This window comes from Astatotilapia calliptera, chromosome 13, assembly GCF_964374335.1.
Source record: "Astatotilapia calliptera chromosome 13, fAstCal68.1, whole genome shotgun sequence".
In the NCBI taxonomy this organism is placed as follows: domain Eukaryota; kingdom Metazoa; phylum Chordata; class Actinopteri; order Cichliformes; family Cichlidae; genus Astatotilapia; species Astatotilapia calliptera.
This window is the reverse complement of record NC_137434.1, coordinates 12,255,132-12,398,130: the sequence shown is the minus strand read 5'-3', so window position 1 is coordinate 12,398,130 and position 142,999 is coordinate 12,255,132. Positions and strand designations below refer to the sequence as shown.

Below are 142,999 nucleotides of genomic sequence, written 5' to 3'. Positions count from 1 at the left end.
TCTTGTACATCTCCTTGTACGGCTCTTTGAACACCCCCAAGGCCCCGTTCAAAATTATAAGCCCCGGACACACGAGTCTGTTGCTGAGACCGACTTGATACTGCGGGTCGAGGCAATTTTTGGATCCCGACGCAGGGTCCTTGTATTCTCTAGGGACGGCGATAGCTTCCGTGGAATCCGTTCCCACGACTGAGTTTGCGGAGCGCCTGTTCCTCACGCTGGCACGGGATGCGGTGTCGCTCGACACCCCCGCCACAGCCTGTTGTCTGCGCCAGTCCCTAAGCCTGTGGACTGCGGACGTCACGCTCGATATAGCGGGGGTGTTAGCGCGCACCTTTCGCTTGAAATCCGAGTCCACGGGGGAGATCACAAATTGGTTGATACCAAACGCGACCGCTATCAATTCGGGGTACTGCTTGAGTGTTTCGAGGGACGTAGACGTGTACGTCGCGTTGACTAACGCGTTTCTGCCCCACATGGTCGTCGTCGATCCGGAGCAACATTTCGTGTTCATGTCTTCCTCGCATCTCAAAATGTTATTACTTTCCATGTCGGCCAATGTGAGTTCGGTCGTGGTTTTATTCGAGACGTCCGTCACGTTGTTGTTCTCCACGGGTGTAATCGTCAGCCCCCCGGTTAGCGACAACGTAGCTATCAGCTTGTTAGCCTTAACGCCACCGCGTAATACAGCCAGCACGTACGGCACGATGCCCTTGATCGAACCCCCTTTTTTCGTCCACATGTTCTGGCAGTCTTTGGGTTCGGTCATGTTAACGAACAGTCGGGGGGTGACAAAGGCCTCGAACGTTCCAAGGCTCGCAAAGTTCATGGTCTTCACACGTCTCACATCTCTCGGTAAACGAAGGAATAGCTTGGTTGCCCGTAGCTCAGTTATCGCCCGCGCCACGTCGCTCGCCACTTTGCTCACCTCGGAATCTGCGTTGACCCGAGAGCAAGCGGATGCGCCGCCCCACGCGCTGGCGTCCAGCATGATGGCGCTCGCGTACGTGGCAATCGCCGTTTTGTGCAGGGTCTTAGCTATGTTCTGCATCGTCGAGGCGTACCCACCGTCTGTGGAAGCCACGGGGACCACGCACCTGTCCAGCGGTATCCTGAGAATAACGTGCCCGAATTCGCTCAACGAGTGGAACCTGTCGATGTCCACGTCCAGGGACAGATGATCCGAGGCGTACGTCGCGTTGTCCGCCGATACTATGGTAGCGTCGCAGGACGAGGAGGCGATGAAGGCTTCGATTTCACCGGTAGTGGGTCGCGATAGCACATCTCTCCGCAGCAGCTCCGCGGCACTAGATATTTCGCACATAGCGATAGGGGCCGAGGCGTCTTCGTCGGCGTTGGTTATGCCCACGCTGTTGGTATCGGTTCGTCCTATGCAGAACGTGTTTCCGTTTGAGCGAAAACAGTTGTCGCCCAGTTGAGTGTAGCACAGGCCTATCGACTCGCTGTCGCCCAGGCCCACGTACGATAACACGCAAGCGTACGGAGAGTTTCTTATGCTCAGCACGTCGTCGGTGTCGGGCCAAGTCCTATTCCCTTCGGTTGCGTATAAGGTCCTTCTCAACAATTTGTAGGTTGCGCACTGGGGATCGGGGTCGCACTGCGCCGCGGGATCGTCGCCGAAGAAATACTCTCTGTTTCTCTCATTGGCGTGCAGCATTACGGATACCTTGTTGATGGGAATTGAAGATACCACGCGATCTGCGCACGGGAACTTTCCTGGTATTTCTACGCACGAGTCTCTGTCCAGCTTCAGCACGTACGCGCCTAGCATAACACCTTGACGTTCGTATCTACTCAGATCGCCACTAGCACTCCTGTCGGGTCTCCAGCTCGCGTAAATTTTCCCGGAGCAGTAATGTGTACACGTTTGGTCACTCGGATCCTCGCGCCCCGCGATGTCAACCGTCAAGGCGAAGCTTCCTTTGCTGTAACCTTGACACCAGCTGGTCCCCGCAGCGCATCTCAGAACCGATATCCAGACGTACGGAGCGTATCCGTACGGCTTGGCGATTCTGTTGTTTTTGTTGTTGTTGTTGTTGTTGTTGTTGTCGTACACCACGGGGCTGCACGCCGCGAAAGGCAACAACAAACCCACACACAGAGCGAATGCGGCGATCATGGTGTCACGACGAATGTGCCGCTTACAAGGTAAAGCTACGGAGGGCGCTCTGATAGCATCAGCTGCACAGCGTCATAGCAGAGGATGCGACCCTCCCTTGTCGTTTGAATCTACGGGCCGGTGTTTTAGTAGAGTTCGGCACATGGCCGTGAGTCCGATGAATTGTTTCACTGCGTCGTTGTGAATCTTGGCCACGTCCTGATCCGGTACCAGTATCGCCTTACCCATATGGGTAGTCACGCGGTTCATGATGTGTAGCGAAGTACGGTTCGCTAATGTGTACGAGCGGGCTATCAAGTCTATCGACATGTTCTGCAGTACGCCGATCGTGTTTTCGTCCGACGTTACGGTGTGACCCAGATGAACGTTGACCTCTTCGGTTGTAAACCTTTGTCCGCACGACACCAAAAACGACCTGACTTCGTGAGGTTTGAGTACCTTGATCGCATCCGCGGTGTTTTGGTCCAGTTCGCATAGACGACACTGCTTTTGGGGGCAGAGTTCGACGTCCACGATACCGGGCTGCTGGTCCGTGTTTAACTTGACGTATAACATCGGATATTGCTTCTGCATGAAGCGATCGACATCCCCGTTTTGCTGACACTCGAGAACGCCCTGGTCCGACGGCTCTGGAAACAAGCTGAACACGGGATCTGAAGCCATAGCGACGGAATACCCTGGATCTCGTGGTGCGGTTGCACGAGGCCTGTTTTCTTCCGTGGAACCTCGCTGCGTCGAGGAGTTAGATCTACTAATAGAGGGTCGGACGCCCGACGAAGAATGTTCCGCGGGGCGACTGGTCGTTGTTGTCGTCGCGGTTATAGAACGTGCTCGGTGAGCGCGGTCGGAGGAGGATGTCCAGTGTTCAGACCTCCTCGGCCGAGTTAGTGGCGGTGAATCGCCGTGCGGACGGTTGCTCATCTTCGCAAGTCGAGGAGTGCGGCGTGGTCGGGCGCATACAGTGTGACAGGCTCACGGTGTCGGGTGGATTGCTGTCGGTTTGTTGCGATCGCTTTCGGACCGGCGGCATCTGCTTACATCGAGATTCGGCCGGCGAGAACGTAATAGCTATAGTACATAGCGAACATTGTAAATGGTGCAAAACCGGTTCTGTTCGAGGCACGCGCGACAGACTCGGCGGCGGCCTTTACACCGGTGCGTATCTCGGACGGCTGTTTCAGATCAGAGTGTCGGAAGCCGCTAGATTAACGGAGTTGATCGCAGAGTTGACAAAGACGCAAGGAGCAACCCTCGACCACCGCGACGTCCCCGTAACAGGAACCCCTCCGTACTGTACGGTCGCTGACGTGCGACATATATCGAGCGTGGCTCTTACGATATTACTGGCCTTCGACGACGAATTTGTCTGGGGTGACAACGTGACGTTTAACACGAAGGCTCGCCTAGGTTGACTCCGACGTCGGTGCGCTTCGCCGCGATGGACGAGGCCGTGGCGGGAGCCATGGGATCGAGACTCGGTCCCGTATTTGCAACCAAGGACCGGCGGGCGTACATTAAGGTTCGCAAGGACGACAGCGTGCGCGCTGTCGTCGACTTATCGACGATGACCCTAGTGGACTACGCGACTCCGGAACAATACCCGGACGAACCCGTGCGGTGCGACCGATCTCTGTTCGTTCCTATCTTTTGCAAAGAATGCTACGGCACACACGACGCACAATACAACGGCGCGCTGCAGGCTATAAAGTCTTCTGGCGCGGACACGTTCATCGTGGGCATGTGCAGCGTGTACGGCGTGGCCTCGGGCGAGATATACCCGGATTCTAGGCTGGAATACATTGTGCCAAACGACTTGTCTTTCTCCGGAGCTTGTCACCCTCAACCGGGCAGGGCCTTGTTCATGCACAAGACCGAGAAGGAGATCGGCTCGGTCAAATGCTACTGGCACGTGCACAGCCGATCGACAAACAAAACCTTTCTGTATTGCTGCGTGGCGAGGGCCGATACGGAGTACGCGGCGGGCGTCGTGCAACCAGAAACCAGTACGGGTTTTAGCTTAGGTACAGTCGGGGATAACGCAAAGGGGCCCGTCACGGAAGAGTGCAGTTTGGTCTCTTGGCCCATGAGACCGGGTTGTTTTTGCGTGGTGGTGTCGGCAAAGGACTTGCCGTCGACGATGACTAGAATGGGGTTCTCCTGCTCGAAAGACGCCGCACTGGACGCTGGCGAAAAGCCCCTCGGCCTATCTACTACCCTCTGCGCCCCAGAGACTCTGACATCTGCAGAGCGAGTGGGCCAGCAAGACGCGGAGGCTCTGCGAAAGATGGTGGCGGATCAGACGGCCGAAATGCGCCTACTGAAAGACGCGTTAGAGGCCGTGAAGGTTCAGAATAACCTATTTACTCGTTTGCTAAGGGGACCGGACGAAGACGCCTTGTTCACTCTACGAGGGGCCAGGGAATTCAGTAGGCGAACAGGCACGGGAACCAAACTCTGCGCAGGTGACACTACTGACGAGAAACCCCTTGACCGAGAACCCGAACAGACGTCGGACGCTCGTAACGCCGGCGAGATGGCCGCGACGCAAAGTCAGGTGGACGAGATACTCAAGCTCCTGCAAAACCAACACCGGCAACAACAGCCTCCTCAACAACAGCAAGACATGCAACACGCTCAACTCTATGCCTTTCACAATCAAACGCAACCCAATCCAGTCTACCTTCCGTATCCTGCAGCTGTGCAGCCCCACAACCCAACCGCGTTCCACCGACGATACGGAGACGCTGGGCTGCCCGACGCAAACCCCAAGGCTGCGTTTCCCCGCTCCGAAAGCCCGATGGATTACGATAGTCTGACTCAGGAACAGAGACGGAAAATAGCCATGGCGTACAATCGAGAGGAAGCGGAAAAACAGGCCGTTGCGCAAAAGGAACAAGAAAGGATGTTGGAGTCCATCAAAGCCAGCATAAAAGACGCCCTGAAAGACCAGATGTCCAAATCCGCATCGACGGAGTCCCAGAGCGAACAATACGACACGCTCAGGATGTTAGCAAAGGATACGCCGTACAAGCGTGTCAACCACACTCCGAGGAGTTCCGAGTCGACCGACGACGACAACGACGTGGCGGGGATTTTGCGCGAACTCCGCGAACTGAGGGAACTGACTAAAGAGCTCTCCGCCAGACGTGCTGTAGTAGCCGATAAACCGAAAACGAACCTCGGCAATCCAAACACCGCCAATCAAAACCGCAGCCCTGACAATCAGACTGTCGCCATGGAAGCTGAAAACACTAGCCAAGCCGCACAGTCCGCGGTCGTTGGGGATCATTCTCTGGTGACCGCGAAGCAACAGGCCGGTTACGCCAGTGTCGCGCAAGCTAGCGCCGGGAGATCCACTGGAGACTCGGTTTCCGATTTCATATCTGCCGTTGTGTCAAAGCACTGAATGTGATGTGTTGTGATGTACACGTTGTAATGCTTGCAAGAAATAAAAAAAGGAATGATACACAGTGTTTGTACAGTTGTCAAACGTCTCTTTATTTTACATATCACACAGGCCAATGACACGACGTCTGTATTACTGTGACAAACCTGGTCGAGGCCACTCAGTATATAATCCAGTGTATTTACTATCAGCATTAACATTGGAAGAACCACATGCCGTGCATAGGAATCACCATGGACGCCGATTGCGAAGTCGTGGGTGTTACTACGTGTAGCACGATGGACGATTACGAAGGCGCGGGTGCTACAAGTAGCGCGGAGGACGAATGTGAAGTTGTCAGCGTTACAGCTGCAGATCCGTCGGAGGACGAATGTGAAGTTGTCAGCGTTACAGCTGCAGATCCGTTTGTTTTCCATCCCCTCCATCCATTTGCTAAGCAGTTTATGTGCGATAAGAAGCTTTGGATCACTAACGTGAAGAATGCCACGGTACCACAGGCCATCGACATACTACCCCTTGGCCAACCCTGCAAACGTATGGCCGTAACAAGCGACGGCAATTGTTTCTTTCGGGCCATCAGTCAAGTTCTTTCGGGCACCGAAGAAAACCACGAGACGATTAGAGCGGCGCTCGTGTCAGACATGCGACTGACAAACGCCGAGTATGTCCAAGAGAGCGGCATGGATCGCGTCGGCGTGTGGGCTACCGAGGTTGAGATAGAAGCATTGGCAGCCATGTTATCTACGAGAATATATACCTATTACCAAGGTCGGTGGCTAAGAACTTGCCACAAGGGAATGTGGAAGGGGGCTATTTATCTCAATAACGACGGCTGTCACTACGAACCGGTGTTATGCACAAAGTCGACGTGCGGTGCCGTTTGCGATAGGTGCGATCGCGGCGTACGCCCGACCATTTACGTGGACGTGTCACAACTACCGGAGCAACCAGGTTCACCGGAGCAACCAGGTTCACCTGTTGTGTGCTGCAGCGGCGAAAAGGAGCCCGGCTGTGCGCACCGAGAACAAGCGGAGGACGTGGTGTGTCGCGAACAAATTGTCCTCGAGTTTGTCGAGGAGGAGGAAGCCCCCATCGGTATCCCGGACTACCACGGACAGACGAACCGCTGCCAGGCACGCCCGTCCCTCGAGTTTGACGACGAAGCCCTCGGCGAGAGCTCAGCCTACCACGAACAGGCGCAGGCGGACTACAACAAATACTTGCCCGTCGACGGCGACGAGCGGCTCGACCCACAGCGCAACAGGACTGTGAGACCGTGGACATTGCTCGCTGAAACGTGGCATGCCTTCCTAGCATACGCCGACGAGGGCTGGTGGGGCGATGTCTGTGTGTCCACTGTCGCGTCCTGCATGGATTTCGGTGCGGACGGCGACATCGCTATCACGGCTGCGCTATCGAGCGACCCGGGGATTGTGTGCTCTGTGACCGTGCGAGCATTCCCTGCCATGGTCACCCATAACGTCGTTCTCTCCGGTTGCAGATTTCAATGTGACACAGTCCCTAATGAGACATTTTCATCTCTCATAACGTGCGTGCATCGCATTGTCTCGACCGTAACCCGCCCCGTTATACTGGCACGACCTAACGGCCTCGACGACGCCCGACCCTTGTCGCCGGTGTCGACTACACGCAGCCGAGCTGACCGTAAGTTGCCGGTCAGGTTGTTCGGGGCGCCGTGCCGCGAGACCTCCGACTGTTGGCTGGAGGACCTTCCGTATCGACCCGTCTCCCTGACAAGGATGATCGAAGACATGAGGAGCCTAACGGATTCGCCGATATGGTTTCGGCTGGCGTATGGAGAAGAGACAGATTGTGTTACGCCAGACTGCATCGTAGGCAACCTACGGCAAACCGATCCGCGAGCCGGGGCTGTTGTGTATAACCTAAGCAGGAACATACCCGGCTACCTATTTGACATAGTTACGGCGGAGAGAACATGGTTTGTGACATTTAGTCAACACCTGGGTTATGTGCTAACCAACGATGGGCCCAGCATGTTTTTTCGGGCCATGGACTCCCTTATGTCTTACGTGCAGAGATATCAACACGTATCGTTTGTGAGCGAGACCGAGCTGTTTCTAGACTGACAGTGACAAAATAAAGCAATGCGTTACAACGAAAGAACTAAAGAAAGAGAAAGAGAGACCACACTGTTCATTGACATGTGTATTTGTTTTATTTGATATATAAAACCTACTACACAACCGCTCTCATGTGACAATAAACATATGTGAACATAATAATAATAATAATGTGTAAACTGTGTGTGTGTGATTCGTTCAACATAAACAACACCAAAGTAAGTCCTCGGTTTCACTGACGATACAATGCAGAGGGTCGTCTGTAAAAGAAAGTCTTCCACGTGTGCAGGTCCATGTCACCACGCATGTCGAACGTCAAGGGCGCTCGTCTCAACAACACCTGGGGAATGAGCTGGGGAATGAGCGGGGCACCGTCGACTAGACCGTAATGTTGAGCTTCGTCTTCTGTCACGTCGGCCGACTGGTGCTGTGTCAACAGTCCGTTGTACACTTCGCGAACGGTGGAGCCGTATATCGTCGTAACGCCGATAGATCCGGACACCAGGCCGATGTTCGCACAGGGGCTCTCCAGTAGCACCTTGACGTTAGGCGTCACGCTGTCCACTATCGCGAAACTGTCCGCGTAGTCGCTCATGGCTTCGTACAGAGCCGTCAAGTATTTCATGAGCGAATGCGGAATCACAATTCTTCCTTGGTAGCGGTCCCTAGGTGGAAAGTCAGTCGAGAACGGACCGTCAGGCAGTCCGCAGTCCGATCTAGTTAGCTCCGTCAGAATGCTCAGATTGTCGGCGCAAGCGCATCGGATCAGGGTCATGATGTCGCACAAAGCTCGATACGTGCGATCCTGCACATTTCGAGCCGAGGGCATGCAAACGTATGTGTCTTCGCACTCCGGAAATGCAAACGACGATCCCGAGTCGTTTTGAGTGTACACTACGCTTCGGCGACCACATAAGTCACAATGCACGTTGAACTCGTTAGCAGCTGAGGCCATTAAGATGTCTAAAGCCCCCCGGGCTTTATCCGCGACCCAAAGACTCTCTGACATCATGAATCGTAATACGTTTAGAGCGGCCTGTTTATTCTCATCATCGTAGACAGATAGCGCACGACTGAACGGTTCGCGGTCGGTCCCGGCTATCTTGACGCAACGCCGACCGTCGGAGTGGTCCTTGTTTACGCCGGAGGCTTCTTGCGCACCGAGGTCTACGAGCCACTTAGACGAATGCCTGTTGGGATCGTACGTGATGACCCTTGTCTTGTTTCCGTTTAACACTGCAAATTTCACAGGCACCTTCTTCCAATCCCCTTGACTGTATGCCGTAACGGTCATCGAGTCGATCGTGAACAGAGCACTGTGACCGCCGAGCTGAATCAGGTCCGCCAGATCGACGGTGAAGACGGCCGGCTGGTTGGCATCGGTGCGGTTCTTCATAGTGTGGGAGAAAACGTAGTCGGTGTGGCTGAACGCCATGACGCCGATGTCTTTAAGGTCTCGCTGGCCCGAGAGGTATAATGTGACCGCGCGTGGCGGCGATACTGTATATATAATACAATCGGCTATGCTGACGTGGTGCGCTTGAGTCCACCGTGGCTCCGATCGATCACGGCGTGTCGCGCTTCTGCGTCAGAAGCCAAGGCTTTTCGTTCACACAGCGCCCGATCTTACGCGTCTTGTCCGGACCGTACACGTGAGCAAAGACCGCATGCACGGGCACGTCGTTGGCCAACAGGTCCCTGTAGAAATTTTTACAGCCCGTACAGTGGTACGAGACCTGTTTGGTCTCAAACGGCACACCCGGTCGTCTGTCGCTCCAGTCGAGGGTTTTCACAGTGAGCCACTGTGTCTTTTTGAATTCGTCGATCCACATCGCCATGGCCGTCTCGTCTGCCATGGAGTACGGCATGATGCAGAGAGTGTTCGATGGGCATAGTGTGTCAGTGGACCGCGTGAATGCACCGGGATTCAGTATCTGCAGCATGAGCGTGGTTTGGTAGAGAAGACCCGCTAGGTCGACCAGGGGTCTTTCGTGTAACTCGTTCCTCGACACGTGCAGTTCTCCTGTCTCAGACGCGATCCCCGCTTCGCGTAGCATGGCAACGGGTAGCGATATCGATATCTTCTCACCGGCGTGGGTTTGCGTGCGCGTAGTCGAAATCGCACCTTGTCTCATCAGCGTGGACAACGACTCTCCCAGCTTGCGGCACAAGTCGCCGTACACGGCCGCCGGACGGAGCGTCATGTCGCCGACCACGACGTTCACGCACGCCGTCAGTTTTTCACCCCGAAGCCGGCTCACGTGCTGCCGGTTTAACATGATCCTGTCCAGTTCGTGCTCTCCGCACGCCGGTATCATGTGCTCGGGGCACGTGTTCATGATACAGTTGAAGGCAGCGTTGGCCCTTTTCAGGCGGTCCTTGATACAGCAAATCGACAGAAGCAACCGGGTCTTGCAGTCTTCCGCCACCTGCTTTTCCGAGTTGTCGCTGTACATGTGTCTAGGTAGACAAAAGTCTATTATGCAGTGCGCAATCAGTTTCGCCGCCCGATTCACCAAAGACCGATCGGCCGAATGGGCCAGCATGACTTTTGAGTCGGCGTAGCATTTGTTACCCAGCTGGTAGGGATGGTCGATCAAGCAACTGTCGGCGCTAGACCCTGGATCCGTGCGCGGAGACGGGGAACCCGTTTGAGTGTCGTCGTCGTCGTCATCTCGTAGAGAAGACTCTGCGGCACCGGCGGCGCTTTCGCACAACAGGGAACCGCCAAACATGACTGTCAAACAGCCCGACATGGCCTGCAAAGCCACCGGGTATCTGTAAAACGTGGCTTCGCACGGGTTGCACTTGTGGAACTCGTAGCATTCTACCGGTTTCACAGCGAGGCCGGTGATGCGCTGCAGCCAGGTCCTAGTGAGCTCGACGTACGTCGTTTTGACGTTGGAGTTGCCGACTTTCAGGCGAGCCAGCGTGTGTTGGCTAAAGTGTTTGTTTTTAGCGCATTTGATCAGGGTGCTCCAGGGGAACAACCCTAAGCCCATTTTAGATGCGATCATTTCGGACGCCCTAGCAGCAAGCAGGTCTCTCAGGATACTTTCCTTTCTGGAAAACATGTGATTCATGCAGTAAACCCCGTCCTTGTACAAACTCAAACGGTACACGCTGCGTCTCGCGTCCTCGAGCTGCGCGTTCTCCAGCTTGACCAAGACCGCACTCTGACCCCCCGTCAACTGGAGCGTGTCGACAGATACGACTCTGTGTGGCGTCAGAAACGACGAGGCCTGACTGAGTTCGGCCCATCTGCTCGACTCGTCGTCAAACGTAGGCTCCTCTTTCGCGTACAGTATCACGTCTCCGGCTCGAAGCCGATGCCACGGTGCGGTTGAAAAACACGACACTCGATCGGTTTCCAATTTGACGCAGTCCCCTTTCATTACGCACGATATGAACGTATCCGTGACGGCAGAGTCGCAGGGGGATCGCATGCTTTTGAAGGCGGCCAGTCCCCTCACCTTAACCGAGATAGAGGAGAGTTGCTCACCCAAACAGTCCACCGTGTGCGTCAAGGCCAGATATGTCTTCTTTGCGACGTGACAATATATGGAGCAACTGTTTTCGTATTCTAGTTTCACCCGTCTGTCTTTCACAAACGCCTCGGTGACAGGAACGCGAGCGCCTGCACCGGGGACTCTTGCGAGATACACGGGGTAACCTTCGTCGGTGAGATTACCCTGCGGGTCGCGGTGGAGCTTTTCGTGCTTGTTGTCGCGGCCGATGACGTACATTCGCTTCAAAACATCTTCCACCAGCGCCACGTGTACGTACTGCAGGAAATCGGGCACTTGCTCTCCGACTCGCTTCAGCTTCGAACGTATGGCTTCCTGGGCCTTGTAGGCAAACTGTCGAAGCGAGGCCTTCTGTTGCTGAGAGTTCATTTCTCTGTCGCGCACGGCGTCCGGCACGTCGATCTCGACCGAGTCCCCGGGTCCGTAACCCACCGCTACCATCACGCTATCCGTGTCGCCGTACACCACGGGGCATTTGTGACGGTAGAACTCCGACACGCAGTTGTTTACGACCGCGATCTGTTGCCTTCCGTGGCCCGATATCAGAGGCCCGCAGGGGTACGGAGCGGTTCCGTAAAAGGAATTGGCCATAACCTTGCACTCTCCCTCTTGCAACTTGAAGTATATTCGCTCTGCATCGCCGACCGCGGGGTCCTTAAGTTTCGCTTTGAACGCCGAGCGTTGGTTCAGGTAATACTCCACCGACGAGGCGAACACCCCAGGCGCCCTGATGTACGAGCCGGTGCGCTCGTCGTACTTGAGAATCAGAGACGCGTACTCGTGCCCTTCGGCTTCCCAGCTGTAGCAAATCCAACCCGACAGATCGTGAGGGAAATCGACCGGGGGCCACGGTATGGTCGTTTCGGGCGATATGTTGAGCGCGCACATGATGGAAGGGTACATGCCCGCAAAGTCAAAGGACAACTCCAATCCCATACCCGGACCCGAGTAATGCAGGCCGGTGAGAGGTTCGCACACGGCGCCTCCTTTCCAGGTCTCGCAGTCTCCGTCGGGCACTTGCGATTTGGGGTCCCATCTCAGTCTCGCTTGGTGTTCGCCGCCGACCGGCCCCGCTTTCACTCTGAGAGTGTCGAGCGTGAACTTCAGTTGTGGCATTTGCACCGAGTGGATACTCTGTACGAAACCGCTAAACATGTCCCCTCTGCCGTGAACTACGACGTCTATGTTGAGCGTAGTCCTGCATCGATGGAACAGAGCGGACACCGGTTTGAGCACCTTGGCCAGTCTACAGCACAACTGCGAATCGACCAAGTTGTACACGAGCACCGCGAACAGGCTTTTGCCGCCCATGCTTATCATCTCGTCCATTTTGTCGTAGCTCACGTCTGCCACCTTGTACAGTTTTCTCGGGTCTTTGGCGGGTTTCTTGTGTATCTCTCTGACTTTGGCGACGACGTACGGCGCGACGTCGTTGAGTTTCATGCTGGTACACGCGTACTTGATATCCCTCGTGCCGGCCATTCTGTACAGGTCGATCACGTTCATGCCACAGCTGTTCATTTTGAAGTGGCCCAGTTTGGCTTTGTCTTTGTTGAACGTTTCCACGTGCGTCGCTATCTGTCTCAGCTTGTATTCGGTCAACGTGCCGCTGGAAAGCACGGAACCCACGTTTTTCAACATCTCCCTGTACATGTCCAGAAACCGCACGTTTTCAAACTGAAACACGGGCTCAGCGTCTGCGCTGAGAGCTCTCGTGACAAACAGGCCTGTCCACATTCGTTTCAGTTTCTCACATCGCTGTCTAGCGGTCGGCTCTAGCGTTTTCAGGTAACAGGGGTCCGCGTAGAAGTGCACGCGTTGGTTCAGCACGCGTATGTCGAACTCGGCGTTGTACACGTACAACAGTTCGATGCGGTGGGTTCGTAATATTGATATCGTTCTCTCCAACAGCGCTAGTTCCCCTCCGCAAGCGTGAAACTCCACGCGACGCACATCGTCTATACCGGCGGTTTTGGCTATGTCGAGGTCGAGTTCGGGGTGAGGACAGAGCGCGGCTTTCTCTTTGTTGTATGCCACCAGTAACTTTTTCCTGTGACCCCCGTACGCCTTGGGCATGTGTGAGTTCAGGACCACAATGGAAACGCACGTTATCTCGTGCTGTTGCCCCGGCATGTCCGAAGGCAGGCTGGGGATTGACACGCGTTTAACGTGTTTGGGAAACTGTTTTTGCTGTTCCTTCAGATTCGACACCATCCTATTGCGGCATGTAGTCATGTCGTCCACCGTACCCTCTGTGCAGTAAGGGAACCTGTACGCGAACGAGTTCGATCGGACCGCAGGATCCCGGTGAGCCCCGGCGAACACGGTTTCGATGTCCAGACACGCCGCTTTGTAGAAATGATTCACGTGAGAGGCGTCGAACGCTCTAGCCTCGATCTCCGAAGCTCGGTGGTCGTAGACGAGATCTCTCGGGGACACGGTGCGATTAAGTTTGCCGACCGGAATGTAATACATTCTTCCAAACATTACATCTGAGCAAAGCGCCGGCGTGTTGCCATCCCTGGCTAGGTAGTAGCCCTTGTCGGGACTGAAATCCCCAAACGTCAGCGCGCCTCGTACAAGTTTCATGTACGCAGATGCCCGCGCCACGGATTTCAAAGGAAAGACAGCGGCGTTCACTGTCCGCTTGATGTCTTCGTGCGAGACGCTGATGAAAATCGGCTCTGCTGCAAAATGCCTGGACCATGTAGCTTTCACAGCGTTCCAATTTTCGCCGTCATCCGCATCCATCTCCAGGTCGTAACCCACCACGGGTGCCATGTCGGTCACTTCCAAATTGACAGTGGTGTACAGTGGCACGGTTTCGCATTGTGACCGAATCACCAGTCCCCTGCACAGCAATGACTCTTTGTGATAAAATATCGACTTCAGTAGCACTCCGACTACTGTCGGTTCGCGATCGATGTCGACGCTTCTACGCTGGGGATATATGTCTGGAAAATAGTCGACGAACGGCAGCGGCTTGTCCATACTCTTCCTTGTTAACACTAACGCCTTGTACGTCTGTGATGCGTAACAGCCGAGCTGGATTGCAACCTTTGTAGTAGTACCACACCAAGCTTGTAGCCACCGACCCTGAAACGATTCAATTTAATAAAGACACCCCCTCACCAACCGTGACCCTTAACCCCCCACCCCCATGCTAAATAATACCGTGCTGTCCAAGCTATCGGTGTTGTGTGTTTTGAGCGTGGAATAAAATGACACGAATAACACAATAGAGATTTACACTTTTATTGTAGACACAACTCAGGTAATGTTTTATTCAGCAATAAACCAACCATGTGTACATACAAACTGTCTGCGTGCATTTCATTCAGATCAATCCAACGTTATATCAGAGGTTGTAACCGTCATAACATCTGTGTTTTCGCCATGACGCTCGATAGCCACATTGACCGGTCCCACCACGCACGCCTTGCTGCTGTCATGTATAAAGCGACGGTTCGCCGGTAAGTCTGTAGTCAGGGACCCCATGTCCACTAGGTTATAAGTGTATTTGTCCATGTTGTTTCCTCCGGCCATAATGTAATAATAACTTTTCACAAGATTGAGGCTTGGATCCAGGCCTGGGTTGCTGCTTTCGACCACTATTACATACATACCCTCGCTCATGTAATCCACACCGTATAGTTCGTAGATGCCACAGGGAGACCAGCATACCAGCACACCGACCTGGTATGTTTCTACCAGGGAAGCGAATTGTGCACAATGACACGATGCGGTTTGACTGGGAGTGTCACGGCGTTGGTCGTCAGGTGTCAGCATCTCGTAAAGTCGCGATAGCGGCGAGTCCGATCCCAAGTTCACAAGTATGACCCTAGTATACGAAGAACGCAACACCTTTCGTACTATGCAACTCGGTACACCGATGTACTTTTTCTTGAGTCGGCCACAGTTTTCCAGTGTGAAACCTGTACTCTTTCTCTCAGCTTTACAAAGGCTCCACGTAGTGGGATCGGATAATGTTGTTTCGGTCTTTAAATCAGACCCAACGTTTGTAAAGTCATAACTCGTCGATTCGGTCTTGAGCTTTAGTGGTTGGGGCGATGGTTCACGTTTCCTTTGCTTGTCGTGTTTTACGGTGACACAGGCCTTCTTCTTCTTACGCTTCAGTCGGGGCCTGCTACTCTCGCTGACATCCATGGGAGCTTGTTCCGTACCAAGCGACCGAATCGCTGCTGCTACCACACTCTCATATAAGTCAAACACTATGTCGGTGTCGGGTGTCTCATGCGCGATTTTGTCTCTTGCATCTTCGCGGGCGACACAAGTTTGCTTCAGCACATCTCCTAGCCGCAATGCCGACGCCTCGGTCTTGTCGCGGATCACAGGCAGTATGCCATCTGGCTGCATGCCTCGTAGGTCCACATCTAGTGCGGTAGACAACGCGCGGATCGACGCCGCCAATGTGTTCATTTCAGTTACTTTAGCTTCCATGTGGTCAACCTCGGCCTTTGCGCTCTCGAGTGCACTCTCGAGATTGGAAATGTGTTTGTCTTTCTCTGTTAGCTCTCTGTGCAGTGTGCCGTTCAGGTTTGTCAAAGCGACCAGGCTGGCCTGCAGTGACTCGCGTTCCTGAGAGAGGGTTTGGATTTCACTCTCGCTCTTCTGCAGTGACTGTTTGTTGTCGACTACAAGTTTCTCTAACTTGTGGCTGAGATCATCTATCGACGCCTTGTGACAAGCTTTATCTTGCTCACTGTCTTCTTGGAATAAAATGAACTCTTTTTTAGCGTCATGGGTCTCTTTTTTAGCTTTTTCTAATTCCTGCACAAGCCTCCGTCTATCGTCTTCGCGCGTACGCTTGTACCTTTCGTGTGTGGCCGTCAGCTTCTGAATCGTGCGTTTCTGTTCGTCGAGTTCCTCGGCCAGATCCCGGATTCGCCTAGCCGAGGTCAGGTTGTGCGCTTCGGCTTGCGACTGGCGCTCTTCCTCTTTTGCCGATAACGCGTTGTCTAGATTTGTTTTCTCGGCCCGTAGTTGTTCGCATGTCGCCGTTTTACGCGTGAGTTCGTCGGCAGTGTTTACGATGACAGCCGTGAGCTGGATTACCAACTCTACCAGCGCTTGAAAGCGCTCTGTCAACTTAACACTGGTGTCGGGCATAGTTTGCGACGGGACGGGTTTCAATCGCTGTACGATTGACAACAATTTCTCACTGAGATTGCCATCGTTCTCACGGACATGCTCGGTGATGGCGTTCAAATCCGCGGTCTCGACGGGTATATTTTCTGCACACAGTCTTGTGCAACAAGCTATTACGTTGTCCGCCAGCGGTATATCAGCTAAACTCTTCATGTGCCTACACTCCGAGAACAAGCCCGTTGTTACACAGCTCTCTAATCCGCGGATCGTCATGTCGTAACAACCGCATATTTCCATGGCCAAATCGAACCCTATAATCTCACGAGCATCGGTTGTTTCGAATGACTCTAACCATCTAGTCAACTCGGCAAAAGTCTCTGTCATTCCCCTAAGCGTACCCGTTATCGTGTTTGCCGGCGAAGGCTTTTGTGTGACACGGACAGTCTCCTCAGATGGCGAGGGGTCCGTCTGGGTGTCCAAATGGAAGAGTCTTGACATGATATCCAACAGATCGACACGAGAATCTTCGCCAGCACTGAACTGAGGTCGATTGTTCACTCGACTCTTGTGCGGCTTCCCAGCTTTCCCTGTACAGGTCCCAGACTCTGTGTTTTCGCGCACGGACGCCTCCTGTTCGTCCGTGCGCGTGGTCTCGGTGCCGTTTTTGCCACATCCACCAGCCCGGGTCGGGCTCGTTCTTTGGCGGCTTGTTCTGTCTTTTCTGTCTTTTCGCGCACGGGTACGTTTGCTCGTGGCCGTGGCACTCGCCTCGCTCGCTGTTCTGTGGCCCGCGTGTTGTTGACGTGTCGCCGCCGTGTCCACAGCGGAGGTCTGGATTGTCTTCTTGGTCCGACGTGAATTCGACTTGCTTTTGCGCCGTTGATGATCCTCTCTCTCCTGCTGCACTTCGGTGGCCGCGGTGCTCGTTTTCCCATTCCTCCTCGAGGCTCGTGGTGTAGGGGCGCTTGTGATTAAGGCATCGTCCCGGTCCTTGGGTTCTCGCGCACGCGTGTCCATTTTCGGAAGACGAGCGTGTCGGAAACACTCTGGCGCACAGAGACGTACACAGGTCGCCGAAGAGCACTTTGTCAATCTGCGTCACGGCCAAAACTCTCTTGGGTTCTGCGGGGCAGGCTATTGGCATATCGCGGTAGTCGTGCCCGCACCGTTGACAGAGCTCTTTAACGCGACCGTACTGTTTCGCGTCGACCTTAAGGCTACCCAACAGTTTTTCCGTCGCACTGCACCAACCGTCGAGCGCTCCGCAGCACAAGGCCGTGAGTATCACGGCCCAGTACGGAGCGTCTATGACCTCCCGGGTGACGGCTTGCGATACGCGCTTCGATATAGCTAGACCAGTACGTGTCAGTTCCACTTCCACCCAAGCTAGAGCGGATCGTTTAGCGGACTGTCTAGCTTCACGCATGGGCCGTAGGTCGTGTTGGTTAACAGTCGTACATGCCACGGGTGTTGTGTCGCTAGACAGTGTCCACAACACGGATGTGCCCCACAGGTCCCTGTCGGGCTCGATGAAAGAAGCACCGTCGGCGCCTCGCGACGTTTCGCGGCGCAGGTGCTCTAGGGTCAGTCTGCTTTGCTCGTACACGACTTTGAACGCCAAAGGAGCCGCCAGCCTAGACAGCGTATCTCTGACAAGTCCTGCTATGCACATGTCTTTGTCCTCGCCAGTTACGTGAAATAGCAAGTTCCGAAATTCCATATCCACGGCGGAGTATATCCTAGATACGATCGACTCCGGGCGATGACCGTCGATCGCGTCCCCGAAAAACGGATTTGCGATTACGTGTGACGGGACGTGCGGTTTCACCCACGCGAACGGTGCTCTTGCTAGGATGCTCACCGTCCTTACTTCGTGGCCCTTAGAGTTCGTGTACATGCCGGTGAGGTGTTTGGCCGTAACAAGACCGCGATCGTCCTGTTTGCTGCTCTCTGCGTACGCGACCCGAATAATTAGACAGTTGCCGACTCTGGACTGCGCCTTGGTCAGTGGGATACGATAGAGACCATCCTCACCCGGCTCTGTGAGAATAACCGCTGTTGGTATCACTTTCTCGATGTTGACCGTGTGCGACCAAAAATATTCTACGAGTTGCACGTTAGAGGTGTGTTGGGCCAAACGCACCGTCAAATGATACGCTCCGCTCCAGTCGCCCACTTGACTCGGATCCATGTTTGTTGCAACTACACAACGCTGACAATGCCATGTGTGAAGGAATAGCGTGGCGTGTTGTGCGTGATACACAAAGCATAAGTTGTACAATAATCACACGCGCTTGGTATCACACAAAAACAGTTTATTGTATGTACAGTGAAACAAAAGCAACACCAACAACGGGAGATATAATACCTGCAAATGGGATCACACACAGTCTATAACAAACACATGACAGTGATCATCATCGATCATAATCATCATCGATCATAATCATCATAATCATAATCATCATAATCATAATCATCGATCATCATCATCATCCATGACAGTCTTTGGTCCTTCTTCACTGACGATCTTTATGATACATGCGGGTGTCAGAGTCTCTAAGCCCTGTTCGGAAGCCTGCTCTGCGATAGATGCGGGTGTCAGAGTCTTTATGATACATGCGGGTGTCAGAGTCTCTAAGCCCTGTTCGGAAGCCTGCTCTGCGATAGATGCGGGTGTCAGAGTCTTTATGATACATGCGGGTGTCAGAGTCTCTAAGCCCTGTTCGGAAGCCTGCTCTGCGATAGATGCGGGTGTCAGAGTCTCTAAGCCCCGTTCGGCTGAGTCTGGGCATTCCTGCCCGGGAGAGTCCATCTCCTTGTCTTTTACAGATGGCTCGCTTGTCACATCTAACACATCCAGGGCCTCAGACGCTTTGGATTCTTCCTGTGTTGTATTATCAGACACCGCGGGGACATTGCTGTCGTCTCCGTCGTCCTCACCATCCTCGCGTTCGAGATCAAATACGCAGCTCCGTGTAGTGTTGCAGGCCAAACTCATCATGTACGTGGAATCGGATTCTAGGTCGTAGTCATCTACACACGCTATGGTGCACACTGTGCCAGCGGAGGAACCTAATCCTTCTTGTTGCTGTGATGCTACTTTCATCAGTTCGTTGATAAACTCGTCCTTGACACCCATGGTGTTTATAACGGTTAGGTACAACATCAAATTGTTTTGTGCACCTAAGCCCTGCAGAGTACAATCCATTTCCCAGGCCCTCACGTCGAACATGTCTGGGTAATGTCTCCCTATTGCGTCCAGAAGCTCGGTGTACAGCATGCCTGTGACGGCTTTCATTACGGCGTGGTTAGTTTCCATCGTTGTGGCCATGTCTTAGGCGCGCGAGCGAGTGTTTGGCAGCTTACGCACTGGGGGTACAGCGTTTCGATATCCACTAGTACTTCAGAAAAAATCGGTTGCGTACATTTGGGGCAGGCTATGTACATTTGTTTCATCTCGGTGAACGTGCACGTGTTGACGTCTCTGGTGCTAAGCGGCACATTGAACATTGGAGCCGCGCAACACGAGGACCCGAACGACATGCACTCAAAGTCGTATTCGACGTCTATATTCCTGGGATTGCCTTTCACTTCGGAGGAATGAAACGTTTGGTTTTTCAGACACTTGGAACACCTGAGATCGCCTTCGACTCTTGGCTGCACGGAAGGCGTGGGCGCTCCGGGGATGAGGAGTATCTGCTTGTGGTTGTGGTCGACCCAATTGATGTGGCAGTTTAACACGGCATACAGGAGCATCTGCGATTCCGGGGGCAGTTGCCTCAGCTGTTGAAATCGCTCGAGGTGAAAGGCCTCGACGCTTTCGCGCAGCTTGGGTATGCAGCCCGCTGCCGTTTCCAACGGGGTGTCCGTCGTGTACGCGAGCGCGAGTTTGTAATAACAACTCAGCTCCCACTCGGACGCTAACGTTAGCGTCGGATGCCCCAGAGTCTTAACTACCTGAAAGGCGTTTATCAACTTGGTGTGATAGGACTTTCTCGTCGCGGAGTACACGAGCTTGGACCATTTTATCAGGCTGGCTTCTTCTTTGCCGCGGTCCTCGTGCAATTCGTTGGTTCTTCGGTCTCGGTAGTCCGCCCCGCGGTAAACGGGCTCGGCTGTACGAAAGCTAATATCCTGCGCGTCACGGTGTCCCTTTGTGGCGTTTGCGCGTGGGGCTGTATTGCCCGCAGCCCGTTCCGGCTGCTCGATCGGAGGCGGCCGATGTAGTCCGGGAGGCGGAGTCCCGCACCATCCCCGGCTGGCCAGAAACTTTAAAGCCTCGACTGTCACGAGCCCGAGTTTGTGTTCGGCTCGTTCCTGATCGAAATATAACACTTGCTTTTGAAAACTGTAGAAATCGGCGAGCAGCGCTAAGCGTAGCACACCCTCGTACCCGGCCAGTTGCACCACCGCGGATTCGTCCGATAAGGAGGACTCGCCCGTACACTCGACCAGGCTGCGCGACAGAGTACGCCACAAAGACAGGCAAACGGTCTTGACTTCGTCCGCGAGAGGGACGTTAGATTTAGCGGACAAACATTTTACAAGCTCGGATCTTAACGTAGAGGGGGGACCTGTCTCCTTTTGCTTATAATGGCACGCCAAACTGAGACACTCGAGGTACGCCTGCAGCAGGATCCCTTTTGCATACCGACCGGACCACACGACGACGGGATCGGGTACCCTTGCAAGGTCAGTTCTTTTGCGCCGGTGATCCTCGATTCTCCCGTCGTCTTCCATCTGTACCTGCCGGTCCTGTTCCCCGATGAAGTGTTGAAGATACACGCCGAACACCTGGGACACTTCTTAGCTTTGCAGAGTATACCCAAAGTCAACGACGATCTGGAGAGCACGCTCTTCCACGGGCTGTGTCGACTGTTCACCAGCGAGAGGGTCCTTGAAGTGTACGCCCAGACCGTAGGGGATCCTCCCTGTGACCCGGAGGGTCTACCTTGCGGTCAACGACTGGAGGACTGTGAAAATGACGCCGGCGAACCCCCTCGCGTGTTTGCCTCTTTCACTAAAAGTACAGCAAAACAAAACGTTCTGGCTCTACTGCGAGGCCTTCTGTCTTTGTTCAACAAGACCGACCTCGTCGAAGAGATACCTCATACTCCCGGACACGAACCCGAACACATGCTATTCTTGTATCTCATCCAGCTCATGGTGGTGTTCGTGAGTAGCCAAATGCCTGAGACCGACCTGGCTACTATTATGAGCGTGGCATCGTCTGTGTTTCTCGAGACGAACCTCTGTCACCCCCTGTGCGCAGCTACGCTGTTGAAGCCCATGTTCGTCCCTTACTACCAGCAGCAATCCAGCAGGCCGAAGAAAAAGGCAGACGGCAAACCGCTCGCCGAGGGCGCACCCAGGGTTGCCTGTTACAGGTTGTTCACGGGGTACGTGTTGAACGACAAGGGCGAGGACGTGTCGACTTCCGGTGATCTGGAGTGGACGGAGCGCAGCATTCTGAACCGCGTGCAGGGCTGGAAGCTGCAAGAACGTGACAACAGGAAACTGTGGTTCGTGGCGCCTCAGATGGGCGACAGGGTTACAATGATCAAAACCGAGGCCTTGCAGTTGATGGGGGGGCAAATCGGCGAGAAGGCCGTCAAGATAGCAGAATGCCTGGTGTGCGACAATGTCATGGCCTACATGCAGTCGAGCGTCATCGGCACCTTGCGTAACATGTTACCTTGTCACGCCAACAGTGAGTTCGACGAACCTGTCATGGCCACGGTCAACTTTTCCATGACCAAGTTATCCGAGGCCATACGACATCAGAGCAGAAACCTGTGGTCCAAACTGCGTACGCGCACCAAGAGCTGTCTTTGCGTCACGGGCGTTGGGTTTGCGGGGCAAGACAGCGGAGCGGTCCTTCATTTCGGCCGAGTGTTCACCGGATCCGAAGAGAAGAGACTCCAGGGCCAGGGGTCCTACGGGACATTCACCTCCGTAGTCCTAGGAACGGGAGAGACCATGATGAGTAACATGCTGTTCGCTGCGTACAGTCTCCAACCGCCCCCCGCCAACAAAGGTGTTCGTGCTACGTTGGCCTCGCCGTACAAACCAGTGCCTCGCCGCGCCGACACCGTGACAGACGTGTACATGTACGCTAGATATCATCACAGGCTGAACTCGGGGGAATTCACCGAAGTTGCACATGTGAAACCCGCAAAGGATTCCCCCCAGGCCAATATGGTCATGGAGACGACTCTGACGCCAAACAGCAAGTACAAGGTCACCGCGGTGCACGGCGCCTTGCCCATGTGCGGGCTAACGCTGGCGCTTACCGTCAGACAGACGATGATAATGGTGACTGGCTTTCTGTGCGCGGAGATAGCGCGGTGCATCTACGGGACCAAGTCCGGCGACATGATGACCGTATGCAGGAGCATCACAGCGCTGAGCATGTCCTGTAAATTCAAGCTGCCTAAAAGCGACGACCAGGAAACACTCAACACGCTCAAAACCCCTTTCGGCGAACTCTTGAAGGTGACAGGTCCCATGTTCGGCAATTCCTCGAACAGAGCACGCCTCGATCTCAACGCGTTGGAGTGGCTTGACGCCAAAGACTACAGGCTGCCCGAATACTTGCGCACGTCGCTGAACATGTTGGGGGACACCAGGCAGCAAGTGGAACAGATCATGAGAGACAAGAACATGTCGTACAACAGGGTCGTGTTCCTCAGCGACAATAGTAGAATGAGCATGACGCAGTTGTACGAAAACGAAAAGGGTATGGTGAATGCCCCTCTGATGGCGATGTGTAACATGAGGTTGTTCACCAACAACACCAAGAGCTACGCCGCTTGTAAATTTTCCAACAAGGGCGGCTACTACCTGGTCAACGTGTTTAGCAATACTTGCATAAAGACACAGCTGTATCACCGAGACGACTCGTTGGAACTCCAGTGTTTGATGCGACCCACGCAAAGCACAGTGGACGAAGTGATGGAAAGCATCGCGAAGGAGGTATCTTTCACGGTGCCTCGCATAGACATCAACCGGGTACGAATGTTGGCGGTGGATTTGAGAGCGGAGGACTTTGAGTCTTTGATCTGCGCTATTGAGAAGAAAAACATCCAAGTGACCGGTCTGGTTTCGCTGCCCTCGGCTTCAGCCAAGAAGCCGAGCCCGTCGCCTGCGTCGCAGACATCGACACAGGCACGGGATGAGGCCGATCGAAACGACAACCGTCGGGCGGACTATTCCTTGAAGAGAAAGGACAGGGAAGAGGAAGAACCCGCCAACTCGCTCTCCGGCGGTAACAAGAGTAGCAAGATTGCACACGTTTCGGCTAGCAACGCGGCCCTCGATAGCTACGGTGAGACAGAACGTTCTGCACCTGCGGAATTGTCCGTGGTGGATGACAGCGACGCAGACTGCGGATACGACGACTCTGACTAACCGGAATACTCCTTCTTACTATGATAATGATGATAATGATAATGATGATAATGATAATGATGATAATGATAATGATGATAATGATAATGATAATGATGCCGATGATGTTTTTTTTTGTGATGCCACTGTCTAGTTTACATGATTTTTCATGTTCTCGTAAAAATAAAGACAACCTTAAACCATAACAGTTCCCGTACAGTGTCTGTGTTTATTCGAGACATATACACTCGTAGTGCTTACAGCGTGTCGCATGTAATATATTGCCAATACATTGCCAATCGTAATATTATGAACGCGTTGGGTGTCAATATAAAACCATCGCGTCGAAACGATGTGCCTCAGTCGGACACTCTCACTCTCAGTCGGAGACAGATGTACGTCAGTCGGTGAGATCGCATTGCCCGCAAGAGGAGAAAGTGAAAAACACCACACATTGCATTCCTCACAGTCCAAGGCCTCACAACACTTCTTTCCGTATAACACCCACGTCGGTCGCGCTACCCTTTGTGATTGTCGTCGTGTGCTGTCAACTGATTGGTCTTGCACGGTGACTTGCTAAAGGGTAAATCGGTGAGAGACTACGTGAAGGAAAGCAAAGAGCTACAAAGAGTGATAAACCAGTGTGGCGGAAGATACCACACGCTGAGCAACACTCAGAGAGTAAACCAAACCCAAGTGGATACTCTGTTGAGTAAAATAGAGGACATGGTAGAATTCAACGGAGGTGAGCACTACAGCAACGATATGTACAAGGCAGCGCAGAAGAAACTCGAAAGAGACAGGGAGCGGAAGAGGAAAGAGCAAGACCAAATGCGAAAAGAGCACGAAGACATTATTAAGACAAGGGGAATGGTGTAGATTCTTCGGTCTTACGTCTCTGGGATTATTTGGAGCAGGAGCATACTTGTCCTCTTACGTGCTAATGGGGATCGGTGGGGCGATTGGGTACTCTCAGTTTAATTGTTCTGTGGCCATGTTCAGTTAGGTAGGCTACCTATATTAGTTGGGTTACCATCACACACAAGATTGTTTTTGACAGAGCTGCTTATGAAGACAGTGTGCTGAGAATCGTTTTTCTTAACCGTGTGGATCTACAACATGTTGATGTTAGACAAATGCCTCTGTTTTCTGTCCTTGTGTTGTAAACCATGTGGCATCTGTGCAGCACAAATAAAAGCTGAGACATACTGTTATTGTGTGGTGTTTTACACTGTTTCATTTGCGTTGAAAACTCAATCATACACTGAGCTGGGTTTGATTCCTTTATACACCAAATGTCAAATGAAAACCCCCGTACAAGATCACAGTGTACGTTTGTTTATTCACGAATACATCAGCATGTTGAGGTTACATATACAATTTTATATCACAAGTAAAATAGACTTGTCGCGGTGGTGGCTTTTACAAAAATATACACACACTGCATAAAAAGAGCATGAAATATCCCCTAAATAAAGCAGAGTCCTATGAAAACAATGTGTTGTATACACAGATGTCATGGTTTACGGTCTACGCTATGTTCTAGAAAATAAAGTGCGGTAACAATCAATGGTGTCTGTTACCAACACCACCGTAAAACACACACATGTCGTCCGATGTTGTTAGCCATCCGAGATTCATTCGGTCCTCAGGACCCCCAACCGTTACGTTTTCCTCTGCTAATGTACAAGTTAGAAAAGAAACAAGCCGTGTTCAGTTGAAAACAAAGTTTATTTAATGTTGTGTCGTAACACACTCAAACAGAATAACTGATAGAACACTGAATCTGGGACACTTGCTGCCACACATACACCTAAAGACAACAGTAGAGGTTTTATTGAAACATAGATCATTTCTTGAGACATACACGCATACGAGGCACTATGTATCAAACTCCAGATGTCTCATCTCCTAGCCCGTGGTGTTGTGGGCAACGATCGGTTTGGTTTACAATGTGTCCAGTCCTCCGTTTTCGTACGATACACACCACCACCAGACACAAAGCTACAGTGCACAAACACAACACTGTTGACATTAAGGCCCACGGCAAAACAGCGTTCGGCCAGCCAAGTGCGCGAAGAGTTTGGCGATCCCCCGCTCGCCAGTGTTTGACAATGTGACACCCCGTGTCTTCCTCCGACACGTGGCAGGTGAAGTTCCCCGTGTCAGATGGTAAGATATCCACAGCGATGCGTCGTTGAAACATGTCGTCGTCGTTTGGGAGAGTGTCAAACACCTTAAGTCCGTCCTCAGTGTCGAGAACTCGGCCGTTTCTCATCAGCCTCATCGCAGCCGTGTTTGTGGAGAAACCAGAGGCCAGACAAATCAATGTGAGAGTAGTGCCGTTTGTCTTCAGCGTAAACACGTACACGTCAGGGGCGGTTGCCCTTTCTCTGGGTCCCCGTTTGCTGTATTCAACAAACCTAGTCAACCAGTCGATACACTCGCCGTGCAAGTAGCCGATGGTGTATTCTGTCAATAGGGTCACAGCGTTCCATTTGTCCACGATGGTTTTCGCCACTTCGGTTTCAGCCGACCACCTTCCTGTGACATAATCAACAGACATTAAATCGTCACCATCGTAAGCGTACTTATTCACCCCACTGACAAACCGCAGCCTCTCCTCGGAGGGGTTCGTTTTCCCGTAACATCCGTGCAACCACTGTAGAACATGTAGATCCCCATCGGACGCAGAGTGTCCCGTCAGAGTCATCACGACATCTAGGTTAACGCCAAACCATTGCTGCTTGCTGAGTCGACTCTGCGTGCCCTTAGCCCAGTAGTCACTAGTTAAGCGTTCTCGAGCCCAGTTTGTTGTGGGGGTTTTCCGTGGGTTGTCAGTGTCAAAACGGTCAAAGGGTTTACCGTCCACTAGACCTATTGCTGTAAACTTGTGCACACCCGGCAATCCAAGGTCTGCGGACAGCGCTGTATAAATGTAGATCAGCGAATGAGTTGCCGAATTCACTGTCAGCATACGAGTAACAAAGTACAAAAACACATACCACTCGTCCATCGTAAGAACTACCTCAAGTATGTACGGTGTGCAAATGCAAGTGAGTCCAACTCTCCCAGTGGTCGGGCAAATACACTCGCCAACGGTTCGGTCGTCTCACAACAAAGCTCGCTGTCCGACCGACAATCTCACCCCCCGGCTGTCGTGTTTTTTTGCATCGACCACATATATACCCAGCTAAGGCCTAGCCATCCCCACGTGTGTCGGTCTTTTGTAAGAAACGAACGCTGTAACTGAGAGGTCTGTCACTTACAGTTGTCCAATGTGTGTGATTTTATATACAAGCACAGCACGGTAAACGCAGAAGCGGGGTGTGCGTGTTTCACCGCAATGGCAAAAGTCAGTGTTTGCACTGTTAGAAGAGCAAGCGGACGGACTAGACTGAAATGAGAGGCCCACGCATAACAACAACATGTAACATTTCATGTAGGTTTATTATTACAAGCAGTGTGATAACAAGCCGATACAATACAATACAGTGAACACTTTGCCCCGTTCTACTATTCGGGGTACCACAGCCTAAGAGTTGCGGCCTTTCGCCTCGCATCCGTGTCATTGGTCTTGCACCACAGAAGACAATCGCTGCCGTTGGGTTCCGTCCGAAAGACCTCTCCCAGACGCGGCATGACGGCCATCCGCTCGTCGACCAGCCTTCCAAAGTCACCGCGTTCATCCTCGATTGTGACACACACAAGCTTGTCCTCCTCGGCTTCATATTCGCAGTCGTCGTACGCTGTCTCGCGGTTTCGCATGTCACCCCACAAGCCAGGCTGCTCGACGACCCATCTCGATCCGAAGTAATCCCTGTAAGCAAGCCACAGCTGTCGAGCAAGCGCTTCCGCGTCCGCCGCCGCCTTGCCGTCGTCTTCTAACAGCAGTGTTATACGTGATCCCACCTCGGCCACTCTGTCCACGTACACGTACCAACGAGCCCATCCGACCAGCAAAGCCTCGAGCTTGCAATCGAGCCAAAACTGCACCATGTGAAATCCGTCAAGGCACAGCACACTCAGGTCTTCTAGGTCCATAAAGTCTACGCAATCGGGCGCCGTTTCGCCCCATTCCTCCGGGTACTTGATCCTCTGTAACATCTTGCCAGACAACATGTGTATCTTCAGGATGTCGTCGGCCCAAGGGTTATACACTGTCCAAGGCTTTGTCATTTCTCCGTCGGGGAACACCAACCTCGGGTGTGTTAAACGTATGCTGTGCACTTGCGGCATCATGGCTTTGCTCTGCTGCTGCTGCTGCTGCGTTATACACCGACACTGTCACAGAGTGAGCTTCACTGTCTTGCAATCGCATCCATACAGCTTATATAGCATCCCACAGCTCGACACCTACCCAGGTCGGGGATAATGTACAACGTAGGTAGGATGCCGTCTCAGACGCGTCCGTCTTGTCGCACGGGGTGTCCAATGTAGCACTTTCGCTCTCCTTGGTTTCGGTGGGTATTGAATCGCCAAAGGCATCACGATCGCAGGTCTCTGGATGTCTGTATTTGATACAGAACGTAACCGCAGGCGGCGAAAGCGAGGAACGGCCCTGACAGTCTCAGAAGCAGTGAACTATACATACCCACACATAAGCAGTACCGGTCGAATGTCAGCTCTTATTGTACCTGCCCCCGTACCAAAATGAGCTTACGTTCAGATGACATAGAAAATGCGCTTGAATTTGTAGCCGATGTATGAGAGAACACAGAGACCAAACACAGAGGATCACACGCAGAACAACCAGAATGTAACATTCCATTTAGTTTATTACGGTCAGCAATGGTGATACAATGCACACAGTAACATTTGTGACAGCCCTCAGTCCACCGCAATCCTTTACGTGGCTTCCAAAAAAACATCAGGTCGTTTGTTATATTGCTATCAACATTGTGGTGCGATCAGAAAAAGACACACATCAGGTCAGGCAGGTTTTTATTACAGTCAGCATTTGGATACGATGAAAAAACACAACAGCAATACAATTAAGCGTAAAGCAGAGAGTGTGACACGACGATAGGCTGCCCGGCACACTAGCCGCGGTCTAATCTGTCGATTCTTCTACTGTTTGCGGGTACCACAGCCTAATCGTCGACGCCTTTCGCTTGTCATCAGCGTCGTTGGTGTGACACCACAGAAGACACTCTCCTTCGTGTCGTTCGGTCCGATAAACCTCGCCCATACGCGGCATCACGGTCATCCGATCGTCAACCACTCGCCCAAAGTCGCCTCGCTCGCCCTCGATGGAGACACACAGCAGTTTATCCCGTCGGTTTTCGTATTCGTGTTCCCCATACATGATGTCGGGTTTACGCGTATCCCCCGGCCGCCCAGGTTGCTTGACAACCCATTGCCATTTAAAGTATGTCTTGTAAGCAAGCCATAGCTTCCTCGAGAGGACCTCTGCGTCCGCCACCGTTTTGCCCTCGCCATCTAGCAGCAGGGTCATACTCCATCTCACACCAGTCACCCGATCCACGTGCACGTACCAACGAGCCCATCCGGCCATGAACGACTCGAGTTTACAATGAAACCAAAAGTCCACCATGTGAAAGCCGTCTAAGCACATGTCGCTCATGTCTTCCAGGTCCATGAGGGCTATGTGACGGGGTGCCATCGCAGCCAACTCTTCCGGGCATTTGATCCTGTCCAACGTGTTAGCAGATAACATGTGTGTTTTCATGATGTCTTCAGCCCAAGGGCGGCACAGGAACCACACGCGGCGTATCTCGCTGTCCGGGAGCCCCGTCCTTGGGTGCACCAAACGTACGCTGTAGACCTGCGACATGACAGTATCTGTGTCTCCGTTACACACGGCCGCTGTCAACCCTTCGTCTCAAAGCGTCTGATGGCAGTTGTGGATCTGTCCAGGTTATAATACCGTTCTCAGTAGGGGTGAAACATCGAAGAACAACCCAGGCGGCCACCGACCTGTATTATATGTGCTATGCGTGCTGTTGTACTGGCACCGTGTGTCGTGTAGACGTACGGCTGCGGTACAAAACGCGACACGCATCCCAGCTTTTCTAGCGCTATTCACAACGGTGATGGTATCGACAATGGCGAACCTGGTGTACGCAGTAAGCGATCCAGCCCGTTCCTAAGTTGTCGCGTCCGAGCGCTGGTTCTACAGCCATCATCGGGGCCACCTATCCGAAAGTAATCGTGGTCAAACAACGCTCAACCGCTCGATGTCTTGTAGTGAAAGAGAACGACCTTAGAGGAAAACTCATGTACTGACACAATGAAGACCAAGCGTCAAAGTCTGACTACTAGCCCCTTTTCCCCGTTCCGCACGACGACATACGTGGCTCACGATGGAGTCGTTCGATCGCAACGACAAGAAGAAGAAGAAGAAGAAGAAGAGGATTCGCCTCTCCCAAGCAAACCACGGTACGCTCGAAGAGCATGTACAGGAGGTGCGATCGACACCGGGAACAACAGAGCGCCTCGAACCAGTGCAGGGTTCACCCGAGAAGTATTGGGACAGATACAAAAGAAATGCAGCGGTTCAAACCGTGGCTCCGTTCGACAAGACGTGCACATGTGCCGCTTGTAATGCTGCAAACAGCGCCCGCTACGCTCCCGACGTAGCCCACGAAACCGCACGGCGCAGAACAAACACGGCGAGACTCGTATTCCAGCACTACGAATGGATTTTCGATCCACCGCAACCAAGTAACCACCATCACGATCAATGAACAGTCGCAGCTATCCCCAACAAAGCACTTCGCCAAGGCGGTGGAACGGGACAGCGGACGTCGAGTAATGTCTTATGTCAATCGAGAGTGCACCGTTGTCTGTGTCGTTATCTGTCTCGTACCATTTGCTACCTTCCAATAGAATGTAATGTGATGATGACGAGGAATAAAGAGCAGTGGATGCAAAGATATCGTTCTACCATGCGTTTGTTTTTTTTTGTCTGTCACACAAGTTAGTGTCTCTGTCGACCGAGCGCCGCATCGAGAAATGCACAGAAATGGTCGCACACAACGCACAACATCAGTGCGATTGACATGCTAGTAACCACGATCAAATCCCACTAGCGCCAAGCAGGTCCGTGGTCCAGATACCCCGGGTATCCCCGGGTATCCCCAGGTATCCCCAGGTATCCCCCGCGAGCCCCACCTTTCCGTCTGCGACCGCGATCCTCCTCACTGAAATAAGAGCGTTTTCGCGCAGGCTCTATGGCGCGCGGCCAACGGAGGCCGCTGTTAACCCTGATGCACCCGCCAGGGGGAGAGCGGCGGGGTCGGGGGATGCGGGTCCCCCGCGGAGGGAGGGAGGGAGGGAGGGAGGAGGTTGGGGTCGCGAGATCCCCCCCCCCCCCCCCCGATGGGATGGGGATGGGATGGGATGGCGGGGTCGGGGGATACGGGTCCCCCGCGGAGGGAGGGAGGAGGTTGGGGTCGCGAGATCCCCCCCGATGGGATGGGGATGGGATGGGATAGGATGGGATGGGATGGCGGGCTCGGGGGATGCGGGTCCCCCGCCGAGGGAGGGAGGGAGGGAGGGAGGGAGGGAGGAGGTTGGGGTCGCGAGATCCCCCCCCGATGGGATGGGGATGGGATGGGGATGGGATGGGATGGTATGGCGGGCTCGGGGGATGCGGGTCCCCCGCCGAGGGAGGGAGGGAGGGAGGAGGTTGGGGTCGCGAGATCCCCCCCCCCCCCGATGGGATGGGGATGGGATGGGATGGGGATTGGATGGGATTGGAGAGAGAGAGAGAGAGAGAGAGAGAGAGAGAGAGAGAGAGAGAGAGAGAGAGATATAAAGTCTTGTAAAAAGGTGGTCGAGAAACACCCCGGCGAAAGCAGAAGAAGACGAAGAAGAAGAAGAAGAAGATAATGTCACGCACTAGACCGTGGGAGCCAAAGAGCACTAAGGTCGGTACAGGCGGATCGCAATCGCCAGCGGTGTCCTCCTCCTCCTCCTCCTCCCGCTCACCATCACCGTCGCCATCGCCATCGCATTTGGCGTACGCTGCGTGGTCGGCTCCGGTGGCTCCGTTGTTGCGACCGGCCACGTTTCGCTATCGAGGGCTAGGGGTCGAGGAAGACCAAGAGCAGCGGCAGCAGCGGCAGCAGCAGCAGCAGCAGCAGCAGCAGCAGCAGCAGCAGCAGCAGCAGCAGCAGCTACAGGAGAACTTGGAGGAGGACGAGAGCAAGGAAGAGGAGCAAGAGGCCGAGGGGGACGACAACGACGACCCGACGGCCCGAACGCTCGCAGACGAGGAGGAGGAGGAGAGCCACTCGGAGGATCAGGAGGACGAAAACGATGGGGTGGGTAGTTGCGAGGAAGACGATCGCGGTTACGAAATGGCGTCGCAACTCTGCCAGGACGGCGGCTCGCAAGGCGAGTCGAACCGCCGAGAGGGAGAGGAAGAAGAAGCAGGCGCCGACCCACCGGGGCGGGGGACTCGGGAGATTTGGCAAGAGGACGACGCCGGCCGCGCTGCAGGTGGCGTTCATGATCCTGGGCGCGATCGCGGCCGCGGCGCTGTCGGTGAAACTCGCGACGCTGATGTAGCCGACGATTACGACTACGACGATGACGAAGAAGACAAAGACTATGAAGAAGAAGAAGAAGAGGAAGAAGAAGAAGAAGAAGAAGACGTCCTCGCCGATGATGATGATGATGAAGAAGAAGAAAAAGAAGAAGACAAAGACTATGAAGAAGAAGAAGAAGACATCCTCGCCAATGATGATGAAGAAGAAGACAAAGACAATGAAGAAGAAGAAGAAGAAGAAAAAGAAGACATCCTCGCCAATGATGATGAAGAAGAAGAAGAAGAAAAAGAAGAAGAAGAAGAAGACAAAGACAAAGACTATGAAGAAGAAAAAGAAGACATCCTCGCCAATGATGATGAAGAAGAAGAAGAAGAAGAAGAAGAAGACGTCCTCGCTGATGATTATAACGATGACGATGAAGAAGACAAAGACTATGAAGAAGAAGAAGAAGAAGAAGAAGAAGAATTAGAATTAGAAGAAGAAGACGACGACCTCGACCCGCCGGGACGAGGCCCCACCGAAGAGGCCGTGGCGGCGGCGCGAGACGAGGCCTCCGCGTTCATGGCCTACTTCCCGCCGGAGATAGAGGACTCGGTGATCGCCATGACCAACCTGGAAGCGGGCAGGCGCAGGCCCGCCATCGACGGATGGAAGCCCATGGGCCGCGTCGAGTTCCGAGCCTACCTGGGGCTGCTCGTGCTCGCCGGCGTGTACAGGTCCCGGGGAGAGGCCTGCGAGAGCCTGTGGGACGCCGAGAGCGGCAGGTCCGTGTTCAGAGCCACGATGCCGCTCAAGACCTTTCGAGCCTACTCGAGCGCGCTGCGCTTCGACGACAGGGAGACCAGAAGGGCCGGGCGAGGCGAAGGCGAGGGCGAGGGCGATAGCTGCTACGACAAACTGGCCCCCATCAGAGCCGTGTGGGACGAGTGGTGCGCGAGGTTGCCCGCCATGTACCGCCCGGGACCGGAGGTCACCGTCGACGAGAGACTGGTGCCGTTCAGAGGTACGTACGTACGTACTATGTGGTGTGTGTGTGTGTGTGTGTGTGTGTGTGTGTGTGTGTGTGTGTGTGTGTGTGTGTGACTGGGGGAAGAGAGGAGGAATAGGAGCGGGAATGACGAAAACGGGCTAGCTCGCTGCTCTGTTGCATACTCGTGTTGGGTTCCGCGTTTGTGCTGCTTTCGCATGACTCTTTATGTCTATGAAGCTATGAAGTCTATGACTCTTTATGTCTTTATGTCTATGAAGCTATGAAGTCTATGACTCTTTATGTCTTTGTATCATCTATGAAGCGCCTTGAGGCGACTTTTGTTGTGATTTGGCGCTATATAAATAAAATTGAATTGAATTGAATGTCTTCTCCTTGCGTTTCTGCCCCAATCTCCCCCCACACTTTCCCACATCTCTCTCTCTCTCTCTCTCTCTCTCTCTCTCTCTCTCTCTCTCTCTCTCTCTCTCTCTCTCTCTCTCTCTCTCTCTCTCTCTCTCTCTCCCTCTCCATCCATCCATCAGGACGGTGTCCGTTCAGACAGTACATGCCCAGCAAGCCGGCCAGGTACGGGATCAAGATATGGGTGGCGTGCGACGCGCGTTCCAGCTACGCGTGGAAGATGCAAGTCTACACCGGCAAGCCCGACAAGCGCGGCCCTCCCGAAAAGCACCTGGCCACTCGAGTGGTCGTGGACCTCACCGAGGGACTGACTCCGGGACGCAACGTCACGTGCGACAACTTTTTCACCTCGCGCGAGCTCGCCGATAGGCTCTATCGCGAGAGAGGCCACACCGTGCTGGGCACTCTGCGGTCGAACAGACCCGAGATCCCCAGAGAGCTGCGCTGCGTCAAGGGCAGGGCCGTGGGCTCCGTCGAATCCGTGGTACTCGGCGGCTCCGCGGGACGAGGGGGAGGAAGAGGAGGACGAGAAGGAGGAGGAGGAGGAGGAGGGCCCGACACGATCATCCTCTCCTACGTGGCCAAGAAGAACAAGAACGTGCTGCTCCTCACCACAGCTCCTCGTTATTACCACCATCGCTCCGGCCCCGAGCCCCGGCCTAGCCGCCGCATCAGCAACAGCAGCAGCAACAGCAGCAGCAACAGAAGCGGCGGCAGCAGCAACAGAAGCGGCGCGAAACCGCCCTTGGTGCTGCATTACAACCGCACCAAGGGAGGAGTGGACAACCTGGACAAGGTCGTGAGCACGTACAGCTGCAGGAGAAAGACCCGCAGGTGGCCCGTGGCCCTTTTCCACAACATGGTCGACGTGGCGGCCTACAACGCGTTCGTGCTGTGGAGGGAAATTCACCCCGACTGGATGCCGGGCAAGCTCAACAGACGACGGCTCTTCCTCGAGCGACTGGGCAAAGCGCTCGCGCGCCCCATGCTCGAAGCCAGGGCGGCTTTAGCGCGAGGACCGGGAGGAGGAGGAGGAGGAGGCAGAGTCGCGGCCCGAGGCGCTACCGCCGAGGCAGCCTCTAACAACAACGCTACGCCACGCGACTCCTCTCCGGTCAAGAGGCGCAGGTGCCGCGTGTGTCCCAGGAGCAAAGACGTCAAGACCAAGATCCTGTGCCGCGAGTGCCGAGCGCACGTGTGTACAAACTGCGCCGTCACGTACTGTCCCAACTGCGCCGCTTCTTCTTCTTCTTCCCGCGACGCCGCTCCCCGGACGCCACCGACGCCGTGATAACACAAGCGCCCCAACGGTGGTCCCCTAGCGACCCACCCCCACCCCAACCCACCCTATCGTCATCATCATCATCATCATCATCATCATCATCATCATCATCACACAATATATGCCCCCGGGGGGTCCTAGTGACCCCAAACCTATCATCATCATCATCATCATCATCATCATCATCACATATGCCCCCCCGGGGGGGTCCTAGTGACCCCAAACCTATCATCATCATCATCATCATCATCATCACATATGCCCCCCCCCCCCCCCGGGGGGTCCTAGTGACCCCAAACCTATCATCATCATCATCATCATCATCACATATGCCCGAGGGGGTCGCTAGGACCCCCACCCTAATCATCATAAAACACACATACCCCCCCAGGGGGGTTACCAAGACCCCCCATCGCCACCACCACCATCATCAGGATCATCATCATCATCATCACACACACACACACACACACACACACACACTCATCATCATCATACACACACACACACACACACACACACACACTCATCATCATCATCACACACACACACACACACACACACACACACACACACCTCGGGGGGTCACCACGACCCACGCCCCGAGAACAGGCGGGCGCACAAGGGTTAAATGTCTGAGCTTTGAAAGACAAGATGTTGGAAAGAGAACAACGATGGCGACGTTTTGAGGGTAAAATGATGGCTTTAACACTGTGGACACAGCAGCAGTTGAAAGAGAAGTGTTTAAGATGAATCTTGGCAGAGTGAGAGAGAGAGAGAGCTCGTTAAGCAGGCAGGTGTGAGCCTGGTTGCTATAGTGACTGCACCCAATGGCTCCATACACACGTACACAGACATGCGCCTCACTTTTGCTGCTTAAAATGAACAGAAAAGTCAGGCCGAAACAAATCGTTCCCAAATGAAAAGTAAAAGTCGTACTGACAAAATTCTTTCACCGTGAGCGACAGCAATGTCTAGTCTACCTAATTCTCAGTTTTCATGCCTGTGGAGTTTATTATATGGACGTGGTGACAGTGTAAAGACACCATGCTCTTCTGATTTTCAAACGAACCTTCTGAGCCATTTTAACATTAGAGTCTATGGAAGAGTTGGAGGGAGGAGGCTGTGCATTGGTGACATTTATGAAAGAACCGTAACACCTAGGACAATAGTAAACACATTGGATGAAAGAGGACAGCCATGGCTACGTTTTGAGGGTAAAATCATACCTGTAGAGCAAACGCTGTGGACACAGCAGCAGTTTTAAAAAAGATTTTAAGATTTATTTTTTTGCTCCTCTCACTCTAGCAGTTGAGCTGTCTCACTCTAGCCCCAACATTCCGTCCCATACACACCCATTATAAACTCTGAAACGGGTGAAAAAACATCATGAAACTTAAACTGGAACTGAAGAAAAAGTATAATAGATATTGAAAAGATAAATACAAGTTGAATAGTTGAATGTCTTGTCTTCGTTTTAAAGTTTGAATGGTGGCTCTATGTCAATGTATGTGGAAGTAGTAAGAGTTTAAAAATGAGTAAGTTGAATGAGGATTTGAAGGGTCTCCCCATTGAAATACATGGGAAATTTTGGGAAATTTTTGTTGAATAAAGTTGAATAAAATTAAAAATATAAATGTTAAAAATGAGAAAAATAGAAGCAGTCATGTCCAAAAGAAGAGGAATCTAATGGTGTTTGAATGGTTTTTCTAAGTTGAACGGTTTTGAAGGAGTAGGAGTACAAAAAACGTACGGAATACAGAATAAAATAGAATAAAGATTAGAAGAACAATACTGTGAATGCTTTTCAAGCATTCACACTAATAACTAGAAAGTGCATTTTCTGAAGAAACTGCAGTGTGAATGCTTGAATCTGAATGTATGCACTGAAATGAATTAATTGCTGAATTTTGAGTTAAAAATATTGAATGAGATAAAAAAAACAAAAAAAAAAACAACCGAATTTAACCTGAAAACAAAAGTGCTGAACTGCTAAAAGCTGAAGGTGACACAGAAGAAGAAGTTGGAAAAAAGCTGAAAATGTTTTAATTGTAAATTAGAAAACCCTAAGAAATGAGAAAAGAACATTTAGAGTCAGAAAACATCTGAATGAATATTAAAAGGTCATATTCTTTGAATCACTGAATGACTCAAATGTGATCCCTCCACTTTGATCCACACAGTTTAAAAAGTTTAAATGCCTGAGCTTTGAAAGACACGGTGTTGGAAAGAGAACAATAATGGCGACAATTTGAGGGTAAAATGATGGCTGTAACACTGTGGACACAGCAGCAGTTGAAAGAGAAGTGCTAAAGATGAATCTTGGTACAGTGGCAGGCAGAGCTCGTTAAGCAGGCAGGTGTGAGCCTGGTTGCTATAGTGACTGCACCCAATGGCTCCATACACACGTACACAGACATGCGCCTCACTTTTGCTGCTTAAAATGAACAGAAAAGTCAGGCCGAAACAAATCGCTCCCAAATGAAAAGTATAGGTCGTATTGACGAAATTCTTTCACCGTGAGCGGCAGCAATGTCTACTCTACCTATTTCTCAGTTTTCATGCCTGTGGAGTTTATTATATGGACGTGGTGACAGTGTAAAAACACCATGCTCTTCTGATTTTCAAACCAACCTTCTGAGCCGTTTTAACATTAGAGTCTATGGAAGAGTTGGAGGGAGGAGGCTGTGCATTGGTGACATTTATGAAAGAACCATAACACCTAGGACAATAGTAAACACATTGGATGAAAGAGGACAGCCATGGCTACGTTTTGAGGGTAAAATCATACCTGTAGAGCAAACGCTGCGGACACAGCAGCAGTTTTAAAAAAGATTTTAAGATTAATTTTTTTGCTCCTCTCACTCTAGCAGTTGAGCTCTCTCACTCTAGCCCCAACATTCCGTCCCATACACACCCATTATAAACTCTGAAACGGGTGAAAAAACATCATGAAACTTAAACTGGAACTGAAGAAAAAGTATAATAGATATTGAAAAGATAAATACAAGTTGAATAGTTGAATGTCTTGTCTTCGTTTTAAAGTTTGAATGGTGGCTCTATGTCAATGTATGTGGAAGTAGTAAGAGTTTAAAAATGAGTAAGTTGAATGAGGATTTGAAGGGTCTCCCCATTGAAATACATTATAAATTTTTGTTGAATAAAGTTGAATAAAATTAAAAATATAAATGTTAAAAATATGAAAAATAGAAGCAGTGTTGTCCAAAAGAATAGGAATCTAACGGTGTTTGAATGGTTTTTCTAAGTTGAACGGTTTTGAAGTTATAGGATTACAAAAAACGTACGGAATACAGAATAAAATATAATAATAATAATAACTAGAAAGTGCATTTTCTGAAGAAACTGCAGTGTGAATGCTTGAATCTGAATGTATGCACTGAAATGAATTAATTGCTGAATTTTGAGTTAAAAATATTGAATGAGATTAAATAAAAACAAAAAAAAAAACGAATTTAACCTGAAAACAAAGGTGCTGAACTGCTAAAAGCTGAAGGTTATACAGAAGGAGTTGGAAAAAAACTGAAAATGTTTTAAATGTAAATTAGAAAACCCTAAGAAATGAGAAAAGAACATTTAGAGTCAGAAAACATCTGAATGAATATTAAAAGGTCATATTCTTTGAATCACTGAATGACTCAAATGTGATCCCTCCACTTTGATCCACACAGTTTAAAAAGTTTAAATGCCTGAGCTTTGAAAGATACGGTGTTGGAAAGAGAACAATAATGGCGACGTTTTGAGGGTAAAATGATGGCTTTAACACTGTGGACACAGCAGCAGTTGAAAGAGAAGTGCTTAAGATGAATTTTGGCAGAGTGGCAGGCAGAGCTCGTTAAGCAGGCAGGTGTGAGCCTGGTTGCTATAGTGACCGCACCCAATGGCTCCATACACACGTACACAGACATGCACCTCACTTTTGCTGCTTAAAATGAACAGAAAAGTCAGGCCGAAACAAATCGTTCCCAAATGAAAAGTAAAAGTCGTATTGACAAAATTCTTTCACCGTGAGCGACAGCAATGTCTAGTCTACCTAATTCTCAGTTTTCATGCCTGTGGAGCTTATTATATGGACGTGGTGACAGTGGAAAGACACCATGCTCTTCTGATTTTCAAACGAACCTTCTGAGCCATTTTAACATTAGAGTCTATGGAAGAGTTGGAGGGAGGAGGCTGTGCATTGGTGACATTTACGAAAGAACCATAACACCTAGGACAATAGTAAACACATTGGATGAAAGAGGACAGCCATGGCTACGTTTTGAGGGTAAAATCATACCTGTAGAGCAAACGCTGCGGACACAGCAGCAGTTTTAAAAAAGATTTTAAGATTAATTTTTTTGCTCCTCTCACTCTAGCAGTTGAGCTGCCTCACTCTAGCCCCAACATTCCGTCCCATACACACCCATTATAAACTCTGAAACGGGTGAAAAAACATCATGAAACTTAAACTGGAACTGAAGAAAAAGTATAATAGATATTGAAAAGATAAATACAAGTTGAATAGTTGAATGTCTTGTCTTCGTTTTAAAGTTTGAATGGTGGCTCTATGTCAATGTATGTGGAAGTAGTAAGAGTTTAAAAATGAGTAAGTTGAATGAGAATTTGAAGGGTCTCCCCATTGAAATACATGGGAAATTTTTGTTGAATAAAGTTGAATAAAATTAAAAATATAAATGTTAAAAATGAGAAAAATAGAAGCAGTCATGTCCAAAATAATAGGAATCTAACGATGTTTGAATGGTTTTTCTAAGTTGAACGGTTTTGAAGGAGTAGGCTTTCAAAAAACGTACGGAAAAATAATAAAATATAACTAGAAAGTGCATTTTCTGAAGAAACTGCAGTGTGAATGCTTGAATCTGAATGTATGGACTGAAATGAATTAATTGCTGAATTTTGAGTTAAAAATTTTGAATGAGATAAAAAACAAAACAAAAAAAAAACCCGAATTTAACCTGAAAACAAAGGTGCTGAACTGCTAAAAGCTGAAGGTTACACAGAAGAAGAAGTTGGAAAAAAACTGAAAATGTTTTAAATGTAAATTAGAAAACCCTAAGAAATGAGAAAAGAACATTTAGAGTCAGAAAACATCTGAATGAATATTAAAAGGTCATATTCTTTGAATCACTGAATGACTAAAATGTGATCCCTCCACTTGGATCCACACAGTTTAAAAAGTTTAAATGCCTGAGCTTTCAAAGATACGGTGTTGGAAAGAGAACAATAATGGCGACAATTTGAGGGTAAAATGATGGCTGTAACACTGTGGACACAGCAGCAGTTGAAAGAGAAGTGCTTAAGATGAATCTTGGTACAGTGGCAGGCAGAGCTCGTTAAGCAGGCAGGTGTGAGCCTGGTTGCTATAGTGACCGCACCCAATGGCTCCATACACACGTACACAGACATGCGCCTCACTTTTGCTGCTTAAAATGAACAGAAAAGTCAGGCCGAAACAAATCGCTCCCAAATGAAAAGTAAAAGTCGTATTGACAAAATTCTTTCACCGTGAGCGACAGCAATGTCTAGTCTACCTAATTCTCAGTTTTCATGCCTGTGGAGCTTATTATATGGACGTGGTGACAGTGTAAAGACACCATGCTCTTCTGATTTTCAAACGAACCTTCTGAGCCATTTTAACATTAGAGTCTATGGAAGAGTTGGAGGGAGGAGGCTGTGCATTGGTGACATTTATGAAAGAACCATAACACCTAGGACAATAGTAAACACATTGGATGAAAGAGGACAGCCATGGCTACGTTTTGAGGGTAAAATCATACCTGTAGAGCAAACGCTGCGGACACAGCAGCAGTTTTAAAAAAGATTTTAAGATTAATTTTTTTGCTCCTCTCACTCTAGCAGTTGAGCTGCCTCACTCTAGCCCCAACATTCCGTCCCATACACACCCATTATAAACTCTGAAACGGGTGAAAAAACATCATGAAACTTAAACTGGAACTGAAGAAAAAGTATAATAGATATTGAAAAGATAAATACAAGTTGAATAGTTGAATGTCTTGTCTTCGTTTTAAAGTTTGAATGGTGGCTCTATGTCAATGTATGTGGAAGTAGTAAGAGTTTAAAAATGAGTAAGTTGAATGAGGATTTGAAGGGTCTCCCCATTGAAATACATTATAAATTTTTGTTGAATAAAGTTGAATAAAATTAAAAATATAAATGTTAAAAATATGAAAAATAGAAGCAGTGTTGTCCAAAAGAATAGGAATCTAACGGTGTTTGAATGGTTTTTCTAAGTTGAACGGTTTTGAAGGAGTAGGCTTTGAAAAAACGTACGGAAAAATAAAATATAATAATAATAATAATAATAATAAAGATTCGAATAACAATACTGTGAATGCTTTTCAAGCATTCACACTAATAATAATAATAAAGATTAGAAGAACAATACTGTGAATGCTTTTCAAGCATTCACACTAATAATAATAATAAAGATTCGAATAACAATACTGTGAATGCTTTTCAAGCATTCACACTAATTAGAATAACAATACTGTGAATGCTTTTCAAGCATTCACACTAATAATAAAGATTCGAATAACAATACTGTGAATGCTTTTCAAGCATTCACACTAATAAAGATTCGAATAACAATACTGTGAATGCTTTTCAAGCATTCACACTAATAAATGTGTCACAGGCTTTGAAGTGGTTTTCACAGAAAGAAGAGGGCTCATTAAACGCAGCACCACAGTACAGGTCAGTATATTTGGAGCATAATTAAAGAGACGTGACAATGTTTGAAAATCAAACAGCACGTTTGTTATCCTCAAACAATCATTGGAGGTCAAATAAAAGGTTTACTCTGCTTGTAAAGAATATTTTCACAAAGTGCAATACAACATAAATCCATGCTGTTTGACTCAGTAAACAGTATTTATAAGGAATGCTTTATGCAACTGGATGATATAAGTGACTTGTAGCATTGCTCTGATGATTATCTGGCACAGTAGTCACAAACTGCTCTGTGAGCCACATTACTACAACTAAGAATTTTAAATTCATTTTTAAATGATAGTTTCTCTTTCCCTGATCTGTTCAGGGGGACTAAGGTTCATTACCACTCTGCTTCCCCAACTGCTTTCGAAAACACGTAGTCCCTGCCGCCGTAGCACATCACTCCGTCCTTCAGGTGAAACTTCCAACGGTTCTTACTGCGGTGAATCTGCAAATGCAAAAGCAGTGAGTACAATATTCAGTTAAAATTCAGCAGTGGGCTTTGATGAGGTGAAAATAATGGCTAATAAAAAGACAGCAGTTCTTACTTTGTCATACTGGCAAACAATGACATTGTCAGTGTCAAAAAGGTCAGGGATGTCTTGCTCAATCACATCGTCACCTGAATTCAGAGGGTCCTAATCAACAGAGTGCGGAATGGAGGAAACAAATAGTCAAGTTATGCAATCAAGATATGCTCTTCGGAAAACCACCTGCAAAAATATAACTGAAAAATGTAATTTTAGGGAGAAATGCACGAATCTACTGGAGCTCTCCAAAGAAAGTTTTCTTTTAATGGAAAGAAATAAGCCATGACTCATGAAAATGCATTTCAAACTCACTCTCTCACCTCCTCCTCTATGTTAGCGAGTTCATCTGCACCTTCACCGTCGCTGCTGGAGGAGATGCTGTTGCCATCACTGCTTTCATTTCCTTCCTGCAGGGCCTTCATGGCCTCTGCATTGATTATACCCAGAAAGTCATTCTCTTCCAGGGGAACCTCCTCTTCCTCCTCGAGGTCAGAGTTGCCTGCAGGCCCATCGAGCTGAACGATGTCTGAGAACTGGCTGTAGCCCAGATCCAACTGAGAATGAATTGCAAGAAGAAACATCACAGTTGTGAATTCGGAGAAATCAAGCTTATAAAAGGGAGCAACTGTCCTAATAAAATGACTATTGCTTCAGTAATTTAATATCAGAAACATAAAATGTCTCAAATTGACAGCACAGCAATCTGTGTTGTACCGCTAATGAATTTAAGATACGAATGCAGACTACGTTGATGATTTAGAAGCTTTGGGGAGAGGCTGATGAACTTGATGCTACCTGAATCCAGATGTTAAAATACAAGGTAAACCATTATTTCAAATTAAGGAAAATGGCACTCCAAAATCTGTCTTTTAAAAGTTCAAAATATTGATCTACCAGAAAAACATTTTTTGAGTCTCTCTTGTGGGTCAAGCATCCTAAATACTACAACTGTTACAGCCCTCTCCAGCTTACAAATAGCTATATCTTAAACTTTTCACCACTTTATTAAATCACTTAAAGTGCTCCTAAGAGTCTGATATTTTGTACACATTCCCCCCTTTTTGATTTCATGTGGCAGTACTTTGTGCCAGCCCATTAAATGTTACATAAAAACAGCATAAAGCTGCAGCTGTAGTCAAGCCTATATGCCTTATCCAGCATACAGAGTGATGAGTGCATTTCCCAAAATGTAGAACTACTCTTTAGACAATACACATCCACACTTCAATGACCTGATCTTTTCTATGCCTTAAAGTGATATTTGCTATATTAGACTGAGAATTCTTTCCAAATTACCCCAAGAGTCGCTTCAGACTGGCTGTCAGACTCCACAGGAGCTAGCTTCCTTGCCCATTCTGCTTTTTCTCTCTCCTCCTCAATAACTTCTTTCAGGATGTCATCAATGTCTCTGCTCTGAGCCATCTGTGCCAGAGCCTCCTCTCTTCTGATCTGGTAGTCTAATAACTGAGTGCAAGGTGAGGCGGTCGTGCTGAGGTTGGGTTGTGGATTTGGCTCATTTTCTTCCTGTGGGAAATCTGGCTCTGTAGACTGCAGGGGAAGGCTGCCCTCCTTACTGGAGGGTAAAATGGTCTTTGGCTGTGTGACAGACTGAGCTGGAACAGAGGATGTTTCTACCTCGTGGGGAGCAATAGGATTTGGTGGGACTGCAGTGGGCTGGGGGGCAGAAGCCTCCCTCCATTCAGTGACTTTCTGCATGGCTTGGGTTGCAGGCTGCTGACCCACTGGGGCCTGCGTAACCACAACAGGAACATTGACCTTGTAAAGTTGACCTTAGTGAGGTGATACAAAAGAGTGAAATGTTATTTTGAGAAGCCTGGCCAGGCTGGAAATAAAAACTGATTTAAGCTGTAAAGTCATTCCATACCAGAGGCTGTTTGTAGAGTGACTCCTGCTGGTATCTGCACGGGGTAAGCCAATCCAGCAGGGAGGGAAAAGGTAGCAAGTGTCTCTGAATTGTTCTGAAATAAAACATTATGTTGTGAGGATAATACAAGACTAAGTATATTAAATAGCAGCTTTTGTACAATCACCTCCAAAATATAGACTTAATAATTATACACTGCGAGTCTTATCTCTTGAAGTAACTAACGAATACTGAGGTTTGCCTCATTATAAAACCACCTGCAGTTGTGGTCAAAAGTTTACCAACACTCATCATGGGCATAAATATAGTAATTCAGGGCTTTCAGTGATTTCTATGAACTGTTTTTTTTCCAGGTTAGATGATTGAACAGCAGGGTCACACACAGGGTCCAGCAAAACAGTCCCAGAGCATGATACCACCACCACGCTTGACAGCTCACATGGAGTTCTTCCTATCTGACTGTGACAGTTTGGGTCTTCTTTCAGGCCTTGGAAAAGTAGTGATGCATCCAGGTAACTTGTATTTGCGTACAGTTGTTTGAACTGATGATCTTGGAATCTGAGGTTGTTGAGAAACAGCTCCAGGAGACCTTCAGACTTTCCCCATCTTGTGTAAATCTACAGTTCTCTTTTTTTAGATCTTTACCGAGTTCCTTGGACTTTTCTGAGAATTTGTCAGTGAAGTGGAAATCATTTCAATACTCGAAAAGAGGAACTGTGATAACTAATGAGAAGGGTTTTTTTGGTTTTCAAATTTAGACATAAAAATCAAAGAATTCAGCTTAAGAAAAATAACAATTCAATCATTACAATTTAGATACATTACATTAATAGAACTTTACTATGAAACACCAAACATGTCATCCAAATGAGAAAACTATATTCAGAGGCTGTCAAACTAAAAATTTTTTAGGGTGTGTCTGCAGAATCATGTTATAAAAGGTGGAGATAGGCAGCGGAAGAACAAACTAAATATTGGTGCCAGTATGATTGCCTTCTTTCATGGTGCAAGATAAGACCTTGGAGGACTGCCTTTCTGAGTGCCTTTCAAGTCATGTGCATCCCTCATGCAAGTAATTATTACACGTTATGGAGGTGATGTAAATCTCAATCACACTTGCCTTGACCGGGAAGCTGCGGATATTTTGATTTCCAGGGATGACAACTGAGGCTGAAAGAAATATTACCAAAAAAGTGAGTAATTTTGGCTATTGTGTACATATTAGTACAAAAAGCCATTCAAATTAAGTTTATTGACCTTTGTCTTCATTTAAGATCCCCCCGTAATATTCAAGGCACAAAGCTTGCAGCTGTATTAATTACAAGAAGAGTTAAGGTGCTTCTTTTGTTGGTGAGCAATTTAAGCTTACCCGTGAGCTCTTGATCACTCTGAGTGTAGCTGGCAGGAAGCTGGAGCACAAAGTTGGATGGGTTGGCGTTTTTCCTTAAGCCTTCCATTGCTTTTGACTGCATCACTTTTGACTCCCAGAGCTGAACAGCAGAAGACACAGCAGTATGTCTTCCAGGTATGGTGCACACTCCCTCACTAGATGGATTAACTTTGCTGTCACTGACAACTTGAGTCAAGAGTGCATTATATTTATGCTTTTAGGAAAAATAGCAGTAGTAGTGTAGGGTTATTTAAACTCACATGTCTTAAATCATCCAGGACGCGGTCTTCAACTCCTTCATCCAAGAAGAGCTCTCTCACGCTGTCAATCACGTCATCGATTATGGACAAGTAGAGCTTGGCCTGAAGTTGTTTACGAAAGAGCAAGTCAGAAGGTGTCGGTGGCTAAAAATCCTTCACAGAAACTAGTTGTTATGAAAACATCCATAACAAGTCAAAAACGATTGTTTTCTGTGCCTCAGTGCTGGAAAATATAGACCCGAGGTGGTTTTCTAAGGATATCAACGCCACTCTTCAATCCGGGTGACATAAACAGGCGAGATAAATCTGCCATTTGCCATAACAAACGCACTATTGCACATCTTACTGAGCATCCCTGCAGATATAGTCAAGTAAAAATAAAATAAAATAGTAAAACAATATTATGAGCAGGCTTCTTATTGGACAAAAACCTAGCTGATCTTAACTGCCTTTTGTTTGTTGAGCGCATTAATCTAACTCACAGTTCGCGATCAGTTCGACCCGATTAACTAAAACGTTTCCGTTTCTTACCACTGGGCCTGTGTCGGTCAGCATCCTTGGAGAATGACTGGGGAACTTTCACACTAGACTTCTACCCATTTGGAAACATAATAGACAATTAACTGTGATTAAGTCGCATTGTTTTACACGAGGCATACACGCGCAGGTGACCGCAATCAGCATCAGGCGCGCAGACAGGTGCGTTAGCACGTGAGGTTTCTTTTTTGTTTTTCCCAGGAGGGGAAAGTGATTGATTTAAAATGTGATTTCAGGTTCTTGCTTCAAACAAGATGAAGGTTCAGGGCTTCCTAAGTGCACTTGTCATATTAGAGGTTTATTTCAGTGGAGGTTTGGGTTGAGGGGCTGGTGGCTGCTGGACCTCAAATAGCATGTTTTATGGCAACAACTCTAAAATCTGAGCACACAAGTCCTGTGATCTAAGATTAAATGGGAGAGGTGACTTAACTTGTCAGCAGTCCCTTAAATATCCCTGTCCAGCACTAATAACCTCTTCTTTCTCTAGTTTCCTGGTTACTTTCAGTAGAAAAGTTACACAGCTGGCACAGTGCTGGGAAATCAGTGCACTTTTCCTGATCCCAGGAGTGCACAATGCCAGTAGTTAAAAATATTCCACCCTTTACAAAACACTGTTTGAACTTGGTGTTCAATAGATTCAGAGCAGCAGCGGGAGCCGTGACCCCTGCTTCTTGCAAGTTGTCTGTTTTGGCGATGCTGGGACTCTTTCAACACTGTTGGTTGACAGCTCTGATGAGGATGAGAGCGATGCAGCTGAAAAGCAGCAACACGAGACACCCTTGTGGATACTGCAGTTGCTGGAAGTAAACAGGCGGTTTAGCTGTCACTTCACTACAAAGCTACTGTGGACTCGCATAGAGCCCTCACCTGAACTAGAAGAAAATAAAGGCCCTGTTTCCACATTGATATGAGGCAGTGCTGCATTAGCTCTCTGATGAGCTTTTTTTTTTTTTTTTTAACCTTAGACAAAGAAAGTATGGGGTAATTTAAACTTGAGACTGGATTTATTCAGTGGAAAACCTTTATTCAGGCAGGCCGTGTTGTGACGGTTAAACAATGCTCAGTTGGTACTAAGGGATCCAAAGTGTGCCAATGAAATAAAAACATACCATGACACCACAAACACCTCCTCTGCACCCATGCAGACTCCTCAGACCATGCAAAGTTTTTCCAATCTTCTGTTGAACCTGTGAAAATTGCACTCTCAACTTCCTGTCCTTAGCTGACAGGAGTAGTACCTGGAATGGTCTTCTGCGGTCATCCACTAATTGCAAGGAGCTTGGTAGTTTGATCTGTGGCTGATCCAGTGTGAGATACTTAAGCCCAAGTTGTTCTCCACATGTTCATCAGCATGTGAATGAGCTTAATAATATAAAGTGCTTTGAAGCACAGGCAAAGTAGAAAAGCACAGTTTAAGATCCAGTCCATTCACCATTCTTCTGCACATCTTGGTTGTAAATAGTCGTTAATTTAGATGCTGTTGCCTTCTTATCAAAGAATGGGGCAATTCTTCCTTGACCTGTGGTATCAACAAACCATATTGACCCAGGGAACTGCCACTCACTTTTTTAGACCATTTTCTATAAACTCCAGAGATGGTTTTATAGAAAAATCTCACTAGATCAGCGGTTTGTGAACTATTCAGAGCAGCTCGTCTGGCACCAACAACCGTACCACATTCAAAGTCACATAAATCACCTTGCTTAGTGTGAACATGCCTCAGCACACGGAGTTGCTGTCATGCGATTGGCTTAGACATTTGGATTAAGGAGTTGAACAATTGTACCTAACAAAGAGAGTGTATATTTTAAGACTATACTTAAGAGTTATGATTGTCAGTGACAAAATTTGTAAAAAAAAAAAAAATCATAACTGGACTTTAAGTGTTGCTGAAGGGCAGTAAAACTCATTTTACAGATTTAAGAAGAACACGTTTTCTTTTAAAGAGGGAGAGACTTAATAGATTGCATGTTGAGGCATTGGTTGAGAATGACTCATAAACACAGATGCCCTTATAAAACATACTGCATAATAAAACACCAGCAGTGTAGTGAAACAATACTGAAACTTACTGACTTCTCTGTCTGTACCGGCGTTCTGAGCAACTTCATGCAGCTGCCTGCAGCAGTTTATCATGGCCTACAAATCATACGTCTCAGCAAAAGCCTGCAGTGATGGGAAGCATTTAATTTTCACACTGTTTTGAATCTTAGTGAGGTGCAGGTTTATAACTGCTCTGCCCCCGTGTTGAGTAAATTACCAAGTGTGGAGAAAAAAACGAGTGCGAGATAACAGCTGTGAAAGAAGTACTACCATGACTCATTCTGGTTTAATTGCTTTTTCTTTTTTACTTTTGATGTATATAATATCCAGCTTAAGCCAGGTACTTCATACATAAAAGTTATCAATAAACACCTTTTTGTTCAGTATGGCCCTTCACCCCTTTTTTTATTATCATATATAAACCCGATTCACAACCCAGAGAGCAGAAAGATACAGAATTGATTTGTTTAAATAAAATTACAGTCCTCCAACACAACACAACCTCAGTATAAAGTCAAAGGGTCCGCTCAAGATAAACAATACTTTTGTTGCTTGAGACAAAAAGAAATCTCACTTTATATATTATCAGTACCCAATATATGTTGTGACGTTACCTAAACATCACCATTTTTTAAACACAACGATCCAACATTTTCGTGCCATTTCCACAAAGATTTTGTACAAATAAAAAAAAATTCAAAGTGTGCCAACTTTAAATATAGATGGACAACACAGTAGCACCACCCGTAGCATCGGTTGATATTTAACCTCTCTCTAAAGTAATGATCTCAAAAGGCCATTACTTAAGTTGCTTATATTAGACAATGTGTTTGGCGTGCATTTATTAATTGATGTTGATAATTCTGGAGGACAGTGCAGATATTGCAGATGAAAGCATAATCGTATAAGCTGTAAATCTCATACAATTTATAAATCTATTAAATGTAAAGTGCTAGGTATAAGGACTGTGTTAAATTGTTTATTAGGGCTAAACAAGTTCAGTCTCAGTTAAAGGATATAAAAATCATAGAACCTCCATCAGAAATGCTACCAAACTGCATGATTTTATGAATTCTAAAACCAGATATAAGCAGAAAGTCTCGCTTCACCCTGTTATTTTTAATATCCCTTCACCTTTAAGATTTTGAAAAACATTTTATAGGAATAACTTCCTCTACTAAGTGTCTTTAATCATCATTGCGTCATACAGCCAGACTGCCTCTGTGACTCTGTTTCAATCCATTTCTTTTCCACTTCCACCTAAGAAAAGAAAGAAAGAAAAAAGTTAGTTCCAATAAATTTAAAAAAAAAAAATCGATCCACAATTAAGCACAGATGAAGATATTTTTATTTTTCCGTTGAAGCATCTCACCTGACAGTGATAGCGCGTCCAACTGGTCACATGTTTCTGCGGCTGGATGTCATTCACAGTGCCCAAGGATTTAACCCTGGTCTGTGACACAACCGCGCCCACAATTTCACATTCCATCGTGACAAAAGGGTACCAGTCATTTGGGATCTCCTGATCAGATCCCAGCTCCAGTTTGCAGGAAAATGAGTGGGGATGATCCAAGGCTGCAAAGCAGGAAAGAAAGGTCACTTGCAGCTGTCGTCGTACATCACAGCACGACAAACATACTGTGCATAGGCAGAAGGAGGCAAGAGTAAAAAGCAGTATGAGAAAAGGATGTGTAAGGCTAAATGTTAAGGGGGACCTATCATGCTCCTCATTATTTCTGTCACTTATGTACTGTTACAGTAGTCTCAGATTAAACATGGCTACACTTTCAAATAATGAGGTCAATGTATGTGTAAAGCTTCAGACTGCACCAAATACTCTTTTTAACTGGTGTCCTGTCTCTTGTCTCACAGAGCCCTGGCTGTGGACATTAAAGTTAAAGCTGCTGTTCAAACCTTCTGTTTACAAGGAGCAGCCAATCATAAGAAAGCTAGCTAAAAAGGGTCGGAAACAGCATGTTTCAGACTTTGCACCAATGAAGTAGAGCTGGGCGATATATCGAGTTTTTAAAACATATCGATATATTTTTATACGAGATATAAGATGTGACAATATCCTTTATATCGATATAGTCTATGTTACGTTATAATTATAGTTGTGGAGCCGCAAGTTTGCCTCTCTTTCGTCCACTTTTGTCTCTACGCAACGTTACTCCGCCTCGCCTTCACTGAAGACAACTCCCCCTCCTACCCCATCGCTTCACGTGCAGGCAGCGACAAGACGGACACGGCAAATCTCCGTTAACGAGTTACTGCACATCGCCCCATGCGTGGGGCTGGACGGCGTCAACGTGCTAACGAGCTAAACATGCTAACGAGCTACCTGCGCTAACCGTGCTAACCCTAAAATCCTTTCATTCTCTCAAAAGTTGATAGCGCGCCTTATGTATGAATTCTGGTTGTGCTTGGTGGCCGCGAACCGATTTTATGTGGTACACGGCGTTCAGCAATCTATCAAAAATGTTTGAGTACGACTTTGGTAAGCTACGGATCTGCACCGCTTGATAGATTGTCGGCGCATTACGGCTACCGAGGAGCTTCGCGGAGTGATACGTACTGTGCATCAACGTAATATTACCGTATTGTGTGTGTATAAGGACCATAAATGGCACCTGTAAGAGACGTGGTTATGAAGCGGATTTCAAACTCCAGGCTATCAGTCACACAGTAAAACTTGGGAACAGAGCAGCTGTAAAATCTGTCTGTCTTTGTTATTACGCTCAGCGTCTTTTAGTTTACATTTTGACTGCACAATTGTGAGCTCTTTGTTTAGCACAAAAACAACCTTGTTTTCTTTTATTTATGGAGCATTATTATTTAATGAATGCTCATAATTTAATTTTGAGTAATTTTTCATGTACATCTGTGCTGTATGTTAATAAAAGGGCCTGTGTGACATCTGGGACACAGCTTTGACTAAGAACTCTTTTTGTTCTTACTTTATGGCTTAAAAAAAATATCGAGATATATATCTTATATCGCCATCCAGCTAAAAAATATCGAGATATGAATTTTGGGTCATATCGCCCAGCCCTACAATGAAGCATGTAATCACAGAAAACTATCCAAATTGACAGAGCTTAAAACTATATACAGCTGGAAAAGTACAACAGGTTCCTTTTTGACCTGTCATAAGCGTTACCCATATTCTTTGCAGGCAGTCTGTCGATCTTCCACACGATCGCCGAATATACATTCTCGTACTTGACGGTGCCAATCGACACTTGCATGACAGGCTGTGAATCTGCAGCGGTGACTGAGCCCAAGCAGGCATTTCTGTTCATGCGGGCCTTTAAAGACCTCTGTCGCAGTAAGGCCACCGTCTGTGTCACTTTGACCCAGTCGCCTGGCACCGGAACGCGGATCACAACATTCTCACACAGCGGGTAGTGAGTGTCAGACTCCCTCATGCAAGAAAGGAACGTGGTTGACATGTTGAGAAAGGCCTGGAGCTCCACGTAGGCACCTTGAACCGTTACCGTAGCTTTGATTGAGAAGGGAATTTCAGTGCAACCTAGGACCCTTGTTTTGTAGCGCATCAGCTCCACTCTGCATGCATCAGGAGGCAAAAACTTGATCAGTCGCGACTTCTGAAACTCCATCTCATTCACGCATTTGTGGAAATGGTAGCCTGCAATCTCCATCCAGAGTTCACTGCCCTCCTCTGAGCCATAGCTGGAGTCAAAGTGCAGCAACCCGAGGTCATTAAGGGCAAGAAAACAGTCTCCTAGTCCGTTCAGAAAAGCAAGACAGTGAATCTGGGTGAAGGCTGTTTGCTCCATTACGCCCCCACACTTATCTAGCTGTATCCAGATGTGATCGGTGATCTGCAGCGACAGCTCCTGTTCCTCGTAGTGCCGCCTCTGCTGGTGGGGGACACTCAGTTTGAAGATCTCCTCCTCCATGGAGACCACCAGGTCCTCGATCTCATCGTGCACTGTGGAGCCAAACTTGAGGAGCTGCTCTACCTCAGCTTCGTGACTAACCTCGAACTTTGGGTGAAAGCGCTTCTTTTCTGTGTAGGAGAAATGTTCCACTTTGACTGTGAGGACTTTGCGGGGCTCGCTGTAGCTTTCCAGTTTAAGATCCGAGAGCCTGCAGTGAGGGAGAAGCTGAAATTCTTTGAATGGCTTCTCAAGCCCTTTCTCATAGAACATCTGTAGCACACCTCCCGGCAACAAGCGGAGATAGATCGGTCCCCACTGACGCGAGGACATGCGGTTCTTTTTTTCAGGAATCCTGAGCATGATAGACCAACCGTCTCTCTTCTGACTACGAAACAAACCACGAGGTGCAAACTGAGATGTACCTTCACTTAACACCTCACTTTTGCAACTTAGCCGCCTCTGCCCTTCTTTGTCTGTCTCTGTCTGGCTGTCGGTTTTTGTATGTAGGCCTTCCAGTTTGTTGCAAACAACAGAGAAGGAAAGCTGGTCACGCTGAGGCTCACTGCCATCTTTGGTCCGTATAAAGAAACGTGGAAGGCTGTTGTCCGATTCAGAGTCTGAGGAGGAGCTACCCGCATCCGTATTTAGTCTAGGTCCATCCCAGAACGGGTTAAAGTGTCCTGAATTACCCTTGAAAGAAGGGAAAGGGCTTGGCCCTTCTGATGTTTGATTCAGGGCCTGTGGTGCAGGAGAGAAAACAGAGGTGGTAACTGGGCTGGAAAAACTCCTTGAGAAGTCCTTCTTGTCCCATGTTTTGGAGTAAAATGGTGACGCGCTGCTAGGAACCCCACCTTCAGGAGTGCTAAACGGTGTGCTACATGGTACACAGGAACTTCCGCTAAGACTTGAGTGACTTTGAGGCGATTCCAGGGAACTACTAAAGCTCCAGGAAGTATCTTTGATTGGAGGAAGCACTAATTTCAGGCCGTTGGGACGCGGCACTGATGCTTTGATAAGTCCTGGGGACTGCAGAGGCTTCTGAGGTGACGATAGCGGTGTGCTGTCATCTTCAAACGTGACCCAGTTTGAGTGATTTGTGGAGCACATGGCCAAAGAGGTCTGCAGACCGGTTCAAAACGACAGCTCCTCCTTTGTTGGATTAACTGTCCCCGAATTCAAAAGTCTTCTTCTCTGTTAGAAGAAAAAGAAAGAAGAATGAGACACTATTGACCCAAGTTCAAATGTAAAACTAATTTAGATCAAATCTCTAAAGTCAGCTCCCATCTCAAAGCACGAACAACTGAAACCTTTGCTATCGGTACAAGAGAGAGCCCTCGAGGACATAAATAAATCATGTCTTTAAAGTACTCCATTAAAGCTTAATCAACACCTGACCCGGAACAAGTTCATTTCTTTTTTCTCTATTACAATTACCTAAGGTTCGCTGACGTGACAGCTGAATAAGCATTCTGCAGCCCAGTGTTGGCGAAGAGGGAGTCGAGTTTCTCACACCACAGATTTATTTTTTTTATAGACATTTATTAACTGGAAACTCTCAGAAGTAATTCCATCATAGAACATGAAAACTCATTCCCGGAGTTTTATCTTTTAGCTATAAAGATGAGGGTTAAAGGAATGGTGACAGGAGACTGCAGGGAATTCTTGCACTGACAGATTCGTCTTTACACCGGTAATTGTAACAGGGATTTCATGCATGTTTATGCAACTTTAATAAACTCACTCACTCTCACACATAGACCACCTCCTTCATTTAGATCAGTTGTGCAAGCAATACAAGAAATGATACAGTCTTTATTCTTCTAACAATATCCCAATACAAAGTGTGAGCCTGAGAAATGGGTGAAGAAATCTGTTCTTCTTAGTCAAAATAGCAAGACTTTGGAAAGCTGTCGATGCAAACCAAACACTGCATCGCAGTTTCTCAAAGGATTTTTAGAATCTCTCTCTCTGTAGCTCAGAATTTTTTTAAATGCATAGAGGATAAAGCAAAAGACTTCAGAGATGTGGCAGTTCAAAGCTGCTGCAATGTAAAAAGGTGTATTTTAGACCTGCTGTGCTGTCTAAATATTTCAAAGCCAGCGTGCTCCAAATTGCGTGGGAGAAAAGTTAGCCATGGCAGAAAAAGTCCAGCCTCGTTAAAAAACCATGAGGTCAGATGAGAGAAGCAGGTACACTGGGGCTCATCTAGTTCCACACGAGGCTTCAAAAAGGGACAAAGTGTGCATGGCATCTTTATGGTGGATGGTATTTTAATATATGAATGAGATATTGAAAAAGTATGGCGATATTGCTAAACAGGAATGACGTTCAGGCTAATCTGCCAGTGGTTAGAGAGTAAACATGTTGTAATCTTTATGCGATCTCGCAGTTAATTTTCCAGCTACTCAATCACAATCTGCCTTTTGATGCGCTGGCAGTTCAGCTCTCAGTAATATCCGGCTCAGTGAAGCCCCCTTACAAAATACAGACGCTTCATCTTCCCATAAAAAAAGGGGGACAGAAAGCCTCAATTACAGGCTCCCTCTGCGCTCCAAGACGCAGCCATGACTTGCATGGAGGAGACATGGAGTGGAAAGTTCCTCTTGCTACAAATAAACATGGAAGTGTGTGTGTGAGTAAGGGAGGGTGTTCTGATTCAGAAGAGTGGACTGACAACTCCTCAGTCAAACAGTGAAGAACATCTTTCTAATGAGAGGATGTTTGCGAGGTTTTACGCAGATGTTTCCACGAGCTCATCCGTCTCTCCAACTTATAGAATCCATCTGCTTCGATTCACAGAGGAGGAGGAAATCTCCACAGGGGGTTACTGACAGTCTTTCAAACTCATTTCCAAGCCAGCCATCTCTTCCTGGGCTCTCCAGCAGGCAATGCAGAAATGAGACTCTGCTAAATCAACAGAGGACAAAAGAATACATTCCACACATTCCTCTGGGACAAGCCGCTTTGCACACAGGAAATAGCAGGCTGCTGTATTCGTGTGAACTGACAACAAATATTATCTTAATGTCAGTTTATCACACTTCAAAAATCCACCAGTTCTACAGGTCATAAATTTGGATTGGTCTGATTATTTATTACTGCCAAAGCGCAGCGAAAAGAGACTGGGGATTAAGAGAGCCTTATGAAACTAATTATGTACTTTAAAAACAAAAACAAGTCGGAACTACCATGAGGATTTTTACACTGACTTATTATTGTTTCGAGACTTAAGATGACCTCATCAGATTTCTACCAGCTAAAAACCAATGCAAAGTTAAGACCTGTAATTCTGCCGGGCAACGTCAGGCTCCCTGTACAGGTTGGTTTGCATTTAAATTACAGCCCTGCAGTTATGACAAACAGCCAACAAAGACCATCCGGCTTCTCAAGTTTATCATTACTGATCATTACTGTAGTTATTTAAATTGCTTGCTAAACCAAGGGTAGGCAAAAAAAAAAAAAAAAAAAATTGCACACCTCATGGACATTAACAAGGTCTAATGCTGCTTAACCACAGCTATTTGGCCTCGCTAGTTGCTGAAAATGTAAGCTTTAAAAGGCGCCAGTCGTGTAGAGCATTTTGATATTGGTTTTTTCAAAACTGCATGGGAGGATGAATACACGCGCTAACAGATCAGCTGGCAGATAGTGGAAAAATTAAGCATGGAGCATGAGAACATGCAATCCACAAAGGGGAACAGCCATGAAACAACTGAAAATAGTATTGCTTATATGGTTAATTACTGATAAATGATGACTGAGTGGAAAGTCTTGTGGTTCAACAAAACTGCTGAATTTGAAAAAACAAATACACACACACACACACACACACACACACACACACACACACACACACACACACACACACACACACACACACACACACACACACACACACACACACACACCAGGGCTTGAACTCAGCAGACAGATGCTTCCTGATTAAAGAAGACACTTTCCTGCTGGATTCTCTGGCCACTTCCTGTACATTCACACCACAGCCTGGAATATTTTTCCTTCGAAATAAAACTTGTATATATAAATAAACAAAATAAGACACTTTAAAATGAGAGGGCAGGTTGCTACCATTGTAACCACAATGAGAGCATGGACTAGTGCAGAGCTGAAAATGTGATGACCCATTTCCAGTGGCAGCAGTGGCATCGTGTGCAAAGTGAGCTCCCATTAACACAAAGCACAGGAGCGAGTGTGGGTGCCGCAGCTCTTTTTGTCTCCTCACACGTTGAATGAATCGGCGTTATGTTAGTTATACACTTTAATCCCGGGATTCCCTGCCGCATTTATTGTGGAAATTTGTTCCAGTTCAGACAAGCATGACTGGGAACAGAATGAGGAGGAATGAATGGGGGGGATGTTTGTGGATGTAGTTTACTCATTTAATTATGCTTTCCTTTCATCTGGAATGAAGGGATAAACTATTATAAACTTGTGCTTAAAGTATGAAAACAAATAATAGAATAAATTAAAATGTATAGATATTAGTTCTAGTACACAGGGGGTTTAAGCTGCAGTCTCTAGTACAGGGTTGACAAACATAAGCCCCACAGGCCAGAGTTGACCTGGAAAATACTCAAATCTATCCCACTGAACTGCTTTGGAAAATGTAAAAGACAGCATACATTTTGAACTTTTTTTTTAACTGCATTTTCATTGGTTTTACAGCTTTTCCTACGGATAATGACCCCCTCCATTACTCCTGAGTAATGAATAAACCACTCAATAAAGGAAACCCCCCCCACAATCTACTATAGAAATTTCACAGTGAGTCCACAAGGAAACAAATACTGTGAATTAACAAAAACTTTCTGAGCAAAAGCAACCAAAACCTTTTATTTAATTTTACACCTTCATTTCTTACACGTAAGCCCAAAAAGACATGCTAACAGATGCCTTTCATTACCTAGAGCAGCATTTTTTTTCCTCAATCTGGCATGTCCTGTTTAAACTGCTCTTCTTATTCTTACATTAAAATATCTCAGAGATTAAATGTATAGTTAAACAGTTTCTTTCCCCTTCAAATCAAAGTGGGCTGTATGTGGCTTACATTGTAAAATGAGTTGGAAATCCCTCTACCAAGTACATTTCACTTGTCCAAATGCATTTATTTTTATAAATTGTACTTATGTAACAAAATTAAACGGGAAGATTTACATGTAATCAAAATACTTGTAAAATGAGTTTAACATTCCTGCTGTAGCAGCTTTGATTGCTACTAGAGGATGTTATCTAATGTTAGTAGACTATGATTGGGCTACTTTACTGTCTTTATGACTCTCGCACTGGTCTCTTCACTGCTAAAGTGGCTACAGTCCAGCAAAAGTTACAAAATCTCACATTTAGCCATACTTATTAAAAGTTTACTGTATTAAAAAAAGGCTACACATTTCCTATTAATATCATCTACATGCGCAGATAAACTGTATGCCTCCTGTTAAATCACACTTATTTGATACACTGTTTCATTGTCACACCCAGCGCGCGGTCAGTTGGCTGCCAGACACAAACACTAGTTGCTGGAAAACAACATTTCTTTTCGTCCCATGGCAACTCAAGACTGGACACACAAAACAGTACCAAGCATGCTGTCATCCACAACAGAGGCAGCCCCGCGTCCCGGACAGAGAGGCCCAATCCTGGGATAAAGCTCCGCGCCTTTTGTTTTGACGCACGAGCTCGAAGGAGTAAAGTTGTCACCCTGAGTTTACTTTTATCGTGCTCTGGCTTTGCGCACTTTTAGGTGAGCACCACACGCGCCAGTCACTCTCGACCGAGCGACGACACGACAGCACACCTGGTCGACACTTACAAAAAAAAAAAAAAAAAGAGTACACTAAAACAGTTTATTTGGTTTTTACAACGTGACCTGAACTAAACACAGCTCCCTGAGTACAAGCGAAAAGGAAAACATACTCACAAACTTAGCAGCAGCAGTGACTAATTCAGGCCATGACTTTTTGTTGCTTTGTTTTTTTTTTGTTTGTTTTTTGATGGACACGTCTGAACTCCGACGTCGGCCCGGTCCTGATCAAAATGGCAGAGTGTAAATCCTGGGAGTTTGCACAGCCTAGCGCTTCCCCCTCCCGAGTTCAGACTGATGGTTGTCCTCCGACGGGACACTGTGGGACTGAACACAGCAGTGCTGCGTTCACTGCGGTGGGACACATCAGAATATTGGCTATTTCTGGACATACGTTAACTTACTAAGTTCATATTTCGACAAATTAATGTTCATATGCTCACTCAGTAACTATCAGAGTTCAGATACGGTTGACAATGTTTCAAAGCTAACCATAAACATAGCACCCAACTGCCACATTTATATAAAGTGTGTCATTACAACCTTTGGCCTTGTGATAGTTATTCAGTTTAGCAAAAGATTAAAAAAATAATTTTAAAAAAGAAGAAAAGACAAGTTGATCATTATTTCATCACACACAAAAAGAGAATCTCGTCCGCCCTTTCACCGCTGTTTACAAAACAAAAGCACGTAAAAACTTAAGTTGTATAAAACACACAACTTCAAGCAGGGTGTTTAAATCGCCTAACTTTACAGTAATATAAATGCCTTTGGTATTATGTATAGTAATTCTGCAGCCTATACAAACTTCTTATTAGAGCTACTGTACTCTTCAGTCATGTACCAAGAGTACTTGAAAGCATCGCGAATTTCTATAAAACGACGTTTTTCTTTTCAAAACAAGTGACGGCATCAGAAACTGCTCTTCTAGTCCCCACATGTCTGTGCCTCATTTCCCAGTAGTTTGGGTGTGTTAGCGGCTGCTTTTTCGCCTTTTTAAATTATACACAACTTACAATTCCCAGTCTCCCTCACCCCCCATAAACGCAGCAGGTAAAGTTAGGTCAATTTTAGGAGTGATTAATAACCAAGTGACTCTAAATACATGACACATTTATGTTTTGAGCAAGCTCTTTATTTTGCGTCACATATTTGATGTGTGCTTTTCAACAAGTTACAATGTGAGAATACAAGTTTCTTGCTTTTTTTTTTTTTTTTAATATGTTTAGAGGGCGTTGGCAAACCTGTCAGATCAAAGGTCTGCTGGTCTGCTGGCAGCTGTAGACTGGCAAACAAAACGATTTAAATGAACTGCTCACAATCACTTCTGGGCTTTTCTTCCTTTTACCTCATGTAAGTACAATTTTAGTGTAAACTTTAACTGCCCTCTGCCATGACTCAAAAGTTTTCTGAGCACCAGTTCCAGTGTGGGCCGATCCCTCTGCGATACATCTCTGTATTGTAGCCTTAGACGAGACACACACTAAACTAGCCACAGATGTCAGTTTGTAAAATTTGTGGAAAATAAAAGTTTTTTAACCTCTGAATAAATGCCTCTTGTATATAGGCCTATATCATTTTTTTTTACTCATTGTACAGTACAATTACATGATTTTAAATGAGGTTATATTCACATAAACCCTTTTTTATCCACACGTCGTACAACGTCGAGAGACTGCCGTTCCCCGCCAGGCTTCTGAGTGCACATCCGCACTTACTTTGGTGATAAAAATGACTTGTTACAGCATAATTTCACAGAGATAAATTGACATCATTTCACAAGCTCCAACTTGTCCGTCCCTTCCCATTAAAGTAAACACGGTTAATCAGTGCTTCGAGGCAGACATCTTTTCTTTCCTCCACTCCTAGACGACTGAAGATTTCTTAAAAATGAGGAATGAATTTAAGCATATCTTTGTTATGGTTGGGATTTTAAAGCCCTTCTTTTCAGAAGCTTGTGTTATATGCTAGTGTCAGAAGGGACGTGGGGGGATTATTATCTCAAATTTGATCTAAGAAACAAAAAAAAGGTAGTTGTAAAACATTACTTACGTTGTAAAGCCTGGTGCTACAGTCACACGAGGACACAACAGTCTAAGCGCGCACGCACACACACACACACACGTACTGTTACAGATAAGCAATAAAAATGCACAGTTCCACCGTCTCTCATACGCACATTAAGCTGGACGACTACACGCACTGATTAACAGGGTTTGGTCTTCAAGTCTTGACTTCAGTGAGTATTAAAAACTTCAGCTGCTGCAGCTGTTTATCTTCTTCTGCTCCTTCTGTTGGGAAAGCAGCGTGGTTTGACACAGAGGTCAAGCAGTAACTTCTGGTCCAGTTTTGGAAAGCTTTTGTTTTTTAGCAAATTGTTTTGTTTCATGTACTTCTGTGACGAGGAAAGGGGGGAAGGAAAAACAAAGCATTTTCAGTCAAATGTGTTTGAGCCTCCAAACAGTTTTGTACTGCCTTCAAGTGGAGGAACTGCAGGCTCAGGTGGTTATCCTGTGGTTTGGTGACAGTGTTGGTACCAAGACGCTGCAGGGAGGCTTCGAGGTTCAGGTTTTCTCCCAGGGTGCCTTTATAGTGGCGTCAAATGGAGCTTGAGTTTTGAGGAGCAGCACTAGCGGCCTTTGTTCTTTTTGGCATTTCCCTAAAGAAAAAACACACACACACACACACAAAAATGAGCTCAGTCCTCTAAACTCAAAGCAAGCCATATCCAGGGTTGGTGCAAAAGCTAACGCTCTGTGTTGCATTTCAGTGCAGTGACTAAGACAGACAAAATTCGTATTCCGTTTCAAAAACTGAAAAACATGCTGAGGCTGGTGTGCTGGCCTTCAAGAGAAAAATCGCCCCTTTAGATCACAAACATGCCGGGTCCTGAAACTTCCCAGCATGCAGCCATCCGTGTGCGCACAAGCAGGGGCATGCACGTTTTTTCTTCTTTTTAAAAAAAAAAAACAGCCCTCTCCTTTACTGCTCCTGTAGCTTAATGGCTTTTTCAGACGTCTGCGGCAGGTGCTTTTCCCATTAAACCTCGCAACAACCGCAACGCCACCGCTGACCTCCCACTTCACCTCATAACTGAGAAACTTTACAATGTCACACTTCACTAGCGGCTGATCCTTCACACTCCACGTGGCCGTATCGCTTCTCTTTCGAGATTTGGAGGGACAGGGTGGTGGTACGGTTTGGTCTGTAAATGTTCAACGAGGAATTACTGTCAGCTTTATTCACGTGCCAAACACATTTGCTTCGCTGACATGAACGCTCACTTTCGTAGAGATCAGGTGACGGATTTCCACTGCGGAATATTCCACTTGTTTACCTTAAAAAACTCCTGTATGTTTTGGGTCACTGTCCATGTGTAGCGTGAAGCACCATCCAATCAACCCTGCTTCATCTGTGTGAATCTGAGCAGAGAGTATAGCTCGATACACTCCGTAATTCACCCAGCTGTTTCTACCTTCTGTCACATCACCAATAAACCATAGTGACCCATCGTTACTGTAAGCCGAGCGTGACCACACCATCACACATTAATGCTTTGAATTATGAGCTGATCCCAGCCCGCCCCGTTACATTCTTCTCCCCTTAATTCTGCTACAAGTTGATTTTAGCTTCATCTGTCCAAAGAATATTGTTCCTGAGCTGGTCGGCCTTTTATAGATGTGTTTTGGCAGTCTAATCTGCACCTTCTACTGTTGTGGCTAATCACCGGTTTGCTCCTTGTGGTGAACCCTTTTACTCTCATTATGGCAGACTTTGAAAACGATACGCCTACCTCCTGGAAGAGTGTTTTTCACTCAGCAGGATGTTTAAAGGCTTTTTTCCTCTGCTTATGGAAATGATCCTGTGATCATCCACCATTTAACCTCTCAAAAATATATCGAACTGTTTATTCGGCTGGTGGATTTGTGTTGTTTTCTCATTGTAACGATGACCTTCTTCACTTGGACCAGCTGACGTTGACCACACATTTTAGTGTTCACAGAAAAGTGCAAATGCCAGCGTGAACTAGAATCAACTCCAGAACTTTAATCAGAATCAGAATCAGAATACTTTATTGATCCCTGGGGGAAATTATTTAACTTTAACTTGCTTAATTAATGCCAAATTGAATGTATATACGTAAGCAAAGTCTACACATTAATGTTGTTGCGTTGACATACGCATTCAAATGATATCACCGCCCAAACATTTCAGAAACCTAACTGGAGACTGGCAGCACCTCACAGCTGAGAGCAAACCCTGAGAGGGAACCAAAATTTTAAAAAGAAAATATTGCAAAAGAAGCTGGAATTCAAAAGGTTATACCTTGCTGCCCATTTTGAGCGTGTCGATTTCCTCTCGCTGCTTGCTCAAAGTCTCGTTCATGCTGCACAGATGGTCGCTCATCATGCTAAGCTGGTCTTCGTAGCTCCTCTTAGTCGTAGCCAACTCATCCTGCGTGTCAGGCCCAAACAGTTACAAAGTGAATGCTTTTTGACTTGAAAGGACGCTAATGTTTACGCTTTATGCTATAACTGGAAGCTCTTTGGCAGTGCATCATACCTGCAAGCGTGTGATATTCTGATTAGCCAGTTTGACCTCCTCACTGAAAGTCTCCCGCGACTTCTCTGCAATGGCTAATCTCTTAGCCAAAGCTCGACACTACAAAGGGAAAGAGAAAAGTAAACAACTTGCTGTGCCCTGATGATTTTAAAGCATGTCTGGCAGGCTTTACAGATCGGTTTCAAAAGCTGCAATAACAGGAAGGATTTCTTTGAAAAGTAGGTTTATTTAAGAAGAGTGTCAAAGTTGCAGGAAATCCACAATATTAGTCTCTGCTGTTAAACCGTCACGTCTAACTCGACATCAGGCGCATTTCTGTTGCTATAATGCCAAACTAAGGCAAGTGACAGTAACTTTAACAAGTCATTTACATCGAGGGTAAGACACAACATATTACTTAAAATATTTAGTGTCGGTTTTTCAGTGGAGATGGTAATAACCCCGACTCGAGAACCATTTTCAAAGCACAAAGAGAATATGTACTTGTAAGGCAAACTAACGGTCTTTCTTACGACACACAGTTACTTTGATAAACAACTTTCAGTAAGATCTTCACCTCAGAGTGAAAGTGCACAGCTTTGCTATCTGAAATCTGGAGTTGGGTGGTGAGCTCTCCTACTCTGGCCATGTAGTGGCTCTTTATCAGCTGCTCCCTAGACTCCTCGTCTCCCACCTGCAAAGTCAGACACAACATCAAGCTACACAAGATTTTGTTGTCCTTGGAGGGAGCATTATTAGATGGGTACAAATTCTGCACTTAAATATTTTAATAAGATGTACGGACACTCACATGCTCATCTGTAGGTGTTGTGCACAACATTCCAACCTGGTGACAAAAAAAAGAAACGAAAAGTAAGACAAATGTAAAATATATAAGAAAAACACAAAAACAGACATGCAGGATATAGCTACTAACTACAACACACGTGTTACAGCTACTTGAAACAAACATTATGAGAGCAATCTCAGCACTGAATAACAACAGCATTCTCCTACTCTGCCACATCAGCTCTTGGACGTCTGTGTTTTATTAACCGGCTTAGTGTGGAAGCCAGAAGAAAACAACAATAATACTCCCTTTGTTGAAACAAATCAGTGCCAAGGACACAAAATTTCCCCTGCAAAGTGAAAGCAAACAGCAGACCGAGCGGTCACGGAGAAGTACCAGGCTCGTGCACAGCGTCGGCTCTTTTTCTGCAGCTTTCAGTTCTGCCGCTGCTTCTTCGTGGCCCCGCGTGAGTGCGCCGGCTGCAGCCGTTTGCGAGTTCGGACTTCCCCCGAGAGCTGCTGCTAGCTGCGCTTCCAGTTCCGCAATGCGCTGGTTCTCCTTTTCCAGCCGCACCTTCCCTAACTGGGCCTCCAGCAGCCAGTGCTCCTTCTCCTGCTCCAGACGAGCAATCTTCTCTTGGCTCTGCTGCACCTGCAGGAGGCCAATGGGGAGAAGGAGAGAAGTGGACAGTGAGCTTGTGGATACGGAAACGAGCAAAGGTTAGGAGTTGTAAGAAGGAAACTATACAATAATCCTCACTGGGTTTTATTATATGGCTTCGCACTTTGATAAAGTGACACATTTATGTGAAACATTGGGCACTTTAAAAAGTAAAACATCAACAGCTTTGCTAGCTGTCCACACCTCAGATAATACATGACACGACTGTGTTAAGACAGGACAGTTTTTTCTCTACTTGTATCACCAATTTATCCGTATCTCTGTATTTTTACCTGCTGAGTGAGACCTTCTCTGCTCTCAGTGGAGCTGGTTAGTATGCGACGGTTTGACAGGGCTTCTCTGTACGGAACAGACTGGGGCTTGGCCTAAATGGGTGAATAAAACACTTATTTTAGTCATTTATCATTTTTAAAAATCCATGTAATATTTTTAAAGAATTTGAATTCTGCAGAAGCAGGCTTAAAATAACACTCAAATTGATTAAAAGTAAATGAAAAAATGGAATTATAAAATATAAAAACAACGTAAAAGCAGATCAAAACATTTATAAGATGTAAAATGTAGATATGAGACTCTCAGAGATGAAATACTTACAAAGACTTTCTTAATGCTTTTGAAAAGATATTACAAATCAGTGTTTTTAATCTCACTAAGCACACTGATCTAAAGTCTGTGAGCTGTAAGTTGAAAGGCTTCAGTGTTTCCTACTGATTCAAATCCTGTTTGTGGTTGGGAGACGTGTGTGTGCATATATGCGCTTCATTTCGTCCCCCCCCTCTGCATACATTTTATTTGCCAAGTACTCTGTGACAAGTAAATAACTCAGCAATATAATCAGCTGCTGCTCCGATGAGGGTTTCTCCTGCGAATCAACTCCACTGTTTCGGACTGCAGCTGGTGACGGTAGCCCTCGCTCTGCTCTGCAAGTCAGCGCAGAGGAGCGTGAACCAGTTCTCCACCTGCTGCAGGTGTCGATTAAAGCGGCCCTCCGACTCAGGGCGGTTCTCCAGGGCACGTGAGGGGGCGGGGACCACTGCTCCTGTGCTGCCAACTGCAGTACAAGACGGAGGAGCTGCACTCCGAACGCAAGTCAAGATCCCCTTTTGGGAAGCGGCTAAATGATATTAAGCACTTGCAACGATCCAACCAGTAGGAAAAACATGAAATATGAATTTAAAGGCATAATAAATACTAAAAGTAGTTGAAAGACAGAACCTCTCAGCCAGCCCAAGTAAAGTCTATTTAAGGGAAAAAGGAATAAAGTGGGAAATAGCATGCTACACACACTAACCTTTTTGACAGCTTGGATATAGGCTGTTGCCTTCTTTTTGTTGGCCAGCATACTCTCTGCTTGCACGGGGTTAAGAGCTGCCGTGCTGCCTCTCGGACTGTAGCCCGATGATGTGAAGAAGTCCAAGTTGTTGCTGAAGAAGGTGGCAATCTGCAGCAAGTTACAGCGACATCACGTGTCAGATCTCTCAAACAAAACGGATATCTCCTCAGCTGAAGAAACCCTGACACTCAGCGTTCTGTTTACCCTGAGATTAGCCGCTGTGTTTACAGCAGAGAGCCAATTCCACCACCAAGTATTGAGGAAGATAAATGTTGGAGCAATTAAGCCTCTGCCTGCTTGCAAAATGCAGCTCACTCCACATGTCGTGGGCTGTGCTGCAACCCAGTGGAGTGTCATCCAATCGGCACACACACACTTCAGCCGACAATTCGCTCGATTCACAAAAATCATTCATCCCTGTGCTCTTGCTGGGGAGCAGCTGTACAGACTGCAATTTGGACTGTGTCTTTCAACGTTTAACCGCTGCCCACCTGAGTCCCGCACTTCTGTGCTCTTCCATTTGTGGCAATTTACCAATGTGACCCAGTTGCAGAGACAACTCACTGCTACTTACAATTACGCCTTTATGTATTGAAGCTAAACATACACTACAGGAGATATAAACCTGGCTGCTGCCTGCCCCCTGTTGGCCATACCTTGCCGGTGCAGCTAGTTAAAGAACCCAGAGATCCCAGGAGGCACTCTGTGGTGGTACAGAGCTTTTGGGTGACGGTGGGGAGCTCCCGCTCAATGTCGGCCTTCTGGTTGTAATGCTTTGACATCTCTGGACACACAAGGAGCAAAAAAGAACAGCAGGATTTGCTTTATGTTCCAAATTTAGCTTAATAAACGTGGCTCAATCAGTGCCTCGCTCCCTGACCGGTGTTTTTTTTAACAATAACCAACAGATTTTCACAATATTCTCATACACTAAAACTGCAAGATTTGAGTGAACATTTAACTAAAATACCCAAACAAAGGCGCTTGTTACAGAAACCCATTCTCACAGCTAATTGCCTACAAAAGTGACTCTTCTCCAAAGAGCAAAAAATTATGCTTCCGTCTGCTGATTCATTTGAATAAACTTTACACTGAATCTTCTGGATATTTAGTCCTTAAAAAGCTGCTTTTGCTGTACTATTTATGAATGAAGTACATAAAGAAATCTGTGTACGAAAACAGATCCACCCACCTTTAATGGCATCATGTAGACTGTGCAGGCAGGCGGCCAGCTGGGTGAAGACGGCTGACGTGTTGCTGTGTGGCATGGCATCCTGCCGAACACCTGAGACACATCGCGCACATTCGTCAGACATGTCTGCTCGTCACTTCATAAACCCTCTGCTGTATTTACATACTACCAAATTCCTCTATTCCTTCAGGAAAAACAGCATTTAAATGAATATGTATGTATATAATTATTCTGGCACAGTACTGACTGAGAGCTTTTAGACAAAAAGAGTTCAAATGCTGTGTGATAACCTACTGGGTAAGGCCAAAAGGTTAATGTAGTTCTGCAGTTTCTCAAACACAGATGTCACTCGCTTGATGTCACTCTGCAGCTCCTGGTTTTTCGCACTAAGGGCAGCAGTACAAAGAGGTGCCTCGCACTCTTCTTCGAGGCTGAAAGCACAAGACACCCATCACAATAGCCTCCTCCACTCTATTTGTCTCTATCTCACACACGTGTACACACACACACACACACTGCTGACCTTTTTAACTGGTAGGGAAGAATCTTTTGGAGAAAGTGGGTGTATGACGAGAAGTTGTCAGAAAAAATTTTCAGCTTGACCACAGTTTCCTTTCATTCAAAACAGAAAATCACAATTAGTGTCAATTTGTTTTCTGTCTCTAAACAAACATATGACCTCCACACCCTCCATCCAAAACGTACCAGTACTGTGACAGTGTCCTCTGTGATGCTTTGGTATAACTGGAGAAAGCTGTCCTCCAGGGGGCGCACATAGGCTGCATTCTCATGCAGATACTGAGAAAACTGGGTTAAGAGAAGGAACATACATTAAACGAAATGCGCCTCCTTATCTGGCACCAATAAGGCTAGCATAGTTAACTACAACCAGATGTGAAAAGTCTTTGTTAGTCTGGTAAAAAATTATTGCGACTTCCTAGATGGATGTGTTTACTGGCACCTTGTATGTTTGCAAGACTGCTTTTTTATTGTAATACCTAGACTGATTTTCCTAAAATCTTGCCTCTGACATACACCCTCAATAAAATAATCATTAAAAAGTCATTAAAAAAAACAAACTAAACTCAACTAAAACTAAACATTTTCAATCAATGAGAACTAAACTGAAACAAAGGAACCCACTCGGGAAACCGACTGAATTAAAATAAAAAGTCAAAATGAAATAAAAAATAAGAGCTGATTAGAAAATGCAAAACTATAATGGCTTTGAACACCAGCATGCATTGTATTTGACAGAATGCCTGTACCTTCCCTGTATGGCTGCCTCACCTTCTGGTTCAGAGGGGAGATGGTCTCAATAGAGGAGTCCAGGGGGTAGATGTGTACTCTCTGCTCTGTGTAGGAGTGGACGTTCAACAGAGCAGCCACCAAATCCTGGATGAAACTCATGGCCTGGCCTGCTACATCCCGGGCCTTCAGCTGAAAGGCGGCACAGTGCACAGATCGCTACTTTACCACCCTTTCTACCTAAAGGCAACTCAGTGTGTTATCGCTACATTGCTGTACAGGTAATATTTTTAAAGGTGGTTACTTGAGATGTGAATCTGTACTTGCAATACACCCGAATGTGTTTGTTTTCTCACTTACCTGGTGCCTTCGATTGTGTGATGGCACGTTTAGGCTGTTGTAGTCACTAAATTCTGCAGAGATGGAGGAGAAAAAAAAGCAGCATGTAAACTAGAGCAGAACTTCAACCCCCGCAATGAACTTTTATTAACTTTGCAAACACAGTTTAATTGGTTGCGTCGGCGCAGCGTTACAGTCGTGTGTAGCGTTACAGTGCTTACTCCAGGGTAGCGTGTAGTTATAGTATCACTGACAAGGATGGAAATGTTCTCAAATAGTACCAGATACTCACTGGTGTCATTAAAGGGCACTTTCTCCTGGATAACACTGCTGCTTTGTTTCACCTGTCTGTTCAGCTCCGACTGGCACCGCCTCAGCTGCTGCTGGCTGCAGAGGGAGATCGAAGAAGTGTTGAGCTGCTCCCAACATGCATTTCAAGTTTGTGTAATTCAGTTTAAAAATGCAATGTGCAGAAATGTGTACTGCAAGATTTGCATCATGGCTCTACAAAATGTATTATGTACATATCTTGTATTTGTCAAAGTCAGTTCAACACTCACATGTAGGGATGGGTACCGGTGTCCGGTGCCATCGGTTCTGACATAAACGGTAGTAACCAGACCGAAAAGCAGCGCACATTTCGGTGCTTTATTTCGGTGCTTTTTTTTCCTGAGCTGTGATACACTTTAGATTCTAGCCAATCATTTTACGTTTCCGAGGATAGTAGGCGGGGCCAGGTACGTACGTTCTGTTAGAGCAGAGCTACAGATTAAAAATGTCCAAGGCGAAGCGGTCAAAAGTCTGGCTGTACTTCATAGCAAAATATGCAAACTCAGCAGCCTGCAACAAGTGCTTTAAGCTGATACTGTGATACTGTCAAAGGAGGTAACACCTCAAATCCGATGAAACACCTGGCGACGCATAGCGTTTTTTTTAAAAGCCCAGAAATGCGCCGTATTTGATAGCTTGCTGCGAGACCTCACACCGTGCACATCTACTGCGGGTGGGTTGCCTGTTATGCAACATCCCCCAAAAACACGAAGAGGAGAGTCCTGGCCCCTAGCCCTGCCAGTGTAGCAGAAATGATGACGGATGATGGTGGCAGCAGCCGTTCTTCTCTGCGTGAGTAGCTAATTTACGTTGAGTAGGCTAACCACGTTATTACATTAATGCATGTAAGGTGAACTAGCAAACATCATCATAGCTACATGCGGCTGTCCTCTTGTTTGATGGCAGATACTCCCTTCACCCTGGCTAAAAAGGCTAAAATGACCAAAGAAAAAGTGGAAAACAGTTAAACATGAGAGGTTTAGGACAAAGTTTGTGTTTTTTTTCCATTGATTAAGCACTGCTTCCAGCCAAGAGTGATACCATATATGCCCCATAGCTGCAGAAAAGGCTAACATTGTTATATTTTTACAAAAAACAGCTGAACATGAGAGGTTTTTGGACCAATTTTGTGTTCTCCATTCTTTAAGCACCGGTTTGAGCACCGTTTGAGCACCGGCACCGTTTCAAAAGTACCGATTTGGCACCGGTATCGGATAAAACCTAAACGATACCCATCCCTACTCACATGGTTACTTACAGTTACTATGCTGAACAATGTTATAGAAGAATTAAATCATTCAAACTACGAATAAAATGTATATTTACCAGTCTTCTGTTCGCATTCTGCACTCTTTTGCTTCTCGTTCCAGAGTTTGTGCTTTCACCTGTAAAAACAGGGGGAAAAAAATAATTTTTTAAAAATTAAATGTTATCAAAATTGGCAATTGTGTGAACAACTTCAATGTTTCTCCCACTGAGCCCTTACCTCTAAACGTGCTTTGTCACTCTGCAGCCGCTCGATCGTTTCTGCATACTTTGTGGTGAGCCCGTCCACGACGCCATGGTGCTGCTCTGCATCCTTCTCCAGCTTTTCTAGTCGCTCCCTCAGCTCAGCCTCCGTCTTCTTGTGCCGCTCGTCTGCTTCGTAAAACTGACAAAGACACAGCAGGAAGCACAGCTGTCACATACGTGACCTCCCCTCGTATCCTAGACTCACTGTAAAATTTGTATTTTAAACATGCACTCTAAGCTGTGGCTGCCTACTTGGATGTGAAGTCGCTCATTTTCTTCTATCTTTTTCTGCAGGTCCTCATCAAAAACACTCTGGGTTTGCAGGCCGTGCTGTGAAGGAGAGTCTCCTTTACTCTGGAGGAGATTGGGGGGCTATTAACTATCAACTTGTCAGACAAACATTACTGTGAAACTACCATAACTTTAAGACCACTACAAAAAAATAAATAAATATATGCTGCTGTGTAGCCACTCCCGCATTTCCCCCTTTCCCCTCATGTTCACCTTCCCCTTTTTGCCCTTAGCTTCACTAGCAGCCAGCTCCTCTTGTAGCAGCTCCACCCTCTTGGCCAGCTGCTGGTTCCTGAAACTGAGACTGTCCATCTCCTGCTCCTGCTTCCTCAGACTCTGGTCTCTCTGCTTCAGCTGCTCCTAATGGCAGAAAGAAAGTAATGACTTTGATGAATAACACATGCAAGCAAATCACAGCCTTTAAAACAACATGAAGTCATTCTGTTGTCATTGTGCGACAGCAACATAATTCATGGTAACACTGCAACAAGTACAGGTCAGACTTGGTGATCACATTTGGTTTGCAAATATGAAAAACAGAGTTGCTTACAATGTCATTTCAATGCTTGCTTTCTCAATACTTTGCTTTCTTTTTTAAATATAAATCATTGTACCTTTAGTGAGGCAGAGTTGGCCTGTTCATCCACAACCCCCTTCTTCAGCACTTGGTTCTGGGCACGTAGCTGTGAAGTACACACACACAGAGGAAAAAAACCATTCAGATGTAAAAAGTACAAACTGCTGTTTGAGATGCAAATGCAATTTTAAAATAAAGAGTACACGGCAAATCTCTGCTCAATAATTATGTGTAGTTTTGATTTTTTATTCAATTCTATGTAGACAAGATCAGAGCAGGTAATCAAATAATAGTCTCCGCTGCAATTTTGCCTCCTAATGACTCCAAAAACAAGAAAATTGAGATGAATCCATTAGTGTGTTTCAGTGTTGCTCTCATTTTGCCTTCTGTTATAAATCATGTGACTTTTACCGTTCTCTATAAGCCCAAAATATTACGTTTGAGATAAATATGAAGAAGAAACGTATTGTCTGTCAGACTGTGGCATGCTTGTGTCAGTTCTTTTTTTAATATACTTCAAGTTCAAGTCAAGAAAAGTTTGCTTACTGAGTGACTTTTCCACATTTATAAGTAATGAGTTATGAGTACTGACCATACAGGAGAAACCCGAACTCAGTGCTTTTTACTGTATGATCAGTAGCCTCTAAAGACATGCTTATTACAGCAAGAGTCTGTGCAACAATCACACAGTCAGCATTTCCTGAGGATCATACACTGTTTGGCTGCTGGTGGGGAGGAGCAGAGTGGAACAGGAAACAGCTATAACGCTCCCGGAGCTGTCAGCTGACACAGAAACAAAGGCCACACAGGCTTTACTGTCTCTAAACTGTTTAACCATTAAACAATAGTTTACATCCTTTGAACACCGCTTATTTCTAATGCAGCATGCAAGACATTTTCCCACGCAGCCTAAGGAAAATGCACCAAACAAAGCATTAAAGCTACACACAGGCTGATAATGACACCTGTGTGTGTAGCCTCGGCGGCTAGCCTACATCTGTGATAATCTACCTTATTCCAGGTGAACTGTATTAGCTTCTGCTATACCCAACAAAGTAGGTTCTATGGTCTAAGTTATGTGTATGTCTTTGACAAGCTGATCTGCTTCACTTCACTTCACTAATCATAAATATCTCAGGTGTTGTTTTCCATTGAGTTCAAGTTCACGCAAGGCACAAAACACCGGGTAGCTGACGCTGATAGCTCACTGACAGGTTCTGTGTAGTAGCCTTGTTAGCAATAACAGGTAACAGGTATCGTTAGCAGTAAACAGAGGCGGTGTTTTACCTTTGAATACTCCTGTGCCAGTTTGCTGTATTTTGTCTGCAGGTCTGTAACGTTAGCCATGGCGACGCTATCTAGTCGCCAACCGGTGATGCTAGGAAACGTTAATCCTCAGTAGCCGGACTGGCCAAAGGCTGTCCGGTTAGCTTAGTATGTAGTTCACGGTGTCAGTTACTTGCAAGGTTGACGTCGGAGACGGTGAGCTGTAACCTGGCTAACTCAGGTCGGTTACCCCACTGGTAAAATTTCTTAATCCAACAAGGCTTCTTCCGCTACCTGTGAGAACTGAACTCGGGTACATTATGACAGTAGGTCTGTCATCAGTCCCGGAAAATAAAACGGACAGTGGTCAACAGTTCATTTCCCAAAACACGTGTTTATTCCGATCTAACAGTAATGTCCCCTTTTTTTCCAAGTTAGCACCAGTAACGCCGACAGAGCCTGTTAGCTAAGCGAAGCGAAGAGGCTATGTAGCAAAACAAACCCCGACGAGGAGCGACACATGTATGTGGTTTTATCTGACAGGAGCCGGTGACCCGCGGCGTCCGCAAATCCTATTAGAGAGTAAAGGTAGCGGCTGCTCGGCTAGCAAAACAGCCCTAAATCCCCATTCATTTGAAGGAATACTTTCATTTTCTAGCTAACCCGCAAAATCCTCCTGAAGTCTGAGCCAACAAGAGAGGCGAGCACCGAGGTCAAAGTGCAGAAAACAGAGAAGAAGGGAGAAGGAGAAAGCAGGGCGCCACCTAGCGTTTGAAGAAATAGATAGATAGATAGATAGATAGATAGATAGATAGATAGATAGATAGATAGATAGATAGATAGATAGATAGATATCATTTACTTACTGTCATTTAAATTGTAGCACACTGTATTGTTATTTTTTCTTTTCTTTTTGTTATGAAGTATATATTTGAATGACTTTTAATTTGATTATAGCTCTTCAAAGATTTTCTCAGTCATTTCACACTCCATTGATTAAACTAGACTTCTATAGTGAAAAGTATTGATGACGAAGGAGCATGCAGGCAAATGAATTAGCTGTACTTCCTGACCTTACTTCCTGTCAGCTCGCAAAATGACTGTGAACCAGTTGACATCAACAATGCATCAGTATGTTTTTTTGGGTGTCTTAAAAAGTAATTAGCTGGTGCAGCAGCTTTTTAAATTATGTTTAGCAAGCAAAGTGAAAAAAAGTGGTGCTGGAAAGAGGAAGGAGACAGAGAACAGAATCAGCATACTGCCAGTTCTTTGGCTATCAGCAGCTGATCACATAACCCAAATGATGAAACTGTATTTGGCGTTTTTGTAAAGGACTAAAATATTGTTACTTCTCAAACATTGAAATTAGATACTCTTACTATAATACTGTGTGTGTGGCATGTCTGGAAGTTGGTCCTCTGAAAATGATGAGGAATTCTAGAAATGAGTCTCCCAATCCAATCAGTTTGTGAAGACCTGTGGCTAATGGGCTTGTCTTCTTTGTTCTGTGCTTATATACATCAGAGTTGTCGTTATGTTACTTTACCAAGCCGTTTAAATCTGATTGGGGTGTGTGGTAGTCTAGTTGAGAAAGATGGTGTGAGTTTATAGCAAAAATATCTGCCCTGGAGCTAGCACAGGGTTGTTACACCTATGTAGGTAGGTAGATGTAGTATGTTTAAACCACCTTTCTCTTCAATTCAATTCTGCTTATATAGTGCCAAACCACAGCAACAATTGTCTTAAAGCTCTTTATGTACAGAGAAATCCCCAACAATCAGACAAACCCATATGAAGAAGCAGTTGGTGACAGTGAGAACGAAAACTCCCTTGTAACAGGAAGAGACCTCGGTCAGAAACAGTAGAGGGGCAGCCATGTATAGCAACTGGCTGGGGTGATGGAAGGAAGACAGGACAAAAGACACGCTGTGGAAGAGAGCCAGAGTTTAATAATAACTAATGATTAAATTCAGAATGGTGTATAACTGTAAGCTTTCATTTATAAGGGTACAAATGTGTATTTAAGTGTATTTTCTTTTTAAATATCATTTATTTCAATAGGATACATTTCCTTTCTCCCTACAGTAGCCTACACACAGACACTTTCCATTATTAAGACATCCTTTCCTCTCCTCTTAGCTTTCCCATTAGGAGACCTAATGCCATTTACAATAAAAATGATGTGATAAATTATTTACTGCTCGGTTTCGCTTTGTTTTGGTTTTTTCCCAGCTCCGTGTGTGTCGCATTAACAGAAACAAGGTCAGAAATCACAAGCGGGTTGTAGCACTGTCAAGGATGTGATTTCCCCCCTTAAAACGCACATGACCTCATTTAGACTAGAAGTGAAATGACATGTTGCTAATGCACCCATCATTGCGCAAATCCTACACGATTAATTTCACCTAATCCATAATAATCTCTTTTAGATTTTCGGCCGCATACTATTTCTTTATTTTCCTCTGTCGTCGTCTCCACCATCAGCGATCTTAAATGTATGTATACGGCCACAAACACAAACTCTCTCACACGTACACCACACCACACCACAGCCAGTGGCTCCAGCATTGTCTGGTTGCCTGGCAACTGTCGGCGTGGCGTGGTTGCTAGGGGCGTGTGGGAGAGGGGAAGGGGAGGTGATGCTGCTCTGATTTCCAGCTGAATTGAGGCAGTCAGTAGGGAGAAGTCCCCCCTCCTTCCAATATCCCCATCCCCTCCCCTTCCCCATCGACACACAGGACTCTATTGAACAATAGAGCTGTGCCAGTGGGCCTGAGGCTAGTCAGACAAGCCCTTGTTCAGGGTCACACTGTGTTCATCCCACAGTCCTCCATGACTAATTAACTTACAGCAAAGAGTGTCGTTAGCACATCTGATGATGCATCCATCACTGGCGCAGCCCTGGAATTTACATTAATGCGAGGTGCACTTCTGGCAGCCGGCCATTTAAAAAAAGAAAAAAGAAAAAAAAACATGAAGGAGAAGACAGAAAGGGAAAGTGTCATGGTGCTGCCACACTTAGTGCTGAGCAAAGCCTGCGCAGTCAAAAGAAACTGCTGGACTTGGTGGGAAATATCTCCCAGCTGTAGCACTGTTATGTGAAAACTGAGAACCACAGAGTCAAGGATCGCTGATCTTGTGGCTTTCGCAGCAGGTGACAAGATCGATCCAAAAAATTCTTACAGACAAAAAAAGAAAGAAGGAAAAAAAGAAAAAAAAAATCAACCAAAAAAACCCACTCAAGTCAAGCCCCATTTTCCACAAAGAAACCAAAAGATGCACACGGCAATAAACAAGAACAGGTTTTTATTAATATTTTTGTAATACCATATATAATGCAATTGCATATCTTTGGCGAAAATAAATCTTATAAACATTTTATCAACAGAGGTTAGCATACAAAAACCAAAAAGGTGTGTCGGTCCAATGGACATGGCAGACAACTGACACAAACTCATACTGGGTTGGCAGCTTTGTCAAATGCAAGAAAAAAAAAATGCTCAGCACACCCATAAGAAATTAGGAAATGCAACAGAATCACATAATTAATATTTTATAACAGCTGTTGAGCAATAAGGGAACTGGGTTTGGAATTGTGCAAGTCCTGGGACCCAGAAATGTTTTGGTAGCTCACCCACAGATCGACTCGACTGGCTCGGTGTCACCTTGAGACAAACATTTCTTTTATTTCTCAAGTGCTACAGAAAGGATGAGGCTGATTTTTTTTAGCTTCTCCAAAACTTCTCTGCGGCTGTCCCGACACTCAAGAGTAGGTCTGAAAACTACACAGCAGCTGCTTGAAGACTGAGTAACTCAGATCCAGTTTTACAGTGATATTCAAAAACATTCAATAACAAAACCTGGAAGCATGAGTTATGGGGTGGCAGTACTTTTATAAAAGAGTCTTACAGCTAATCTCCAGTTTCTTTGACTACTTAAGTCATAATACCTAAACAAAACCATATGATTAAATGAGCCCAGAAGAACTTGGGGTGCGCATGGGGTGGTGTGTGTGTGTGTGTGTGTGGGGGGGGGGGGGGAATTGGGTGCATCAATCTTAAATTTATCTACACCCCAGCTGTACATCGATTTGGCAACAGAAAAAGGTTTCAGGATCAATGTTAATTAACTGTTTTCTATCCAACCTAACAAAAAGCAAAACAAAAACATCAAGAAAACCTGGCAGTCATGGTTAAATTGAAAACACACCCGCTCTAAAGACAACAGACATTGGCAAAATACTTAATCACTGTAACAAGACAGAAAAAAAAAAAGGGGGGGGGGGGGGGAGGAAGGTGTGTTGCTGAAAATAAACAAGGAGAAAAACAAAAATACTTATTAAAGGAAGTTCACAGAATGAAGGGAAAAAAATTACTGTGCCTAGTCATTTATTTTAAATAACCAGTGTCTGATGCGTTCGGGGGAAAAAGTCCCATAAATTAAAGTCATAAATAAGGTGATGATTAATGAACAACAATTTGTTCTTTTTTTTTTTTTTTCTCCACAGCTAAACAAGACCAGTGTATGCACTCGGTTATCAGCTGAGAACTGCGGCTTAGTCTGCAAAGAGCAGTTCCCACTCAATAGCGACAAATGTAAACCAAAAGATTGGTTATGTCACCGTACTGACCAGAGTCATCGCCCGTTTCCTGATTCAAAAACTCCAGATCACAATTACAGTGTGGCAGTAGGAGGGGTTTATAGATATTAACAAAAAAAAACAAAGCAGCCAGTTTGCAGTTTTGCATCAGTGGCACGACAAAATGTTTGGCACCGACCATGCACGCTATACTACCAGTCACACCATGTGATCCAGTACAGTGGGGGGGGAATACATTTTCCAGCTTGTTATCCTATCACTCATCTATGCTACTGTTGACTGTACGCTGCTTCTATTTGGGTTTTTTTGTTTGTTTGTTTTTTAAAAAACAGAAAACTGTGGCCTTCTATGCAAGTGGCTCGCAACTTCCCCTCAGAGAACCGCGTGCAATCAACTGACAATAAACACTCCATTTCACAGCTTGAGAAGAGAACGTGCACTTCCTTATTTTGTTCTAGGAGGAAGAGCAAGGACGAAAAACTAGCAGCCAGCCAAAACCGAGGGCACAGCACAGAGCACAAACAAGCGTCTTCAGCATCTCGCCTGCGAGCAACTGCGTGTACAGAGTTGACTTCTTTGTGACTATACTGTCCCCCTTCTTGTTATTTACATTTGGATGCTCTATGCTGTGGGTCTCAGAACAGAAAAAAACCCCAAAACAAAAAACACACACACACCTTCCTTCAAGATGTGAATTAACTTGGCCACAAGATCAGCCAACTCAAAATTACCTGTATAACTTAGTAATTATCTAAAGTACAAGGTATCATAAACAAGGCCAGAGATATAATCAAACTACAAATCCAAATATTGGCGTGAGACGTGGCGGTCATTTACCATCCGCTCCGTTTTCCCCCTCGCCTCACTATTAGCCAACTCTGCATTCAGAAAGCCCAAAAGCAAGCAGAGCACCGAGCAGCTCTTACAGTACAGCAGTAGCAGGGAGATGTGTCATTACGATAGTACATTATATTCATTGTATTTGTCAGTAGAAGGATTAAAAAAAATTTTAAACTCTTTCTCGTGACTGTCATCCAAGGGTCCAGCTGATGTCAGCATGCACTGTGATACGCACATGTGTATGTGCACACAAAAAAGAAAATTTATGGAGGATAACCTATGAACACGCAGCGAACACCTGGCAAAACAAGGCAGATGTACCCTTTGCATAGGTTGTCGCCAAACATGAGAAAAGATGTCCCATTAACAGTGGATTGGGAAGAAAACAAACGAACAAACACAAACCGAAAGAAAACAGCTGTGCTGCAATGGCCGCGCAAAATCAAGCAAAGTCCTAGCTAACTTTGCAACTCAATTTGGCAGTGGCAGAGTAATACTATATCCACATTTTGCTAATCCTGAAAACGAGACGCGGCTCGCGTGTAGTAAGTTTATCGCATAACAAGATCATAATACTACTCCGTTCATTCGCTTAATTGTAAAGTTTAACTAGCATACTTGACTGATATATGCCACCATGGAATAATGTCAGAAAGTTAAGGTTGAGGATTAATTATTGCATCTCTTTCTTTTTTCTTCTACAAGAGCAGGAACTCCTTTCCAAACAGTGGTAATTTATTTTTCCTTTAGCACAAAACCAACAAAAAAGGAAAAATAAAAGGAGAAAATGTCAACACCAGGAGGTTAGATTTCATCTGTTACAAACATGCACTCGTTCGCTTCATAAATAGATTCACTTGGAAGAGGATACGGGTTTGAAGAGGAAGCATGCAACGCTTTGAGTTATAAAACCAGCTTTCAGCTTTTTTTTTGTTTTATTTATTTTTTTCTTCTTGTGTCACTTTTTGTCTTTGAGAGGAAACTTCTTGAATCACAGTCCTCTAATCCAACAGAAAGCAGGCAGGTCGTTTTGGATAGGTATCTTGATGGTTCTCCATAAGCCCAAACACCCACCCTCAAAAGTTACCCCCGAGTTAATGTATATGGCTTTGTTCTCCTGTGTGAACGATACTATTGCCATTTGTTTTGTTGGACAGAGATACTCCCAAACAAACAAACCAAAAAAAAAAGGAAAAGAAAAAAGGCTCAAAATGGCCAGTGAACGATCAGATTAGGAGAAGGAGGCACACTGGGACACAGGGGGTCAGAGGTTAGGGTTTCACTGGGTCCAGGGTCTTATGGGGGTAAAAGAAAATTCATTTCCTGCTAAGTTTTGTGCTCTTGACAGTGCGTTTGGAGCCCTCCGTGCAGCTGCGTATACCGGCGAGGTGCAGCAAGGAGCCGGCGGCTTCCTTCAGCTCCTCGTCCAGCTCTGGCTTGACTTCACGTCGCGCCCTCTTGCTAAGGGGCCACTTGACGGCGAGCGGACGGCGAGAAGTCTGGTGAACGCCCCTCTCGTCCCAGAGGTCGGAGTCCTCGTCGCTGTGGAAACCCTCGCTGCCGGCGCGGCGAGACTGCCTACGTTCGCAGCCGCCTTCGTCCAGGGAGGAAAGAGAAGATGAGGAGGAGCGAGAGGAGCAGCGTTGCAGGGCTGCGCTGCTGTAGTTGTGGTCCTGTTTTGGATCGCTGCTCACCAAGACAGAGTCGGGCCGAGAGAGGTCCAGAGGGCTGTCAGAATTGCCTGAGGAGAGGATGAAAGCCTGATAAGTGACCGTTCAGTGCATGAGGATGTCTTGTTACAGAGAGATAAATGACTGGTTTGAAATAAGATTTCTGAAAGAAAAAAAAAAAAAAAGTGACACCATCATTAAGACACTCGGGGGCTTTAACTTGTTTTGTTTACAAGTTTAAAGCAGAACTAAGATTTGTCTAGGACCAGCAGTGAAAACGTAGTTTTAAAATAGCTTGCTGCATGAATGTGAAAGCAGAATTAAAACTCGTGGGGGGGGACGTAAAAGACGTAGAAACTTAGAAAAAGTAAACATTTAATGATTCTGTGGGAACCTTTGCAAGAGGAAATATAAACTTTGCATCGAGAAAATAAATCAAAATCTAAACGAGAGATTTTAAAATTAACTGTGATTTCAATAAATACACCTTAACAAATACATGAAATTATTTGTTATGGTATTTTTTGCCCTGTTGAAAGATCAAGCACTAAAATCACTTCCTAAAGCTGTCTTGCTATACATTTTAAAGAAAAAAAAAAAGCCTGAGCTAGAGGTTCAGTTGAGTTTGCTCATTGTTTGTTATAGACAAACAATGAACTAATAACACAAACAGTTGTATGTTGAAGTCTGTAATGTCCAGGTTTCACTCCTATTTATTAAACAGATCCTTTTTCTGTTGTAATGGAAGAATTCTCATCCTCAGCCCACCTCCCCTGGGTCTGTTCTTGATCCTTTTTTATTCCCCATCTACATGCTTCCATTGGGTCAGGTAATCCATAAATAAAGCGTTTTCCCCGTCATGTATGTAGATAATACACAGTTGTTTGTTCTACTAAGTATCAACATAAATACAATCTCAAATCTTAAGAAGTCTCTCTGACGTTAAATCATAGATGTCACAATACAGGAACTATGTTCCCTGTCATTACCTGTAAAATCCAGAATTTAATTTAAAAGCCTTCTACTCACATCTAAAATCTTGAATAATCAGACCTGATTATATCTTAATGACGTCTTAGTACCTTATGATCCTAACAGAGCACTTTGCTCTCAGACTGCTGACTTGCTTGCGTTTGCTATAGTTTCTAAAGAGCCTATGACAGTTTGGGAGACAGACACCATCTCTACTTTTAGGATCAGGCTTGAAACTTTCTCTTTTTTTTAAAAAACTTATAGTTCGGGTTGGATCAGGTGACCCTAGCCCACCTATAGTTATGCTGCAATAGAACCGGGCAGCTGGGGGCTTCCCATGATTCCCATGTGTTTCTTCTTCACTTCCCATTTGTACACCACTATTGCATTTAATCATTCGGAATTATTCAACACTGGCCCTCTTTCTTAGTGCCCTCTGCTCTCTTAATATTGCAGGATCTTTACCTTATAATATAAAGAGCCTTGAAATGACCATTGTGATTTGGTGCTATTTAAATATAAAGTTTGAATTAAAGCGACTTAAATCTGCCCTACAACTTCAAGAATTCCACTCAAAACCTGGTTCTAATGCAAGTTTTCTTTTGACTCACAAATCACCAAAATCCTGCTTTCTACAATTAAGAAACTTTACAAAAGTTTACACATTTTTTTGTTTCCATCTCAAGCGGCCTTTGAAAAAGTCATCCATGCCACCATCTCATCATGTTTAGACTACTGTAATTCCCTCAACTCGGGTCTCAGCCAAAGGTTCATCTCCCGCCCCCAGCTTGTTCAAAATTCAGCTGCCAGATTCTTAACAAAATCAAAGAGACCAGACTACATCACTCCTATCCTGGCTACACTGCACTGGCTTCCTGTTAGATACTGAATTGATTTTAAAAACTTATTCATTACTTTTAAAGCCTTACCCAGGCTTGCTCCTACCTACATCAGATTTCAACAGACTTTATGAACCAAGCTGCTGGTTATGCTCTTCAGGTCAGAGCCTCCTAACCCGCCCTATAGCCTGCGTCATTTTCTGATTTCCTCTCAGAGTGTTGAACTATTTACCAGAGGAACTTACCAAAATCAGTATATCCAATTTTAAATCACTTCTCAGAACTTATTTTTACAGAAAGCCCTTTTAAAATTTAACAAAAACCCTTATTCTTCATCTACCTTTTCTTTATATACAAATGTTTTTACCTTTTGATTCCTAACTTTAGCCCATCTAAAACACACTGACATGACCTAAAGAGGGCCCTTCAATCAAGACATCTTGGAGATACGGATGAATCCATTTTGCTTCATTGCTAATTTTTCATTACTAAGTGTGTAAAGTGTGAACTACAACTATTTGTGTGGTTTTAGTTTGGTGAGATTTTGTCTGTCTATTACTGCAGCTTAGATGAAGATAAAAAAAAAACCACATTGTCTATCATTAGACAAAGCAGATATTCTGATGATTCAAAGACATTCAAACTTCTTCTTGCAGCTGTGTACATCAGAATTGAACACACACAACATCAAAGAAAATTTAAGCAATGACGGGTGGTATGTCAGGGGTTGGACACAAAGCTAAAAGAAGAGGTGAAAGTATGGCTACTTGTAGGTTGTCTTACATGGGTCAACGTGGTGCCCAGGGGCAGAGTTTAAGAGCATCATGGCAGTGGCAGCATCAATGTCAGACTCTGGAAGAGGAGAGAACATGCACGATGGTCAGTCCTACGGTGTGAAAGCATGGTAGCATGACATCCCTACTAGGACTGGCTTGACCGACTGGGCTCCATTATTTTTAAGCTATACACTCGGCGATCCAATCAGTGCTTACAGAACGCACGGGATATGCAGAGGACTCGCAAAAACAAATCAGAGTAAATATAAGCCCATGATTTTCAGAATGCATCTGATCTCATGAGATCTGACAAAGTGTCTGAAAGCCTCACAGCTCACTTCTAGGGCTCTAAATTATTAATGATTACAGTGAGACTGAGTGCTCGATACTGAGCACCAGCAGAACCTCTGCTTGTCGTCAAGGTTACAAATCCAAGAGGCAAGGGGAGGGGGGGGGGGGGGGGGGAAGAGACATCGACGGGAGCTGTCAACATTATGGTCAACATGAGGCATCAATGACTTGAAAGCAACAAATCAAACCAAGAGCTGAGCATAAAAGCACAGTGATGCTGAATGTTCTGGGACTGAAATGTGCAAAGGCAACATAATCAAAACAGTGCACAAACACACGCTAACAAAACTGCACTACACATCTGCACATTGCTGGGCAAACAGCTTACAAATACGAAAACTTTGATCAATTTGCTTTTCTCTCACCTTTAAATGAGCAACCTTGTAGAAAGAGATGACGAGGGGGTGAGGAGGCACTGCAGAAAGTAAACAAAGGACACCAAGAGTCAGATGATACGTTTGAAGAGCCAAATTCTGCCCTTTCAAAACTGTGTTTTTATTAAGAATTAGTTATCAAATAATTACAAATGACTACAAACCTGTTAAGATAAAATATTTCCTCAGCTTAAAAAAAAGGGATTTTAAAGTCAGGAGAAAGAAATCAAGGCTGCTCCTTATGGTATACCTCCACCTCCATGTTTCACAATAAAAGCAGAAGATATGGGTTCTGTCTACTAAAATGCTATGGTGGTGTATATGAAACTGTTACATGAAGTGTTTGTACTGTAGCTTCCCAGAAGCGTGAGTATTGGGGAAGTTCTGGGTTTGCAGAAGCTTCTGGGCATTATCATGTTTCTGTCTAAATGAATTGTTCTCAGTTTTTCCCCATTATGTTTACGGTTCAATTGCTCGTCTTATGTGTTAGTTACATTTAGCAAAGCTGTGGCATTGTGACCATAGGGAGGAGCTGGTTTGATATACATACGAGTGTGAGGAGAATAATGCTCTTCTTGTTGTTAAACTAACAACAGAGAGTTTCAAACTGTTGTGCTCCTACCTGTCACGGGTGAGTCATCACTCACCATGGTACACTAAGTGTATTGCTGTAAGTCTAAAGGAGCTAATGGAAGCATATTGGAGTTGGTATGTGACCAAGTTCACTTTTTTTAATCATACTGAAAGCCAATCGCTAATACAAGCCTGCTCTAAATAAAGTTCAGGTATTTCCTTTTATGTCCAAAACAAATCCCTGCAAAATATATTTGAGACATAATAATTCCCTTGACCATCATAAGCAACAAATTGAATTGAATGATTAAAGTGATGACCGCTCACCTGGGTGGGGAGGCGGGTGGTGTGCAGAAGGCATGTGCGGCTGGGAAGTGCTGCTTCTTAAGAGCTTGAATTAGGTTGGGGCGGTACTCAGGGTCAACACACCAGAGCGACCCTTTTCCATTGGCCTGTAGGACAAAGCAGGGACAGTCAAATCTCTAAACCCCTGTTACAAAGTAATGAAGCTGCCAGAAAGTCCACATAAGAAACTGTGAGCAGAGGTCAGGGGGGAGGTGATCTGTTGATGTTAAACAATAAAAACCCTGTCATATGATCTTCTTTTCAGAGGATTTAACGATGGCGTCTTATCCTGTTGCCCAAACATTCCCAGTCCCCATGAACTAAGCAAAAGCTGTTACGTCATTTATTTGGTTCAACGCAAGAGAACAAAACTGACAAAAGAAAAGCAGCAGGCAGAACATTATCCTGAAAGAAACACCAAAAATACAGTATGTTCGGTCTGGCTTTCAGAAAAAAAATCCAAATAAATAAATAAAAATCAGAGCGAAAACATGCTATAAACGTTTGTGAGTTAGGTCTTTAGTAAAAATAACATGCTTTGTCACTTTGTACGATTAAATATTTGATCACATGAGTTCAATTAAAACTGTAAGTAATGAACACAATTTTAATTTTGAATCACTGAAGCCTTACAAACAATTTGCATGCAATTCCCACCTCAGCAAATTTTACATAATCATTATTTTAATGGAAGCTTTGTTCATATTTCTGTTTGGTAGCTCACAATCCTTTTCACCGCTTTGCTGCAGAACAGTGTGGCCATGTATCCCACATGTGGCTGGTATGTGTATCCTCATGCAAGATGTAAACAAAACAGGGCCCGCAACTAGTGGAGATAATAATCCACAGGGTACCTTTAAAGACTTAATGAGGACTTGAAAATCAATTTGGGTGATCTGTACAGCTGAGTAATTGCACAAAACTACAAATGACAAGATCATCATTTATCAGGGAAAAAAGTCAAGTGTGACTCAAACCTTTTAGAGATTAGTCACTGTGGAAATGCACTTCATTTCCAAATCACTTTTCAATTATAAGCTTCACAGCACCTTTTAGACACAACACGCTCAAATGGCAATATTGAAAAAATGATGAGAATTCCTGAAATGTTTCGCTGTCAGAGCTGGTGGGACTATAGTGACCGCAGCAATGATTCAAATTTCATTACAGTCCCACAGTGAAAAATAGCAAATACCAAACTTTGCAATATAAACGCTTTTACAATGAGAGGAAATTTTTACTCAACAGCTCCCTGTGAAGAATAATTGTATCTGCTGGTGATGTGTGTGTCACTTTATCTGATGGTGGCGTATTCTTGCCCAGTCTGGGAGAATACAGCGAGGAGAATAACCTTGACTCAGATTACCAACCAGCTCTGATGCAGGAAGAAGGAAATGTCTCCATAGCAACGGAAACCACCAGCCAGTGTCATGTGAAACTGGTGCTAGTGTCTCAGCAGACGGAGGGCTCATGCTATGCACCTGCATGCTAAGCGGACTATACTGCATTGTATTGCTACACGCTGAGTGCAAACTGCCATTCCCACCCTAGATGGGCAAATATCAGGTTTTAGCCAGATACAGCCATGACATGGGGCTTCAAACCACATCCTCTCACAATATTAAAATCTCATGATACACAGACTTCTTGGGTGTTTAGAGGGTATTGTGCCACCGCCACTGTTTACCGTTACACAGAAGAATCCAGGAATCTACTTCTCCACACTTTTTACACACACACACACACACACACACACACACACACACACACACACACACACACACACACACACACACACACACACACACACACACACACACCCTTTCAGACTAAACCGTAATAACAGCCGTTAGTGAGTAAATTCACAGCTTTACTAACTTTTCAAATTCACAGACATGTGTGCACACTATATGCAGTATGTGTTCTTCCCTTTGTTACAAGCATGTGAACATGAGTAGGCCAGCTTCTCTTTTTTCCCCTTGTTATTTGTCGCCACTACTTGTAGAAACACAAGCTACCATAAATGATGTGTATGTCTGCCAGGATCAGGTAGACAAAGATTGTTCTTTGTGCACTTTCAGGACTTAAGGTCGCGTTTGCTTCCTTTGTGCAGTGTGGGTTCAGATTGTGGGAGGCTTCTCTCTAGCTGCACTACCTTGACGTGTTTCTAAAGATATTGTCCTATCTCGGTGTGCGGTGTTTGCATATCCTCTGGCGGAGGAGGATCTTTGACCTTGACTGGATTCCACCCTTATCATAGCCGAGTCAGAGTTCTGTGCAGCTGTGTGTCACATGAGCCATGTGGCAGCTTCACACTCTAGCACACTGTTTGCTAACAGTGCTAAACAAAGCCACTGTAACTGTAAATGTCACATCATCAAACAGATGCATGCTGACAACTACAGAAGGATAACTGTAAATCTAAGTGACGTGCATAAAAGTTTGAAGTCACTTTGAGACCTACCTTTCCCAAGCTCCTTTCGACCTTGCGGAAGCATTTGTTCAGGGACAAGTTGTGACGAACTGAGTTCTTCCAGCCAGTGGGAGCGTTGGAGAAATACGGGAAGTGCTCGAGTATCCAGCCGTAGATTTCTTTGACAGGCAACGACTTGCTGGGAGACTGCTCGATGGCCATGTAGATGAGCAGGGAAAATGAGAAAGGTGGTTTCGACTTCATCGAATCCCTCTCCCTGCCTCTGTTGTGTGACGAAGATGAGGAGGACGACGGGCCCTGGTTCGACCCGTAGTCTCCTTCTATGTCAAAGAGGGGGCTGCCGCTTGTCTGAGCTTCGGGGCCCCCGAGAGTAAAGTTCTGAAGCAGGTTCTCGTGGAGCCAGTTGAGGTTAGTGAGCTCCTCATCCTCGGTGCCTCCGGTACGATCCACGCTAGTTGCCAGCGGACTGGACGCGCACTCCGCCTCGGGCAGCGTTCCTACACCGCAGACACCTCTGAGCCCTGCCCGCTCCTCTTGCATACCCGGAATTTCCGTTTTCTTATCTGGTGACATCCCAATAATTGGACCCATTAAATCAAAGAGGTCTGGAGAGAAAGAAAAAAGAAGGTTGTTAATATCAAGCAGCAAAGACAAGACCAAAAAAGGTACATTTTTAAAAAAAATTACCATCAAAAAAGGAAGATTTCAAAGTAATTTAAAAGCAAAGTTTGCAGTATGAAATAACTCAAAGTGACATTTTGGAAGGATGTGCTCTTCCAAGCGTTGGCCTTGTTTTCTTAAGTTTCCCTGGGGGCACACCCCCTGTTGCTGTCGGCCTCTATTGCAATTCATGGCCCTCTCACTGCCTCTCTCCTCCATCCCTGCCGAGGACCAAGAGGCTCTCAGCCCCCCTCCTCCTCCTCCTCTCGACTCCACGTGAGGACCTTCGAGGACATCCTCTCAAGTAAGTGAACTGACTTAAGGCTCCACTCCTCAACGCCTACCTCGTTTCAGACAAGACCCAGCTGCTCGTTATGTGTAAATGAGCATGAAACCAGCCAGCGACTGCAGGAATAAGTGCAAGGACTCCATCTTACAGATTGGATAGCTCTTACGGACCGAAATACATTCAGCCAGGATCAAGTCTGCATTTGTCGCATGGCATATTAAGTTGTGTAAAGAGGCTACAAGCCTAAGAGTTGTCAGTCATTTAGGAGCACGGGGAAATGCCAGAGCACTTTATCATTAACAAAATGAACCTGAGTACACTTATCAATACTTTTTAACATGAGCTCTGAAGAGGCCTTTTATCTTAAACACCAGAGTTCCTGTCGCAGTTTAAGTTGAAGCTCGAGTGAGAAATGATCTGGGCTACAGACAAACCTACATTACTGGAAATTTAAACTAAGCATCACATTATCTGAAAATAAATTTTGTCCCCATAAAATACAAGCAGCAGTTTGTGTGCAGTACTTATTGTGATTTGTTATTATGTGAATAATGTTGAATCGAACTGCTTGTTGAGGCCAAGAGCACAAAGAGATCACTCCGCGTGTCAGCTCACAACAAGCTTTATGTCCTGGGTGTCACCATGACAACCCTGCCATCCCTTCAATTAAGAGCAGAAATCCCACAAGCAAGAATCCATAAGAAAAATAATTAACCCACCCTGAGCTGACTCTGGCACATTCAAATCACTGAAAAGAAAGCCTCTGAAAAGAAATGCTTCTACTGAGGTCTATAGCATGTCCCGATTCTGGGAAGGTCTAGGATGTTCTGGATCTGGACTTTGATGGGAATTAGACTGGACGGTCAGAGAGGTAAAGTCGCAGCGTGGTGGTGGATGGGCATGCCTTTTCATTTCTGTGATAAGAACTGGGTCAAACTCATGTGTTTGCACAGTGGCAAAGACAGGAGTGAGAGTGTGAGCGCACACAAACATACACACAAATCAGTTTGTCAAACCCAGTCAGTGTGGACAGGAGGGGGGGAAAGAGGCATTAGTGCATTTACAAAATGACCTTTAAACTCTCAATAAGCGGATAAACCTACAGCAGATGGATACTATTCTGGTTATGGCCCCAATTCTCTCCTTTTGGCCATGACTGTGACCCTCTCTTTTGGGGCTCAAAAGAAGAAAAGTCTAGCCTTCCAAGTGGACATTTGGGGGGGGGGGGGGGGGGGGAAATGACACAAGGAGAGCAGGGCTAGGTGTTCGAGCCAAGGAGAGGAGCTAGGCCTAGACGTCTGTGATTTCTTACACAATAAAAGTGTGCATTTCAGTGTATGTGTATATACTCCTGTTATAACAGCACATTGTCTTAGATTTATCATGCATTCTGGATTTCAGTTCTTTCCCCGGGTAGTGGATATTCCAGCGCAGCTGAATTGCTCTAGTGCATCACATAAACATCTGCGATTTAATTTACAGATAAAAAAGAAGCAAGTCAATAAGTTTTCCAGGCCAAAGGCAAAGTGTCAGGCAGCATCAACCCAGAAAGAGATAACAATAGGGAGAAGACTTTTCTGAAAGGACCGAGCGTGACAGAAGGTTTGACAGAGAGACCTAGACCTGTGAGAAAGACAGAGAGAGAGGCAAGTGAGGCTTAGAGGTAGTAAGGTAGGCTGTGCAAGGCATCGTCAATCTAGGCTGAATCACAGCTCTCAGCAAAGCAAAGTTATTAAATATGTCAACAAGCAAGAAAGAAATGAAGAAGCAGAGAGACAAGTGCACATGTTCAGAAGAAAATATTATTCATGCTTCCTAAAAGCATTACAGACTATGTTTATACTGACTTTATTCTCTCAGGATAAGCTCTTTGGGACATATCATCTTAAAATACATTTAGCCATGTTTGGGCCAAATATCTAGTTCATTTAGACAAATTAGGTGAACGGCAACAATTTGGGGCAGATTTTTTAGCAGATTCTCAATATTTATGTATGTTCTTATGCAGGAGTGATAGAAAGGACACTTGGGGATTTCATGACAAGAAACCCAGTCTTTTTAAAATGTAGTTAAATGGAAAACAGCCTGCTGACCAACAACTAAGCCCTTTTTTGTGAGTATAAATATATAGGTCACAGGAGGGAAGAAGTCAGCAAAGGTGTGGCAAAAAAAAAAAAAAAAGATACGTCAGCTCGTTTGACTAAAAGGTGTGGCCACTTATATGCCACAGTTGGTTGTAAACCCTTGATAGCCCGATTCTGTTTTATGTCAGAGAGACATGAAGAAGATGTAATATAGCTAAAGTATCAGATCAGGGATTAACATTAAAGCACAACAGAGCTTCACCTCAGTTCTTCTTCCCAAACTTGACCTCTCAGCTGGGCCTCTGGGTGCCAAAGAGAGCTTATCCTCTTTTAAATAGCTCCTCCTGATGACTTGCCATTTGAATATCAACAGAGGCACAGTGGACGGATGAGAGGGCTGTCGTGCATCCAGCCAAACACAGGAAGTGTTTTACCATGACTGCAGCTGGTCAATTACCACTGCTGCTGCAATGATTGCAGTTATCATTGCTCTTATGAAAAGGCATCAAAGAGAGGCGGCTGGGAATCCACTGAATAATGGGATAGTAGTATGTAAAGAGCAGAGAGGGGAGAGGGAGCTAATAAGCCAGACTGGCCTGTTGACTGCTACTCATCCTTGAAAATACACCAAAGCTGCAATGGCGCTGACCTGATGGCTCATCTGCAAGTTAAAATAGCCGTGCGATCCGCCAGCCTCATCATATTCATGTGCAAACAGGCAGGCTAACAGCAGGTGCCAAGGCACATTTTTCTCCCCTTTCAAATTGCTCTTTTATCCTGTTAAGCACTTAGCCCATTCAAAAATACACAAAGACATATGGAGATAGCTTTAAGTGGGAAATCAAACCGTTGAGATGTCAGATATGTACAGGGGAATTTAAAGGAGATGATAGTGGCATTAAAATACAGAGATACTGCTTTGAGATGTTTTCTGGGAGCGAATCTCACAATTAGGACTCAGTTGCCACGGCAGCCAATGCTGTAAGGGAAGCAATTGTGCTCATGTCTGTGCATGAAGAGAGGGCTAATGTGGGGGAGATCAATACAGGCGGAAAATGCTGAGAGCAGCAGTCTGCTGCTGTTCTCCACAAACCTGTCTGACAAAGAGCGGCGAGAAAGGCCACTGCCAACCTGGATGTCACGGCACTACTGACTAAGCTATTAAGGCCTACTTCATATAACACAGAAATTATGCTCCCAAAAAATCTGTTTTTAAGCAAACTGCTTTCATACGATTCTCCTCTGCAAAACAAAAAGAAAAAGGAAAAACAACCTCTGTATAGATAACAGCCTCGAGTTCATACGCTGACACCACACCCTATTCCAAAGAAACAAACCAGTTGACACAAACCAGTTACACCTCTACAACAGATACACAAAGGTGTGCCGCAAAGCCCCATTGTGATGGCTGTTATTCGAAACCCTAACTGATATTTAGGCAACTACCCAGTCTGGCTGGAGCTCTAAAAATGTGAATGAAACAAAAGGAGGGGGGACTGAGTTAGAGTGGGAGAAGCAGGCAGAGAGAGAGAGGCTGTTCCAGAGCGGGTTAGCCAAGTGGCCTGCTCTTTTATTTTACAAGGGTGGGGGTTAAACCGTGTCATAATAAATAAAGAATCTATTACTTTGAAAGGTAAATTAGGCTACTATTAAAGCACGCCCTAACGATACATTTCTGACTAAAACTTGTCAAAGACTTTAACGGATCTCCTCAGCGTCCGAGGTGAAAGCAAATGAAAAAGCTTGCACAAAGCATTACAACTGGCCCCACACTCTGCTCGCACAAAGGAGCAGTTGTTTTTGCTCTAGTCATGTTTCCGAAGTGCTCAGTATTCACCTCGCACTTTCAAACAGAGGACCGGGAGGGAAGGAAACACCTCCTGCCTGTTGAGGAAGTTCATTTTCAGACAACAAATTCAGACTTCACACAGAGACAGTTAGGCCCGCTATACGACAAAAACAGTGAAATCGAGCAGCACGAGGCTACAAGGTAGCGTCTATTGAAGCAACAGTATTTACTCGGCCAATCTAGGAGTTCCATCTTCGTGTAGCTTACAGATAGCTGGCAAACACCCTGGCTGGACCTAATGTATCAACTAATGAAATCACTCAGGGAAAAACAAGCGATCAAAAGGCCGGGCAATGGCTCGGTTCATGTTCGTCAGTGACACTAACCTCCTCCAACAACTTCAGAGTCAAACGCTCAAGACTGCACTTTGACTGTCAACAGAGGTGAGGCCTTCCAAAGTACATGCCAGTCCCTAGCCAACACTGAAACCTTATCTTTCCAGTCATGTGCCTGTAAGTTCAGCATACCGACACACACAACAACCTCAGTTCCTCTCAAATATTAAAAAAACAACAAAAAAACAACAACAACAACAAAAAACAACTTCATGCTGTATGCTTGCAAACACAGCTCCACGGTCTTGTAGGAAACGGCTGAAATTAGAACGTTTCTATAATTGTCAAGGGTCAGTCCTTGAGTATGAGAAAACTTTCTATGTGCAGTAAAATACAACAGTGTTTGCAAATGAAACGCAGAAAACACCAAAAAAAGCCCCACAGGGAACTCAAATGAGGAAAGACTTCTTTCCTGATTTTACAAAATAAATAAATAAAACATTATTGGGCTCTGACAAAACCATGATAGATATCCATGTCAACCACGAAGCTCCAGCAGAATGAAAATATTTACTGAATCTCCCCATTTGACTTAATCGACCAAAGCACACACACGTGGCAAACAAATATAAGCACACAGCTACTGAGCTCTGCCCGCTCCATATATAAGAAGTTTTGAACCCTTCACTTAAAAAGCTGACCTCTTGCTTTATACATTACAGACTTTACAAATTCTGCTTTCCATGTGTTGCTGTTTAACATCAAATTATAAATATGAACCATATGGTAACAGCAACAATAGTCACCAAGAGTTGTTTACTATCGACTCAGTATTGTTATTAGGCAGTATTATAATAACTGCATCTTAATTAGTGCTGAACAACCTCGTTATTCTGCCAATCATCACTTATTCAACCTTTTCCATTAGAGCACTGAATACCAACTACTTAAAATGGTCAGTGAAAAGTCACAAAATACTTGCTTTTTTCAGCAGCAGAGAAACTACCGAGTGTAATCATTTACCGTTTATTATAAACAATGAATATACATTCTTGATGGTGAAAGGGCATAGTAGAAATCTAGTTATTCCAATGCCGTTTACTTTTTGAGATGCAGCTTTTTGAAAGAGCAAAGATTTGGTCTAGTAATACAAGCTCATCAATTATTCTATGATTGAGTCATTTAAAGTACACGGCCCAGTATAAAATTCTTATTTAAAGGCGGTCAGTCTGTTTGACATTTACATTTGACTTTGTCCAAACACCTAAGCTACAGTTGTAGAAATTCTGAGACACTTAAACTGACACTGATATATGATACTTAGTGAGGATTTACAGACAAGCTGGTAAGCCTGTGTTGTTGTTGTCGTATCAATTAAATAAATCTTTTTATTTCTGCCTAAGCAAATGAGACAAAGAGCCACTGTGACAGAGGACACGGCCGTCCTTACCCCTTCCTTTCTCTCAATCAAGGAAACAGCCACATCAGTTGTTGCTTTCAGTGAGGCGGGCCCTAATGGGCTGTGTCTCGAGTCCACACAGTCAGAAATGAGACAGGCAAAGGAGCAGTCAGGGGGTGGGGGGCTGTAGAGGGAGGCGACTCACCATAGAGTCAATCAAGAGATGTAAAACAATAAGTAGAGTAAACAGAGGGGCACCGCGAGAAGGAGATAACCGCTGCCAGTATGCGACGTCTAAACAGACGCTTAAAGAGGGAAAAACTGATTTTCAGATCACGCAGAATCAACCTGTTTTGTCTTTTTGCCAGCTTGTGACATTAATTACAACACTGACGCCAGTTTGTAAAACAGCTGTGCCAAGCTCAGGGCATAAAAATAGATGCCATTTAGCTGCACGGTGAACTCTCAAGAGAGACTAAATAATGCGAAACATCGCAAAGAGCAGACAAGCTGATCACCCAAATAGGACAGAAAAAATAAATAATGACCAGGAAGGCCACAGGAGCGAGTGGGCGTGTGAGTGGAAACATGTCTTTTCAGGTGTTGACATTTACAACTCACTTCAGAGCTAGCCCCCTATGTTTGATTAGAAGAATGTGACAGACCCAAAACAACAACAACACACAGCATACTCCTGGGGATGCCCCTCCTTTATGACTAATCAGGGGCTCTGGTTAAGTGATCACTCAAGCTATCCATTACAAAACTGCATGAAGCATAAAGTCAGGCAGGCCACTGTCAACAGCCAGAACTCAAGGTCACTGATTAGTGGCTAATCTCAAGTAATTATTTGTTTAATTGAACAAGTTAAAGTTGAAAAAAAAAAAATGGTCCAAAGAAGTAATTTGAAACTACTGGAGACTTACTTTAGGCTTTAAATCAATCAACAACAACAAAAAATGCAGAACACCTGCTAAAATTTAGATATTCTATTTTCAAATGTGATTAAACTTTGCAATATGCACACAACAGCAGCATCGTGGTAACACAGTCACTTCAAGAAACCAAACTTCCTTATTCTGCCAGTTATCAGTTGTTCAGCTTTTTCCAATACAGCACCCGAGCACCAACTATTTAAAATGTTCAGTAAAAAGTCAAAGTACTTGGTAATGACAGGGATTGCAGAGAACAGTAGGTCACAAATCTCTGAGCACAAATCTATTAAGCCAATCCGTGAGAAACCAGCTTTACTCTGCGTTAAGCAATCCCCCCAAAAAAGTTGCTGCCGCGTGGGTCAGCTTTCGTAATGAATTCAAAAACCACAGCCGCTCGCATATCTATAGAGAACATGGTGGATTTTTCAGAGGACACAATCTTTCATCAGCTCCAGGTCAAAGTACACAACTCTGTGATAAGACCGATTACATGGCAGCAGCAGCACTTTTAAACTGAGCGTGTTGTGTCACTCGTTTGGATAAAAGGTAACAGCCACATGACACAACAGGCCCAAGCCATCTCCTTATTACTACATTTAATCGGTCATACTTAACACATTGGGATAATGGATGTAAGATTTTATTTGGCCGTGCGAAACTCGGTCAACAAAAAAATGTGCTGCGGTGGTCTTTTCAGTGACGTTGCTTCATTGTTATACATCCTCTGACGAGTGCTTTCCTGTTCTCCCATCAGTACAGTAGACTCGAGCGACATTTACACCACTGTGGTTACCAAGTTGTGAAAATGAAGTGTGGAATTCTTGAGCGTATGCGTGGAGCTTGAGATACATTTGACACCCCTGCGTCTACTATTGTGCTCAGCTGGTGTAAAACAGCACCCAAAAAAGTGAATAAAACTGCTATTAGTGTAATCAAAAGATGGACCTGATACCTTAACTATGTGACTATGTGGGCATCAATTAGACTATCTTTTCGTTTGTTACTATTTCATTAAATGACTCTTTCATAGGCTGTCAAAACACCCACAGAGTTTACCGTCAGGAAGTTCAAGCAAAAGATTCCAAACAATGTCATGAACGAGTCGTCGTGCAGTCAAGTTGTAAATTTCAGTTTCATATTGTCATCTCACGGCGATCTCACTCGTAAGTCTACCAGTTACCTTTTCAAACACAGCGTACTGTTAGCAGACCCATTCAAAAAGAGCAGAAATAAGACTAAGTAGTCTCCTTCCCATTTCCCCTGTCTTTTGCCTCTTACAAAGCCTGTCTATAGTGTCAATTCCAACATCTCAAATAACCTTGTGATGGTGCATATATAAAGATAATTCAAAAGGTACTGACAGTGTTTTCGATCCCTGAAGACATGTAGCCATTTCACATTGCAATAACCACATCAGTGGGTTACAGCAGGTCTTATTTATAGTAATGAATGTCTATTCTCGGATCCAAAAGTGCTTACCCTTCAGAGGCTTCTGCACAAATACATACATGAGTGGATACATGTCAGTTTTACAAAGACACCAGATGGTTTGACCCCACAATATGACCACAAAGATTCTGGCATTAAAATAATGGCAGACTGACAACATCTGTTTCTTTTTTGTCTTCTTCTGTCCCTTAAGCTCCTGGTGTCTTTGTCTTCTATTTATCACCAGGGCTTTAACAACTGTCAGGCAAAGTGAAAGGAACAATGTCAGTCTACTTGTCTCTCCATCACATTTCCCCCCCCTTCAAATATACGAATAAAACCTCAGTGCACATAATGAATTTTAGATGAGGTTTGTCCAGTCCAGTAAATGCAATGCTAACAGGCAGCAAGGTAGGAAACATCACACACAAACACCAGAAACAACACATGAAAGTATATAAAGGTCTATTCAACAGCAAAATATAAATTATAGCCAACTGCAGTAGGCAGAGATATTTTTCCTACAGTCTGACATTGTTTGTAGAGCACTCTGTATCTGGGACAATCTTGTGATAATCCATTACATCATGTGGCTAGCCAGTGTAGCCTCCAAACCTCTGGTGCCGTCGATATATATATATATATATATATAATGAAATATTCAACTATTTATAGCTATCAGGGAAGATGTGTCTGAACAGTATCAGGAGTAATAAGTCGCTCAATTTTTCTACCTACTACAGACTGACAAAACAGGCGAAAGACGTTCAAAGACACAATGAGACTCAAAATCGGTGGAAAGGATACGCTGAAAGTGCTGTTAGCACAGAAAACTGATATGCTCCGGAGCTACTAACAGGCACACAGCACTTAAAACACTTCACACTCACACACATACAAGCAACCACAAGTCAGACGCACAACGAGGAATACAAAGTTACGAGCAATTACGCGGAGTATTGCACAACATTTCCCGACACACGGGGTTTGTTACGAAGGAACTTGTCTCCGTTTTAATTAGCCGTATTTTCACTAAGTTCACTAAATGTTACTAGCTTTAACTCACCGAGAAACAACCGTCAGGCAGAGCAGCGTTAGCAGCCGCTCGACAGGTCAGGGGAAGGCACATATACCGCCTAGCATTAGCATTACATTTTAACTGGAAGAGCAGAAAGGGATCTGTTTGAATGTTTCAAAACACTCTTTGGTGTTATAAGTAATATCCCTTTATGCTCTCCAAGACATAAGCCCGGAGAAGAGAGAAGTAACGTTAACATTAGCTAGCTGGCCACATGCTGTCGCTTGATTTGCCATGCTGGCTGGCTGCTCTAAGCAAAGTCACTTGACCACATTTACTTTTAGCTTGTTCGAAACACAGCCCGGATCCTGCCGAACACTTATTTAATTACAACCCACTTAAAAACAATCGGCTACTCACAATCATGCACGGCGTGCCTCGGTGCGGTGCGTTTAAAGACACGTCTGCGCGCAGTTTATTCAGATGTCTTGTCTGTCTCACACACAATGTCAGAGATCAGATCAGCAGCTGCTTCCTCCATACACGCAGCGCGCAGATCACACAGCGCACGGCAACGCTACCAAACCCCTCGCCGTCGTCATGGCAACAGGTCCACTTCAGCCAATCAAAACTCCTCCCCTCCTATCTCCCCTGGCAACTGCCGCAGCGCTGGAACTCCGCGAACGCGCACGCCATCCAATTTTTTTTTTCTATCGTGCAATGTGCTTTCACTTCTATCACCAGCTGCACGTAATCTATAGGAAGTATTTTTAAAATATATTTATATATCTATGTAGTTTTCAAAACCAGATTTATTGAATTAAAATGTGCCATTAACAGTGAAGCAGCAATGGGATTAATAATTAATTTGTTAAAGTGTGGGAGCGAAATGAAACCGGACGGGTCCCGCACAAGCACTGCCGCGTTATTCAGGCTGCACAAACACCTCGGGGCGGAGAGAGAGGATGTGTCACCACACCCAGCTTCATGACGATAGCGGACCCTCAATGGGGCCCCTCCTAGAGTAAACGATGATACAAGGAGCTAATGTGACCCGTGGATACACAACACACACATGCTGGGTAATGCTTGAGTATACAGACAAAGCAAAGCAAAGAATTTGGAAGAAGAAGAAAAAAGATAAGCATTTTATGTGCTTCTCTCCAGTGCAGAATCAAAGTGTTCCTCTGTGCATGTGTTAAAAGTCCATATTTGCACGAAGCTGCTGTGCTTATGTACATGCCTGTGCTTATGTACTTTAGCAGCCAAAAGTGTGCTTCAGGAAGCCCGGCAGCTCGGTTTTGTATCTCTGGCTATCTGGTGAGTGCAGCTTTACTGGCCAACTGACTTCACACCAAGCTGTAACTTTCACATAACGGTGATACCTTTACTCATTCCAGCCACTCTGTTTCATAAGCATACATGAGTAGCTCTCTGTGGAATGATCTAATAGCCTCTCTATTTTTATTTATTTATTTTAATGTGCATAAAGCCAACCTGCCATGCAGGAGAGCTGTCAGTATGCACTGCTTTCACCTAACAAGCACAAGATCACTTGTTTGATCCCGGAGGAGACCACAGATCCCTTTCAGGTTGCAACAGGAAAGGCAAATCAATTGTTTTAAAAAAATATCTGCCAAATCAAACATGCAGAGCTACCTGCTGTGGAAACCCCTTCTGAATAAGGGAGCAACCGAAAGTAGCTTGCACTCTCTTTTCTTCCTCTTCTTTAAACTGGACAAACAGGCTTGGTGGTGGCGTAACAGTGTTTTTGTGTCAAAATGAATACTTGTCTGACAGTAATGTGAGTCTTAATGTTTTTCAGTGTGTCGTTAATATATGGCATACACACACACACACACACACACACACACACACACACACACACATATATATATATATGTGTATGCACACACACACACACACACACACACACACACACACACACACACACACACACACACACACACACACACAAAAGCTGGAGAACAGCATTTAATGCAAAAATTTCATTCATCCAGCAACAACAAAGGTGAAGTGATTTATCTGAATGTGATTATATTTATTCATTCATTCATTCATGCTTTGGAGTTTCTGCTCAGGTTACTGTGGCTTTGTTTTCTTGCGCACTGAGCTATTCTTAGGGCCGGTGAGCAGCATAGACTCTGCCCCATTTTTTTTCCCTTCCAGTACGACTCCTAGGGATGATGAAGTTGCAAAGCTAGCAAATGAGAGAGACGAGAACAAGATGCATTAATCACCACGGAAACAGCTGATTGAGGATGCCTTGAAAATACAGACCCATTAGTCTGTGTGCCTGCAATGGTGCTAATCTGATTGTATAACTGTTAGACTAAAACAACACGCTAGCCCGGACCACCGTCAGAGATTTCCATAACTGTACTGGACCATTTTCTGGACTATATAACAAGCGACTCAAGGAATTATCCTTTTTGTGAAAGGAAAGAATAACGCGCAAAAGTGGGAGAAAGAATTGGGAAAACGGTGGTAAGAGCAGGTGAGAATGGTGACAGTAAACAATTCATTTTGCATCAAAAGGAACAGCAGGATTACAGACTATGAGAGGAGTTCATGTGAGGCAGTAAAAGTGGTGCTGATGAAGGGATGAACAATGAGGAAGCAGCCTGTGATGAAGAGTGGTGGCCAAGCATGAATGAGGGTGCAGTGTGTCTTAGCAGCCAGCCCCATAGTGGCATAGTGGTCAGGAGGCCTGCTGCTTTAATGGTCCATAAATCTGTGTGGACTGGCTGGTCTGATGCCGCCCCTGTGAGACCTTCTCATGCGGAAAATGAATCACACCATTTTTAGGGATCGCAAGTGTGGAAGCTCTCACCCTCCCCTGCCCTACTGCCAGCGAGCCGATAAGAGCTGCTGCACACGCACAACACTCCATTTCAGCAGGTCTGGAGCTCATAAAACTCTATTAGTGACAACCTTTGTTTGTATGCCGCTCTTCATTCAATCTGCCGTCCTGCCTTTGTTGTTTTCTCCCTGTTTCCCTTTTTTTTTTTCTCATTACACCTAGTGTTGGTTTCTGGAGTGGGAACACAGATGCTGACACTTTAGCACACAGCCAGAAACGAGGTGTAAACTGTGAGGAGAAATCACATTCCAGAAGAAACTGCTTCCCTGTTACGAATGTCATCTCGATTTGCAATAATCCCTCCTTTTCAGCGCTTGTCTCGCTGTCCTATAAAAATAATAAAGTTTGCATATGCATTCAAAGTATTCAGGTTTCTGTGTTGTTCCTTTTTTTTTTCTATCAGCAGTGTGTCCTCACGTACATTTTCAGAATAGATGCTGCCATTTAATGTAAAAAAAAAAAAAAGGATTCTGGGTTTCTTTGTGACATAAGGGACTGTGGTATTTCCAGAATATGCACCATTATGTGCAATTTGGTAGATTGTGCCTTGGACAGCTGAGCACATTGCAGAGTGAACAATGTAAAGTCTCTGTTCCTGCTCTTTCTAGAGGATTTAAAGCTACACTAACAGACACCCAGCTCCCTTTGCTAATTAGTTTGGACCTCGTTTGAAATGTGAAGTGAAAGGGTCATCAAGAGAATTATGATGCACATTAAAGCGAATGAGACGTGCAGATGCATGTGTACACACATGCGCAGAGGCGTGGCAGCATTTAATTTCCCTAGATAAGTATGGTCAAAGTGGTAACCGGTTAAACAGGTAGTATTTGCATACTTTCCAGGACAAGAAGGGAACTGCAACCGTCTGTGAAGCCCCAGAGGCCAGCAGCGGTGTGGGACCACGCAGCAGAAATCCTACCAGTCCAGACCTCATTGCTCTAAATGGAGCCAACCAATCTTAATGAAGTAGACTGCACAAAGCAAGCACCACAGATAGTGTTGTTGTTTTTTTAAATCTTTTAGCATCACTCAATAAATATTCAGTGATTAAATTTAAGTGTTTGCAGCTCAAATTGTGTAAATTTAATTTGCAGACGGCTTCTGACTGTCAGCAGAGCAATCAGACGTGGTCAACTTGTTCCAAATGCAACACTTTCTTTGTTCTTCAGGTTTGTTTCCCTAGGGGTTCTCGCAGCTATTGCCTGCAGTTATCCTCAACTGAAGAGTGTGTTTGCCTACACAAGCCTTTGTTTGACAATCCTTTCTCCTAACCGGGTCTTATGAATTGTGTCAGCAGTGTGCTGATTGTCCGTTATCTGTCAGCTGATAAGTGCCTCTTTTAATGCACAAGGCAATAAAATTCAACACGCGGGGCAGAGGAATGATCGTTTCAACAGTCAAACACATATGCTGTAAAACTGTATTGAATCAGTCTATTTGTTCAGGTAAGACTGGGCAAATGCTTGTATGGACAGTCACAAATGTCCTAAATTTGTTCCAGTGGAGGATTAAGCATGCCAGCATGAACAAAGGACAGTAGATGAAATTTTATAACAGCTTAATGAAAAAAAAAAATAGATTCAGGTCTTTAGTGAGACACGTCAGTGTAGATAGCTCCTGATTAAATGATTATAACTTGTTTTACTTGTTGATTTTAACAATCTATCCTTAGTAAACATAGTGTTGTGTATTTGTAATAAAGGCAAGTCTCTCAACTTCTAATCAGGATCATACACACACAATTCTAGGGTTTGTTACAGTGGATCATCTGCCTCCATCCCACCCTACCCCTGTCACACCAAACCTCTGCATGTCCTCCTTCACTACCCCCCACCCCTTATAAAACAGACTCCTAAACGTATGCACATAATTTCAGCAAAAAGTCTCTCTGCTCGTCTGAAATGGTTGCTTAAAGAATCAACCACACCCACAAAATCTGATAAACATCCTATACATTATAATTGGGTTGGGAACTAATGGCTTGCTTACAATGTCGCTCCAATCTTGCACGAAACAATATAGCACATTGTTACAGTTGGTGAAAAGATGGTCAGATAAAGCCATGTGTGCACTCTATAAAGACTGGCGGTGATTTTGCCATGACAACTTTTTTTTAAAATTCGGGGGAGCTCAGGGAGTTTGTGATGAGAGCTAGGCTTTTTTTTTTTTTTTAAAGAAATTGTAGTAGTTTCAAAGTAATACAAGTCAAAACAGATTGTCAGTAAAGTCAGTAGTTTAAATTTGTCACTCTAATATAAAGCGATTGCATTCTTCTGTTTCAGTTATCCATCACATGATTATAGCTTTAGGCAGACAATCAGTCATTTGTAAGTCATTACACGGGATAGAGTGACAGCTCTTTCTCGAGCTTGACTGTGACAATATCATTTGTATATAACTGGCAGCTTAGTTGTCACCAAACACACAGTACTGAACTTTGGTCTTTCCCTTATTTCATTGCCTCCTTGCTATCTCTTTGCACTTTTAAGCACAGTAAAACGGCATGACTCCCTTATAAAGCTCTGCAAATTGCCCTGCTACAATACACCACATGCGAGGGCAATTAAATTAACCCATTGATCTCTGGCTGCTCTATTGCGGAGCTAAATTTTGTTATTCAGCCCTAATGACTGCTCCTCGAAGGCAAATGAACACTTGTAGTCAATTAACTGTGAAGCAAGAGGAGGATAAAGGGAAGACGGCCCACTCCTGACATGTCGTGTCCTACCAACAGTTTAAAATGGACTTGTGACGTCTGTAAAAACATTCAGCTACCGTAAACAACGGCACAACACAAAAAGCGTTGTTGTTTGACACTCCCTTATCTTTTCACTGCATCTGGTCCTCCCCGCCTTGCTTTGGTCACAAGTGCACTTTATCTTGTGGGACAATAGTGGTCTTGTGCCCAGCAGTGCTGTCTGGCACTGCCAGCTCCATAGTGGGCTATGACACGTATGAGGGATCACTCATGTCCTTCCAGCAGTGTGTGTTGTGTTTTCTCATGTATACAAGCTACAAGAAGCAATTCCACCTGCTGCTTAGCAACATGAATCAGACCCTGTTAAAAATCACATTTGTGTTCACACTCAGTTTCAAAACTTACCCAATAAAACAAAACAACAAGAAATATGAAGTCTGAACTTCTATGAAACCACCTTTGGGTCTAAATAGATATTACACTTCCAGTTCTCAAGAGAGCTGGTACGCTACAAGCTGCAAGCTAACATATGCTACAGTAACATAGCTCTATAGCTTAAATAAATGGATCAAAAGTCTGGGCAAAAGTGTCGAGCGATCCCCTCATTTCTTTATATTTTGTTCCCAAGGAGCCAGACTTACTTATAATTTGTAAAGTCTTCCAGGCTTTCTGAAGCTTTTTCAGTTATACAAAGAAGTCCAAAGCTTTGAATGTGTCAGCATGACAGTAATTCAGGGAAAGGAGGAATAGCAAGTTACACAAGAACTGGACTAAAAATCTGTGTCAACAGGTCTTATTTAGAATCCAAATTTGTAAGTTTTGATTCACATTGTTGTCAGTATGTAGAGAATGTACAACAGTGGGTGTTTAAAGCCATCTATGAAGCATGGTGGAGGCTCTGTCATGGTTTGGACCTACATGATGTACAAATCTGACATAGAAAGTGATAGACAGAAAAAAACAACTAAATGTAAACCTCATATATGATGAAGAGATGAACATTTTGCCAGCAGTACAAATAAACAACAAATGTGGCCAAATTGACTTAACCACTGACATGCACTATCACATCCACTTTTATAAAGTGTTTGAAACCAGTTCAGACGAGCACATTTTGAATATTTGAGTTTATCTGTCGACTGAAAAGAAAGTTGGAAGCCACTGATTGTGTCCTTCCACTCTTGCCTCTGCAGTATACATTAAGAGAGAGTGTGACCTGATGCCTGAGGTGCAGCATATACCCCGCCTGGTCTTTGGGTAAGCCTGGTTGGGAGGCTGCGAGCGGGCGCACGGCTGTAGTGCAGAGAAAGTGGTGCAGTGGCTCTCTGTGCCTGGCTGAGCACTGGGTAATGAAGCGTGGCAGAGGAGAGAGGAAAGGAGCGTGTCTGGAGGCTAGGCATGGCCCTCGTGTTCCTATGCAACCAGGGCGGATGGCTAGGTGATGCAGGACCGCCTCTGTTCTGCTTACTTGTCATGCTGCTGCCACGCTTTCCTTCGTGCAATCTGGATAGTTGTGCTTTTCTCCCTCTTTTCCCCATCCTCCTTCTTTTCCGAGAAGGAGGATGTCAAGCATCCTTCCCCAATTCCCCGTGGACGATGTGCAAAATGGCTCACATCTAATGAAATAACATTAATTGTAGCAGATTCAAGTATCACCCTGCGATTTCAAGTCAAATATTAGTGAAACAACATTTCTATTCAATATTCAAGTGTTATATGAAATTATTTTATTTGTTCAAATTAGACTCTTGTCAGTTTCTCCTCTTCCCTGTTTGCAAGACAGCCAGCTGCACTTGCCCTTTCAATCAAAGGTCTTGTGAGAACAGATGTGTTATTGTTTCAGAGGTGGTGTCTTTGCTGAGATACTCCCCAGAGGAAATGTCTTCTCTCACCCCACCCTCCTCAGCCTTTATATATATAAGTTCATATTGTGCATCGATGATTCTGTGTCAGCTCTGTAACTGACTGGCTGTTCAGACTTTAGCCGCGCTATTCCCCAGTGTTGGCTGGCATAAGCTCCAGCCCCCTCACAGGGTGAACAGGTATAGTAAGGATGAATGGATTAACTTGCCCGTTCCTTAGAACACAACCAATGCCTTATTAAAACCTAGTTCATACATCATTAGCTTGACCTCCACTCAGCACCAAAGGGTTTGCCCAGAATGGGATTTGAGTACTTCTAACTAGTACAGAAAAGAAGGGAAGACTTTTGCCAAGCAGGCCCTGTAGATTTGTAAGATATAGGCTTAGGTAATTCAATATATATATTTCCCATCAGACTTCAGCTTTTACTGACCAGTGTATAAATGGTTGTGTGAGTGGTTGGGAATGAAATGAAAGAAAATGTCAGTTTTACCACTTCTCCCTATGCTCCACTAGAAGTGTGAAGCAGTATTTTCATTTCCTGCACACCATCCTTTCATGGTGGGACACCTTTCAGAAAGGATAATATTGATGAACTGGAAAGAGAGGACTGCTCTTCTACAAGACATTGGGTTGGATGACTCTTAACCTGTTAGACTTAGAGAGAGCAGACGAGTTATAAAAGTCTGGGATGGAGTAAGGACTTGCAGCTGGAACTGAGTGTTAACAAATCATTTTGTAAGTGCTTTACATACTTTTTGTTCAGTGGTTAAAAAGTCAAATTAAAAAAAATTAAAAAACAGGAAGCAGATAAGCACAAAACGGCAAGTGAATTGCTACAATGAATGAGCTTCATTGAAAAAAAACCCCAAAACAACAAAAAAAATTACAAAACTACAAATCTAATATGTTACCATCTATTGTGCAGTCACGTTTCCTGTGGGCAACAAGTGTGGATCTATTCTTAGCTGACGGCCCGGGCTTTAGCTCTTTCCGCTCCTGATTCTCATAGGTTGGACGGGACGAGATGTGATTCAGTCATGCCAGGTCTGACTGTGTCAGCGTAGCCTGTGTCCAGCTGTAGAGACGGTGGGGCCCATCGACCATCTGTCCCCAACCAGCAGATAGAAGGCTCGGTCCCCAGAGCAGGGAGGAGGGGGCGGGGGGGTGCGTGCAGGATGAGGTCGGATGGGGGAATCAGCTTTGTGTTGCCATAAAGCTGTTTTTCCTCTCTCCTAGCAACGGGCTTCCATTTCCTTAGTTTTGGGCGGCGTGGTCCTGTTAGTTGGTGTGCACGGCCCCCTTGCTCACTCTCTCTCTCTGTCCTATTTATGGTAATGAGCCATCTGCCCTCTCTGTAACAGCCGCCCAAATAGATGGGAGGCTGGGGGGGAAAGGGAGGTGTGTGAGGGGTGGGTGGGGATCTCTGACAGACAGGAGTCTGAGACAAAGACGCTTATCCTGTTGTGTCTGCCTCTGCGCCTGCAGATGCCTTCAGACGTGGAGTGAGAATCAAGACAACATGTTCGGCGTGTTTTCAAGAGAGGCTGTGATGTGAAGAAGAGAGGTTATTTGAAACAAGGACTTAAACATAGACTAAGCAAGTGCACCTTATTGAGAAAATTACATAGTGAGACAGAGAGAGTGCTACCACCTGCAGGCTGGTTAAGTTGTTCAACAAAAAGAGCATTTGTAAAACCAGCACAGGGAGGACCTATATCTGATCACACATGCACACAACGTTGGCCCACGAGGTGAACATTGCACTAACCTACCTTCGCTGCAGGGCCCTATATGAATATGCCTCCACAACTTGGTGACACAGGAGAGTGGTGGGCACACCAGCTAATGTAGAGCTGCCCAGCATTCAATAGACCTCTGTTGCCACTGGATACTAGATTGGTTACCAAGCCAACACATGTGCCTCACTGTCCTATCTCCAGCAGATTAGTGTCAAAGAAGAACCAAAATCTTGACAGTTAGGCTATCCATGACTCCGGCTTAGGTGAAGTCATCTTTTTGTCTACATTTTCTTAAAGGACTGCTGATCCCGTATGAAAAATGGAAGTACAAAAATGCACTAAATGAAGATTATGTAAGACAGAGAGAAAAATGTTCCTTCTGGCCATAGCAACACAGAGTCCAAGCATCGTATCAACAGAAAACAACAGCAACTGCATAGTGAACACACAGGTAAACAGTTTGTCCTTTCAGACAAACTAATCAACTTAACTAAGCCTTCAAGTTGCAGATAGCTGCAGATTTATCAATAAATTACACAATTATTTTTTTTTACCACAGTAAGAACTTTCAGTAAATGGCACAACAGTTCCAATGTTCAAAAAACAAGAATCTCAGAGAGACTCCGTTCATGCGGTCGATCACCAGTAAACTCATCAGACAGATGATAAACATGCAGAGAAGTCAGAGAGCACAGCAGCAAGCCTTCACAAGTGGTCCTGGTGCTAAGTCAACACGAAACCAGACAGATGCACAAACAAGAAATACAGATACTGTAAATGCAGGCATTCTGAGGATGCTGCCACCTCCAGTTGTAGGGCAGACCCAGTTTTGCAGCTCAGTGTGACTCATTTTCTGTAGGTAGTTGATTAATCAGTGGAGAGGTATTCATTTAGAACAGCAGAAAAAATATGCTAATTAGAATGTTGTCACCTCAGGCACATATTGACATCCTACAAGCAAATGTTTACATAATCAACCCATTGAGCAGTGTGAAAAGACTATCAGAGAACACAATTCTTCTATATGACACAAACAACACCGTAGGCATGGTAGTGCTCTGAGGTAAAGTGCCTGAAAAGTAAATATATATACACATTTTCACAAACACCTGGGAAGTTTGTGGAAAAAGAAGAAGAAAAAAAATGTTAACAAGCAAAGCAGTGACAAAAAATGGAGACAAAAAGTAAGCGGACCATGGAGGCTTCCTGTGAGGCTAAATAGTGAATTCTCAAAGGTAGAGAAAATGAGACATCTAGTGGACAATCGAGCTACTGTGCAAGTTCGTTCGCTACACTCACAACCAAGGTTATGATAGTTAACTAAAATCAAAATTTAAAAAACATTTTAGTTAACGTATAATATATAAACTTTTGGAAGAGAAAAAAAAACAGAAAAACAAAACGAACCTATAAAATATTTTGTGAAAATAGAATTAAAATAGAAAATAAAAAGCCTCAGTTCTAGTATCTGTTAGTTTGGTAAAAATTGTATTACAGTCTGCCTGATGAGGCATTGATGAACGTGTTTATTTAGACTCCTGATGTCTACAACAGAAGGAGAGTCAACTGCTTTCAAAAATACATGTACTGATTTTTCTAAATATTAACTTTCTTAACTGATACTAAACTGAATTTTAAAAAAAAAATCTATATGAAAAAACAACAGAAATTAAAAAGAGCAAACTCCACCTTCATTCACAGAATGCATTCTGTCATATCATAAGATTTCACATGTACAACCTATAACTCTGGATTTTAGACAGCTATCAGTAAATTAAGATTATTCTCCTCTATCCATAATCTTATACTACGCATTTGGGCAACCACACATGTCACCATCTCTCGTAAATGTTAGAACTATAGGATTCAGAGTTTAGCAATTCCATAATCCCTGATTCCTGTGTTTCAAGGCTTCTTGCTGGATTTTCCTGTGGGTATAGGATCATAATTCACTACAGCTTTTTGGACAGATGGTCTCGCAATTCATGACTCACTGACCCTCAGGTAGCAAAGCGCAGCCACTCTATAGCTACTCTAGCCAACCATGGCTAAGCACCATGTGGACACCTGCATTTTGACAGCTTCATGTACAGCCTGGGGTTAATTTTTAGAGATCTTAAATGAATGTGCTAGATAAACACATGTATTGTTTTTGTGTCTTCAAACTGTCTGCCAAATTTACATTTCATTTTACATTTTAATTAGAGGCAGATTTTATGTCAACTAAAAGGTGAAAGATAAAAAAGGAGCAGAGTGCAAAATCCATTAATTGCAAATCTTACACTTTGATTTTTGAGCGATTTAAATGGAAAAAAACATTCAATCCATTGCTTTGTCAACTGTGTTATGTCTCCTCTGACAAATGTTGTGTCAGAGGAGACATTAATGAGATACTGCACATTTGAAAATAAAAAAGGTTCTTCAAAGGTTTTAGTTTATTCACCAAAAACATGACGTTTGAGCGTGATAGTGGATTTTCAGGCCAGGGAAGTCCAGTATTACAGTTCAACAAACATTTAAAAGGTCCACACGTAACACAGCTGAGAGGAGCTGCGCTAAGCTGCACAACTGACAGGCTCAATAACAGAGAAAAGGAAACCTTTATTTTGAATAAAAACATTTTATTTTCTCTCCGTATTGCTACAAATATGAAGCCCTTCTCTGGGGATCAGCATCAAACCAAGTCCTGTACTAGCAAACATAAAACACTCTTTAAGAATAGCATGTGAAAGACTGAATGACTTAAAGGAGCATGTTGCAGCCTTACTTGATATGAATCAAATTACACAAATCCCAGCAGAAACCCATATTTTAAAACCACTGAATCAAATCAAAAATGATCGTTGCTTTGTTAATATGACCGTTGGTGAGAAAATTGATGTTGAAAAATTATGGATTGCTCCTCTAATGAGCGCACATTAAAATATTTATTCACTATAATGTATACTGTACTTAGAAAATGTAATAGTGTTTAGATCAGTTACGTTAATCCCTTCTAAATCTGAATCCCATGCATTTATGTAATTGTGATGTAATTGCACTTTTTCATATTTCACTATGTAACTGCAGAACAATAATAATAATTTAATGATTATTGATAATAATTGTTTTGCCAGTGAGCTATGCATATGACAAAGATTTCTTGGACACACACACAAAATGAAAAATTTATCTGTATGTTAATGAGTCAATTTAGTTTATCTGAAGACAAAAACGTGATCTTTAGCAATTTGTACAGCACAAAAAAAGTGTAAATGTAAAATTAATCACTGACTGAACCTGTGAACATGCCCTTGACTGAAATCTGGAGATTCTTCTAAATACACCATAAGACTCAATCATTGAGAAAGTTGTTTTTTGACCTTGACAATATGAGATCAAACACTTCACAACGGAAAAGAATTAGGAGCCTAATCTGAAAAACTTTTACCTTTGTCATACAAGCGAATACAAGGTTGTATTTTGCATTGTTTATTTTATGTATACATTTATTAATAGGAAACGTTTGTGTTTTGTCGTCCAAATGTGTTGCAAACGTGACACATTTAAACACATATTTTTTAAACACAAGTCATAGCAGCCCTCTGGTATTGCTGAATAGCACCACCAACAGACAAATAGCCAGGTTTTAATTTGGCATGGTATGTCAGTTTATTTGTACCTGCAGTGGCAAAACATGCAAAACTTCAAATGTAGAAAAAAATGTCCATAGTTCTGATTCTGTATTACTATTATACAACATAGATTATGTTGCTGCTAAAGGCTACTATTGTCTTATTTAACCTAGTCTTTCCTCAGACCAATTATAAAGTGTAAGTCAAGCTTCCTGTTACAATAAAATAAAATATGGATTACACAAAGTGTGAAAGGTTTATCTGACAAGTGAGTAACTGACTTCTGAGGTAACAAGATTTATTAATCCTGGTAAACTCAACAAACACTCTGTAAAGGCTTCACTTTGTCCTCTCCTTTGTTTACAGAAGACCTCATTAGCAGAAGTCCAACTTTCATTATTTAGTTTACAAATAAAAATCAACAGATGTTGATAAGCTGAGGAACACTGGTTTCAGGACCGGTTCAAAAGATGTGGGCTACCGATGTTTACAATCTGAATCCCTGCAGGAGTTTGTGCTTTTAATGTTAAGCTCAGTTTATTCATGAGGTAAATAAATAATAATGATGAGAGGCTTTATTAATCCACGTGCAGAAATTATCTTCTTACTTGAGCAATTATATTCGTTGCCTTTTATGTAGTCTATGTCAGGTGGTCAACTCTATCATAATATAACCAGTGCTATGATCTGCCTTATTGGGTATTGTATATAGTATATTATTTTATTCTATTCTGTACAGCTGTGTACTGTATTTATTCTTATTGTATTCTAATTTTTGCGTCATAACTTTTGCACTGTCCACTTCCTGCTGTGACAAAACAAATTTCCCACGTGTGGGACTAATAAAGGTTATCTTATCTTATCTTATTTTGAGTAAATGATACTTGTAATTCAAATCAAATCAAAATCAAATCAAATCAATTTTATTGTCACATCACATGTGCAGGTACATTGGTACAGCACATGCGAGTGAAATTAATTATTGTATTTAGTACAATATGTCGCAAATGTAGACTTTAACTACACTACCCACATCAAGAGGTTGGCTGTTTCTCACAACAGACTCTCACATGATAGACGCTCCAAAGGCTGGGCTCTAAAGGGCTAAAGTAACACTGTTAAATAGACCGCCTTGAACGAGGAAGGCGACGTGATGGCGAGAGGTCCTCCCATGTGATGTGACTGAGGCCTGACGGACTGTACCCGTCTGTTATGGCTCCTCCTGCTACAGTAGAACGGGGCTAGACGTAATACCAGTGCGGGGAAACGGGAGTTAACACACCGCGATACGTTTCTCGGAAGCCTCGGCTAAAGATGGCAGATTGTGCAATGCTGACGAAAAAGACATAAACGGTGTCCTCGGCGTTGCCTCTTCTGCTGTGAAGGCTTCGATATTTCCTCAAGATTACCAACACCCCAAATGAACTCCGTCAGAGCAAGTAACGTTAGCAGAAGACCTAGGCGAGTATCGAGGCCGCGCCCGGTGCAGCCGGAGAGGAACCACCAGGAAAGAGGTAACGCTAGCTCAGCGAGTGTTAGCATTACTGGAGTGAATTATAGCAGGTTTTGAGGTTGAATTGCGTGTTTTGTTTTTTGGGCAGTTAGGCCTGTCGTTTGTTTGTTGTTTATATGCGCGCACATTAAGGTAAAGTTGGTTGCTGTGAATGTAAGAGCGATCACCAAGGGTCGCTATGCAGCCAGGAAACACCGATGCTTTTGTGTTAGTAGTTAGCATTCAGGCCGCGCTTTGTTTTGCTAGATTTTTTTTTCTCCGAGTCGGCCTTTCTTTTGCTTTTCTCACCTCGCGCTGGTGTTTAGCTGTGTTTTGTGTTATGTGAGATTCGATTAATATAGAAAATGACATGTGATAAACATCGGTTTGCTGGTTCTATGGGTAACAAACGCAGGGGAGGAGACATAAAGTGGTTTTGCCAGTTGTCGTAGCATGCTAATTTAACCTAGCCTGTGCTAGTTTAGCTGTTATTATTAGCCTGTTTGGCTAGCTGTCTGCGTCCTGTCGTTCTAAAAACTTCATGTCCATTATAACAGTAACATGGCATTGCGAGATAGGTTAGTAGTTAATACTATTTCGTTTATTTGGCCTAGTCACATTATGTTTTAGTTGTTACAGTAGCACTGTCTAACAGACGGTGTAACACCAGCGATTTTTTTTTCCAAAATAAACATTTCCTTGCAAAGGATGCTATTTAATCACAATTGCTATGCCTGAAAGAGCTATAGTAAAGACCCGGTCGGTCTTGAGGGACACCAATAAGCCACATTAATGGTTTGTTTTTTAATCTGATTTACAGTTGGACTAATCTCATATTGTGATGTTTGAGCTCACAGCATCAATTGGCAGTTAACCTAAGATGTGCTGGATGTGTTAATGTTTACAAAATAGAGCATCATAAACTAAACCGTCATGTTCATCTTAATAAAAATAACTTATTAGATTACTTGACTTCATCTCTATTTCTCAGTTAATTTATTCATGGCCACAATTGCAGTGTAGCTCAGTTGTGATTTCATGGCAGTAGATGAATTGGGCAAGGCATAGTAGATAACAGATACCCAACAGCCGCTTTGCCTATTCCACATGATAGTGTCTGTTATGTTTTAGTTAAACGAGTCAGCAGAACCTATGCTTTTTGTCAGTTTTGCAGCTTTATATGAGAGCATGCTTTTTCTGCTGCAGGGTCTAACAGACTGTTTGTAGTGGTTACAGGCCTAGTAGCCAGTGAGAGTTATCCTTGAAACCAGAGCAACAAGCAGTGATTTGGGGTAGCTATCAACTCATCATACCTTGGTGAATAGGCTTATAAACATACTGTGTGTCTCGTTTAGCTGAGGGTTCATATTCTGATTAGTTCAATTTTCCAATTATTTGAATCTCCTGTTGATAGGATTTGTAATCACCTTGTTCTTCACACACCAGGTAATAGTCAAACAACCTTTTTTACTGGCTTTTGTCCTGTGAGGTAAATGCTGTAAAGGAAGCTGAATCTGTGCTGTTGTTCTTTTTTTAAACAATGAATTAAAGTTGTGAAGTCATGCCTGTTGTTCAACCAAATGTTCAACACATGCATGCAAATTAATGTCTGTATTTACAGATAAAGACACATGCTTCAGGGGTTTAAAGCAGAGAAAGCTACACCACATAGTAGAGCTGGGCGATATGAGATTTTTTCATATCACGATATGTTTTTTTCATTTCAGGCGATAACGATATCTATCACGATATAAGCCAAATAACTATATTTGTAAGATTTAAATGTGCCGTTGCTCACAAGTAAAATGTGAAATAATCAGCAGCTTGTTTTTATTTAAATATTTATTTCCCATAATAAGTTCAACAGGGTAGATGTACTTAAGGAACATGAGACTTTTTCAGATAAATAAAGGCAAATATTGCAAACTACACAAAAGGCAGCCGCTAAAGCGTTTAAGTTTCAAAATAAGACAAACGAAACAGACTACTAAATTGTCAATTCCACTTAGAAACAAAATATTAATTCTAAAAATAAATCTTAGTTTGTTTTACAGAAGAACAGACAAAACTGACTAACTTTTGTCAATATCAAATAAACTGAGAACTAAAAGGAAATTCTCAATCTCTCCTTGTTGTATAGCTGAGCTTTTCAAACAGTTTTAACAGTTACTTTAGTCTGACAAAAGCCGAATGACGAATTAGCGCTTCCAGTCAGAGACTGAGGCTACGTCCACACGTACACGGGTATTTTTGAAAACGGAGATTTTCCGTTTTCGTTTTAAAAAATAATCCCGTCCACACATAAAGGCAGAAATGAAGGAAAACGCTGCTATGAACATGCCAAAGCAGCAGGTGGCGCTAGATTCCTAACCGTGCAGAAATGTTGGCCAATCAGAAGTCTAGAAGCCTCGGTGGGAAAAAGTAAACAAAGCTGGGGCATAGAAGCAGAACCGAGTCGTAAGTGTGGAGGGACAGTAACTGTGTGTATATGTAAGCATTTAAACACTGCAGAGAGTAGAATTAACAGTATTGTAGAAATTCATTTCACCGAAACAATAACGTGGCGCACAGTGTGACGCATGCACCAGTTTATTGTATTTCCAGACTTGCTTTCGGCACAATTTACAGTGCACGCTACTCTGTTTTTTGTCAGACTTGAAATAGCCGAAATACCTTCACACTACGGAACTTCTATGGCTCTTCCGTTCGACAATCTCTCCGGCATTGGAACCATCATCTGTTTTCTCTTCGGTCACGCTCGGTTGATTTTTCTAGTCGGCACACTCATTTCCTCCATTACGCGCTGGCTCCATTACCCGCTGGCTGCTTCCCAAACAAACACACGTGCGGCTTGGCACTTGTGCTGTACGTAACAAGTCACGCGACGTGACGCTGCGGCTGTGATTGGTTCGGCTCTGCGCTACTTAATTTGGATTGGCTGACCTTTTTTTTTTTTTTTTTTTTTTTGAGGACAAGAGCGGCGAGGTCTATCGCGATAGCTTAATTTCTCTATCGAGTAAAAGTTATATCGCGATACATATCGTTATCGTTCTATCGCCCAGCTCTACCACATAGGTTAATTAAATGCATGCAGAGTGAAAAGGAAAAAGATTATGCTGTTCTTTGGTTTCTTTTGGTCTTTGGTTTCTTTTGGTCTTTGGTTTCTTTGGACAGTCAGTTTAAACTAGTTTTCCTAATGAGCATACTAAAATGTTACACCGAAAAATCTGTTGAAAACACATCAACACAGGTTTCTGTTGTATTGGTTTAATATGTTGAGCTGTAAATAATCATTGGTTTTATCTTCCACCTTTTCCAGATGAGGACGTTCCTGCAGATATGGTTGCAGAAGAATCCGGTCCTGGAGCCCAGAATAGTCCATACCAACTTAGAAGAAAGTCTCTACCCAAGAGAACAGTGTGTCCGACAAAGCCAAGCATGGAGGTACGTCTGTTAGGAATTTTGGAGATGGATAACTGCCTAAAGGATGTTAATTTAATTTTGAGGCACATAACATTTCTAAATATTTTCTACGACTTTTTAAATACAGGGTGCTTCCACTTCAACCACAGAAAACTTTGGACACCGACCTAAGCGTCCCAGAGTTTCTGGAAAGTGTCAAGATTTACCAGGTAAGTAAGAAGACATTTTTTGACTTGCATGTTCAAAATTTTGTTCCCTGCAGCTTGTGAGGGTTAATTGTGCAAGCAGTTGGAGATAGCAATGAGAAGAACAAGTTATAACTCATTTAGTCTGTTAGTCTGTCTTGTTGGGTAGTAGTGTGCAGTTGTATGTCATACAGAGTGTCATATTTCTTTTTACTAAATCTTTTATGTTATGATTATATCTTTTCTTGGGGGTTTGAAACGTTATGAGTACCAGAGGCCTATGTGGTACACAGACTTGTTATGGCATAGTTATATGGGTCTTATGTCATCTCTAGCTTAATTTAAAAATAATATATGACAAGAAACTATGGTATAAACTTTAGTGAACCGATGGCAGTTACTCATGTTTTGGTGGATTTAACATGACAGTTTTATTCTTCAGTCCATCCTAGCTATTCTTATGATTGGCAATTTTGGGGGAAATGACTGTGTTATAGTATAAAGATGTTTTAGAGTAATCTCTCTAAAAATGTCTTTGCTAAAATTGTGAAGCAACTCCATAAATTTGTCATTTGGAAAGTATAAAGTCTGTTATTTGTGGTGTATGGTGTCTTTTTTATATAATGTTGCTCCAGCCAAAGCATCCCAAATAAATGCTTGCCTTGTTAGATGGCATTTGGTTCTGCCTTTACAATTGTCAGAATGTCTTTATGTTGTGCATACTGTTGTTCTACATGATCTGTGTTTAAAACTAAACGTACTTCTAGGTCATCGACAGTCTCCGAACAACGGTGACTGCTACTGAGCAGATCATCTTAGAGGCTGAGCTGATACCTTTTTAAAAAAATGGATTATTTATGTGTACAATTGACAGAGAAGTAAAATGACAAAAAGATCAAATTTCTAAGCTGGCAAAAAGCTCAACATTGTTTTTATTATGAGAAAGCCATGGCCCATTATCTTTTGTTTCATGAAAAAAAAATATTGTTATGCAGATGAATATGCTGTGTCTGTATGAGTTAAACTATAGCCCAAAAACTGAGGATTGACTTTATGTGTGGAATTGGAAAATCATTACATGCATGTCTAATTCAGTGATCGTCTTTCTCCCAGCAGCTCCAGCAGAGCAATATTTGCAAGAGAAGCTTCCAGATGAGGTGGTGCTAAAGATCTTCTCATACCTGTTGGAGCAGGACCTGTGCCGTGCAGCATGTGTGTGCAAACGCTTCAGTGAGCTGGCCAATGACCCTATCCTCTGGTGAGACATGACAAAATGACAAAACATCCTATTGTGCCCCCCCCCCCCCCCCCTTTTTTTTTTTTTTTTTACGGTTATTTTAATATGGTAAAATACCCTTTTTCTATAGCCATTAGCCTTTACTAACTTTAAATTAGAGTTTGTTAATGTGGTTAATCTAAATTTGAATTGTTGATTACATGTTAAGAATACAACAGAAACCAGATATTATTGTTGATTTAACAGCAACAGAAATCTCATTTTATGTTGTGAGCAAGCCATCTTTAATAATTAGATGTGTGGGTGTGTGTCACTGCTTTACTTTTCTTTAGAACAAATGTAATTCAGACTTAGTCGATTTGTTGCGGTACATACACTGTTGAGCTTGAAGTCATTGGGATGAGCACTTTAGCTTAATATTGTCCTCCCACGCGTCATTGGAACAATTTATTTTTTAATCGATACAGCGTCGTTTCATTTCATGATGCCACGTGAACCATTCACCTTTGAGTGGATGGATTCAGAAGTGTGGACACGATTTACCAAAAAATCTGGATTGCAGTTTGCGGCCTGTGTTGTTGAATCATTGCAGCTAAATGTTGGCAACCAGCACCAGCCATGTATTTTGCTGACACACTGTTCTCTTCTGCCACAAATGACTTCAATAACCCACTCATGCTGTAAGCTGCAGTCTATTCAGAACAAGCACTTTTTGAGCACCCACTGCATTAGTTTGTCTTCAATGCCTCAATAAAATATAAATGTGTATATATACACACACATGCATGCATACACTTTATAATTGTTTCTGTGGTTCTTCATTGAGTCTTGGGTGCTGGCTCATCATTACTAGTGTGCAGAAGGACAGTAGTCTGTATTAATACTACTAATAATAACAAATGAAATGGAGCCCAGCCACCATATAATGTTGCAGCCTTTTTGCTAGTGGGCCAGTGTGTCAACAATTATATTGTGGACGTGACTTTTTTAAAAACGTGTTCATCACATTTTTGCCAAACAATGACTTCTGTATTGTAAGGAATTCTGACAAATCGAAGGATGTAAACTCCTGGTATGCCTTCACATTTCAGGAAGAGGCTGTACATGGAGGTTTTTGAATACACGCGACCCATGATGCACCCCGAGGCAGGGAAATTCTACCAGATAAACCCAGAAGAATATGAGCAGCCAAACCCGTGGAAGGAAAGTTTTCAGCAGTTGGTATGGAAACTACTGACATACAATGTAGTAGCATTGGTTTCAGACTAAAGTGACCTAAATAATGTTTACAGAGCTTCAGTCCTAAATGAAGCAGGCCATGAAAAACACATTATCTAAAATGCTTTAAGAAATACTTTTACAATAAAACCTTTTTAATCATTGAAATATTAATCAGAAAATTGAAGGGAATCAGGTGGGGCCATTTGGGTAGAACCTTCTTATACATGTAATCCAATTTTTATATAGTAGTGCATTATTGAGCAACTTTAAAGGCAGTGTTGAGACAGAAACTAGGTCATTGTTGAATCTTTGACTGATTCTTCTGTGACCTTTTTGCTAATGTAAATTCTACCAGTGTGGACATAGCTGAAGTCACAAAGTGACATTCAGTATTGAAATAAAAGCGTAGAAGAGGATGTTTTTTTTAAGATGGAAATAGTGTTTACAATTATTTTCTCTGTAATACACTGATCTTAAGTATTTTCTTTTCCCTTCAGCAAAATTGTCTCTTTTCCCTTTGTTCCTCCATATTTTTCATTACACAATCCTTTTGTAATTGTTCACTTCTTCCACATATGAATAATAGTAGTGTTTCTTCCCCTTTTTTCCCCCAGTATAAAGGCGCACATGTAAAACCAGGCTTTGCAGAACACTTTTACAGTAATCCTGCCAGATACAAAGGAAGAGATAACATGTTTGTAAGTGTAATTATTACATACTTTAAAAAAACAAACAAACAAATCTTCCACTTTAATGTTGCGGTCATTCATCTGACCTGTTCTCTTTTCTTACTTTTTTCTTTTCCCTTCCCCCAGTACTATGACACCATTGAAGATGCTCTTGGAGGGGGTCAGGAGCCTCACTTTGACGGCCTGATATTTGTCCACTCTGGTATTTACACAGACGAATGGATCTACATCGAGTCGCCTATCACAATGATCGGGGCTGGTAAGTGCGTTTGTAGTCATGGTTACGGTTTCAGTGCACCCTTGTTTAGTCTGGTCTCTAATTAAACCAGTCTGGCCTTTTTGCAGCTCCTGGAAAAGTAGCAGAGAAAGTTATCATTGAGAATACCAGAGATTCTACGTTTGTATTCATGGAAGGCTCAGAAGATGCTTATGTTGGATACATGACCATTAGGGTGAGATGACTCTGATATTTCTTTCCTCACATATACAGTAAATGTTTCCTTTTTCCCCATGTTGTATGTATGTTAGTCCTGTTTTAGCTACTGTTGTCAGTCACATTCAACATTAACAGTTCTCTCTCCTGCAGTTTAATCCTGATGATAAATCCGCCCAGCACCACAATGCACACCATTGCTTGGAGATTACAGTCAATTGCAGCCCCATCATTGACCACTGCATCATACGCAGCACGTGCACAGGTAATTTTGTTTAGATCTGACTTTTCGGGCCTTCAGAGGGGTCAGTGGGAGCATTTGGCAGAAACTAAAGTTGTTTTTGGTTCCTCATAAGATAAAATGGCTGAGAATTACCGAGGTCTTGTGTTTATGTGTTTGTGATGAAGTGTTATTTTCTTTTTTTTTCCATGATGGCGCACAGATTGTTTTCGTTGCTTGTTTTGACAGGTAGATTTGTGGACTAATATATCATTGTCGTGCTTGTTTCAGTGGGGTCAGCAGTGTGTGTCAGTGGTCAGGGTGCTTGTCCCACAATCAAGCACTGCAACATCAGTGACTGCGAAAATGTTGGTCTTTACATCACTGACCATGCACAGGTAATGCACACCTGTTTTTCATGTTATTTAAATATAGAACTCAAATGCATATGTCAGCTTCTGCTGAGCGTGTCCAGCAGTCTCACATCTTCTGAATACCATCACAAGTCTAAGTCCAGTCTACAGACATCAGTCTTTTATCTATAAGGTTAAGGAAAAATGGAAACTAATCAGCAGACTTACAGCTGACCTATTATTTTGTTTGTTGCTATTTTCTGTCATGTGAATAATGTTACAGTGCTAAAAGTTAGTATTAAACATGTCCAAATAATCATACATGTATTTGTGATGAGTGAGTCATTCAGCAAGGCGAGAGTTCAGGCCTTAGACCCAGTTTCTAGTGTTTGTTTGCTTGTTTTTCTGATTGTGTGGTTCTGGTCATCTGCAGGAGGCAAAGCACACCAATAGAATCAAATTAGTCTCCTTGGAGAATGAATGAACACATTCTTGCCAAACTGTCTCCTTGAGTAGCATTGAAAGCATATAATTGCATACAAATAACTGACAGGGCAGGGAGATTTATAGTTGTTTGGTTTATGCACAATAACACTTAACTTGCTACATTAACTTTGGTGTTTCCTACCAGCAAATGATTTACACGTACATCTGTTGACAGGAAAAAAACAAAAGAAAAATATTATACATCTTGTGAGTGAAAGAGTACATTCACCTTTATGTCACTTAGAAAGTAGGTAACTGGAATGACCAAAGAATTCTTGCTGTATTGCTCCAGATGTTTAGGTTGACAGGATTGGTTGGAAAAGCTGCTATTTTTAATCAAGAACTATAATTGTGTTATTTAGATTTGCCATTTGTTTTCAGAGCCTTACACCAGTGCTCCTTTTATTCTGATCAATTTTGCCAAAGCTGTGTTTTCAAACCAGTGATGTAACTTTTCAGGAAGAACTTCCCATTAGAAGAAGCTGGCCATTGATAAGACAAAGGCAAAAAAGGATAAACTGTGGTTTTATATAAAGCATCAGGCCCAGCTGGGGACGAGTAGGTTTATTTTAAATGCAGTTCTTCATGTCGTTCAGGGAATCTATGAAGACAACGAGATTTCAAACAACGCTCTGGCTGGGATCTGGGTGAAAAACCACGGCAACCCAATCATCAGACGGAATCACATCCACCACGGCAGAGACGTGGGAGTTTTTACATTTGACCACGGCATGGTGAGATCCACTTTACTGATGGTTTTATGTTGTGTATGTTTGTCAGCCACTAAATTGTATGAGAAGAAATTCAAATGTACAATATGTAGTACCCAAATAACACTAATGCAGATAAACTAGGTGAAAAACATAAAACAACATGATGAATGGTGCACTTATACATATAAGCTAAAAACCACTTTGATGGACTTATAATAGGTTTGTCATTCTCTGTTTCCAGGGTTACTTTGAGAGCTGTAACATCCATAGGAACCGTATAGCCGGCTTTGAGGTGAAGGCATACGCCAATCCGACAGTGGTTCGTTGTGAGATCCATCATGGTCAGACAGGAGGCATCTACGTGCATGAAAAGGGTCGCGGCCAGTTCATTGAAAACAAGATCTTTGCGAATAACTTTGCAGGCGTGTGGATCACTTCCAACAGTGACCCCACAATACGGTCAGTATGAACTGAAAGTCTTGAGCTCAAATCAGGTCAGCATTCAAATCTATCCAATTATTCAGGTTCTCAAATTTGTTCTGTCCAAAACAGGGGCAATGCCATTTTTAATGGTAACCAAGGTGGAGTTTATATTTTTGGTGATGGCCGAGGCCTCATTGAAGGAAACGACATCTATGGTAACGCCTTGGCAGGAATCCAGATCAGGACAAATAGCTGCCCTATTGTCAGGCACAACAAGATTCATGATGGCCAACATGGAGGAATATATGTGGTAAATATTTCTAAAAATATTGTTTTGCATATTTAAGGGTTTTTCATTCCAGGTTTCTTATTTTTATTATGAGGTGAAACCGTTTGTTTCTGTGCCATGCAGCATGAAAAAGGACAAGGAGTCATTGAGGAGAATGAGGTGTACAGCAACACACTGGCAGGAGTGTGGGTTACAACGGGCAGTACGCCAGTGCTGAGGAGGAACAGGATACACAGCGGGAAGCAGGTCAGATCACAGGCTAGTTAGTACACCTAGAGGGATGTATATTGTTCATCTGATCATAATGGTCATAATTCTGATGTCATGAGATCACAAAGTTCCATCTAAGACCAACTTGATATCCTGTGAATTAAAAGAAGATGGATAAAGGAATAAACCATATTTATGTACAAGCACATTATGAATCACTAAATTAAAGCCAATATATTTTCATTGCCATTTTAACAGGTTGGAGTTTACTTCTATGACAATGGCCACGGTGTGCTTGAAGACAATGATATCTACAATCACATGTACTCTGGAGTTCAAATAAGGTTTGTGTAACATGACAAATAATAACAAGTAACATAAGCAAGATTCACCTAAGCAATGTCCTGATGTTAGGGTGGTCTGGTAGAGTGGTATTGAAGCAGCTGCTCACTTTTCCATTGTGTCCTCCCTCCCCAGGACGGGCAGCAATCCTAAGATCAGACGGAACAAGATCTGGGGAGGCCAGAATGGCGGCATTTTGGTTTACAACTCAGGTGAGAAGAAGAGATTTTTCTGTCTTATTGTTCTCTTTATTGCCATAGTTAATATACTGTTTAAACAATATTGCCTCAATAACAAAACATCCATGTATATGTTCTCTAGGCTTAGGTTTCATCGAGGACAATGAGATCTTTGACAATGCAATGGCAGGTGTGTGGATAAAGACAGACAGCAACCCCACTCTGCGGAGGAATAAAATCCACGACGGTAGAGATGGCGGGATCTGTATATTCAACGGAGGAAGAGGTAACCGATTCATTACAGAAAGGAAGTGGAGTAAATATTCAAGTGGTTAAAAGTAGTGTAGATCTAATTTGGCTTTATAATATTAGGAAATTCAGACCTAAATTAATGTAATCCTATCTTTTGGTATGTTAGTGAATTGTCAGATTAAAAGTCCATTTTCTGTTATTAGGTTTACTAGAGGAGAATGACATTTTCAGAAATGCCCAAGCGGGGGTCCTCATTAGCACCAACAGTCACCCAGTACTGCGGAAAAACAGGATATTTGATGGCTTCGCTGCAGGTGGGTAATGCATGCACGCTAGCTTTAATAGCTCATGATGAGATGCTTGAATTTAATTATTGTGGACTTTCAACATCGCTGTGTCTTTGTAAATTGATTATTCTTATTTGTTTATGTAAAACTAGGTATTGAAATCACCAACCATGCCACGGCGACTCTAGAGGGCAATCAGATCTTCAACAATCGTTTTGGGGGGTTGTTTCTTGCGTCTGGTGTCAATGTTACAATGAAAGGTACATTATTAGTGGCAAAGATTTTTAAATATTATTGAATAAAAATGCAGAAATCTCATACAAATTTCCGTTTCCTCCAGATAATAAAATATTGAACAATCAAGATGCCATTGAAAAAGCTGTGAGCAGAGGTCAGTGCCTGTACAAGATTTCAAGTTACACCAGCTACCCAATGCACGATTTTTACAGGTAAACTTTTTTTCACCTCTCGCACTCAAAAATAACCTCAGCTATTTTTGTTTGTGATTGTTAAAAAAAACACACCTTGGGTTTCCATAGGTGTCACACTTGTAACACAACAGACCGCAACGCCATTTGCGTGAATTGTATCAAGAAGTGTCACCAAGGACATGATGTAGAGTTCATCAGACACGATAGGTAAGTCTGACTGATGCATGCTAGTAAACAGAACAAACTAAATACACCCTGGATGTAAATGGATGACAGACTGGCTTGTTGGTGCCTTCCTTTGAGGCTCCCCACTTTAGACCAGAGTGAAAGTGCAGAAGCAGAACACAGCATTCACAAAACAAGGAATTAAGAATTGCTGCTCTTTCTTTCTCCCTGCATGGCGCACACACAGCAGTGTTTCTCATGATGGTGGATATCAATAAGCTGCAGCAGATCACTGCTGTTTCAGTGTATTTTATAATGCAAGCTTGGCTTAACCTGCCACATCTTTATTTGCTGATGTAGAGATACCATCTCCGAGACAAATAGCTTGCTGCTAAGTGCACTGATAATTAATTCAAATAAGCAAATTTTGGCTAAGATACAGACAGTGGTAGGAGGAATTGAATGAAGAGAAACAAAACTAGTCAGTCTGCCTGATGGTAAAGAGAATAATGTGCATGCTCGCTTATAAGAAGCTTGGGGTCTGATTACACTGTTTAATTTTTTACTAGTCACAGATGTATAAAGGCATATTAAATGCAATATAATGTACTCTCTTCTCTGTTTTCGGGGACCAAACATAATTAATTTTTCTCCTCCGTCTCTGCCTACAGATTCTTCTGTGACTGTGGTGCTGGGACGCTGTCAAATCCTTGCACGTTAGCAGGAGAGCCGACACATGACACAGACACTCTGTATGACTCAGCTCCCCCTATAGAGTCCAATACACTGCAGCACAACTGAGCTCAAGTTCCGAGGTTCTGCGCTTCAGCAGTAATGGACGTATAAGACACTTTAAGTTGTGCCGTGGAAGAGCAATTCCAAACTAAAACACAGATTCACTTTGGCAAAAATATACAGTGACTTTAAAAAGTAAAACAAAAAAAGACTTGCGACTCGGATATTCTAAAAGGAGACATTTAGAAAAAGGTGATTATGGATGCCTCACATTTTCTTTTCCTTACATTTTTTTTAACAAAAGATGACATCAGTGGGACAGAGCAGAAGAGCAACTGATTCGGGATTTGTAGGTCTGTTGATTTGGTCAAGTAAATGATGCCGGTGAGAGTTGGACAAAATCCACCGAGGCTTATCTGCTTTTGGGAAGCGGATGAATGAGATACTGCAGTGTACAGATCCAACATGGAGAGTCAGTCAGAAGAGGCTACAGCTCGTCTCATGAAAAGGCAAAAGCCCCCAAATACAACAATGCTTCCATCACTGGGCAACCGACGTGCTCGTATGATATGTACGGGAAAAACAACCTAGCACTTCAGCATTTTTTTTTTCTTCTTCAAGACAACTGTTGAGATTTGATTTTAATGCTTTTTTTTGTGTAGTTTTGTATTTTCATGCAAAAATCTTACTGTACTTGAATGTCTTTATTTTATTAAATGTGTTTTAATTTTTTTTTTTTTGTTATTATACCCTAGGATTGCTGTAATTATACTCATGTCGCAGTATCTAACTTCTTTCTGTGAAAGAGATCAGAGACAAGAGAGGAAAACACTAAACACTTTCTCCAGCAATGTTGACTCCTTTACACTTGCAATACAGAAAAATTAGATGTGTAATTGTGCTTTCACAAGACTTGTATATCTTCTTGTGTTTGTTGATGATATTCCAGTCTGCTTTACATGATCTATGCATATTTTTTGGTTTAGTATCTGTTGGCCTGTCACAATTACTTAAATTAAAGACCAGGCAGTACAGATTTACATGCAACTGCATCTTGATTGGAAATTAACCCATGATAAGCTAATTAATACAGGTTTCTTTTTAATAATCTCCGGCCCTGGTCAGAATTTGACAATAAATGACCTGATGCCATTTAGTCTGTTACTTTGTGAATCGATCTCAGTTCAGTAGGTAATCCTGACACAGGTGTCATTTTCGCTACCATCGCAGGCACGGATGCTGTTTAACAGCCCATTAGGATACAAATTCTGGCTTCCTTTGTCCTCCAAATGAAAGAGCACTCTTATGAAAGCATAAGTTTTGATGTGTTTTTCCATTGCCAATGTTGCTGGAGAATTTAAAGAGGCTTTTACTCTACTGAAGCTGAGACAAGTATCTATATACAGCGCTTTATTGGTTTTATTGCCCCCTTCCCCCAATTCATGTGTACTGGTGATTGTGGGTTCTCATACAGACTGAAATGTATGCATGTATCATAACATCTAGACTTAATATATTGTGAAGTATTCAATAACCGTTATGTAGGCGCTAGCGTGAATTAAAAGGGTTTAATTTCCTAGATGAAACATTGTCATTTTTTAAAAATAAACTTTATTAGATCAATTCAGTAGTGTTTTTTTTTTTAATGACAAGAAAACAAAACAAAAAATGCATTGAACTTTTAACAACATTTTACAGAGTACTGAGCAGTTGAATGAGGGAAGTGAAACGGGTGCTGTCCAGTGTAGCATCCTCAGCAAACTGGCACAGCTTCCTACATGAGGGGACAGGAGGGAACATAAGTAACCATGCTCTGACTTTAACAGATCAGCATTGTGTGTCACTGTAGTATCTGCAGAATAACTGATGCGAAACAATAATACGTACTTGAAAAGTCTGAGATTGACGGTGCTTGTCTCAAACTCTCTGGCCTTCCTGTGTCCTGACTGGATAACTTCCTCTGGTAGGTTGGCGAGTCGAGCAGCATTGAATCCATAACTCTTAGGACACGCACCCGTTATGAACTTGTAGAGGAAAGTGATGGTCTCTTGACTTTGATCCTCACACTCATTCTCCACCATGCACGCCTGAAGGAGGGGGCGAAAGGGAAACATGATACTTAAAACCCACAAACCAACTGCATTAAAGAAAAAAAACAAAAAAACAAACCCTAGTAAATCCTCCGGGTTTGAAAAAAAAAAATCATTGCCTCCTGCTGTTCCCCCTAATGAACAGCAGGAGGCAATTTTGGTGGTAAAAAGTCCGAAATGAGCTGCCATCCTCCTTTATGACCCGACTAAACACTTTTGCTAATGAGTTGATAAGAACTAAATGAGACCTTCATCCAATTTATGACTTCATTTTCTAGGTCCTATCCCTCCCTCAGTTGTCATGCCTTGACAACTAAAAGGCTCAACCTGATGTTTCATAACAGAAATTCGCATACCAAAGCTGTTTACAGTAATGCCACCATAGTGCACATTATATACAATACACTAAAGTAACACAGACTAACAAACCGTAAATATCGGTGTCTGAGCAATTGTGTGAAACTTGCCGTGCACAATTTGAAATGATCAAATTCTGGTGAGTTCAAAATTTCTTTATTTCTTCAGTTTATTTATACAGTGACGAATCACAACAGCAGTTGCCTCAAGGGGCTTTATATTGTAAGGTAGACCCTACAATAAACCTTACAATTTTTTGCACCATGTTACTAAAACAGCAAAATGTTAAGAGCAGGAAGCTGCCAGTTGCGGCTAGGGCTCCAGGCATGCAGCTGTGCTCGAAGAGCAGATGTAGCCACAAACTGCTCAATTCATTGTCTCGCACTAAAAGTTTTTGCTTTCATTTGTCTTGTACATGTGTGTACTGTGAACTGTGAAGAATTTAAATTAAAAACAGAATGCAATAATTTGCTTATCATTTAAGCGTTGTATTTGACATTAATGTATAAAAATATAGCCTCATTTATTTATTTCAGGATTCATTTCCTTGCAAAATGTACTATTTAATTGGTATATAAATTTGTCTTTTTATTACAGTCCTAAATGACCTTGCATTGTCGAGTATCAAGTGTGATTAGCATTGCTGTACTCACCATGTGGCCCAAACGCACGGCAGGGTTGTTGGCATAGTCCTCCACCAGGGAGTGGTAATGTGTAGAAAAGAGAGTGCGACAGCAGATCTTCTCAGCAAGCTCCTTTACAACAGCGCTGGCGATTGCTGTGCCATCATATGTGGCTGTGCCCCTTCCTGCAAGCAGTTCACAGCTCAGTGATTACACCACAACAATATTGTGCTGAGAATACAGTCTATGCTATCCACCAATCATGTGAATAAGCTTTAATAAGCAAACTAAATAAATGCTTACCCAATTCATCCAGAAGCACAAGTGAGTGTTTAGTGGCATGGCGCAGGATGCTGGCAGTCTCACTCAGCTCCACAAAGAAGGTGCTTTCTCCTGTAGAGCACAGAGTTGAAAATACACGCTCAGCTCATGAAGCACAAGCTCAGATCATTATTCCTAATATGTTAAGAGTCTCTGATGTTACCAGCCATGATACGATCTGAGGCGCCCAGCCGAGTGAAGACCCTGTCAACTGGTGTGAAGCGGAGGCTCTCAGCTGGAATGTAGCAACCCAGCTGGGCAAGAATGATCACGAGTCCACACTGTACAACAGGAGCAGCACGATATCTTAATATGGACCAACTGAGACTGCAAATACACCGTCTATGTAGACTGTGGAAAAAAAACGTATGAAATTGTATGTATACATTTATACATATAGTCAAAAATACCCACTTGTCTCATTAGAGTAGACTTTCCACCCATGTTTGGCCCTGTGACGAGGATGCAAGAGGCCAGACTGTCATCTTCACTATTTTCACCGGTGCCAGGGCAGCCAATGAAGATGTCATTAGGAATGAAGTCGTCGCCAAAAAAGGTCTTGGTGACACAGGGATGACGGGATCCCTTGAGGTCGATGAAGGCTGCAACCTGGGCATCATCCTCGGGAAGCACGACCTCTGGCCTGGCCATAGGCCCGTCGCCGCCCTGGCTGTAGCGAGAAAAGGCCAGCAGCACATCTGGGGACAAAAAAAAAGGACATAAATAAAAAAGAAGTACTGAACATTTAATTATTTACATTTAAGAACTAAAAGAAAAAAAGCGCATATTAAATGCACATCTTATAGGTCTGCTTTGCTACAATAAAACCAAATCTGTGGCTGGACGTGTCCCAGTGGTACAAACACTTTCAGAAATCAAAAACTATGCAATAATCTAAATAACTGCAAACATCAACACAGAATTTCCCTGAAACAGAGACTTAGCCAAGCTGTGAAATAAATGAACTTACTTCTAACAAGCCCTCAGACTGGTGCAACATCATTATTTAAAAAACACAGTATGACAGTTTCTCTGTAACATCTGCAGGAAATGTACTGAGAACAGACCGGTGTAGTGAAAACAACACAAATTACATATCGAGAAGATGAAAAAAAAAGAAAGAAGCTTTTTAATTAAAAAAATAAAATAAAACAAAAGGATTGTTACCAAGCACTGCCATGCACTCCACAGCAGTCTTCCAGTCACTGTAGTTCTTGTCAAAGTTATAGAAGAGCATCCTCATGCAGTCTTTGAGTGCAGCATCTCTCTTCTCCTCAAATCCTTGCAGCTCTGAGAACATCCGTTCAGTCTTCTTTGTCACATAACGCTTCCAGCCTTTCTTTGTAGACTTTAACTCATACTCGTCGGGGATATTCTTCTCCAAGACGCTGTCAGGAACCTCCATCTGATAGCGATTTTTCCCAGTTCCCCAGAAGCACATGCTTTTACAGCCAAGTCTCTTCTTCTGTTTGTCCAGGTAATCCTGCAGCTCTCGTTCACAGTTCTTGATTCCAGTCAGAGCCTGGTCGTACTCCGGGTCAAAGCCAGCTTTGGGGGTTATTACTCCAGTAGTGCGGGCTTTCTGGTGGTCAAAGGCAGTGTCCCAGCGTTTGAGTTCACCAGAGAGGTCGGGAAAGAGGCCGTTCTTTTCGCTATTCAGGCTGATAACTCGACAAAGCAACGTGGAACGAAACTCGCCTGAAACTGGAGCAAAGAGAGAAACAATGTCCTGCATCGTTTTGAAACCTTCCAGTGCTGAGAGGAAGACTGCTATCTTGCGCTTGCTGTAGGTCACATCCTCATAGAGAACTGCTCTGCTGTCAGGGTGGTCCTGGCTCTTCAGAGGTGTCCCGATACTGTGGATTTTGCTCAGCAGGCGCTCTAAATCTGGAAGTTTTTTTAGAAGGTCTGAAACCTCAGTAGCCTGGGCTTGAACTCCCATCAGGTCCTCCACTGCATCCAGTCTGTCCCTGATAGATGTGGGGTTACACAGAGGAGCGCAGAGCCACTGCTTCAAAAGCCTCTTTCCAAACGGAGTAGAGCAGGTGTCCAAACGCTCCAGCAGTGTCCCTTCTGTTCCTCCTGATCCATTCTGAAAGATTTCCAAGTTTGCCAGAGTCACTCCATCAAGCACCATACGCTGACGAGTCTTGGCAAAGAAATTGGCGGGTCCTGCAGCTTTCTCCACCTCAACATCAACTGGGACATATTCTTCAAAGTTAGCCATGGAGAGCAGCTCTTGGTCCACCAAGCATTTCTTCAGGTAGAAAATGCATCCACCCAAAGCGGACAGTGCTAGTTCATAGCCCTCCTTAGGAGTAAGGCACAGTGAATCACTCTCAGATGTCATCTCTTTTAGAAGAGCGGGGAGAAAGCTGCTCCCAGTCCCTTCCTCCTTGCCAGTTGCCTCTTTAAAATAATCTTCTTCTGAGAGGGTTTTCAGAGTCTTCTGAGCATCCCAGAACTGTGTTCCTGCGTTAAGTCCTTCCTGCAGAGCAGAGGACAGAGAGGCTTTGAGTATTTTGCGAGTTTCAACAGATGGGTTTCCTTTCTCAAAGAGCACCTCAGCGGGAGCATAGTGTGCTATGAGCGTACGCAGGCGTGAGCAGTGACGATCGTCTGAGAACTGACCGACATGAAAACAACCGACTGATGTATCAATAAAACAGACTCCATATGTGCGGCAGCGGCCGGAGCTTTCTTCTTCAGCCTTTTCTTTCAAACTCAGAAGGAACTTGCTCTGGCTTTCTGAAGGAGCACCATCCAACACACTGTAGGTTTGGGTACCACGTGTGATAATCCTGCACACTTCTCTTTTCACTACACGGTCTAATTTAGTGGGCTTGAGCATTGTCTTACAGCGCGCTTCCATCATCTCTGGGGTCTCTGTCTGCTCAACACGAGCCACTTTGTAGCCTTTCTGCACCAGTACATCTGAGAAACGTCCAAAGCCAATCTCTGGAAAACCAGAGTGCGCCCAAGTCCCCTTCATGAATGTCAGTCCCAGCTCGTTGACTCCAATCACAGCATCCATGTGGTAGAGCTCATAAAACTTTCCCACCTTGTAGAAAATCACTGTATCAAACATCTCAGATTTGAGCTGCCACCACCGACGTATACCAGGAGTGATTTGATTCATAAAGTCATTTGGCACATACAAGGTGCTAGGATCATAGTCATCATCTGTCTGTCGCCGCCGTTTGCCGTCTTTTCTCTTGCCATCCTGCAACCACTCCAGTTTCTCATGATCCCAAACTGCCCCTGCAGTGGAGCCTGATCCAGTCGCCTGGCTCTCAAAGCTCTCGGGAGCAGAGAAGGCTGACAAACGAGATTTTGTGTCAGTTGCAACTGCTGCTGGAGCTCTTTTAGGTGCAACAGATGGAGCAGTAGGTGTCTTTGCTTTTGTTTTAGCCGACTTTTCTGCAGGACGTTTGCGCTTGGCAGGCTTGATGGGGCTTTCCACATCTGACTTTTCGGTGCTCTCTTCTTTCTCTCCACAGCTTTCCTTCCGTCGGTCCTCTTCATCCTCACTGCTTGACGCAGCGTCTTCTGGTTTGAACTCCTCATCGGATCCGTCACTATCTGAGGCCGCAATAATGCGACGGCGCTTGGCCTTGCTTCCTTTTTCCATTAACGCACAGAATAAACGTGTACTGACTTTGGATGGCTTCAGGGCTTCGCTTTTGTTTTCATACTCATCACTGCCCTCTTCATCAGTCACTACTAAGCTATCAAGCTGGAAAAAAAGAATAAAATACAAATTTTAAAAAAAACTTGCATTACTGACCAGTAATGATAAGCTGATAATTACACCATGCGACTAAGGCTGCTGCCCTGGGAATAACATTACTTTTAATATTACAGGAGAATTTAGACTTCATGACCACACTGGTGAAATATTATATTCAGAAATTATCGGGTAACCTCCATTTCTTCATCATCATCCTCTTCTGCATCAGATGGGTCCGTGCAGAGAGGTATCTTTAATCTTTTTTCTGGGCTGTCAAACATAACTCCATCAGCCAGCTCCATTGCACGACGGATTACAGGTTTGCCACAGAAGTAGACTCCTCCAGGTTTAGCATCACTGCTGTCAGAGCCTGTGCAAATCATACAAAGAAATTCCAGCTTACTCTGAGCAGACAGCAAACAATGGCCCCAAAATGGATGCAAGCCACTGATGCACTTCCAACTAGGAACAACCAACCTTGGTACTCTCTGACTCTATTAGAGCTGACCCATCCTCTTGTTGGAGGTTCATCAAAGAAATGAACGTGTATGCGCTGGTCACGACCATGGCCCCTCATCTCCTGCCCAGTCAGAGGCTGGGGTACCACCATACACGGCCACCAGGGGTACCCTTCCATTTTTGCCCACACAAGGGCACCAGCACTGAATAAGCATGGAGGGCTGCTGAGGATAAGAAGAGCAAAGACACTTTCACACATCTTTCAATGCTGTAAAATTAACTTTAAACGTGACTCATTGTGTGTTACAGTCGATCTCTTGAATGGAGTGGAAAAGCAACACCACAACACCAGCTTGGACCTTTATTAGTCCAACAAGCCCCTCTTAAATATAATAATCAGTTTAAAATAGTAAAACAGAGGTGCAGGAAAGACAAAAGCAGTTGCAATTCACTTGTGATAAGTCGGTTTTGCAAATCCTTTTATCTTAAAAGCACACACGGCCACATGTCAAAAATCATCTCCCCCTATCGTGGGTAGGGGTGTGGTGCCCACTTGAGATGGCCCAAACAGTCTAAACTATGGCAGAAGATAGTGATAAGTCCACACACCCTCCACTTTGACAAATACAGGCATTAGCATTGATTTGACCCAACAGCCAGCATTGTTCTGCTCGAGTCACCCCCAATTTCACGTGTCCGTAGCACAAAGGAAAGGTCACGCTACATTTTCTTTATTTATTTTCTGTCAGCTCTCATTTTAAGCGGTCTTAATACGTTAATTTAAAAAGAGAACTTACGCTGGTGTTTCTGGGGGCCTGCAAACAATTTTAGCAGAGGGAAGGAAAACTGTACGAAACCCGACTCCAGCAACTACACGGCTCCCAAACTCACTCACCTTTCTTTGGTTGTTTGGGCCTTGTCGCCAAAGAGTTTCTTGAATCCTCCGCTCGCTGGCTTGGACTTACTTTCCTTCTTAGCTTTGTTGGTGTCTTTTGTCTGCTGCGGAGTCTGTTGTGCTTGCTCTTTCGGAGAGGAGTTGGACTTCTCTATAGAGCAAGGCAGGTCTGCTTCCTCCGGGGAGGGACTCGGCTTCGGTTTTGCGACTAGCGGCGGAGACTTGGTGAAGAAATTAAAGAGCGAGCTTTGCTTCGCCATGTGTGCGAGTTGAAAGTCTGTTTCCCTGTGTTTGTATTTTAAATAACTCCAACGACAACCACCCCCAACCTTTCTACACCAGCTACCGTATAGCTAGCTTCACGGCGCAAACGCAAGTCGTTCGCGGGAAACACGCACGGGGTGTTGTGGGCGTGGACAAGAGCCTCGTCCAATGATGAGTTAGCATACTATAATGTGGGAATCACGTGACCCAAACACGACTTTTGTTGTTGGCCATGCTGTTGGCGCCCAGAGGTCTTTTTCTTTTTTCTCTTTAAACTTTATTTCCAGGCGGATAAGTACAAATTACACTGTTTGTCATGTAGACACTCGGCACTGTCATTTATTGGAACAAACCACTGTCTTTGTTGTGTTTATAAAATGTTGAGGTAAAGAAACAGTAAATGATATGAGAATTACATTTCTTATTTGTCACATGAAGTAGTTCTGCAAGGGTTACTGAATCCAAGAGCTCCAGATATTCCTTTGCTATCAGAGAGTAATCAGAATGGGATGTAAAATTAGTGCAAAGAAAACAACTACATCTGCACATGTACAACATGCATACACAGTTTGAAACACAATGTTTAGATATACTTAGGCTTATGCTTGTTCATGTGTGGGGATCTAGCTGCTCTTTGGGAGGTGTACTCCAGCAAACATAACCTTTTGGGCAGTAGACATAGGTGTGGTCCCAGAGGAGCAGCCCAATAAGTGGGCTTCCCAGAGCATGCTCACAGTCATGATGTTGGCTGAAAACCCATAAAGGGGACCCAAATGGCAAAAGTGTTGTGTGCCTTGCATGGACTAACCCACATTAGGACCACCCAGTCAGCCCACTATAGCCATGCTCATACTTGAAGGTAGTGAACAACTTGTCTGCTGAGATTTTCTCTTTTTCATGACTGTTGCAGCACTCTTACATATTTGCTTCCATAGATGCGCTATATGAGAAAAGTATGGTATGAAGACACAAGTAAATACATGTTTTTTTTTTCACTCTGAATATTTAAAAATAACTCTTGAGTTTGAATAAGCATTATGGGCTCTCACAAAAGGACTTTGAGCTAGCCTGTTGCTCTTAATGTACCCTTGCCTACTTACTTATGTAGTGCTAAAGAATTTTTTTTAAATATACCCATTAAATAGAAAATAGACCTATAAAAATGTATTAGATAGGTCTGGCTTTAATATATTTAGGCCAAATGTAAATGCCAAAATGTTTGAATGAGACCAAAGTGATAATGGATGAGAAAATGGATCTGTATCTAAATTAAAATAGAAAAGCAATTCCCTTTGTTCCCGGTCATGAACTTTGAGAGCACTTGTTATGGTTATGTGACCCATAAAAGATAGAATAAGCATTAAGCAGAAAGCAATAAGCATCTCCCTAAGGATATAAAATAAAGATAAAACAGGACCTTGCTATTATTTATGGCATGGGTTATATGTGGGCAGAAGTAGCCTAAAGATTAAGGCATTCTATTGAGAGTAGGTTTCTTTAGGGCCTCATTAAATCATTCTTTTAGTCAGCAGTCAAAAATGCCTGACGATGCAGGAAATTAGGCTTTCTGCATGAGTGCAGATTAGTATTGTAGTTTTGTTTATCTGTTATCTCTAACCTGCACTAGTCATTTACCACCAGCAGAGAGCAGCATAATACTGAAAGCCTCATAATAGCTTCTATATACGATTCTTACAATGTAACTCTAATATGGCATTAAATATATTCAGGATTCATAAACTATATTTCCTAACATCTTGTTTGACACATTTTGATTGACGGTTTTAGGTTGCTCTCTAAATTTTACACACTTTGATCAATATAAAAGCAAGGTCTGTACTCTTAAAGCAGATGAGGAATGAGCACAGTCACGAGTCTTGTTTCAGCAGAATGATTCAGATGAAATATTACCATCTACGTGGCCATATTGTTCCAGATTATGATGATGTATTAAAATGTCTACCTGCGTATACTGCTGTTTCTGTCAAAGTGCAAATAAATACTGCTGCAACCACCAAAAAATAAGGATGGCCTTACGCATTCAAGACAAACAAACATCCACCCACAAAAGACTTTTTGGCATATGGTGTGTGGGTGATAGAAAGCATCTAATTAAGATACTATTATGAAACCTTACACAGAGGATGTTTTGAGGAGCATTTTCACTTCACTTAGAATTGACACTAATCAATGAGTAAACAGGATTCAATTGCCATGCCATCATAAAGACGTGGTGCCATGTGATGTAGGCTATACCACCTTTTATATAGGAAGAATGTGGGAACATAATTAACAGGGCGACTTTTAGCACGATGAATGCAGGGTTACGTTAGAAGTAGTACATAATTAAAGATCTTTTGCACTCTGGAGAAAACTCATCTCTTTCCTCAGTAACTTTCAGCACTCCAGGAAGCAGCGGTCTACTAAAAAAGCAACTAATTAACAGGAGCAGAAATTTCCTGAAGCAAACAAAGCTTTTTTTCATTCTCTTTTCTTTCCATTTTTTAACAGCAGGTGTTGTCTAATAACCTCAACAAGGATGATAGTCCCAGTAAGACATAGCAGCATGTTAAATTGATAAGCAGAAGTTTAAACTATCACGAAGTATAAGTAACTTATACTTGTGTTCTGATTGCTGTATAAGCAGTATAGCCTACCAGTGGTCTCAAAGCATCTTTAAGGATGCCCTTTAATCCCACCCAAAGTGGCATAAGAGGGCTAATATGATGGCCTATTGTTAAGCTTGTATGAAAGTATTAGACAGAATCTCTGCTGCTGATGTAGAAACAGGCGAATGGAATGGAAATATAATTTGGAACATAAAAAGGGAACTAGAAAATACTAAAAAAGCAAAACTGCTGACTCAGTTAATCTTCAGTCCCATCTAGGGTACTACATTCCTGTAGCACCTGCCAGCTCTGTCCACAGTGGCTGTTTGCCCAGCAGGCACGCTAATCAGCCTGATGCAACAGTGCAGAGCAGCTACAGCTGACATGTTGAGTTTCCGTAGATGCTAAAGCGCGTTTTATGTTGCCAAGTGTTTTCTCCCCTCTGATCGTTATGGAACGCTAAGAGCCACTACAAGAGCCAGAGAGCAAAACGTAAACAGACATAAGATTCATAAAGTATTTACAGTCTGAGCACAGAAATCCTCTTAAAGGGCTCTTTCTGAATGACATTTTTGCAAGCACGCATGTCTGAGCTGTGTCAAGTCTTTTAGGAAATAAAGTGGCAAAGTAGTGCAGCCATGAGGGTAAAAAAATAAAAAATAAAACCTTACTGTTGTTTCAAAGAAGAGAGGACTCAGATGCAGGATACTGGAGGCTGAATTTCTAACCAACAAAAAAAGAGCTTTACACATTTTAAAAAAGCTGGTGCAAAAAAACGAGGAGGAAGAATAGAGAGATATGGCCAAAGAAACAATAAAACAACAAATGAACAAAAACACTTTACAAATGCTCATCACGAATCAAAGACCACGACAGTTACATCTTATTCTGCCCTCAGTGATTAATGGTTGTGAGGCTACGTCAGGCAGGATTTATGGCGTAAAATACTCCCACCTCATCTGCGTAAATCATGAGCTGGGGCTGCAAAAGGGAACACCCACCTCATTCCCTCGCTCACCTGGAGACCGCTGGAAGCACTGTGAGAATCATGTTCTTTGATTTCTCCAGTGCCTTCAACACCATTCTTCCCTCGGTTCTAAAGGACAAGCTGGTGAACTCTGGAGTGGACCATCACCTCACTACCTGGATCCTGGACTACCTCACCGACCGACCACAGTATGTGAGGACTCAGGGCTGTGTGTCGGACAGGGTCGTCTGCAGTACGGGCGCCCCACAGGGAACGGTTCTGGCTCCGTTCCTCTCCACCATCTACACTGCAGACTTCTCCCACAATTCCACCCAGTGCTTCCTGCAGAAGTTCTCTGATGACTCTGCAATAGTCGGCCTCATCACTGATGGGGACGACAAGGAGTACAGAGGTCTGACCCAAGACTTTGTGGACTGGTGCCAGCTGAACTACCTCCAGATCAACGCCAGTAAAACCAAGGAACTGGTGGTAGACTTCCGCAGGCACAAGCATTCTCCACTGCAACCACTGAACATCCAAGGTATGGACATTGAGGCTGTGGACAGCTACAGGTACCTTGGTGTTCATCTGAACAATAGACTGGACTGGACTCATAACTCAGACGCCCTCTACAGGAAAGGGCAGAGCAGGCTGTACCTGCTGCGGAGACTCAGGTCGTTTGGAGTGGAGGGCCCACTCCTGAAGAAATTCTATGACTCTGTTGTGGCTTCTGCTATCTTTTATGGTGTGGTCTGCTGGGGCGGCAGCATCTCTGCTGGGGACAGGAAGAGACTGAACAGGGTGATCCGAAGGGCCAGCTCTGTTCTAGGATGCCCTCTGGACCCAGTGGAGGTGGTGAGTGACAGGAGAACGGCGGCTAAGCTGTCATCCCTGATGGACAACATCTCCCACCCCATGCAGCAGACTGTGACAGCACTGAGCAGCTCCTTCAGTGGGAGACTGCGGCACCCACGGTGTGGGACGGAGAGATTTCGCAGGTCTTTCCTCCCCACTGCTGTCAGACTCCATAATAAAGACTTTAACTGATCAAGCACACACATCCATACATATGCAATAATACTAAGTGCAATAATCCTTTCTGTCATCGTTGTATTTTTACTCAGTTGTATATAGTATTTGTATTCTATTTTTATCTTATTGTATATTTATTTTATTTTATTCTACTGTATATAGTATTTTATTTTATTCTATTCTGTACAGTTGTGTACTGTATTTATTCTTATTGTATTCTAATTTTTGCCTCATAACTTTTGCACTGTCCACTTCCTGCTGTGACAAAACAAATTTCCCACGTGTGGGACTAATAAAGGTTATCTTATCTTATCTTATCTTATTAAGAGCTGGCAATTACAAGTCCTGTACTGGGAATGGCCACTTCTCGGATGTGTGTTTATGCACAGAAAAGTAGCAATCTTGTAAGAATATTAACCTCAGTGAGAAGCAGCACACAGCTGCAAGTGAGCAGAAGTGTGCAATAAGAAATAAATCTGCCTCTGAAAGAATTTCTTTCACTATTTCAGCCTTTTCTGGGCGATGACAAGATGATGTTTGAGTCATGTATGCAGTATGACTAAAAGTTGAAACACAAAGCATGTTGTCCTCTAAAACTATATTCACTGGCTGGGTAGTGGCATTGCTAAATTGCAAAGTTGTGTAGTAGAGTCTTGACAGAGTATACTTTTACTGCTGATTGTCATGACAGGTGAAACTCAGAGAAGATGTTCTGGTGAAAATGTAAAAAAAAAATATTGTATTTGAAAAATCTTAAATGTCATGTGCTGCTTTGGTTTTGTGAACACATGGTAAAACATAATCTGCTGTTATTGCCAGCAGAAGCACTGGGAATGAAAACTCCTTCCAATATATTGTTTTAAGACACTGCCAGGTTGTAGCAGCGGCTCTCGATGGACATTACTTATTATGGCTGTCAGAATAATATACCATCTGATGCTGCTGCGAGTCGCTCATTTATTCTGCACCAGTCAACTGAGGATTGAAGGAAGATCATGAAAAGCAAACGGCTTAAAACAACATTATCCATATAAACATCTCTACAGACTTCTCAGAAGGAGCAAAAGCAATAACACTGATGAGAGAACAGAGACTCTCATTAGATCTCTCTGGTGCTATTCCCATTTTCCTTTCATGGGGACACTATCACCTTACTCCTTACTGTGCTTTTAATTATTTATTTACTTTTGATATCTTTGGTCTCTTTCTTTCCCTAACCTCTCTGGAAACAGTGCTGCTAGGGAAAGGAAGTTCTGCGGGAGTCCTCTTAATATAACGAGGACAGCATGTTACACGCAGTCGGAGGGAGTGATTCCCAAGCAGCGCTGCAACTGTGCAGAGACACTACATGAAACAGAATCTCAGTCATCCCTCCTCTCCTCCTTCCTTCCTTCCTTCCTCTCATCTTTTTCTTCCTGCGCTCTGCTGATTAACAGGCTGACCAGATAAACATAGGTTTTTGCTTTGTTGTTCATCTGACAGCCAACATTAGACAGATTTTATAATCACAGCGCTTCATTTAATGCCTCCATTCCTTCAAATTAAAACACAGAGACCAATTAAATGTCCTGCTGCAAAATGACTAGCGCCCTTTGCCACTTTTGCAGTCCCGGCACAGCTTTGTTCTACCGCTGAACCGAACTGAAATGCCATAATTGTGTAAGCCTCAGTCACATATTAATTCAGCCGCCTCTGGGGGAGCTGAAGTGGGGGCAGTCACTGATAGTGAAGTGATAGTGCAGTCAGCAGATTTAACACCGACTGCAGTCTTTTCCTCCAGACGTGGGTATCTGTGAGTGAAATGGAGGAAAAAGAGAGATGGAAAAAGATACAGATCCTCCCGTCGGTGCAGTGCAGTTTTGTCTATATTTAGAATGATTAAGTTAACGAGTCTTTGCAAATGAGGTTATTTCATGCACTCAACAAAGCTAAAACATGCAAAACGTGAGTGTTAAGAGAATAAACTAGAATATCTGCTTTTCTTTGGATGAACCAGAATTGTGTACACTTCACAATTTTTGTATTTTTTTTAACTGTCCATCATAAAGCAACGAAAATGTGTTTTTCCTCAAAAACAAGTAAAAAGGACACAGCTGGTATCCTTCAGTCTTGTATATGCGTCTTCACCTGAAATGATCTTTCTGTTCCTTGCTTCTATTGGTTAGCTGATAGAAGAAAAGTTGTCACCTTCCTCTTGTTTTTAACACCACGAGCTTGACAGTTGGGCTTATTTTAAAAGAAAGATACAGCTGTAGTGCTCCAATAGCTGTTGCATTGTAAAACTGAGACAATCAACTGACAGACACTAAAATGCACCACAGAGTGCCAGAAACAAGAGTAACAGAGGTCTACAATTGGAAAGGATAGATGAATGCATCTATTTAGTCATCTACTAATTGGAAAGTTGATTGTTGTTGAATTGTCCTTGGGCAAGATACTGGACCAAATTGATGTGTCCATCATAGAAAAAAGAACTTCAAAGGTCAGTAAGAATTGGCTTTTGAACACAGACTTTCAGGAGAGACAAGACTTATTTTTGGAAAATTTGTTTTACCTGTTAACAATTCAAATGTTGGATCTTAGCAACTGTTTGGTACTAGAATAAAGAGAACACATTGTTTAATTCCTTTTTAGGTTCAATGTTTTCTCAGGGGATGCTCATTATTTCTTTGGGATTAAAAGGGCCAGTCCCATAATTACGCCTACAGTTGTCTCACTGTCCTATTTACACATGAAAATTGTAAAATTACCCTTTTGATGCACAGACTCGTTTTTGCATTAAAGCTAATGAAAAGCTATTTAAAGTTGACTTTAATCCTCCATTCCTGAGTCGGATTTCTTCTCACCTGCAGTTTCATTAGTATTTCTCTTAACTTTATCTTATTACATTTGTGTAAGCTGACACTGAAGAATTTCTGCAATATAAAAACACCTCTCTGTTCTATTGTGAGGAAGCTATCATATTAAGCTTGGGGTGAACTGGTGAGCTTTGCTTATCTATTAACCCCTCTCAGCATTTATCTCTTTTCCAATGGTAATTGAAAGAGCAGATGTTATAAAGTAATAGCCTCATCATTCATGCTGTTCAGCCCCACTACATCTATATGTCCCATTTCCGCAATGACTTTTGATTTTCACATTATACTTTTAATTCAGTTACGCTTATGGTCTCTTCGGATACCATTAGAGCACCTCAGGATATTTCAACAGGCTTCCTCATATGCATTCCGAATACATTAATAAAACAGCAGCCAACATGAAAGGCAAGCAGAGGCTGCTGGGTTGAAAGTCATCCTTGATGTGGCAACATTCACTCCTTTTCTTCTAACATTAATTTCATTAAAAATTCACATGAATTTATTTTATTAACACAAGTTACTTGATTAAATTATTGATTTGATTGAAAATGTTGCAAAGGCAAGGCATCGAGTGTTGACACAAGGAAACATGCCCTATATCTTGCAAGCTAAAGGAAAGAAAGACTGTCAGGCTTACACAGGTCAGAGGCCAGATCAGCAAAGATGGCGTGCATTTGTGCACATCGCACGCAGTAATGTTGAATGATATGTATATTTGGCGCAAGATAGCTGGCATCTTTTCCATTGAAGGCCTTTATTCTTTTAGGAGGATAATGTCAAAGTACATTTTACTTCTTACAAAAGAAAGGCTCTGCACTCAGTCTGCCTGCAGTCCAGTTCTGTCACTCTCTGACATTTGGAGCATTATGACAAATATGATAAAAGATGCCCCGACATATTATATAGCAAACATAGGATGGCATGGAATGGTGGTTAGCATTGTCGCCCCACAGCAGGAAGTTTCACATCCATCTCCCCGTGTTCACTCCCTACACTCCGGCTTCCTCCCACACTCCAAAAACATCCACAGGGTTAGATTAATTTGAGGTTCTAAATTGGCCTAATAGGCATGAATGTGAGAATGAATGGCAGCCTGTCTCTCTGTGTTGGCTCTGCAGTAGAATGGTGACCTGTCCAGCATGTACCCTTCCTCTTGCCCTATGCCAGCTGGGATAGGCTCCAGCCAACCCCCTACCTGCAAACCTGAAATGGACAAGCAGAAGAAAATTAATGGGGGGAAAAAGCAGGAAGGGAAACACATTTTGATTTTAAAGCATATGAATGTATAAAAACCTTAGAGCTCTGTGTGGAAACATTTAAAGATTGCTTAGTTTATACTTTCTAAATCTGAAAGAGTTAATGGGCTGATATTTATTTATTGTTTTTATTTCTGACCTAATTTCTTATTAAATGGTGAGACTGATGTGGATGGTATTCCAAAAATGAAATTAAAAATTGATGTAATGATTTTCTTTAACAGCTGTGTATTAAAGTGCCCTCATTCATCATAGTGGGGGGATCTATCACTCTGGGAATGTTGTGGGGATTACTGATGTATTTCTAATAGCTTTTGGAAAACAGTGGCATAATGGCAGACTTGGATATACCAGCTTGGCATAACACAGCATTATGAAGTTATTGATTTCAGACTAGAGCACTAACGCATACTAAAAGTGAAGTTTACTAGTTTTATATATATCTTTTATTTGGAAAAAGACTCAGTTTAGGCGGTACATTATAGCTTCCACAGTCTTAAATCATCATGTTTCACTGACTTTCTTCCTTCTTTGACTGCATTCATTTCTGTCACCGTTCAATCAAGACTGATTGGATAGTGTATTTAGTTTGACAACATTTTAAGAAGACTGGATTTTTAACAGCTTACCAAGCAAATTACTTGTGACAATGTTAAGTAAAGAAAAATGACATCAGCGGTGGGTTTATCGGGAAAATCTGTCTTCTCGTATTTAGAGACATTTTATCTGACTGCAAATGTGACAGCAGTGTTTATAGGTAGCTGAAAACTTAGTGAGAAGAAGAAGGAAGAAAACGAGGACTAGATGCAGCAAAACTGTGTGAGCAGGTTTTTTGCCGCAGTGGAAGAATCGAGGCACATGTCTGTGACACCAGCTGAGACCCAGAGGAAACGCTTCAGCCTGCTGTAGTCCTGTCACTCTGTGGGATAATCTCGCTCTTCACAGTTTTACAGAGAGGTTTGTTTGTATGTCTGGCGAGGGGATAACAAAAAAAGATATCAAAGATTTGTTTTTATTCCCTTAACTGTCTTAATCAGCGAACTTTTTTGGGTCACAAAACTGAATTCGATCTGTTACAAAAAGATGAAAAGACTTATATTTCATTTATTGTAAGACACAGAAGGCAGCTCGAGTTATTTCTGCACAATTTTGGCATCCTGCAGACATCCCCGCAAAACAAAAGCCTCGGTGATCCGATGTGATTTAGAAAAGGGAGGCAAAAAGCACAACTGCAATCATTCTAGGTGGGTGTTAAAGCTTCAACAACAGTACTGTTCTGTTTTATGTATCTGCTAATATAAACCAGACTTCTTACTAAACAGACAATTGGCGACGAGCACAGACTTTGTGGCACATTTTCTCAATGTGGAGTCCTCTTAACCCCACTTCAGGGAGGTAATGCAAGTTATTTTTCAGCATGATTTGCTGGGTTCAGACTCATTTCAATAATGAATGCACTTACATGTTTCCCTTTATGAGTAACATCCTGATCGGCCCATTACTGAAGCCACTGTGCTGCTTCAGTAGTATGGCTGCATAGAGCTCAAGAATAATAATTTATCAGAATTACATACAGAGAACTACCACTGACCTTCTGTTAGCTAAAAACATACAAACCAATCAAATATAGGGCTCATAATAAATGGCACAATAATGCCCTGGATGGCATTACCTTGGCCTCCAATATCGCTGTGAGGAATCTTCAAGTTTTTTACCAGAATATGTCTCTTATTGTGAATAAGCAAATATGTAAAAGAGTCTTCCTTAATATGTGCATTTGTTACTTGTTACTAGTCTATTTTAATTTGCTATTATCAGGCTGTTTTAAATACTCCTTGAAAAGCCTTCAGTTGCTTCAAAAGGCCAAGGTGAGAATGCTAATTGATTTTTGAAATCATCACATACAAAATCCTGAATGATCAGGCCTCATCGTATCTTAAAGACCTCATCGTACCACATTATCTCAATAGAGCACTTTGCTCTCAGAATGCAGGGCTGAGCTACATCTACATGGGAAGTGATTCACAAAGGCATGGTGACCAGAGACCATAGGAGGTCAAGAACACTGGGTGACTTCAAGCAAGAAAGGCAAAATAACCACTGGTGGGTGATTTCAAGACGAGCAGTTGAACTGAGACCCAAGAACCCACTGATTGATGTATGAGTTGGAAGTCAAAAAATTAGAGGGTTACCAAGACTACAAAGGCATAGAATGTATAAAAGTAACCAGTCCAGAGCCACTGAATGGAAGAGTCGCATCATCTCCATTTACTCCAATGGACCTTTTTTTTTTTTTTACAGCAATGGCGGATCATGGAGCCTCAAATTGTTCTGAAAGTTATCAACATACACCAGCGGCGCTACAGAGACATAGCAGCAAAGTTAGAGATGCATTTCTAAAAGGCAAGAAGGCAAAAAAAAGTCTGTATGTTGTTACACCCCGGCCTAGGCAACCGGCGTGCAACGTATGAAAATAAGAAAAAAAAAAAAAAAAAAAACACACGAGAAACAAACTAAAGCTCTCCACCAAAATCCCAAAACGAAGGTGTCTCAAACGAAAATATTAACAAACCCATTCACAGCTATTTACAACAGACTATTTATTTACATCAAAACACCAAACTATTTACAACACGGGGGAGATCGCAACCATGACCAACTGACACACAGGGCTTAAATACATAGAAGGAGCAATCAGGGAATGGACCACAGGAGGGAAACACAGCTGGGGCAAATTAGACCTGACGAGACAAGGAAACGTAAACTGAACACACTAAGATAACAACAGACCTTCAAAGTAAAACAGGAAACACATGACAGTCACGCAAAAACAAAACACTGACAACACCGAAACGTAACACTAAATAGTTAGTGCTCGATCAGGTGGGCCTGAACTCTCCCTTAGTTATGTTTCTATAGGCTCAGACTGCAGGTGGACTTCCCATAATGCACTGAGCATTTCCAATCCATTCCCCCCTTTTTACATCTCATGTGTTTATATGCTACTATACATGTATGTCATTAACTCTTCTCTTGTCTCTCGCATACTTTGTATTAGTTCTTCCTCAGCCTGGCTCTGCTGGAGGTCTCTTCCTGTTTGAAAGGAGTTCTTCCTCCCCAATGTTGCCAAAAGCTTGTTCAAAGGGCTATTTTCTGCTTCTTGGGGTTTTACATC

At 44.1% G+C, this 142,999-nt stretch overlaps 7 protein-coding genes across 12 annotated transcripts; 2 read left to right on the top strand and 5 right to left on the bottom strand.

The window, feature by feature from the left end:
• Positions 1-25,097: 25,097 nt before the first annotated feature.
• LOC145419806 (major histocompatibility complex class I-related protein 1-like) lies at positions 25,098-26,744 on the bottom strand. Its single transcript, XM_080288320.1, has one exon. The coding sequence runs from the start codon at positions 26,690-26,692 to the stop codon at positions 25,565-25,567; it is 1,128 nt and encodes a 375-aa protein (XP_080144446.1). The 5' UTR covers positions 26,693-26,744; the 3' UTR covers positions 25,098-25,564.
• Positions 26,745-31,418: 4,674 nt separating this feature from the next.
• Positions 31,419-34,932, top strand: LOC145419745 (uncharacterized). The gene is made up of 2 exons (XM_080288134.1): positions 31,419-33,198; positions 33,708-34,932. Exons 1-2 carry the CDS (start codon positions 31,533-31,535, stop codon positions 34,874-34,876), a joined length of 2,835 nt encoding a protein of 944 aa, XP_080144260.1. The 5' UTR covers positions 31,419-31,532; the 3' UTR covers positions 34,877-34,932.
• Positions 34,933-41,589: 6,657 nt separating this feature from the next.
• ston1 (stonin 1) lies at positions 41,590-58,653 on the bottom strand. Its single transcript, XM_080288111.1, has 11 exons — positions 58,103-58,653; positions 51,423-53,358; positions 49,635-49,837; positions 45,683-45,784; positions 45,402-45,522; positions 45,153-45,202; positions 44,033-44,126; positions 43,444-43,937; positions 42,468-42,701; positions 42,166-42,255; positions 41,590-42,065 (listed from the first exon to the last, which is right to left on the bottom strand). Exons 2-11 carry the CDS (start codon positions 53,272-53,274, stop codon positions 41,958-41,960), a joined length of 3,348 nt encoding a protein of 1,115 aa, XP_080144237.1. The 5' UTR covers positions 53,275-53,358; positions 58,103-58,653; the 3' UTR covers positions 41,590-41,957.
• A 445-nt stretch (positions 58,654-59,098) lies between these two features.
• On the bottom strand, positions 59,099-73,249 carry ppp1r21 (protein phosphatase 1, regulatory subunit 21). Of its 2 annotated transcripts, none has more exons than XM_026189615.2 (22): positions 72,108-73,249; positions 70,858-70,926; positions 70,457-70,603; positions 70,205-70,306; positions 69,927-70,091; positions 69,767-69,825; positions 68,403-68,497; positions 68,132-68,184; positions 67,814-67,963; positions 67,229-67,330; positions 67,047-67,135; positions 66,818-66,954; positions 66,524-66,616; positions 65,988-66,115; positions 65,290-65,439; positions 64,271-64,363; positions 63,714-63,968; positions 63,339-63,374; positions 63,105-63,221; positions 62,549-62,647; positions 62,312-62,440; positions 59,099-60,644 (listed from the first exon to the last, which is right to left on the bottom strand). In XM_026189615.2, exons 1-22 carry the CDS (start codon positions 72,165-72,167, stop codon positions 60,615-60,617), a joined length of 2,358 nt encoding a protein of 785 aa, XP_026045400.1. In that variant the 5' UTR covers positions 72,168-73,249; the 3' UTR covers positions 59,099-60,614. The 2 variants fall into 2 exon arrangements, with proteins under 2 accessions (XP_026045400.1, XP_026045401.1); XM_026189616.2 differs by having other exon boundaries at positions 70,205-70,282.
• A 2,126-nt stretch (positions 73,250-75,375) lies between these two features.
• foxn2a (forkhead box N2a) lies at positions 75,376-96,407 on the bottom strand. 3 transcript variants are annotated; one of them, XM_026190009.2, is made up of 6 exons: positions 96,218-96,405; positions 85,891-86,465; positions 83,409-83,533; positions 82,500-82,549; positions 81,791-81,859; positions 75,376-79,267 (listed from the first exon to the last, which is right to left on the bottom strand). In XM_026190009.2, exons 2-6 carry the CDS (start codon positions 86,449-86,451, stop codon positions 78,843-78,845), a joined length of 1,230 nt encoding a protein of 409 aa, XP_026045794.1. In that variant the 5' UTR covers positions 86,452-86,465; positions 96,218-96,405; the 3' UTR covers positions 75,376-78,842. The 3 variants fall into 3 exon arrangements, with proteins under 3 accessions (XP_026045794.1, XP_026045795.1, XP_026045798.1); XM_026190010.2 differs by lacking the exon at positions 96,218-96,405 and adding an exon at positions 95,846-96,001; XM_026190013.2 differs by lacking the exon at positions 81,791-81,859 and having other exon boundaries at positions 96,218-96,407.
• A 13,305-nt stretch (positions 96,408-109,712) lies between these two features.
• On the top strand, positions 109,713-123,986 carry fbxo11a (F-box protein 11a). 2 transcript variants are annotated; one of them, XM_026189630.2, is made up of 22 exons: positions 109,713-110,112; positions 113,410-113,534; positions 113,641-113,722; positions 114,815-114,956; positions 116,027-116,156; positions 116,771-116,854; positions 116,972-117,104; positions 117,191-117,297; positions 117,432-117,543; positions 117,790-117,896; positions 118,934-119,071; positions 119,292-119,509; positions 119,603-119,783; positions 119,886-120,008; positions 120,231-120,316; positions 120,450-120,526; positions 120,636-120,779; positions 120,949-121,059; positions 121,185-121,292; positions 121,373-121,481; positions 121,572-121,670; positions 122,300-123,986. In XM_026189630.2, exons 1-22 carry the CDS (start codon positions 110,019-110,021, stop codon positions 122,427-122,429), a joined length of 2,640 nt encoding a protein of 879 aa, XP_026045415.1. In that variant the 5' UTR covers positions 109,713-110,018; the 3' UTR covers positions 122,430-123,986. The 2 variants fall into 2 exon arrangements, with proteins under 2 accessions (XP_026045415.1, XP_026045414.1); XM_026189629.2 differs by having other exon boundaries at positions 109,802-110,112; positions 114,812-114,956.
• On the bottom strand, positions 123,955-131,257 carry msh6 (mutS homolog 6 (E. coli)). 2 transcript variants are annotated; one of them, XM_026189627.2, is made up of 10 exons: positions 130,839-131,257; positions 129,962-130,167; positions 129,679-129,854; positions 126,922-129,490; positions 126,169-126,452; positions 125,918-126,035; positions 125,737-125,826; positions 125,464-125,618; positions 124,251-124,450; positions 123,955-124,137 (listed from the first exon to the last, which is right to left on the bottom strand). In XM_026189627.2, the coding sequence occupies exons 1-10, from the start codon at positions 131,096-131,098 to the stop codon at positions 124,056-124,058; spliced, it is 4,140 nt and encodes a 1,379-aa protein (XP_026045412.1). In that variant the 5' UTR covers positions 131,099-131,257; the 3' UTR covers positions 123,955-124,055. The 2 variants fall into 2 exon arrangements, with proteins under 2 accessions (XP_026045412.1, XP_026045413.1); XM_026189628.2 differs by having other exon boundaries at positions 129,962-130,164.
• Between the last annotated feature and the right edge of the window lie 11,742 nt (positions 131,258-142,999).

Coding starts and splice junctions, on each gene's coding strand:
- LOC145419806 (XM_080288320.1), bottom strand. CDS start 26,692: ATGGACGAGTGGTATGTGTTTTTGTACTTTGTTACTCGTATGCTGACA.
- LOC145419745 (XM_080288134.1), top strand. CDS start 31,533: ATGTCACGCACTAGACCGTGGGAGCCAAAGAGCACTAAGGTCGGTACA. Junction 33,199..33,707: donor GAGACTGGTGCCGTTCAGAG/GTACGTACGTAC, acceptor TCCATCCATCAG/GACGGTGTCCGTTCAGACAG.
- ston1 (XM_080288111.1), bottom strand. CDS start 53,274: ATGTGCTCCACAAATCACTCAAACTGGGTCACGTTTGAAGATGACAGC. Junction 44,127..45,152: donor TCCGCAGCTTCCCGGTCAAG/GCAAGTGTGATT, acceptor GTTTTATTTCAG/AACAATTCAGAGACACTTGC. Junction 42,702..43,443: donor AGTCTGAAGCGACTCTTGGG/GTAATTTGGAAA, acceptor ATTCATTCTCAG/TTGGATCTGGGCTACAGCCA.
- ppp1r21 (XM_026189615.2), bottom strand. CDS start 72,167: ATGGCTAACGTTACAGACCTGCAGACAAAATACAGCAAACTGGCACAG. Junction 70,604..70,857: donor CCAACTCTGCCTCACTAAAG/GTACAATGATTT, acceptor TTCTGCCATTAG/GAGCAGCTGAAGCAGAGAGA. Junction 62,648..63,104: donor CTGTGCACTTTCACTCTGAG/GTGAAGATCTTA, acceptor TTCCCTTTGTAG/TGTCGAGCTTTGGCTAAGAG.
- foxn2a (XM_026190009.2), bottom strand. CDS start 86,451: ATGGGTCCAATTATTGGGATGTCACCAGATAAGAAAACGGAAATTCCG. Junction 82,550..83,408: donor CCACCCGCCTCCCCACCCAG/GTGAGCGGTCAT, acceptor TACTTTCTGCAG/TGCCTCCTCACCCCCTCGTC. Junction 81,860..82,499: donor ACAAGGTTGCTCATTTAAAG/GTGAGAGAAAAG, acceptor CTCCTCTTCCAG/AGTCTGACATTGATGCTGCC.
- fbxo11a (XM_026189629.2), top strand. CDS start 110,019: ATGAACTCCGTCAGAGCAAGTAACGTTAGCAGAAGACCTAGGCGAGTA. Junction 114,957..116,026: donor GCCAATGACCCTATCCTCTG/GTGAGACATGAC, acceptor TTCACATTTCAG/GAAGAGGCTGTACATGGAGG. Junction 120,009..120,230: donor GGATACACAGCGGGAAGCAG/GTCAGATCACAG, acceptor CCATTTTAACAG/GTTGGAGTTTACTTCTATGA.
- msh6 (XM_026189627.2), bottom strand. CDS start 131,098: ATGGCGAAGCAAAGCTCGCTCTTTAATTTCTTCACCAAGTCTCCGCCG. Junction 129,855..129,961: donor TAGAGTCAGAGAGTACCAAG/GTTGGTTGTTCC, acceptor TGATTTGCACAG/GCTCTGACAGCAGTGATGCT. Junction 126,036..126,168: donor AGTCTACTCTAATGAGACAA/GTGGGTATTTTT, acceptor CCTGTTGTACAG/TGTGGACTCGTGATCATTCT.